This window comes from Neopsephotus bourkii, unplaced genomic scaffold, assembly GCF_033783945.1.
Source record: "Neopsephotus bourkii isolate Nb327-2 ecotype Australia unplaced genomic scaffold, CSIRO-AGI_Nbou_v1 NB_1016, whole genome shotgun sequence".
In the NCBI taxonomy this organism is placed as follows: Eukaryota; Metazoa; Chordata; class Aves; order Psittaciformes; family Psittacidae; genus Neopsephotus; species Neopsephotus bourkii.
In genome coordinates this window covers 1,550,435-1,691,426 of record NW_026901505.1, presented here as the reverse complement: position 1 = coordinate 1,691,426, position 140,992 = coordinate 1,550,435, and the positions used below count along the sequence as shown (strand labels likewise).

Below are 140,992 nucleotides of genomic sequence, written 5' to 3'. Positions count from 1 at the left end.
TGAGCCTGTGAATTTTTTGGCACTTTTAGGAACATGACAACCACCATCCTTTTTTTTTTTTCCCATTCCCCTTCCAGTTCAGTTACTTGTCTACCTAGCTGATTCCTGCTTTGCTGGTACTGCTCTTAGCTACACATTTCTAGTGTCCCAGCAATAATGTATTTGCACTCCCTCATGTTGTAGAGTGGGAGTTGAAGTGTTACAGAGCTATGTTTTCATACAGTTTTCAAGCTTGATGAATTGCTGCAGTATGTAATGTTTTAAGCTGTTTTTAAATGCAGAGCAAATTGACTTGTTTAGAACTGATGGCAGTGCTGGTATGGACACTAAATGCTGGAAGCATTTATAACACTTGAAAATCTACTTGTGGAGTTAGGCACTAGAGTCCTCTATGATTTGTTCTGATGCTACATCTGTGCAATGCGGAAGGATTTTTAGTGGAAAAGGAAGGATTAAAGTGGAAAAAAAAGGAAAATGAAGGAAAATGCTGTCCTTGGCTGCGATACAGCTAGGTAGGGGATGAATTCTTTCAGTTAATAAACAGTGTGTTTTCTTTAGTACTTCTAATTATACCAGCTGTAAAGAGAGGGATAAATTGTTAGTAAAATAGAGTGAATTACTGCTTTGATTGTCATTGCAATTCCTAGCTGTTGTAGCCTGAAGCATGGCATGTAAATTAGACTTTGCTCTTCAGTTGAGAAATAGTTTCTTGGACTAACCCCACTTCACAGATGAGGAAAGTTACAAAGATAATTGTATCAAGTAACCCAAGTCACAGTCAGTGATCACAGATAAAACTCTGGATTTGCTGACTTACAGTCTCATGTTGTCTGCTAGCTCATTCTATGCATTATACATATTAACGTGGTAAATTCATACCAGTAATTTACCCTACAATTGCATAGCTTAGAGCTAGCTTTCAGTTGCTTATTGCCTGTATTATGCTCATGTTTGGCCAAATACAGGCAGGTTCCTATGTGTGCTCAGCTAGGGGTTTGAAATCTTCTTGCTTAACTACTTTCTTTTTTTAATATGCCTGTAATTGTTCTTGTTTACGGGTGATTTTCTTAAGATTCATGGATTTGTCCACCCCAGTGATTGAGCTCTTCTTCAGTCAGGTGTTGTTTGCAGACTTAGTAATAGCAGGTATTATGGTAAATGATCCATCTTATGATAGATCCAGTGAAAGGGTAAATAGCTGCCTAACGCTAGTCCTTTGCAATCTGACCTTCTCATAAACTCCCTTGCTCCAGTTCCAGGATCATTTAGTTTTCTTTATATTTAAGATTTATTTTCGTGTGCATAAGCAAGATCTTCAGAGCAGTGAACACTTCCATTGTTTTATGTAAGGGACAGTTAAACCTCACTGCATGAGTTATCCTCCTATTGCTGTTTAAGAGATGTCCTGCTGATAACTGCTTTAAGAACAGCACTTTGTATCATTATTACAAGCAAGGTGATGATTATTATCGCCAGCCCTATAAGGACTTGTCTTCTGCCTGATTCCCAGATACCAAAAGAGAGAAGAAATAGTCTTGGAAATGCAAACAAAGACTGTATTTGAACATGTCATTTGGCTCTTCAGCAGTGTGTGGTTGTGTCTGCTAAGCACTTGTTTCTTGGGGTTTTCCTTCTTTCTTTAAAAAATTTCCAAAACCATGGTGTTTTTAATAAGAAATAGAAATGGTTGTACTCTTTGGGCCATGCAGTTTAGTATTGGTGATAAGCATCTTTGAAAGTATGCGCTGTTATCTCATGCACATAGACATGTTATTCTCCTGTTGGAGAATTAATTACTGGTGGAGTACTTAAAAGCAGGCTAACACTATAAGCTGACGTATATATTAAGAGTTAGCATAAGGTAGTTGTGGCCAAATATGCAAATTTCATTAGCACACTTCTTCACATGGTGATTTTGTTAGTGGCCTTCCAAATGTATTGTTGCCATTTTACAGCATATGGAAGCTAACAATAGTTTGTTACATAAGGCTAGGTAAGGTGATCGCCTTACGTATTTTCAGAAAGGCTAAATGACGTGTATATGTGTGATATACGCATGTCCTTGAGGTGTTTTTAAAACATAGTTTTGCATTGTGTTGCCAGAAATAAGACCAGGCTTCTGCTTGGGAAGTAAGTGAAGCGGGTCAAAGATAAGAGCCTTACCTACATCATTGCAGGTGTGGTCAAAAGGAGCAGGGTGTTTGACTCAGCTCTGTGCTAATCCCTTTAATGCTTTTTTACTAAACATCCATAAAGTTCTGTAACGATCTTTGTTTTACAGATGGAAACATCTGTAAAGATCTACAGTGGCACAAATTTCTGTTTAAAGTTGACTGTTTCACAGATTTTAAATGTTTATTTCAATTTTGTTAATTCGTAAGGCAAAGCTAATACAGGGCAAGAAAATGAAAAACTGAATTAGTAGCCCATATACCAAGTGAGTAAAGTATTTGATTTTGCAGTGGGTCTTTTTCCAGCTCCTTATAGTGTGCCTGACCTCATTGATGCAGGTCAAATATGGACCTTGTTACAAAGGTTGCCAGCTGCTGACATCTTTCAGTTTGGAGAATGAGCTTTATTTACCTGTTGGATTTGGAATAAACAACCATAGTATAGCTAAAACTTTCTTTTAAGGATGCTCAGTAGGCTCTTTAGAAAGAGCAATTGTATAGGAGGGCATAACTCTTTCATGACAAAGCGTGTTCTCCCTCTCAGAAAAATAAGAGCTGATTCTAACTGGGATGAACTTTAATTTTTTTCATGTACAACTGGCTGTTAAGATAAGACCATGAGAAATTGTTATGAGTTGGGAGTTCACTTCTTTCCCGAACACTGTGTAGGCTTTGGTTCCAGGAGTATTTTTTTCAGTAACAGTGTTAGAAAAAGTATTCATTACTTATTCATTCTTGTGTCGTGTGCTGTGTAAGTATGGTGGTTTGGGTTGCTGAGCAGTGAACCAGACAGAGGAACAGATCCAACTGGAAGCTTTCCCTCTTCCTTTGTCTCCATCCCAAAAGAGTCAAGTTAGATTAGTTCCCTAGACTTGTTTGCCGTAAAACTGAACAAGTGTTTGTGTTGTGCATCTGAGGAAGTGCTACTGAAATGGGAGTGAAGAGAAGGGGAAAGGAGAGGGACCATTCATTAAAGCAGGTGTAAGTGGAACACGTGGCTGAGGCTCCCCTTGTAGTTGCCCTGAAGTCGCAAACACCACCAGCGAGCACTATCACAATTATGAAAACATAACCTAAGCCATGAAGGTTGTAGTTTTACAGTCGGTGTAAGCGTAGGCTGATGGTAAAAGAGGTTTCACAGCCTTCTGTCTGCCACAGACTGCACACTTCTCTCTCCCTTTTGCTGGCAGTAGCATACTTTCTGCTTGATGGGAGAATCTCTCTCTGACTAGCTAGCTGTTTTTGCCAATTTAATCTTCCACTGGATCAGTTCCCTGGTATAGTTAACTCCATGGTCACACAAATATTTGTACTGGCATGAAGGAAGGTATTTGGGTAGGAATAAGTGGCTGGGGACAAAGGAGGGAAAGGTGCAGGTTTAGTGCTTGAAGTACTCCCTTAGCATGTGGTTTCACAAGCAGGTTGAGGAGCTATAAGATTATTCTTCCACTAAAAGAGAATGTTTCAATTCTATACCTGGCCATTCACCGTCTTTACCTTCCTTATGCTGCTGTTACGTAGTTCAGTATTTGATTGTGCTATCTTGCTGATAGAGCTAAAAATAATAATACCAAGCTTTCAGAATTCATAACTGATTTGGCAGCATGCTGCATTACCAGCTGCTTATGGCACCACAGGCACTTGTGTTGATAGGGGAGAGGACAGAAAGATAAGCTGGGACTCTTTTTGATGATAGTATATTTTAACATAACTTTATTTGAAACAAAGTGGTTTGCTAGCTGCAAAACTGCTCTAAAAGATCACAAATTTAAGTTTAAATTTCTTCCACTTTGTATATCACTGTTTCAAGCCCCTGAGCTAACCTATCTTTGTATCACTGTTGTATTGGGGAACAGCATCTGTACTTCTGATTCCACTCTCAGATCCCAGATCTGGGAGAAAGGATACAGATTCAGTTTTGTGCCTTGTATGGTTCTATTCTGAATGATTGAGGCTGGGAGTGATCTTGGGATCTGACACATCTTTGTATGAGATGCTTTCAATTCAATTTAAAAGTGCAGCTAATTATATTAGAAATACTGCTGGTATGTGTTTCAGTTATTACAGAGTGGCAAGAGTGGTATTCTGTGTAGACCGTTTTTAAATAGATTAAATCTGTTTGGATGTGCTTGGGTTTGCCACTAAAAATGAAACTAATGTGACACCACCAATATTGTCAGTGTGTATTTATGTATTTTAAGGAAACTTCTTCAAAGCTGTTGTATTCCTCTCTCCTCTCATCCAAATAGTCATATCCTAACCAGATAAATATTGACTGCATGCTTAATAGATACTAACTGGTTCATTTGGGATACAATTAGTAATATTAGTATATATTCAGTTTGTTTAATGAGACTGAACTGCATTTTTTTCAATCTGTTGTAGTAATAATGAGACCTGTTGGGAGTTAGGGAATGCATTTTTTTTTCTTTCCTCTGCTTCATTCTGAATCATAAATGTTTTTCTTATTGGTTGCTCTCCCCATCCTATTGAGCTGTTTAGAAACATCATAATGTATTACACACTGTTCAGTGCTTCCTCTCAAGGCATAACTTTTTAATTTTAACTATTCTTCCATATGGTCATGCAAAGAGAGATGGGGAAAAAACCCTCTGTTCAAAGTTATTTATTGTCTAAATGAGTTAACTTCTGTCACAGTGGTTTATCTCCCTGCTACCAAGCAGGTGACTGCATTTCTTGAGACAGCTTGGGAACTTAGTGCTAATAAGAGTCCTAATTGGAAGTGGAGTCTCAGCCTTTAAACTGCCAATGCCAGGGTTTTGTTGATTACCTGGTAACTGTAACTTCTGCAGCTGCAGACATTAGATCATCAAAATCCAGTCATCTTCCCATTACTGTGTAAATAAATAAATAGTTGGTGTATTGAACCATAGTGAAATTGGCTTGTTGTAAACACAGTGTAATTTGAAATTAATCATCTTTGTGGCAGGACCTAGAAACTGGGGCTCTGAGGCAAAGGAAACGGCTCTTGTTACCTTTTTAGGACAGAAGAGTTACTTGATCTCCTGGAGGAACCAGTTTAACAAATGATACCTATGAAAGGGAAGAAAACGTCATTATCCTCCACAAACAAACATGGCTTGGTGTTTTGAAAGTTAATTTGTATATAATTTGCCACACTCATTCCACAGAAGAACACTTGCTTTGAGTAAAAATGTGTGTTTGTGAACTTGTGGGGTTTCAGTTTGCCAAGCCTCACTTTTTATTTCATGTGAGATTCCAATCTGAAACTTCTAATGAAATAATGAATGTTAATGTCATGTTGATAATATAATAATTCATTTATTCTGAATGGTGTGCTCTTACTGCTTGTGCTCATTTTTGGATATTCTGCTGTGAATGCTGCAAAAGGACACTGCCATTAGCTAAAGACACTTCATCCAACTGCTTAATACAGTATTAGAAGGATTTCTAGGTTGTGACCTGTCTTCATAGAAAATCGAATAACAAAAGAAAATGGGTATCAAGCTAATTTAGTCTGTTTAGGATTATGGTGAGTGCCTTTTAGCTTTTTATTCTTAGATACACTTGTAGCAGGAAAGAAACATAGTAATTCAGATTGATTAAAGGATGAACAATTTGAAGTAGGAAAAAATGATGTTATATTTTTTTAACCTTTTTTCTGGGGGGGGGGGGGGGGCTGGTGTTGATTTTACTGGGGGGGGAGGGGGGCGGAAACACCAGAGCTGGTTGCCCGGAAATACTGTTGGTGATGTTCAGAACCTGTCTAGACGGGGGCCTGAGCAACCTGCTCCTGCTGAGCCTGTGTGAGTGCAGTGTCTGGGATGGGCAATCACAGGGGCTCCCTCGCAGCCTCAGCCCTTCCCTGGTGCTGACTCAGCTATCTGGAACCATAGGAGTTCTTTACTGAAACAAGTATCAGCTAGAATGTATCAAAGGGGGACTATGTAGGTACTGCAGCCCTGTACTTCCTAACACTCGGTTATGGGGGAAAAAATAACGTTATTCCTGCCAGCAGAAACTCCATGAGTGACACAAACTGCAGCCCTTCTATAGTATTTCATTATCATTTCATATGCCATGAGCCTCATCTATGAGTCTTGTATCAGTTGAACTATTTTGATGTGGTTTTGATTATATATCATGTACTTACCCTGTGTAATAAGATGCTGTAGGAGAAATAGTGGGAAATGGTTGATTGTCAGAACTGACTATCACCATAACTTTTATTATGATTACACTAAGTTAACTTGACCAGGAGATGAGAACTAATTGTAATGGGAGGAAGGCCTGCAGTTGGTGAAGGGAAAAACAGTTCTTATAAGTCTATTGTAGGAGATATGCATATGTTATGAAGGGCATCTGTCCTGGGATAAGGCAAATTTTAGAAGACCAAAGACTAAGGTGGAACCTGGAATATTTCAGCAAATTTTGGATGTGTTCTGTCTGTGTCCCATTTTAGAACAGTGGTTAGTAGGACTATGTGATAGGGCAGGCACAAAATAACACAGGCACAGCTGAATGGGTGAGGAACATGTTAAACAAAACTTTTTCAGACCAAATTAACAAGCAAACTGTGTCATCCAGTCAGTCCTTACGAACTGAAAATTCAGGGCTAAAAGTGTGAGGGCAGAGCAAGAGCAGGAAGAGAACTGTATTGCTTCATGTCCTCCCACCCTATGTGGATGGCAGAGAGGCAATGTGGGCAGGAAATGTGATAGCAGTGGGTGACTTCATGTATCCTTTGTAGGTTAGATATACATTGCATCAGCATCTTCCACTGTTCACAGTACACATTTAGGTTATTGGTGGTTGGCTCACCAAAGAGCTAGCAGAGAAGACAGAAGTCGCAAGCCTTGACTTGGTCCTGAGCTGTACAGTGATTCTGGTTCAGGACATCACTTTCAGAGCCATTCTGTAATAGTGAATAAAGCACTTGGGTTAAAAATCATGTTGTGAGCAACAAGAGCATAAATAAAAAACTTTTTTGGGTGCATTTTTTCATAAAGGTTGCTCTTGAACATAAAAATTAGGAATTTATTTAAAACCTCCAGACTTCCAAGGGCATGCTGAAGAATGGAATCCTTGCAGTGATATGGAGATAATGCCAGTGCTATATTGGTGGCTCCTAACAAAACTCTGTTTCTCAAAGATAGTGATGAAAAAGAGACTTTGCTGGTGAAGAGGAGGGTTAAGGAAATAATTCAAAGCAACCCCATGTGTTTCAAAAAGCTGAAAGGTCTGTTTGAAGAAAATACTAAGTTTAGAGTTGCTGGTTATTCTTATGTAAAAACAACAAGACAGATGAGGCAGTTTAAAAAACAGCTTGTGAAAGGCTTACAAGCTAGTGCAAAACAAATTGGAAGCAAGAAGCCAGGGAACGCTTTTAGGGCCACTAGGCACTGAAGGAGCACTGGCAAAAGGTGAAGGCATAGCTGGAAATCCCCCTGAATTCTTTGCCCCCAGCTGTAAAATTTTGGATGCTCATAGCTTATTCTGCTAACTTATCACTGCGTGCTTGCCTGTACTTGTTTTTTATACAACATAGCAGGCACCTTTTGACACCATGCGAGATTATGATACTGAGCAAACAGGTTTCCCCTTGCACATCCCTACTTATGCTCAAGTGCAAAGTACTTGCTGAGAGACTGTGAAGTCTAAATCGCACTTTAATTTATAAGAAGCTGAATTTCTTGTTAGCAAGGTGAGGTGAAAGGAAAGGCTTAGTTTTTGAAGGAAGCTTCCTTCCCAGGAAAAATGAGATATGCTAAGACACTAAAACACAAGTTGAAAGGGCTTTGATTGTATTCCTCTTAAGGCTGTGTGTAGTGGACTCAAGAAATGAGGGTCTTGCATCCAGACATACTCCATGTAGTCTTAAGTGTCTTCCTTAAATTGTTTGACAGATGTAATGATCTTTTCTGGATTGGATTTCAGTATTGTATATGAAAGGAAACACTGCCGATGCATTAGAGCTATTGGGTGTAGCAGGTGTTACAGCACTGCATAGAACAGTGGAATAGTCCTTGCTTTCTGCTTCATGTAGTAGGCAAGCAGACTGTAAGGAACCAATTTTGAGAAGAGAAGCCTATCAACCTCTTTGTGGTGACAGCATTATTCATTTTTTGATTTAACTTTAATTATTTTCAGTAAATAAGATGCCTGAAATATGCTGTTGAGGTTATGTGGGGTTTGTTCGCAAGCAGCAGCAGCTATAGAATTAATTCCAGTGTTCGTAGAATAAGATCAGTAAATGATAATGCAGTTTGTTTCAGAAAAACAAAGGTGAGGATAGTAGTCTCAAGTATCTTTCTCTCCTACTGAATACCTCCTGCAGAGCAATTCCACTGGAAGACACTTGGATAAATGAAGGAAAATAACTGGTTATGAGCCTGCAATTTGATGTTTATGTAAACTGTTCCTTCCTTTTCCTTTCTCCTACTCTGAAAAGTGCAGTGCAGCTTCTGCCTCGGTCTTCAGATATTTTCCAAGACACAAGGCTATATTAAAATAGCAGTTGAGGGTTTTCTTGTTTAGTTGCTTCACCTGCTACATGGACTGTATTTCTGGATTCTGTTGACGATGAGAGAGGTACACATCTCAGGCTTTCTTAAGTCATGCAAGTTTAATCCTTTGCTGTATCACAGATGAAATGTGAAGCTATAGAGTTATAGCTCTAGTTGAAAATAAAAGGAAATGGCAAGCCCCTCAAAGCAAGCCTGGATGCCAAGGATAGAGTGCGATTTGTGTTGTAAAAGGGGTGTGTGTGTGTGTGTGTGTGCATTTGACTTGTGTGGTTTATGTGCAGCTGAGGTGCTGGTGTCTGCCTCTGGTTGCATTGAGCCTGAAGGGGCAAGGAGAAGAGCTGGCAGGAACTGAAGCCCTTGGAGGGCTGGAGAGAACAGAGGCAGCACTTTCAGATCTGGTAATATTACCTGTACCTTGCCTGTGGCTCTGATGAGAGAAGAGCTTGTAACTGGTGCTTACTGTTAACTTAGAGGAGCTATCTGTACTCAGGTTCATTCCTCTCAGAATGATGGCAGAGGATTGATACTGCAAAGTGCAGGGGTTCATGGCATGTCACAGTGCCAAAGTGATTATATAGTAGCAGAGAATGATCAATTTGTGTGTTAAAAGCTTCAGCGCTTGCATTGTTTAAACTTTAATCAGCCTTGCCTGGTGGAACAGCTAGTGTTTAGAGTAATGCTTAATTTGTAATAAATTTGGAATTAGGGCAGTGTTTTCATGGTACTCAGCTTGCAGTGAAGGGATAGCTGAAACTGCAAGGATCATTAAACGTGATCCATTAATGTTAGGGGTGTTTGGTTTTTGGCAGTATTAAACTCCATATTATTGTCTGTGCATTCTTCTGTCCACACTAAATACTTCGTCAGTTGACAAATATTCAAAACAATTCTCTGAGTAAGGAAAGTTTGGATTACGTAGATTTCAGTGTCATTAGTAGCACAGAATAGGTCTGCACAATTCATAGCTGTAGTAACTATCAGGCAGTGCTGCTGCTTTTTGGAGTAAAATCTGCTATCTGTAACTATCCAGCTGATATACTTCAAACATGTATAGCATCAGGAGTTTTCTGTGACCACTTGGTGCATTATTGTAAGCTTACAACTGTTACATGCTCTTCATGGTGTCAGAAAACACTAATATGATGTGTTTTGGTGAGTGTACAGTTGCAAAGAGTGCAGAATGTCAGAAGCTTTAGAGTGAGGGGGCTTGTCAAAGGAGTGGTATCTTTTGGGGATAGCATTGAAGAACTAATGACATGTCTCTTGACACTCTGAAAACTAAAGTTTTGTTTTGGAACCAGGTTGTTTTAAGTACAGAGATCATTGTTTGACCTTCTGGAGGATTTGGAGTGTCATAGCTGATGTTAGAGGATTCATTTTACTCTGAGATTGGTTTTCAGTTTATCCCCTCCACCCCTATCTTCCTCCTTCATCCAAGGTCATTCTCAATTTCTTTTTTACGGTCAAATACAGGAAATGTGAGGTACACCAGTGGGTTGAAGTCGCACAGATTCAAAACTACAGTTTGCTTCTCTGAAAACTTACCCATTTTATTTCTTGAAAGAAGGGTAAGACCTCACTGCTCCTGTAAATACTTCTTTCTCAACATTCAAATGCTGTGCCCCAGTCCTGAAACCTGCCTGACTGGGAGTACTTGTGGAGTCTCCTTATATGTGAAAGGTTTCAGTACACACTTAAAATACTTCAGCTATGGGCTTGAGTGTGGTATCTTAGCAGGGTGTGTATAGAAAGAGGTGAGTACCGCTAGTAGCTAATTCAGAAGGCAGCTTATGCAACCCATTATGACCACCTGAAATGAGCTTTTCATTTTCAGGGAAATTTACTTTTGAAGTTTAATGAGTGCAACAAAGTACAAAGAAACAGTTGATTTGGAGGGTGTAAGCTATGGTGAAGAGTGTTTCAGTCTCTCGATCCCAAAATGGATGTGTTTAAATTTTAGTTTTACATTATAATTGTCTAGCAGTGTTTATTGGGATTCACTTATTCATGCTGGTATTTTATTCATATAAAAAGCACTCTACAGAAACCGTTGTTTTAATTAGATTTCTCTAATTCTTTTTTACTTGATTAAACATTTGTTTTCAATATCAGTCATGTTACCTGATTAGATCACAAGTATGGAAAAATTAAGATGCAGCACTTGACAGAAAGTACGTAGTGGTTGTTGCTGAGTCTTGAAGGAGGAAGCACAATCTGACTGCATTCTGTACAGACGTGTAGTTAAGTCTAGAAAATAGTTTTAAAACTGCTGCATTCTGATTGTTACAGAATAAAAAATCTGAAGTGTAAGGAGCAGGGAAGCAAAGGTTGAGGACTGAGCAAAAATAATCATGTGCTTGCAGCATACACATGGAAATCTCTTCAGTTCCAGTTACAAAAGGCCATCCAAGTTTTGTAATTCCTCAACTTTTTTGACTGTATGGCTGCTATTGTTTAAACACAGCTTATTGAACTTTGAAAGCAATTAAATCCACAGGCGTAGGACCTATGAAGCAGTGGCTTCAGTGTGATATGCCAGATGTAGGCTCACATGAGTGTAAGGAGAGTGAGAAGTTGCAAAGGGCAGTAGTAGTGTCGCCTTTTTGTCTGAATCAAAACCAGAGTTGCTGTTGTATGTAGCATGTAAATATCCCACCAAAGTGTCAAATGTTTCCTGAAAGGCAGCTTTTCCCCTACTTGTTTGTGAAATCGGTTTTTATGTTTAAGATTAACCAGATTGATCACAAGAATGGTTTAGGTTTAATTTCACTCTAATTCTAACTAAAACTTGAAATAAAAATGTGACCTAAAAACCTAATACTGCAAAACAGTGAAAATACTATCATGGTGTTCTTACAGTGTGAATTAAAAGGATTTTGATTCATTCTACTTGCTGGAGTACAACACTTATTCTGGCAAGTCACCTTTAAAAGAAGTCTTTTTGAATGAAGTATAGTAAGCAAAATGACAACACTTACTAAGGCTTTAAAGTGGAACTACGGAAACGTGTATTTGAAGTAAAGATAGTATAATTGTTGAAGATTAGAGGATGCTAGCTGAAGAATGTTAAGGTGGGTGTTTGGAACCAAAACATCCATAAAGAATGGGGAAACAAACAAACGGGTCTGGGCTGTAGATGAAGAAATGCTTCATACAGCAATGATACAAAACCACAATCGATAGTAGTAATGTGGTAAAATCCTCAGTGAGTTTGAGAAATTATTTACCAGCACATCTTGCTGCTCTACAATTGTTGACAAATTAATATATTTAAGCAGCCATGGATCTGTTGGTTTAAATCACAAGGGATTGTTTTATATAAAAATATGAAAGTATTAACACATACTGCAGGGAATCTGTAGTAGAAGAGATAAAATCAGCCTTAAATCTGCTCAGGGGGATAAGTGTTGGTTCCTTACACAAATATACTTTAAAACTGCCATGTAATTAGTTACCTCATATTCCCAACATCTGTAAAAACTACTTCAGATGTAGCATAGCAATTACAAGAACATAAAGAATATAGCAAGCTGCAAGTGGGTAACTTCTGAGAGAGGGGGGTAAACTTTAAAAGGGGAGACTTCAGTAATGTGGAGTGAGTGGTTTCTGTAAGTGACAGATCTCCCGAATTCTGTAACAGGTTTCAATTTAATTCTTAAAGTCACTGTTCTTTCTGAAAGTGTGTGTGTGTGGTGGACTTTGGGTTATCTTGTTTACTTGGTAGTCTTTTGTGATTAGAAGTTGTAAGGCACAGGAAATAGCTTTATAGTTCCTTCCTCCCACAAGTTCTAATTCATTTGTGGCCATCAGGATGTTTTTCTTGGCTTATCTCTTTCTGTGCAGTTTGCCTTGCACATCTGCCACATAAATTATGAAGCTGTTACTTGAAAAGCTGAAATTGTATTTTTAGATCCTACTGTACCATAATGAAGATAGTATCGTTGGTCAGAAAGAGCATAATTGCAACTTGCATAGAAGGTCTGTAATAATACCCAGTATTCCTGTACTAAATTGGCTGGTGTCATATTTGTAATGCTTCTGAGGAGTGGCTTAAAAATAAGTAACTTCAAACGGTCAAGTATCAGCTAATGTTGCGCTGTTACCTCTGTAACCTGAGGTATTTCACTAGGCATTTTGGCAGATGGGTACCCATCTGTTTCTTCCCTGAATGTGAACTGCTGGCTTCATATTTGGTATCCATATGTTTCATTTGCAAGGCTTTAAATCTAAGCTTTGTGTTTTATAACAAAAGTGACATTACTGACAGGAACAAAATGAAAATGCATTAAGTTTGTTATGTGTTTTTTAGTTAGTTTGTCTTCACTAAGCAAGGAGAGAGATGCTGGCTGAGATTGAATATATGAGTTTGCTGAGGGCAAGAGCAGTACCATAGTATCACAGAATGTTTTGGGTTATAAGGGAGCTTAAAGCTCATCCAGTTACAACCCTACCTTCCGCTAGTCCAGCTTGTTCCAAGCCCTGTCCAACCTGGCCTTGAACACTGCCGGGGATGGGGCAGCCACAGCTTCTCTGGGCAACCTGTGCCAGTGCCTCAGCACACTCACCCTGGTGAGGCCATCTTTAGTTTGAAGGCAGTTAGTATATTTTTCTCTGAATATCTGCTAGTAACATTAGTTATATGCATTCCTGAATGTCCTTTATATTGTTTGGGATAACAGGGGGATAAATTATGTCTTTTCTGTCCTCTCTGTGAGACAGTCTGAATGGTGAGCTTTCTAAGGTAGTGACACTGTCACAGGGCAGTGAAATCTGGTGCTGATACATGTTTCAGTTTGACTTTGTCTTAAATCCTTTCAGTTTCTTAAAACATAAGTTTGGACCAGTGATCAGCTTTAATCCCTCAGAGCCTGAAGGAAGCAAGGCTAAATAAGTGAAGTTAATATGATGCCCCTTTTTAGGTGGTGTGCTGGCCCTGTGTGGTTTGGGAGGTGGTGCTGTGGCGGATCGGGACAGTTTCTTTTTTAGCTCACCAATTCAAATGCTCTGTTGAAAGTGTTTCATGCCCAGATGGATAAGTATTAAATGATTTTTTTAATTGGCAAAATTTTTTCTGGAAACTAATTAACAATTTAATAGATGCCAAGATTCCCACACCTGGAAGTGGGGGAGGCATAGCCTGTGCTCAGACAACTTGTGTAGCTTTTTTATTTACCATGTACTCTCAGTAATTGAAGCTAAGTTCTGCAGACAGTTTAAAAATGGATCATTTAATATTAAAGTAATTTTTTAGCATTCTCAGAAAGCTTTCTGTCTATTTTCAGTCCTGCTTTACAGGAACCTTTTAATCTAGCGACTAAAAATAGTTTAGATGCATGACTCATAGAAGTTGAGTGGTGGGGATAAGATGGGTCCTTCCCCTCCAAAGGCTTCATCTTAGATGCATGTGTGTCTATGGGTTGGGGTCTTTTAGGTAACCATATTGTGAAAATATTCCTGAAGTCTGCCTTATCTCTTCTCCAGGTGTTGAATGTTCATTTTGCTCATCTTATTTTGTAGTGTATTTGTCCATTTCTTTTAAAAAAGCAAATATAGATGCAATCTCAAACATCTAAAAGCAAAGCTACATTATACTTTGGCTTGTTTTCATTTTTTGCCTTAAATTGACAGCCCCTGTGCTGATTTGGGGGAAATACGAAAAAAAAATCACTGCTGTTGTGTTTTATTCCTGTGTGTTGTATTATTCCTGAAACATGCACCATGGACCAGATGAACGATAGCTAGTGGGTCCCTGTCTGGTGTTATAGTGGGAGACTGCTAGCTTCTCGGCTGAAAGGGAGCAGACAGCCTAACTGGCAGGAGAAAATAAGCTGCTGGAAGACAAAGCCAGCACTTTAACTGTAGGAGCAAACCATTAGCTCAGCGCCCAGATGTAAGTTACTGCTGCCTTTGTTCAGAGGTTTACGTTGAAGTTACCACCATGCTGATAATAAACCACCATATGAGAAAGATAACAGCAGTGCTGTGTGCCTTTGTGTAAAAATTGTAGTGATGTTTAAATGGAAATATGCAAGATGAATAAATTAACCTGATTTACATTCTTCCTTCTTCAGAGTTAAAGCAAACTTTCCTTAGGCTGTAATTTAATGCTTTCTTATCTATTTATATTTTAGATGCCATTTATGGTATATTCTGTTTGGACAATGCAATCTATTAATTTTAAAATCTAATTACGACAGCATGGAGCTGTGCAAGTGTATTCTTATTGGGTTTTGTCCACATAGACTTTGGAGACTGTTGCTGTAACAATCTCCTTTGCTATGTCACCAAGCGAGGTGACAAGATTTTATTCTGAGTCGGTAACATCTGTTCTGTCACAGACGAAATGCAGTGCTCTTTGCTTTGATTCGGTGTGAAAGTCATAGGAAACGTGGTGAAGACTTTCTAAAAATAAAGAAGCTGCTAACAAATTACAGCGAGAAGGAGACTAAAGTATTAGTCTGAGACTGCATATTGAAAGTATAATGCTAAACACTGTTATGTAAAAGATAATTTTATGTTGTGTCTGTTCTGTCACGTCAGATAACAAAAGGTTAAAGTACTTGTTTCTTGCAAGACTTCGGTACCGTACTGCATAGTGCTGTACAGAAACAGAGCTTCTGTTGTCCTCTGTTCATCCACACCCCTCCCCCTCTAATAGACTATTTATATTTTTCTTTTAAAATTATAATTTCTTTAGTGTTGCTGTTTGTTGGGATGGTATCAGTGTTCAAACTGTGCATGTGAGAGACATACGTGTATGTAACACTTGAGTTTGTTTTTTTTCCTTCTGTACTTAGTCTTTAAACAGGTATTTGCAGAATGGTGTCTTGTTGGAAACTGTTAATGGTGGTAAAATGTATGAAGTTTCTTATCTCAGCTTTTAGTATTTTAGTGTTCCCAGTTGTAAAATTAAAAAAAGGAAAACAGAAGGTGCATAATCCAGTGATGTCCTTGGAGTAATAGTTAAAGGCATAATATTATGCACATAGGAGTCCCATGTATACATGATATTGTAATTGGTTTGAAATATACATTGAAAAAAAATTTTAACTGTGTAACCAGGTTTCTTGTTCCTGCTGCTCAGTCCCTCAGCACAGTGGGCAGCTTCCCAGAGGTTGGAGAAGTGTTTCTAATTAGGCTTACCCTGTCCAACCCAATACCTTTATCATTACTATAAAGAAACTGTTGTAATGCACCCTCTCTGTGACTTCTGGTTATTTTAGTTTTCACAAGATTAGACATGGCATTTCACAAATCTTCTGTGGATCTAATGTCTAGAATTGTACTTGTGTCCTCGGTGACACCACCCACATCAATAGCAACTCTAATCCTAATGGTGCTTTTAATGGAGTGGTCTGACTCTTGCCCCAGGGCATATTCAAGGCTTTCAAGTTTGTGCAGAAACATTGACTAAGATCTGTTAGGCTTTCCAATTCTGTAATATATTTTAAAGTAAGTTCTATTCTGGATGGATGGGTATTTCTTATTCTTTCATTATCTTGAATGTATAAGTACTTGCTTTTCTCATGGTTCTTATTTTCACTATGTCAGGTTTCCTATGCATGTGGTATTTAAAGGTTTCTGTATGTTTAAGACTGCTGTTATTTGAGCATTAATGTGAAATGCTAAATTTGCATGTCATTTGAAGAGCTGAAACTGAGATACAGCTCTTTACTCCTTTCCTAATGAATGCTTATCTTAGGAATACTTCCTCCAAAAGAACATTGTTCCCAGAATCTACCAGCGAACTGTAAGCTTCCTTTATGAGTTATGATCTCATGCACTTTGACTGTATTGTCAAGGTGCTGAGGGTACAGAACACCACTGACCACGGGGAAAAAGTCTGGAAGATACAGGAGATACAGGGGAGCATGAAGTGGAAATACCGAATTGTGTGGCTGGGCAGAGAAGAGATTCAGAGCAGCCCTGCGGAGAAGGACTTGGGGGTGCTGGTTGATGAGAAAATGAACATGAGCCAGCAGTGTGCGCTTGCAGCCCGGAAAGCCAACCGTATCCTGGGCTGCAGCAAAACGAGTGTGACCAGCAGGTTGAAGGAGGTGATCCTGCCCCTTTATTCTGCTCTCGTGAGACCTCATTTGGCGTATTGTGTGCAGTTCTGGTGTCCTCAACATAAAAAGGACATGGATCTGTTGGAACAAGTCTAGAGGAGGGCCACAAGAATGATCAGAGGACTGGAGCACCTCCCATATGAAGATCGGCTGAGAAAGTTGGGACTGTTCAGCCTGGAGAAGAGAAGGCTGCGTGGAGACCTCATAGCAGCCTTCCAATATCTGAAGGGGGCATATAGGGATGCTGGGGATGGACTCTTCATTAGGGACTGTATTGGTAGGACAAGGGGTAATGGGCTAAAACTGAAACAGGGGAAGTTTAGATGAGATATAAGGAGGAAATTCTTTCCTGTTAGGGTAGTGAGGCACTGGAATGGGTTGCCCAGGGAGGTTGTGAATGCTCCATCCCTGGCAGTGTTCAAGGCCAGGTTGGACGAGGCCTTGGGTGATATGGTTTAGAGCGAGGTGTCCCTGCCCATGGCAGGGGGGTTGGAACTTGATGATCTTAAGGTCCTTTCCAACCCTAACTATTCTATGATTCTATGATTCTTTTGAGAATACCATGGACACTGAACACTTTGCTCTTACTAGTCCTATGTGCTGCATCCAGGGTTCTAATCAAAGTGTTGAATCAAGTGAATAAAGACAAAAATTGTTGCACCTTTTTCTTTGGCAGGATTGCTGGTGGTGTATGTAAATCATTATCATGAAATGTTGTTTGAGGCTTAACATTAGAGTTTAGAGGCAAATCTGTAGAGGAGACATTAGCTGAAAAACCAGTCTACTTCCATTTCTGTTGCTGACTGTGATCAGAGCCTCATGTTCCCACATCCATGTTTCCAGAGTGTTCCTGGTTCAAGGGATACAATATAGATTTAGTGGTGGGTTTTTTCCAGTGTAGAACCAGCAGTGATTGATGTGGGATAATTAGTTCAGACACAACAAAGCTACTTGTAATTTTACCAATTGGAAGCTATTACTAGAAGCTGCATAGTTATAGTTGTGTAATATTTTGTAAGTGATGATAATTTCCTAACAGATAATTGAGCTGACTTTGGTTACAGCAGATGAATCTGTAGAGATCCCTGTGGTCCTGAACAATGAGAAATCTTCACTCCGAAACAAACATTTCAATTCATGATGTTGTGATTATTTAATTTTTTAATAAAATGCTGGGTGGAATTACAATGGGCTTGCTTTCCTGGCAGAAAAGTGATTTATTTATTTTTTTTAATAATTTCTTTTTTTCTTAGTCTTAAAGAGAAAAGCTTTCTTTTTTGGAATGAATTTTCCAGCTATTTTATGGAAAACACCACTGAAGAAGCGCTGATACATTACCGAGAGCAGAGTGCACCTCATCCTCACTAATGTCCTTCTGAATATTAGTAGCTCAAGTCGTGTATTACTATGTAAGGTCAGAAGCCTGAGCAGAGTAGCCAAAATATATGTCAGAGCTTTATACTGGAGCATGTAGAAATAAATAATGAAAATGGAAGTTTTCTGCGTATATATTCATCACTCACCAGTGTTGTATTTGTGTTCATGTTGTGGGTTGCTTTCAATATCTGCTTGTAAGAGAGGTGGAAGACAGAACCCTCTTTAATTGTGCCTTTTCTGTATGTCATCTGTGAAGTGTTCCTTCAGTCTATAAGGCTTTATGTTTTTGCAGGCTACCCACAAGCTGTGTTTAATTTCCCTGTTTTAAAGAACAGTGCTCAGAGGATAATCTCAGACCTGTAGGATTTTTATTCTCTTATGCCTGGAAACTAAAGTGGTTTTCAGACTGTTGTAGCTGTAAAGGTTGAAGTGGCAGATGCTTGGTCAAACTTTTGGCAGTTTCTCTGATTCCCTAAGTTCTGTATCTGTAGGAACAGAACTTCTTGTTTGTTTGCTGTCCCTAACTCCAACTAAACATGCATTTTTACCTCGAACTATACACTGACATATGTGCAATACTTCCTTTCACCCTGCCCATCCCTCTCCTCTCCCCCTCTTGCTTATTTTCTGGGGTTGTTTCAGGTTTTGGTTTAGGGTTTTTTAGCACACTGTAAGATACAGCCCCATGATCCAGATGACAGCTTTATCTCATATTTACAAATCTCGAAAGGTAACTTCAGAACAACATTTGAAGCTATTTGCAATTGGTTGAATTCTTTGAAAAATGCAGGAAAAATTGTGGACAGAGTATTTTTGTGGTATTTCATCCGTGGTGCATCTGTTGAGTTTAACAATTTTTAAGAGGAAGTGTGTCTTATTACCTGCTGCAGTCAGAGATGATCAGAGCTATTACCCACTATTTCACTAGCAATGTCCATTTATTCATGTGGAGGAATTTGGTCTCAGACCTGAGCTACCTGTTCAGCATTGCTGTGAATTGTAGATGCAAACATTTAAAGCTGAGTGTTCTCTTGCAGGAAATTCAAAGCGAACATTTGCTCAGTGTCACCGTGCTGCTGTCTGAGAGATGTGACAGTGCCCTCTCTTGGCTCTTCTGAACAGTTTTGGGTTTGTTTTAAAGAAACAATACTGAAATACGTACAATAAAGAGTAAAACTCGTCTGTTGACATTAGTCTTGAGTAAGCAGACTTAAAACAAATGTAAGACACAAAAGGCAAAGAATGCAACAGTTTGTAATATTAATGTCAACCCATTTCTGTGCCATGTCTTTGTTTTGGATGAAACTTTCAAAATACCCTTCTTGTGTTTAATGCCTGGCCACGTCAAAAGCTTCTGTAAATGTGCTTGTCACAAGATGCCATTTGCACAGGGTTTCACATAATGATTTGGGGTAGATCCAAATGTGATCTCGCAGATAGCAGGGTGTTTGAAACACTGTCTCAAAGATACTTTCTGACAGCCTTGACTGCTGTATGTCCGTTTCTTTGCTGAGTGGACTGTGTCCATGTGATCCAGAACGATTCCCTGGAAGCTGCCCAGTATAAACTAATCAGAGAGCCCCCCCTGGTGTCTGAAAGTGTCCTCGGATATTAAATTTATATCAATCCCAGGAAGTCTTGGCAATCAAAGTAGTCACTTTTTCCCTTCACATCTGGACGTAAATTATTTTCTTGTTGCAGAGGTCACAGGAATCATGGGTAGGGCATGGAATGAGGGCCATAGAAAACATGGGAAAGGAAGAATAAAACTGTATTTCCACCTTCTTAGAAATGGTTATTTTTAAGTGACCTGGAATAAAGCCAAGCTATACAACAGTTGGTTGTTTTTTTCTTTCCTTGAAGTTTACATTTGTTGCTGAATTAAATGTGGCTTAAAGATACTTTGTTTTGGAACGCTTTGTGCCATTAGAGCTCATCTTGGCACTTACAAAAGAGCTTTCTCCTAGTTGTTAAGGACAATAACTTTACTGCAGGAGTGTTTTAGACACAGAGCATGCTTCTGTGCTCCTTTCTTTTGGCGTTACTTAATTTCCCTTGTTTTCCTTCCATTTCCCTTGTTTTCCTTCCGTTTCCCCCTTTCGACCCTGATGCTGCTTCAGCCATGCACTTTGAGCTCTTCCATAATGCTGGATTATTATTTTTTATAGGATAAGTTTGCATCTTTCCAAGCATATTTCCATTCTTAAATTCTTTCCTCTAAGAAATTAAGGAAGTGTTTCATTTTATGCTTTCCCCTCCCAACTCTCCATCAAGACTCTCAAACAAGCGCTTCAGGAGGGGTTAGAAAAACAAACAGAACCTTTCCATGCAACTCCCTGCCTTTCCTCAATGGGACAAGGGAACTAGTGTGCTTTAAGCTGCAAAGCCCTGAAGCCTGTAGCTTTGGAGTTGTGGGTTTTTTTTTACGTTCTATGCTTATGGGAAATAAAGATGGTATTAGTTTATGTTTGTATGGCGAAGAAAATGTCAGGAGCAGAAGCTTGAGGTGCATTTAGCAGAAATGAATTTATGAAATGTTAATTGCTGTTGTTGATAACTACTGCTGTGTTCCTACATGGCTTTTTTTACATAGATAGGTTCTGTTAGCTTGCTGATTATTTATTCAGTCATGTAGCTTACACCTTTTAGACACCAAGTTGAATAAAATCATACATCGGAATCTGACGACAGGATTCTGATGCTGAGAATTCAAGATTAAGTCCAGGAATTTTATTCTTTTTTAACAGTTACCTTCTGTGTTCCTTTTCAGACTTAAGGGGATCTTATTCTTGATTCTGCTGTTTATAGCTCTCAGTGACAAGATCTTTGCTATCCTTATGCCAAATAAAATTGAATGGGTATTGCTTGAATGCTGTGTTGTGCCAACTCCTACATGAACAGAGGGATGACTTACTAAGAATCTTTATTTTTTTCCCCCTCTTCTAGACCTTCAGGATCAGAGGAGCTTTTTAAGCAGCAAATGCCTTCTCCACATTGCGTTATAAGATAACTAGGTTGTTCTTGCAATATAATCTGTTTGACTTTATGGGATATTTTGTGTTAAGAACAGTTTTCTTACAGGATTCTTTTAACTTGTATGATATGCTTTAAACAGTTAAGTGAACTTTCAAACTTTTGTTACAGTAGGTGTAATCATATTATTTTAAATATACTACAAAGTATATAGGGAAAGCTGAGGCCTTGACTAGACTACTAGATTCTTTTACTATATTTCCTTTCAGTATTAGTAATGCTTTCATTCCTATTGAATACTATAGTGCTCCATAACTGTAGAGCTGTTTTTCAAGCATTCTCTCTATAGATGTTTTGGCCTGCTCACTCACATTAAAATATAAGGAAAATAATTGCTATCAAATATATCTGGGTGTTTTTAGGGCCACGAAGGAGCTTGTAGTTAAAGGTTACCAGTTTGAGAGATTTTTTGGAAAACATAATCACATACTATTTTAATATAACCAATATGGAAAAATTGCTTCCTTTTTGCAAGTGATGTTTTTCTGTGAGCTCTCATGGAGACCATCTGAGCTCCATATAGTATTTGCATTTCTTTAATGGTGAAGCAGAGTGCACTGCAGCTTTTCTTCTTTTGCCGTTTTCCCTTAATTAAATAAATTCAGGCTAGGAAACAGGCTTTGTAGTGAATCTCATCTCCCTTACTTCAGTCTGGTACTGATATTCTTGAGTTTCTCTTGTAGCACTCATCGTTAACAAAAAAATCTGCTTCTGATTGAGTTATAAAGCCTCTTGCAAATAACTCTACACCATACAAACCTGTAAGCAAATATTTGGGGATGCTATCTGCTTTGACTCTCGTGGTTTGGTCTGGCTTTTAATTTGACCAGAAGCCATTTTTACTGGACCGAATCCAGCTGTAATGTAATCCCTAGTTTCTCATCTGTATTCTTGAAGACTAATAGAATAGTAAAACCTTCTTAAAGACAACTTAAATGTGTTATATAGTGTCCTCAGGGTAACTTCTACACTAAAGATGTTTTCTTTTCCACCCTGTAGAGGTATCTCATTAAGTGAGATAGGCAGTAGTGTCATTATTAAGTTTTCATGTGTTTCTCAGTTTTGATGCTAATCTTCATGTGTGAATTTTTTTTCCCTTTGCAGCACCAATGTGGTTATGAATTATTCAGAAATAGAGTCTAAGGTTCGAGAAGCAACCAATGATGATCCATGGGGACCTTCAGGGCAACTCATGGGAGAGATTGCCAAGTAAGTGATAATTTGGTTCAGTGATGAAGAAAAGAAAGGTGCATTTTATACAGGAATGTGATATTTGCTGCTAAATCAACTCTGTGGTATGCTGCCTGATAATGCTGAAAAGTTGCTGTAAATCAAGTCTTACTTTCTTAATGCATAATCGTATAATATATTTAAAACTGTCAAACAAAAATGAAGTCAAAGTCTTTTTTAAGGTCTTGATTTTTATTTATGGAACTTCATAATTCTTTCAATATATCTGCCTGTTTTGCAATGCTTATTTTCAAACTGCTTTCTTGTGACTTTTCAAAATAGAGGAAAACATTCTTCCTTGAACTTTTTTTCTGTTAAAAATTAGCTTGGAAGTTGTGTGCTTGACTAGTTGCAGTGGTTATTAGAGAATTATGTTAAACATTACCTTCGTTATAAATTAGTGAAGGTTCTTTTACTGCCTCAGATTTTTAGAATTACTTATTTCTTTTGTAGTGCTGGCATGTAAAGTAGTTCTGTATGAGTAAGAAAGAGGGATAGCTTTTTCCCTTGTAATGTCATCGTGAATGGGCTTAGATCAAGCCTGCCATCTACTGTCAGCCCTGAGTCTCAACAAGCCAGGGTGCCGAACCACAGCGACTAAAATTTCTTTACTCCTTTTGTTTAATTCTTTAGGGCAACGTTTATGTATGAGCAGTTTCCAGAACTTATGAACATGCTTTGGACTCGGATGCTGAAAGACAATAAAAAGAACTGGAGGAGAGTTTATAAGGTGTGTATGTATATGAGCTGGAAATATTCAAGACTTTGTGTTGGTCTATAAAGGACATAATTCTTGTTGCTTGTATAATGTGCTGATGTAGTGTCTTGTTTAGATACTGCTGTACCACTCCACTAGCAACCTGTAATTTCTTTTCCTAACTGTTACTGAAGTCAAAAGATGTCTTTCTAATGCTGTATATAAAAGAAACAAAATTTCTGGGTTTAGAAGTGTGTCTTAAGATGCTACCTAATGAACATAATAAAGCAATTACATTTTGCTGATATTCAAGTGTTGGAGTAGCATTCACATTTTGAATCCACCCAAAGGAGTTGTTAACGGTGCTCCATGAGACGTTATTGTGCTGTAGGGAAAATATTTTGGAAGGAACTCAAGAATACCTGAAATAAAATGGAAACTAGTCTTAATTCTGTTTGAATTCATAATTCTCTGAAAATAGTAGCTTAGCTTTGAATGGACCAGATTTTCTTGCAGATCTTATAGGAGGTTTTTATGTCCTACTTGTGTTCTGGAAAAAGAAGTGAATCATTTGCATTTTTCCTGTCTTTGCTTAATTAACATCGTAGAGAAACTTTTTGCTTAAGATCATCTCATGCTGCACTTAAAGTGGTGTTCAGTGTTCACTGAATTATGCAAATATAACCTCATATTTTAGATGTGGTGTATTGGACTAGCCTATATTTTTGTTTTCCTTGATGCCAGGATTGTAACAAGACAGAATTAATCCTAAGGCATGGCTTGTGCTTTTCACAGGTGCTTGATGTTTTGTATTCATAGTAATTGTTTTCCCTGAAGTACAATATAAATTAATATTTAATGCTACCACACATAGCTACTTAATGTTATAAAGACTGCTTGGAATTGCTTATCAGGCTTGGATAGGTTGAAATATAATAATAGTTTTAGCTGATAAAGGAGATACTTTGAAGAAAGAGCATGTATTCTTTTTTCTAGATAGAAATCCTCAACATAAAATTATAATTAAAGTACTACTTAAACTTCATTTATTTTGTTGCTTGCTTAAAATTGTCCTGAAATGCAGTTTTGTATATCCATTGTATCCTGCAGAAGGCTTCTTAAATTTCTGTAGGAGTTACTTTTTGGTGAAAACCATTGGAAAACTGTGTACAAAAGAGGCAAAATAAAGTGCTTCCATTACCAGGGTTAACTTTTTCTCTTACATTGCTACTGCTGTATTTTAAAATCAGCAGTAGCTGATGAAGGTAACTACTTGTGATTTAGTCACCACAAATTAGAGTTTGACAAGTACAGTTTTGATATCCTAAAGAGCAAAAGGTGCATGTGGGGGAAGCGTGTTTTTTCTGTGTGAACCCATATAATGAGCATTTATTTAAAAGGGGAAAGTCTTATTACTTACTAATTTGGGGAGGGGGTAGGTTTGCTTTTCTATTGCAGCTTTTTTTTTTCTTTTCCTTTAAAAAAGATAGAGCTTTTGTTCATGCAATCATAAGGTGCTTTGTATTTTTATAGTCTTTGCTGCTCCTAGCTTACCTCATAAGGAATGGATCAGAGCGTGTTGTTACAAGTGCCAGAGAACACATTTATGATTTGCGATCCCTGGAAAATTACCACTTTGTAGGTGAGCAATAGAAAAATCTTATAAGCAAATTAAAACAGTAGTTGGAGTTGTCAGTCACCTGAACCAGCTTAGAAGCTTCCCCAGTCTAATTAGAATGTGACTGTTGCCAGTTGTGTGAAGAGTGCAGAATCCAAGACGTGGGACCCTAGAGTATTAATTAGTGAAGACAAGAACTTGCAGAAAAGACTGGCTAATAACAACAGAACCAACACAACATGAGTGTTCGGGTTTATATTAAAATATGCACTAGAGACTGGTCCCCTGTGGTGTCCGTAAAGGAATAGCTTTAATCATATGGGAAGAAAAGGTTAGAGCTCCAAAACACACACATCTGTTTGAAGCTTGGTTTTTTTTTAACTCCCACCAAATAATATTTACAGTGCAAAGGCAGCAAGGCCAGTGTGTGTTTTGAATGTGAAAAAGGCTGGGAAAGGAGCACGTTTAGCTTGTAGTGCATCCCAACTGAAAGCTGGGTTTTGAGAATTCAGTTGTGCAATAAGACTGAGTTTGTGCAGTTAAACTCACAAAACTGTCCTAAAAAGACTGAGGAGGAGATGTTGTATTTGGAAGGGTTAGAATTGTTCCATTGAAGAATATAATTTCTGTTTCAATCTCTTGTTAGTCTTTTAAATGTTTCATCAGCAGTGAGATGTTTCTAAATACACTGTTCAGGAAAATTCATTTATCTAAGGATGAACGTTTGTGCTGAAACAAAATATTTGGTCAGTTCCTTTTAAAGAAATGAGTAGACCTCAGTAGGCATAAGGTGTTCCTCTGACTGTTGTGTCTGTAATTCAGATTGTTCAGTATGATGTTCAGTATTACTGCCTCTGATTAATTTTTTCTTCCCCCCCCTCCCCCCCCCCATCCATCTTCTCTCTCCTGCTTTACCTATACAGATGAAAACGGCAAAGACCAGGGTATAAACATACGCCAGAAGGTAAAGGAAATGGTTGAGTTTGCTCAAGATGATGATCGACTTCGGGAAGAGAGAAAGAAAGCAAAGAAGAACAAAGACAAATACATTGGGGTTTCTTCGGACAGTGTTGGAGGGTTCAGATACAGTGAGTACTAGGCTTTCTTGGTCAAGGATTGACCATCTTTTAACTCCGCTCCTCTAGGTGCTTTTTCTTTATATTTCTTTAACTGTCAGTGTTGCTGTTACAAAAGAATTCTTGCACATTTTCCCCCACATAAAGATTTTTACAGTAATTCATTTAAATTTGTAAGTTAGTTTTTTTCTTTTTACATTAGAAACTAACTATAAACTTATACAAATGACATTAATGCATTGGCTTAGCCAAATCTTAGCTGTCTCTTTTTTATTTATAGGCAGAGTCTCCTTGTGGAATGAATGCTGCTGTAGCAAAAATAGATAAATAAGTGCCCTCGTAAGTAAGGGTTTCTTAGTCAGTCTTAAAAAGTAATGATACTTTCCACCCACTACAGCATAAGAATTGCTTCACCTACACTTTCCTGCCAACCTCCTTTAGAACCTTTTTTAATTTGTGTTAGGCCTTTTAGGGCAGTAATAGTGTTTGGGTGAAAATATATAAATTTTATATGCCCTTAAACTTTTTTGGTTTCACAAGTAATACTGTTGGGACACTTGAAAGGTATCTGGGTATCAACTGTATGGATTCTGATGTCTGTCAGATCTGACTTCAAATGGATGCACTAAGTACTTTGTAAGTGATGGAGTTTGTATTTCAGGAATTTACCAATACAGCTCTTAGTGTCCCAGTTTGTGTGTTTAAAATCTAAGTTCCTTTATTTAAAAACATTTATGCACAAAGTGAAAAGTAAAAACCAAGCCACTATCCAAATGCTGTTGTCAGGTAGCCTGATGTCCCCTTGCTTTGGAAACAAATTCACCAGTTTTGCTGAGGTGACCGGTGTGGTTCGTGTGTGCATTGAGTTCTGTTAGACTATTTGGATCTTTGGTATAGTGTGTTTGTAGGATCTTGGCCTTGGAGGATGTAATGACATCAGCTTAACTTTGGTTGGAGAGGACACAGTTTTCCCTGAAAGCCTTGGCTAGATAAAGGCACACAACCAGCACTATGTTAAGTGTTCAGCTTCCTTCTTGCTCCCCAGTCCCTGCCATAATGTATAGCAGGGATCTGAGCTTGAACTGGTTTTTATGCCTGATGTATCCCAGCATATGTCGCCCATGATCCAGCTGTCAGTCTTGAGAGGTTTAGCTGTATTTTCTTTGCCTTGAGTAAATCCTTGGCCACTTGTTAAGGGATGGGTCAGAGAGTCACAATGGCACATGGCTCTGGTTTGCTAGTCAGTGACTTCTTTGAGAGAAGGGGCTGATACAAGATCTGAGTAGTAACTGCAGGATTTAAACCTCACCTGTCTGTCTCTGGTGCTATGTATGTTTTTTACTCTTCACTGTGAGCCTTAAATTTAGATTTGCTCTCTTCTGGTTTTGACAGGTTCCTTCTTTTGTTCCTCTGTTCTCCCTTTTCCTCATATGCAGTTGTTGAAAACCTCTATCTCCATGACAGGATATGTCTAGTTTTATTATATTCTTTTAGGCTTTTGCTACCTGCTTGGAATTCTGGTGATTCTTTTCTAAGAAATACTTGTGAGTCACTGCATTTGTACTTTAAGTACGTGTCCTTCTGTTCTTTCACTGAGCTTATCTTTTGACTAGCTTTGTACAGTCATGGTCTCTCCCTGTATGCTGGGTAGAACTCTTTGTCCATATGCTCTTTAGTTACCATTCAAGTTTTTTAATTGAAAGGAATATCTCCTTTGTCTTGTATTTAGTTTTAATGGTAAAGGATTTTTAATTATCTCTTCAGTGAGTAAGGTTAAAAAAAATAATCTCTGTAGCAGCACAAAACAAACTTTTCCCAGGTCAGACTTGTCATCTAGAAGATTCTAGTTGTTTAAATCTAAAATGCTTGTATTTTCAGGGTTTTCCTTAGCTCTTTTCACCCTGAAAATACCGGGTTCTTGGGGTGTTTTTAAATTTACTTCAAGACTCCTGTTGCACAAGGAAAACTTATACTGGATTTTATGTTAAAACGCTTGAAAGCCTGGCATGAACTGAAATAAGGACACTTTATTCTCCCGCAACATTTAACAGCAGTATGTTTCTTAGCAATGTCTTCTTTTTCAGCTATAAAGATATCGCTGACTCTCACTGATTTGCAACAGGTTCTCTACTTTGTTAAAGTTTGCCTATCCTTTATGGATCTAAACAAATACCATTGGAGGCTTGCAGTTACATCTGCAGTGAGAAAATACATCCTCCTTTATGTGATAGTATTGGACAGATATAGCTCAAATTTTGCACCTTGTAGTGCTGGAATCTGTCATTTACTTTAAGTAAAAGTGGCTTAATTGAATGAACATCAAGATTACAATATAATTTGTATGTAACTTGAAATAATGAATTTTTCACCATTCTTCTTTTCTTATTCAGCTTATTATTCAGCTTAAGTAAATATATATTGGGTTGTTCTATATGCCTGTATTTTCTGATATAAGATCACAATACAAGTTAGTAATGTGTGCTTTGTTTCTGGTAGTTAAGTCTTTGTTAAAGTGTTGGTTTTTTTCTTTTAAATTGAACTTAAGTTGTCTGAGTGTGTATAAATAAACGCAGGTGAAGTCTTTTAAGCTTTATTAATGAGATTAATAAGCAAATATACTTACAAGTAGAACTTGGTCGCTAAGCTAAGATACCAGTATGGATGTCTTGAATACTTCATTTAGAGGGGGCAAAGATTTTTGATTTCTTGGTAACAGTGTTTAGTGACGATGCTCAGGGTACTCAGTGGCTGCTGAAATAGTGAGTTGCTTTATTGCCTTTTTATGTGTTTAGAAGGTTTTTTCACTCACAGAGTGTGGAGGAGAAAGAACAGAAATTTATGTGTAGCACACTTACATCTTTCCATATTTTGGTACTGCACTTCTATGTGTTCATGCATGTCAACATATAAAAAAACCCATTGATTTACTTCTGAGCACATAGCTTGGCCAAGAATGGGATATCATGTATTAAGTGCCTGTTACAGAACTGGCACATCCCGTTTCTGATAAGCTGCTTATGCAGCCAGGGTTGACTGTGCCTCTTGTGCTTCTCCAGCAGAGTCCAGCAGTATCTTGATGTGCTGTGCTGTGCAGTGCATTAAGATTGTATCGTTGTCATAAACAAAAGTCTTTGAATCTGCATTCCTGCCACTTAATGATTGGCATTACATGCTGTGCCTTGCTATAATAGTGTTGATTCAGCACTGTGGGAGCTTTCAGTTTGCTTTGAAAACTTGTAAGGTTTATGCATGTAGGTCAGGGGGGTTGGAGAGTGGTTCCAGAAAGACCACAGGCATTTTTTTCCTGTTATCTTTAATATGTCTTATCTTAATGCCTTACACAGGTGAAAGATATGATCCTGAGCCCAAGTCAAAATGGGATGAAGAATGGGATAAAAAAACAGCTTTTCCATTCAGTGATAAGTTAGGTGAGCTAAGCGACAAAATTGGAAGCACGATCGATGATACCATCCGCAAGTTCCAAAGGAAAGATAGAGAAGACTCTCCAGAAAGGTGCAGGTACTAAGTTATTTTAACATTAATTTATTCTATGCAATTGCTATTCTAAAGCTCTTCAACACTTCTAATTATTAGTGGTAATACTCTCATTCTTGTCTGTATGGAATCATGTTTGGGTTCAGTATCTGCTTTCTGGACTTCATATCCTGGCCTTGGGGAATAATGCAGCTCTGTCAGTAGTTAACTGCTCTTGGCTGTCTTCCATTACTGCCCCTAGCTTAGCTGCTGGCAAAGCAGGGGATTTGGCTAAAATTTCCTAAGCTTTTCCTTGTCTCAGCAATTCAGTGATCTTCCTTGCACCAGTGCACTGGAAGGAACTGGAACTGCTGGAAGCAAGGAACTGGAGGCTGCTACAGTTACTCTGAATGCTGAAGTGCCAAAGAGGAGAGATATGTAAAACTGCTTAGATCTGCCTTGACACAGTGCTTTTTCTTTGAGCTGATGTCAGGAATTGCAAAATGAAGGTGACTTATTTAAAACCATTTAAAAAGTCAATTTTAGTTGAACCTCCTCAAGAAACTTGTATGTTACATCCGGCCATTAATTTTCTTCAGTAAGGAAGAAAACCTGCCCTGCTTTGCCTGCAGAAAGAACTGCACATTACAGTTCAACAGGTGCATTGAATTTTACTATCAGGAGATCAAATCAATACTTAACAGAATCTGAAATTGCTGTAGAGAGAGTGCTCAGTAATTCCCTTTTGGAAAACAAATTTCAGATTTGCACTGAGATTTGATTAATATTTTTTTATAGGAGTATCTTCAGATAGCAGTTACACATGCATTTTTATGTATGTGTGTATAAAAAATACACATGCACACACACAGATGTGCATATATTACAAAATTCAAGCCATTTGGCACAGAAACAAAATATAGTGGTAGTATTTCTCAGAAAAAGAGAGTGTGGTGTCCTTGCTAGGGCATTAATAAATCATAAAACTGGTATTCTTTGCACACATCAGGGTTCCCTCTTAGAACATACTATCAATAGACTACAAAGAGAAGGGATCAGAAGAAAAGTAAACAATTTCAGTTTTAACAATGGTATATTGCTGTGTGCTTTTCTGTACTTACCTTTCAAAAGCAACTTGTCACATGACATCTGGAAAGCTCACTATCCATATTTCGTGTGGAGGATATGAAGTGGCCATTTTTTATCTTACTTCCTTTGCTTTATTTCTGAATGGCTCTTGGTCTTTTGCTCAGTAACTGTCAGGTGTGGTATTTGACTAGAAATTAATTTATGGAAGTAATAAACTCGGAATTTGAAATAAAAGGAGGAAATCTTTTTGGACATACATGAGCAAAACCAATTGGGCAGTTGCAGGCTACCCTGCTGTAAGAAGGAATCCAGCAGTATGGCTTCTCCAACATTGATTTGGCTACCAGCCTGAAATTTCCTTGTGGCTTCTTTTGGCATGGTGATTAGACAAGATGGAAGGTTTTTCTATCAGTGCTGAAATGAAGGGGTTTCTTTCTCCAGAAGGATCTAAGAAGATGGTTAGGTTATAGAATGTCTATTTATGCTTAAAAATACTGTAAATAGAAACCTCATTGATGTTGTATAAACAGAATACTGTATTTAGATGTTGAAACTGAAAGAAACATGAAATTCTAACTATCATGTGACTTAAGCTCACAACAACATAACCTTCTCTTATAAATGCATCATGGAATCCATTCATTTGTGTTTTCACACTTCAGCAGTTTCTCTAAAAAAAAAACCAAAAGAAGTTTCCAGAAATTTACTAGTTTATTTGTGGCTGCTGCTATATAATAACATTGAATTAAGTTGCCATTTTCCTTGGAGAAGTGTCTAAATGGTGATAGTTGCTCAGCTGGCAAATCTGCTGTTGTATGTTCTATTGTTTCTATCTTAATAGCTTTATAAATCATTATTACTTTAGTATCCTAAAGCCAATAAAGGTCTTGAAGCACAAAGAATAAATGACTTGCATATCTTCACAGTGGTTAACGGAATTTGGATGACACGATCTTTATCTCCAGTATACACATTAGGAGAACGTGGCCAAATTTCTAGATTTGTGACTCTGTCTTCAAAGCTTGTAGTTTGCATGGAAGAGAATAAAAGACGCTTGAAGTAACCAAGAACTTAACCTGTGCTATAGCTGGCTTGACAGTAGATTTCAGTGGACATGCAGCTCACACAACTAACTGGAGAGAAGCCTAGTCTGCTTTTTTTTCCTGGAGAAGAAAAATGTTAGTACTGCTGTGGGGCAGTTGGATTCTTTTTTTCCCTGAAATATATCCCCTTGGAAGTAAATACCAGAAACAATACCCCATGGGGTGGGAAAAATCTCAGTTTTTCTTTCACAGTGCTTGTTAGCTCTTAGGTGAATAAACCAGTTGCTGCCCTGAGTCAAGCCTTGTGTGCTGGAGTTGTGTTTTCTAAAATACCTGCAGGTATACAGAGGATCTTCTGAAACACTACACTTTTCTTCATAAGAATTCTTAAAACTGTCAGTTCTTGTTTCTCCACTATTCAGAAAGGTTGATGCAGGTAATGGAATAGAAAGGAAGCCAAGCTTTTAGTACATCTGAAAAAGGATGCAACAGCCATGTTTAAAGGCAAATTCCATGTAAAGGGTTACAGGGTCAGTAAACTGTTTTTATTGTCTTAAAGAATGTTAAAAAATACCCAACTCAAAACACAAAATGCACCCCACAAAAACCTTAAGGCAAAGCAAAAAGCGTGTATCCAGAGTTTAACTTCTGGAAGTTGCAACCACGTACTTCCTTTACAGAAGTCTTTTTAATTATTTGCTACAACGGTAGCTATAATTTTTGGTTTTAAGTTCACTCTGCAATTCTCAGGTGAAGCACTGCAATTTACTGCTGAGAGCACAGTAAACAGATTTAAAGGGAACATTAATCTGTACTTTTTTATTTTGTTAATGTGACCATGAAAGAAAAATAAAGAATGGATCTCATGAGACAGTTTGGAAGCAGTACAGGTTGTCATAGAAAATTGAGGATAGTAATATTTGTCCTGCTTTCTGGCATATATATTTAATTTCTTTTCTCAAAAGCTTTTAGACATTTATTTTGCTGTAGATCATCAAAGACTTACTTTTTTTTCATTTCTTACATTAGTGAGATTGATCTCTACCACTCCTGTAGCAATAGCCCCGTTAATTGGACTTTGATGTTTGTCAATCACTTAACCCACAGAATGTGTATATGAACTAGGCACATTCTGTAGTGGTGACAAGAGATACACTGCAGCAGGTTTTAAGGGACTGAGCCTTAGCTGTGGTTGGCATGGTCTTAGATATTTTCAACATGCATCTAAAAGGCAACATCTTCCACACTCCTCTGAGGCTTTTAGGATGGATGTACCATGTACACCATGCTAATGTGCAGATCAGTCTTCTCTGGAGCTCGTGTTAAAATCCTGATGTCACAAATGAAAATAGGGCTAGTGGTCTCTGCATTTGTGCATATAGGTAGGCTGTAGAAACCCAGAACTGGAACAGCAGGCAGCAGTTGTGCAAGTCAGGGTTGAAGGGCTTTGGAAGGATAGGGTTAAGAGATGCCATTTGAGCTCACTTGTCCATGGAAGGCTGGCTCAAGGAAATGCCAGTAGTCACTTGGCTGGCCAGCAGCTGTGATATATTTCTTTTACAAATAAAAGATTTAAAAAGGGAGTGAGCATTTATATTCACTGATGTTAATGAATTGAGCCATCCCCAGTGGCGAGTAGGTAATATGCATAGAGGAAATGACACACACAATGTATTCCAAGAAGCCCACTATTGTTAACAGAGAACAAAGGCTACCCTCCAGAGTATACTGCAGTTACTGTCATATTCCCCCTGACAAAGGGACACTCTTTCTTAAATTTTGCAGGTTTAACATTCTAATGCATTATTAAAATGTAAAAAACCTTCCACTTTCAACTATATTGTTAAGGGAATTACTATTTCAAAATACGTTTCAATAAATTTAAGCTTTCTTTAAAGCAGTTTTCACTGTTATGCACAAATCTTACCTTGATGGTAACATGACTGTTGGGGGGGGGTCAATTGGTTTGTTTGTGAAAGACTTAAAATACAAAAGCAGAAAATGTAACAGACTGAACAGATATCACTCAGTGACATCTAAAAAGTTTCCACCTGAAGCGGTGACACTTTTGTTCTTTTACATTTTAAGAATGTGTGTTCTGTGATAGAAAAAGATCAGTATCACTGCATTGCTTAACTCTGTAAGCATTCTTTTTCCACAAACATTTTTAAGAATCTGAAAGGCTGTTTCTCTGGAATGGAGTTCTTGAAATCCAAATGGTAGTACCTGTGTTTGGTTCACTGCTTTCTGTCTCTTGGTGTAAGTACAGAGCAGATCTGCCAATTTAGGTTCTTGTTGCTGAAGTGTTATATAATATGTGGAGGAGTTCCTGTCAGAAGGTAATTAAATGTTCTGGATTTAAACACTGATTTCCTATTATCCTTTGCTGTGGACTTGCAGTCAGTGTTTAACAAAATAACTTGCTTTTCTTCATCCCTTTTGTACAATAGGTGTAATGCTGTGTCATGTTAATGCATTAGGTAAGGGTAAAGTGTTTCCTTTCACAAATGTAGGAAGAAGCACTATTTTCATTATGAATCATTGCTACAAGAAACTACAGTAACCAAAAGTTTTGTGGCTTAAGCCAAATGTTTACGAAGTAACTGAGAAGTCAGTCACAAATGGTATTCTATTGCTTTTGTTTTTCTAGTGACAGTGATGAAGAAAAATCAAGACGAGGTAAATCTCCCAAAGCTGAGTTTAAAGATGAAGAGACTGTGACAACAAAACACATTCATATTACACAAGCTACGGAAACTACCATCAGACACAAACGCACAGCAAATCCTTCAAAAACAATTGACTTGGGAGCAGCCGCGCATTATACAGGAGATAAAGCAAGTCCAGAACAGAATGTTGATGCTCATACTGCACAGCCTACAGCAAAGGTGAGACCATAAGAGAGCACAATAAAACATGATTTTGGAAACAGTTTTCTTCCGACCTTTGAGACGGTTTCTAGTTTAGGGTAGAAGTTTTGTTATACAACCTTCAAAAATGTTTAGTTGGGCCTTTCAAAGGCTGTGGAACCATTTGATTATAATTAATTGTTTGATTGCTTTAAGATGCAGAATCTAGTCATTACCATGGTGTACTCTTTCCAGGAAAGCAAAAAGAAAATCTTGGCCTGAAATGTGAAGGGTTATCTGAACCTTCACACTTAACAAATTCTTCAGTTATGAGAAAAAAAACCTGAGTTACTGGCTTGTCAGTGTTTGATTTTAAGCTTAGCCACATTTCAGTGATTGTTGCCTTCAAAGATAAATCTGCCATCTCTCCAGAAAACAAAAACCAACCCCAAAGCCACAGAAAACTTTTCAGAGTCATGTAAGATGAGTGATGACATCATGAGATGAAATCTGCTGTGTTATTTCTTCTTCAGGCTTCTGTACCCTCTGGCAGCAAGTCATCCAATGACCTGCTTGATCTGTTGTTTGATGGAGCTAGCCAGCCAGTTTCAGCAGGTAGGCATGTCTTGGCTTTATTTTCGTAATGCATATTTTGAACCAATTCTGAGGATAAGCTTGTTTGATATATTGATAGAGTAGTAGGTAAATTGAGAAATGAATACTCAAAAAATTTAGAGCTGCCTAAAACCTTTCGTGGCAGGGGTAGTGTATGTGTTATTGCATGGGACCAATAAATGTTAGCAGCACAAAGATTAAGCATCAGATCAGTCTGTCAGAAACTGTCTGTGTAATAGTTATGTATAATTAACTCTAAAAGCAAATGCAATCCATTCACAATCAGACATTTCTCCTAGTACAATTCAAAGGCTAGGCAGCTGGAGATGGATGATCTTCATATAAGCTTTCATCTAAAGTATATGGCAAACTTATTTCTTTCTCTTATTTTGTCTTGGCACTTGGTTGATCCCAACCCTATACCAAAAAGACATTGCTACCTAAAAGTAAAATTACTCATTGTAAAACATGTCCCTTCACTTAGTAAACATCCAGTTAAATTTAAGTCCATTAACCTTCACAAGGACTTACACTCTCAAAATGCAGGTTTGGTAAAGGAGTTCAGGGGTTTGGTGGTTTGCTTTTCAAAACCTATAACTTTAAAGTGCTTTATTGTGCTTACCGGTTCTCTGTATTGACAGATTTTATTGTGGCTAGCATAGCTTAGAAAAGGATTTCCATGCACTTGTGGTCTGGTGGCACAGTTGGGAGAGAATTTTTATTTAAAGATCACACTGAAAAGCAAATAAAATACGAACATGTGCATTTTTATAGATAGAAATGTTTCATGTAACTTCATTACAGTTAAGCAACTTGGATCATAGTCACATTGTTTGTAGAAGCATATGCATGTATCTTGGGAATGAGAGATACTCAGCCTCATTTTCTATTTTAAAGATAATATGCAGTCACAGAGGCTGTGCCAAAAAAATCACAATCCAGAATGGCTGGAGGCCTTGTGTGGCAGGGTAGCTGTGTTCATGTGTATGCAAAGACTACTCTTACTTCTGTCTGAAGTTACGCTGCTTCTGGGGGTATTGTAGGGGAGCTCCTGTAGTGTATCACACTAGGTATTTTTATTATAATGTATTTAAAAAAAAAGCCAGTATTATGAGTAGTGTATGACACAGTTCCTTTCATCACTAGGCTACCGAAATGCTACCGTTGGATGGGTGGGAAATTGTCATGGTAATTCAGTATCAGGAACCTGTCTTAATATTTTCTTTCTTATTTCTGGTAGAACTTAAGAACTTTATTCGCTCTTTTTTTTTTTTTTTTTTTTTTTTTTTTTTAAATAGATACATTTTATATATCTGGTCTGAAATATGTGTTCATTCCTAATGGTTAAGAAATAAGTCGTTTCATGCATCTGTGCTTTTATGCACAAATCCCCTCATATTTAAGGAACAACTTACTTTGCATTTGTATCTATTTTATCAGCTTTATATACAAAGGTGTTCATTTATGCTGGAGTTACTACAGTGCTATGGAATCTTAAGATCCTGGATCAGAACCACTACCCCAAATCACTACTGAAACTTATATCTAATTCATGCAGGATAATATACTGGAGCCTTTTTTGTTTATTTATATATATGTTTATGTTTTTATTTTTATGTATATAAATTAAATCACATTAAGAATAGATGTTTCCACTTCAAAGTGAACCTTCCTATATTTCAAACAAAACTGTGGCAGCTTCCATATTATAGTGTATTTGAATCTTTCGTCAGTTGGTTCTTTGGTGTAGGAAGCCTTTTTTTTCTTTTTGCCTTTTTTCTTCTCTTTCCAAAGCAGCATTTGGAAATGGTATTGAGAAGAGGCATATTACCAGCTGGTCCTGCTAAATAACCTCTTTGCTGACCTGGGAAGGCAGATGGAAAGGGTTCATTTGTAGTGACAGATCTCGCATGGGAATCTTTGAGGATAGCTCATGTTGAGAAGATTAGCACTGTCCTTCACATGCAGGTCACTTGTTATGACCACTGTTCCTTGCAGCACAGGGTGTGGGAACATTCCCAGTGTCAGACAAGACACAGGGAAAGGGTCAAATGCAGCCTTTGATCTATCCTGTGAAGGAACTGGCAGGGAAGTCATGTGTATTCAGGGAACTCTGAATGTGCTTATCTATGTATTTTCAGGTGCAGAGATGTGGAAGGAGGTTGGTGAGGCTTTGGGGGCAGAGTGTTAACGTATTACTAAAGCAGCACAATTTGTACATGAGAGGGATGATTGGTTGCCATAAAGGAACAATCTGGAGATGTAGAATCTGTGGTTAGACCTTCTGGAAGTAACGTTTTGGTGTTAGGAGATGAGGTTCTTTAATCTTAGCTGGCGATACCTTTCTTTATAGAGTTACAGCATTCAGCTTAAGCTCTGTTACCTCTCTCTGGAATTTGGCATCATTTGGAAACAGGCAGTAGAGGAGCAGAAGAGGTTGATTTGACTGAAAATGTTAAGGGGTTATTTTGGGATTGAACCTAGTTCATTTTTAAAGTTAAATTAATCCCTAGATACTTTGTCAGATGGCCCAGGATAACAGGCGCATACAAGAGCGTTGATTTATTTTTTTTCTGAGGATATGGTTGAGAGTATGCTGTCTGTGACATTCATTCTGTACAGAAACTCTCAAACCATTAACCTGTTCTGAACTCTGTAAGTGCACGTGTTGAAAAAAGAAGAGTTGAAAATGTTCATTGCAGTAGGCAGAGTAAACATGATCAGAACAGGTTTTTGGCTTGATGTTTCACAGGCTTGTGTTAGCCTTTTCAGTCTCAGGTTGCAGTCAGTATAAAACTTGTATATAAATATATGTAAGATGCTTATTAGATCACTTCAGAATTTGTCTTGAAGAAATTTCTTCACTTTGTGTGAAATCTTCTCCCTCTTGAAAAAGTTGTAAAAGGTTTTCAGTAGTGCTGTGTTTCTGAAAATTCAAAGAGACCATCCTTGCATTCCCATCTCATGTCTTATATCATATGCTACACGCTCAGCAAGAAAAGACATTTCCCCTTGGATATGAACAGTTGCCTTCCTGGCAATGTCTACAGTAAAATAACATTAAAAAGAAATACAAGTACACATGTATTAGAAAGTGAATGGTTCCTTTTATTACTGCTAGCCATTTATTAAAAAGGAGATGGTTCTAGTTTAATTAACCCAGTTGAGAGTAGCAGATGGGGCAGAATGTCTTGCAGCAATAAGACAATTCAGAAATGGCACCAGATGTTGGAAGATGTCCCTGGTGGTGTTTGAGTGCAGCACAGATGTTCCAGTCCCACCTGGCTAGTTTCTAAGCACTGCAGGCTAAGCAGCTGTGATGTAACCTATATAATGTACGCATAACACTAAAAGCAAAATAATTGAACTGCTGCAGCTTCTTCTAAGGGTGGGACTGCTTGGAGGTGAAATCTTTGAGGACAAACTATTAAGGTCAACTTCTCTTTGCTCTCTCAGATCAGTGGAATACCTGCTTAAAAGCAATATCGACAATAATGGGATTTTTTTTTTGTAAACTGGTTTTTAGTGTTTTTTTTATTAATAGCAGCTTTACAGTATGGTTCTTAGATCTTTCTTCTGGTTTTATACCTTAGCTATATTTTTTTTGTGAAAAATTGTTACTCTGCTGTATTCAGAAGTTAATAATTTATATGCCGCATACAAACGTCTGGTAGGAAAACTTAATGTTCCTGCTGCAGAAAGGAAGCAAACTTATAAAAAAATGAACACAAGTGCTAGCTCTGTCCTTGAAATCCCAACTCAAGACCACTGCAGAATCATTCATGCTTTAAGTAACACAAAAACTAAATATAAGGCAACACATAATTTTTTACAGTAAGCATAATAAATTAACTTTTCTACAATAAGAACATTTGATTTGTATTGTATTATGCTTCCAAAGTCATAATTCTACAAACTGCCAAACTAGTAGCATCCCTCACTAGTTAAAAACCTGTTCATCTCTCTAAATCTATTTTTAGAGATAGCAAAAACTCGTGTATTTTAGTTCTTCCTTATGAAAGCAAAATGGCAGGATCTGCAAGGCAGTTGGAAATAATCCAGTTTATTGTTGTATAAATATAGTATGGGGATGAACAGGAAAACCAGCACTGACTTACAGAGCAGAATCAATAAATCCATTGTGCCAAATACACAACAGCTTTTCTTCATAAATCCCACACAAAGTTGTTGCAATGGGTCTTTGCACAATCCTGTAACAGCATTTGGCTTCCTTCTGTTTCTGGGTGGATCAACTGACCCATTTGGGGGATTTGCTGATTTTAGTTCAGCTGCTGCTTCAGCAAGTTTCCCATCGTCGCAAGGTAGGTTTAATTTACAGATTGAATTACGGTTTTAGGGCAGAAAGAGACAAAGAGATGCCACATGGTATTATTGAAAGTCACTTTACTTTTCAGAGCAAACTGTGTTTATGTAACTGGACCACAAGTGCTATATTGAGTAAGGAAGATACCTACTGTTTGCACAGCACGAGGCATATTGGACCTAAAACCTTTCGTTAACTGCATTTCAGAAAATGTTAGTAGGAGTTACAAATATATCCCTGTTCATTTAATAATATAAGTATGTAATAAGACTTGAAACATATCTCCAAGTCTAATTTTGAAATACACTGAAAGGTGATGTACCTTCTGGAGTGGGAAAGTAGAACCTGAAACGAACCAAGTGTAGGTCTAAATCCTGTCTTAAGAAAGAGCCTAGCACATCCCACTCTGAGCTGTGGGGAAGGAGCTGGATTAATTGGAGTTACACAGTAATGAAAGCTTCAAGAGGATGGTATTTGTGTTTCAAAAATGATTGGAAAATTGTCTGTAGAGATTGGACCAATCACATTATTAATGCTCAGTCTTCCCACTGTTATCTGCAAGATTATTCAACTTTTATCTGCAATAAAAAGCAGCCATTTTCTAATACTTCAACTAAGGGGTTACAAGTCTTTCAGACACAGGTAGGTATTATATAAAAAAAAGGTAGCTGGTCTGGTGGGATAAAAAGACTTTGGTGGGATAAAGATTTACGTGAAGTGCTTAATAGTGTGGTTTGCTTGCTTGCCATAATTCCGTGAACTGAAAAGTTCTCACAAGGATTTTGTGCTGTTGTCTGTATAGTTTCCAGACATATGCAGAGGGTCCATTGCTTTGAATTTTGATGGTATGGGCAGGACAGTAAATTTAAAGGATAAGTTGAACAAAACAAAAGCTGGTCTCGTGTTCAATGGAATATAGCAGCCTACTCATGGAAGAAAAATACAAATCTTTAAAGATGTTCTTAGTTCCCACATGTCATTGTTTAGAGGTACACAATTATGTTGGCCATGTGAGATGGCATAATCAGGGGAGCCTGAGACAGGCAATTTCCAAAGCTTCCAATGATGTCTGGGTTTCTCTTGGAAACCTTGGTATTTTGGAGGGGAATTTAGTTGAGTTACGCCTTCTGTATGCAGTACAACCTCACTGATGGCTTTTGAAGTTGCATATATGCATTTGTGGAACGAAGCTGACCAACACTTTATTTCAGGTTGGCTAAATAAGAATATGAAAGTCTTTTTCCCCTTTAGGAGAAGCCTGTTAGATAAAGGATATCTAGGTCTTAAGTCAGGCATGAAGAAGTTCCTGCCAATCACAAAAGCAAGATTTTCACAATGCTTGTTGGAACAGCACTCGGTTTTGGCCTTGCCTGGCTGCATGGCATGCAGTTTAGAGCTGTTGAGTGTCCATACAGTTGGTTCAGTGCATGCACAGCCATTTTGCCTGTAAACAGACAAGCTATTCCATAGGCATGGCCACCATCTGAAACATGTTTCCCTTAAAATTGGACTTGGGGGGGAAAAAAATATTACTGGGAAGGCACTTAAAGCAATCATCTTCCTTTTGGTGGACTGTTTGAGGGAGCCTGCAGTGCTACCCAAAACAAGACAGTGCTGCAAGAAACATGGGGTAAAGGGCTGGCTGGCTGGCTGTCTCTTGTGAAGTTAATTAGGGCAGTACTGGTATTTCGCTGGGGGTTCTCAGCCAGGGTTTAGAATTAAGTCCAAAATAAGAAAAGAATAGCAAATAAGTTGATCAGCAAATCTCCCTGTGTGCCAGCTTTTAGTCAGAATGCGTATGTTTCTTCTGTTGCTTTGCTGTGTTGGGAAAGCTGCACTAGGCACGGATTAGTTAGTACACCTTTAATTTGCTTGGCAGGAAAAAACTGCTCTGATTTTTCTACAGGCTTTCCTAGTCAAAACCAAGTTGTTTTCCAAACACAAAGCCGCCTACTATGCAAATAATTTCTGTGTTAATACAATCTAAATTGATACAATCCTTTATCTGCATTAACATGATTAATCTATTCCAATCACCGTTATGCAAGGGACAAGGAGTCTTGTGAAATGATTAATCATTCCTGAACAGCGTAAGCCCCTCTAGAAATCTTTTCTTTCTTGATTAATCATCTTTGAAGTTCTACTGAAGGGGCAAAACCTCATCCCTTTTACCCCCAGTTCCTTTATTGGTGCTCTGTGCACAGGTCTGAACACAGAAGGAGCACACTCAGCATTTACTTATCTATCAGGAATATTTAAAGTAGGTTTTAATTTTTAATATGTAATACTAATTGAAACATTCTAATATAGCCCCTCTTTGTGAGAGAGATCAAAGCAAATGTTCTAGTAGGGCCCTAAGCTAATGAATATTAGTCCACTTCATGCACTGAAGTTGTTGGCAGTACTTGGATTCTCCGAACAGATTTACTCTCCTACTGTTCTTTAAATTCTAATGTATTGGTAAAGATAAAGATGACTAAAGCTTGAAGGTGAATTTTGATGAATACATGGAGTGTGAAAGACTGCTGCAGTTACCTTCTGAGGGGTTAGAATACATTTGTAGAAAATTGCTGTGGATGGCCCTTAAAGAACTAGCATTGTATAGGTTAGGAGGCAGTAACTGACACTAGATTCATCTGCCCCTGCTTTCCATTTGCGTCTTCATTAGCTTATAGAAAGAAATTCAAGGGTGATTTAGCTGTTCATTAGAACTCAAAGTTCATTTCATATAGCAATGATGTTACTTTGAAGTAACGTCTGAAGCTGAAGTACTAAAAGCATACTGGTGAGATAGTAAAAAACCTGACCTGTACAATGGCCCAAACTTGGAACGTGGTTCACTGTGTAGCAATGAGAGCTGTGTAAATGGCGTTTCTTTATTTTTAGCATCTCCTGTATATGTTTTTGTAAGCTTTTCTTCCCCTATCACAGTAGCCCTTTTCTTGTTAATAGAAAAACATGTGGTTTTAAGGGAGGTAGCATCTCCTCCCATTTGTCTCAAAGGGTATGACATGTTCTCAGTTCACTGGTTTGTGTCTCTGGACATCTGTGGTCCTGAAATAGGTATCCTTGGAGTTGTCTACAAACAGCTTATACTGTTAGGCTCTTTGCAGTAAGATACAGAGGGAGCTGTAAATTGCTGTGTTTTGATTTAAATACTTGTCCTGGTATATTGAAATGAAACAAAGCTTAAGTGATGACCTAAGAGTTCAGCAAAGCTTCTGCTGAAAGAATTGCTGGATACAAGATTGCATTTCTGCTTCAAGCCAAGGCATTTAGTCCATGAATCAAATTTAGAAAACTTAATATGTTTTACATGAGCACTTCATGGGATGGGAAGAAATTATTCCTTATCACTTCAAATAAGAATTTCCTGGCAATCTGCTCTCAAAGTTCTGGGATTTATTCCCCTCAGCATTGTTTTATACAAAGTACTAATTGTATACATCAAAGTTTGAAGTAGCTGTCTTTGCTTTATCATGAAGGAATTTGCTTTATCAAGTGGCTCATTCCTGATAACTGTACTCTCAGAAAATAAATATCATCAAATTCTAGGCATTGTTTTGACTAGAGCCTCCAATCTGCCCCTAAGTTAGCTTTCAGTTGTATTTCAGCTAAAGAAAACTTGTCCCTGCTTGTTTCGCATCCACAGGTGACATGTTACCAAACATCATTCTACTTTCTGTGCATGGGTGTTTCATATTTCCTTTGCTACCTTGTTAAAAGTGTTGGAATATTCATGAGAAGGAATGATGTCCAGATGGAGGTTCTACCTGCAGATGTTAATGTGGACGGACACAGATCGACTCTCATTTGTTTCAGTTCATGGAATATGGCATTTGCTCAGTTCCTTTCTTGAAGTCTGTTGCCTGCCTTCTCTCTGTCTTCCTTCCTCTCACACTGTGGCCTTTCCTTCAGGTACGGCAACAAGTGGAAATGGAGACTTTGGTGACTGGAGTGCCTTCAACCAAGCTTCTCCTTGTCCCAGTGCTTCATCTGGAGAGCTCTTCAGCAGCACAGCACAGCAACCAGCTATAGAGCTCTTCGGTAGCCCACAGACAGCTTCAAGCCAGTCTCCAAATGCTTCAAATTCTACTGATCTTTTTGATTTGATGGGCCCCCCTCAGACAACCATGAAGCCTTCTCAGAGTATTAATTTCTGTATGATGACCTCCAATGCTGTAGGTATCAGTTTACCCATGTCAAGGTCACAGGTATGCTGCTATTTGTATGGTTTGCTAATGACCTTCCTCAGTTAATCTTATCCCTTCTCCTTAATCACAATATTTAAAATGAATCCGTTCCACTCCTGGAACCCATACCTAGTGGCTTGGATGTTGTGGTCTTCGTTTTGTAAGAAAGATTTGCCCAAAAATGTTTGAGCAGCCTCCTAAAAAGAAAAGGTTTCAGACATTATTGAAAAGCCTATTTTAAGCTAGTCTTCTCTGAAGGGGTCTTCATTGCTCTATGAAGTGTTGCTGCTTTGCTGGGAAAGACTAGGCTCATATTTTAAACCTTAAAGCCGTCCTCCACAGATGTTACAGGTTTCCAGTCTCAAGTAGGTAGAAGGGAGGACTGGTCTGTTCTCCAAAACACAGAAGCGCCTGCTTCAGTGGAGAGTATTTCCTGGAAACCATAACTGGTCAGTTTGGTGTTAGGAGGAAAAAAGTCAATATGTCTGAGTTCAGAACTTGACTGCAGGTGATCACTGTCATTCCACATACTGATATGGGAGCTTAATGCTAGCTTAGAAGATACTCTGCTCTGACGGCATAACAGCACATGGAAAAATACTGCTTTGGAAGAGCTTGATTTCATGGCTAAAAATTTCATTGGCTTTTTATTGTCTTATTGTTATTACTTGTTGTTTAGTTCTGATTCCTGTTGGTAAGTTACTTCAAGCAGATCCCAAAAACTTTTCTTTCCTAGCCTCTGCAAAGTGTGCACACTATGATGCCGAAGCCTAACACTCTTTATAATGCAAGCACAGAGATGGTCCAGAAGAATGCAAGCAAAACTCTACCCTCAACTTGGTCAGATCCCAGTGTAAATATCAGTTTGGACAATTTAGTACCTGGGATGCAGCCTTCCAAACCCCAGCAGCCATCACTTAATACCATGATGCAGCAACAAAGTAAGTGATTATTGCACTGTTTTGCATGCACTCTGAGTCCTGTATGTGTTTAGCAGGTTGTCCTTGAGATGGGGTGTTCTGACAATTACTGTTTTCCTACATTTAGTCATAATTGTTTCTTAAACCGTTGCAATGGTTCTAACACACATGGTATTTTCTAAATGGAGACTGATACACTAGGAAGCTGTTACCTGTGCATGTTTCTACTATAGAGTTTGTACCATTGCTGCATCTTGATTTCAGGATTCCTGATCTCTAGAATATGCATAGTAGTGTGTATTGTTATAAAATGCTACTTAAAACTCTCACAAAACTTATCTGAGTCTTCACACAGGAAGTAGACAAACAAGTGAAGTAGCCACATTTCACAGTTTTGACCGTCATAATCTTTCTTCACAGCAATTACCACATAAGTTACTTAAAATACATGAGCACCTTCAGCATCAGATTCTGGGTAATGATTTTTGCATTTGTTCTCTTCTTTGCAGATACACAACAACCTATGAATGTCATGACTCAAAACTTCGCAGCTGTGAACCTCAGTTCTCCACAGAGCATGACGCCTGTTCGACCCCAGACAAGCCCATTGATGGGAGGGCCCATTCCTGTGGGAATGGGAATGCCCAGTGTGATGTCAGGTACGATGGGAATGACCTCCATGGGACCCACGCCTATGATGAACCAGGGAATGATGGGAATGAACATGAACATGGGAGTGCTAGCTACAGGAATGGGTTTGACGGGCACAATAGGAATGGGAATACCCAATATTGCTATGACCTCTCTGACTCCTGGGACTGTACAACCCAAGCAAGATGCCTTTGCAAATTTTGCCAATTTTAGCAAATAAAGATTGTAAAATAAATCAAATGAAAGAAAATTAATACATGGGCAGATGGAATGAAGGATTTTTAGCTGCACAAATATAGCTGGGGAAGGGAAAACACTGATCAATACTGCTTTTTTTTTTTTTCTTTTATCAGTTAAAGTGTCTACATAAAGAACCAAAAGCTATTTTCTAAGTGTTCAATAACTAGTGTTCAAATTCTGGAGAGGTGAAAGGTTCTTCTAAGGAACGTGTTAGATGATTTTGCAAACTAATTTCTATTGAGACCATCAAAAAACCTTCCTACGTGGAAGAACCAATTTTAACTTTGAGGCTTGATGGAAGGCTGGAAATGGGGTTTGGGTAAAAATGTTTGAATCTAATTTTATACCTTTCTTTTTTCTTGAAGAGCTTGGCTTTCTTTCCCCCCTCTCCCTGATTGCTTTGTCATAATTGGATCATTCCATTTACTATCACAGAGTCCACAATTGAAGTCACTCAAGTACTATGATCACTTTTTTATAAGAATATATATTTTTGTCCAAAAAAATGGCTTACATATGTGATTATGGCTAATTCAAAGGGACCTGGAATGTATATATACTTTTGCTAATATTCCAGCCACACTGCTATGATACCCAAATTTTTATTGTAAAAATCCTCTCTCAGCAATTTGGTGATCGAGATTTTTGGGGTCTTAACATGCTTCTAATGTTATAACTGATATCCAGTGCAAGTGTGGGAAAAGCTTTATCCAAGATCTGTTGGAAGGTTTCCTTTCAGAAAATGCACTTTCTTGCAGTTCTTTTACAGTGGCACTTAGCATCCTTTGTACCACCAGTATCCTTGTGGAGCCACTGGCGTAGGGCATCAGCAGCAGTCAAAAGGCAAACAAATACTTTATTTTGCATAATGACAAAACCAATAAAGGTGAATTACACTTCAGTTATGTAATTCTATAAACCTCCTAACCCAAAAGCATTGGATCTTGGCTTTTATACAACAAATACTGCACAGATTCTTTTGTGTAAATATGGCATTAGCAGCTGTGGAATCCAATAGAGGAGTAAAAAATATATATATTAATAAAGGAAACCTGTAGCAGTCAAAAGATTTTACTGATTTACTGAAAACAAAAGAATGAATTAAGGTTTTGGGGGTTTTTTGTTTTTCCTTCTGTAATTCTGCATTTAAGTTCACATGAATCATGATTCTAGAATCCGGAATACAAAGACATCATTATATTCACAAGCCAGGAACATTGTTAAGAATAAGCACTATACTATAGGTATGAAATTTATTGCCTCCCTTTTCTTATGTTGGATTTCTTTTTTATTATTAAATTGATAAAACTTTGTTTCCATTGTATTCATAATGTTCTGTTATACATAACATTAAAAAGTTCATTAAAATCAATGTTGGGCTGCTTTTCCTTTCATTCCATTTGACGTTTATGAGAGCATTTGGGGAAAAAAAAATAATTATAATTTGGGCAAAGTAATTTTTATAAATAATTTAAAATTGTTTAATGACTTCTTATCTGAAGCCTTTCCTATCTGCCTCTACTGTTAGGAATTAAAAATGAAGCAGGCAAGATATCCTGACCTGCTCCAGCCTTGCTAATGCTCCATCTACAACATTTCTAATTAGGCAGAAATTCATGTACTTCAGCTAAGTGGTAATGAAAAGTGATTCATTTGCTGAATAAGAGATGAGAGTGAGTGTAATTAGCTGACTGCGGTTTTTAATCTTTCAACAATTCAATGTGTTTAAATTAGTTTCAAAGAATAGGAGCTTTCAAGTGTTGTTACATCAAAGTAATCAAGGCAAGCCTTAACGGCTGAGTAGGAGAGATCGCTCTGGTTCCTGTTCTGAAACCTTTAAACTTATACGGAATAATCATCTTCAAAACCTCTGCTTGTAACAGCTGAGAAGACTTAAACTGGTTCAGTATATGCAAAATTGTGGTGGGGATAAGGCTCATTCCTGGGGAGGTAGATGGGTGACAAGGAAAACTAAACCTGTAGTCAGTGTTGCTGTCTTAGCTGTACTGAAGGGGTAAAGTGCTTCTCAATAGTCTTTAGAAGGTTTCTGGAAGAGTAGGGTGAGTCTGTTAATGATGTTGTCCTTAAGGTAAGTTTAGCTGGTTAAATAGTTGGCTTTGTGTTGAAAGATCACATCCTTGTTTAGGTTGCTCACATCTCTTCAAAGGAGCCAATGATTTAGCTTCTAATCAAGAGATTAATTATAGAAGCATGCTTGTCAGGGGTTAGAATAACTCCTGTGGAAAACACTTGCTCAGTTTAGAGTGGATCTTTGTGGTTGTGTCCATTGTATCTCAGGCAAGGGTACATAGGCTTATGGAGCAGTTGTAGCATTGAACTGATTTACTGCCTCTACCACAGTTATCTTATGGATCAATATCCTATATAAAGGAGGTTGGTTGGAATGTGAAAAGAAGGGTTGGTTTTTTCTTCAGCCAGGCAGGCTGGCTGAAGGTGGATGAGAACTAAGGACATCCTTTGAATCAAAACAAACATCAGAAAAGAAAAGCCAGAATGAGTCCTTCAGCGCTTAGGCCAGCTGCCTCCCCATGTATCTTTAACCTGAATTGAGTAGAGCCTGTTGCATGAGAGTTTTAATCCCATTCTTTTCCCCCCCCCCCCCCACCCTTAAAGGACATGGATCACAGGCAGCAATGCTTAGCAGAACATGGTTTACAGCTTTAGATAAAGATCAAATATAAAGTGGGTTGTGTTTGCTTAAAACAATAGTGAACTGGTTTAAGATGGTTATAAAATGTTTCTATACCTGACATTTCAGGTATAAGGAAAGTAGTATATTAAAAACATAAGTTACCATTCAAGGTAAAATTACAAATGAGCTACTGTGTGAATAGTGATGGATCTACCGTTTATTGGCTGCTGCCTAATATAACTCCTTTCTTCATTTTTATAGCCAGGTCTGGCTGTAACTGAACTGTCCAGAAGCCTGCATGTGCTTATGTTACCATGGTTAGTCTCCTAAGTCCGTGAGGTTCAGAAGCCCAACTGTAAGCCTTGTAACCATTGCCAGCTTAGTTGAATGATCTTTTCACACAGATTTGAAAAGCAGCAACTGTCAGGAGAGTTTGGAGCCTGCAGGGAGCAAATAGAGGGAACCGACTGGTCATAAGAGGTAAATTTTACCATCTCTGGCTTCTGCAGCTTGTAAACTGAATACCAGTTCACTTAAATTAGTTAAATCCTTTGTAGAGGATGTCTCAACTGAAGAAGAGGAGAAAGGGGCATCAGAGCCCACCCCTGTGTGTGTGTTTTATATCATCATTTAAAAAATGCATCTTCTTGTGTACAACGGAGTAATAAATTCCAGCACAGGTGCAAGTTCAGTGCTAACTGGAGCATCCACCATGTTCTACAAAAGAAATTATACTCAAACCAGCTAAACAAGGGTATTTATAGCAGCATCTGTTTCAGCTATAGCTGTCAGGTAGGAATGGTCTGACAGAGCTGACGGGAGGTGGGGGAGGGATTTATCAATGACGTGTTTACATAATGCAGGCAGGCATTGTATACTCAAGGTGATACCAACTATAACAGGATAACAAATATCTAAAGACACTTTTATTCTCAGAGGCCTTTGCTCCAGGAGTTACTCTACAAAATTGCCTCCATGTTCCTCTGTGCATGACTGTAAATACTTTTATAGCATATGACATTTTATAGGAGCATCGCTTGGTTCAGATTAAAGCTTTTAATGGAGATGTGACTTTTTTTTAAAAAATACCTGTTTTCTTTCCCCCAGGTTTCATTCCAGACTGGCACTGACCAAAGTAAAAGTCTTTATTTTAAGCAAAATACTTTATTTGCAAGGAAAACTTCTTTTTGGTTAGTACTCAGAACTGTCAGCACAGTGAACAGTCACTTACTGTACAGCTCCACCTACTTGCTGACAGATTTGACTGACAAAAACTAAAAGTATGAAGGAGAGAATTGGAAACTAAGTACAGAATCACAGAATGGTTTGGGTTGGAAGGGACCTTAAAGCTCATCTGGGTGCAGACCCCGTGCCAAGGTCCCTTCCATCACAAACTGTTGGATGATTTTCTGAAAAGAAAAAATAGTAAGTTGCAAAGACAACTAGGTGAGCCTGGTTAATGTTGTGAGACTGAAGAGGATGTCCTGTGGAATCCATAAGTCAATCTGTATAGCTTGTTCAATGATCTGGTCACAGCCTGATCTAGCTGGGATGCCGTACAAGTTTGCTTCTCTCTGTAAATGACCTTTAAAAGATGAGATGTGTCTCGCTTTCAGTTTTTATGTGCTTCTGCATCCACTATTCAGATCAGGAAGGAGAAGAGGTAAGAGAAATTAAGCACGTGGAAAATTAAGAAAGTACCTTTGCAGGACTTGGTGTATCCCTGGATGGCTTCAGCTGAGGGTTCCTTACATGGGGTACTGCAGGTATCTCCATCTATGTAAGTTCTGCATGTGTACAGCACAGTGAAGGCTCAGCTCCTCTCTGTTTTCAGACATGCCTTTACTCCTCACAAATTTGCAGATCCTGTTTTTTTTCTAAGCATGCCATAAGGTACTGGTTCAGTAATTAACTGGTTCTTTAATAGAGCTACAATTACTTTGTTTTACAGTAAGGGAAAAAAAAAGAATGCATTCCAAGACAGAGCTACTTTCGACATCTGGGAACCTCCTAACAGCTGGCTATCTAATGAATATGCATCTGCTTAAGAGGCTGTAGGCCATTAATAAACCAATAGATATAAAACAGAAACAATCTTTGTCAGCCTCAAATGAGATTGGATGCAATGTGCTGTGAAGTGTCACCGTCACATTGAATCGAGCCGGGGAGGTTAACAGCTCCTGGGTACCCGTGGAAGAGGAGGCTGCTGCAGCCGCTGGACTCCCAAACACAATCACAGAATCAACTAGGTTGGAAAAGACCTTTAAGTTCCTGAAGTCAAACCTCTGAGCGTGGTTTCTGATGAGTTTTGTATCCTTATTTCTCCCGGTACCACTTGTGTTTGAGGCTCTGGTCACCTTTTATTTGCAGGTCCAGCTAGTCGATTCTGGTTTGACAGAGGAGGGTTATGGGTTTTCATATACAAATGATTCGAGCAACACGGGAATCAGTCGTGTATGAATGACTGGGGAGAAGTTACAGGAATGAGATAAAAATGCACCTATTTGACAGAGACCTGGGGCTTTGTAAGGAGACTCGGAACAGCCCTGGAGCCATGTTGTACAACAGCAGTGTTGTAGGGTGAAATAAACACTTAAAACCAATGACACTTACCTCCTTTGACTATGTAAGTATCTCTGACCCCTGAAGAGTTGTATCTGCACTTGTTCCAAGGTGTGCAGTAGCATCATACGTTGTTCCAAATTGCAGCAATGTTTGGTATCCTATATTTTTATTGTTGTACACCTTTATTTCCTGTGGAAGCTCCCAGAAAATGTGAACTAGATCTAGCATTATTTTAGGCATCTTCATTCCGTCTACACAGTTCTCTAACCCAGCCCAAGTTAGTCCAGTAGGTTCTTCCTTTCAGGGGATACAGTCTGCTGAACAGCAGCCTCTTGCAGCAGGGAGCATCATTCTAATGAGAAATATTAATGAGGTAGAATTTTCCAAAGAGAAAAGCTCTGATTTCATCTTAAGTCACATTAATGCCACAAGTTACTGTCAACTGTTGAGTAAACCTGCAACAGGAGTAGCTTTTATTTTCAGTTCTAGGAAAGTAGAGTAGCAGCCTTATACCATGCCAGGATGCTGCCTCAGAGCCAGATTTGGACCACAGGTGTGTTAGAATTGAGATCTGGAATTGTTTTCTTTGTCTCTCACTTGTAAAGGGTGCCCATATGTTTAGCAGAAAGATTGCTGTAGCGTTATGCTTTTTGCCCCCCTGATTTCGAGGTTTTCGTTCTGAAAATGGTAGCAAGGAAGATGCTCTGTAATTACTGCAGATCTTTTCTAGCAACTTTGCAAGAGAGAACTACTGCACTGTGTATCATCACATTGATGTAATCTAAGCCAAAATCTGTTAAATAGATTGACTTAAATATTACTCTAGGAATTATTTTACCCTTAATTACTAAGTTTTAACCTAGAAAAGTATTCAAAGCCCATTTCAGCCACACTGGTGACAAATTTAACTTCTCAAACTTCAGGTTTTACATCAAGGGTTGATGTAAGCTGGAAGTGTAAAGCTCTGCACTGCAACCAAGCACTGTTGTGGGTTTTGCAGCGGTATAACTTTCCATCCTTGTGAAGCCACAGCCCATATGGCTGGGCAGGAGCAAGTGCTCACCCATGTTGAGTGGAGCAAGTAGGTCATGGATTAGGCACAAATCTTCGCTCCCGCAAGAGCTCTGCCTTCAGCCAAGCATTAGCAGGACTAAGATGTTGTGGTTTTATCTTTTTCGAGGCAGACAAAAGAGCAGGCAGCAAAGGAGGGCTGTCCTTTCAAACACTAACTTTTCAAGGTCATCTGTGGAGCTTTTATCAATAGAAAGCCAAATTCATACAAAAAGCATCTATAATGAACCAAGCATATCTTGAGCCTTATCCCTTCAGCTGAATATGAATTATCTAGGAAGGTGCTTCAGTGGCCACATTCACACAGTTCAGCACCCCTGTGACCATTTATAAAGTAAGCAGAGAAGTCACTGCTACTGTGATTTGGCACCTATCAATTTCTTGTCTTCTTTCTGTAACTGGCTTATTAATTATAACATCTTAATGACCTATTTAAAATAAATAAACCATTTACACCATTTCAAAGGTATTTTGTGATGTTCAGCTGATATTAAAATAGCACCAGCCTTATGTGCTTTTTCAGCAAGTGACCTAATTAGTTAATAAAGTAATTGAATATTAAAAAGGATGTTGCAAGTGATTAAAATTTAAGAGCCTTCAGAACATTATTAAAGCTATAAATCATACATCACTGTTTTAATTTGCATAGCTACAGAATTACTAATGGTCCCACATGCATAAGCTACTTGGCAATTAGTCTTTTAACAAACTGTTGGTGATACTATGAGGTTACCAAAACCTTTCCCTATTTTTGATTTGCAAACAAAATCCTGGATGAGAGAACACTAAGGGTTAAATTCCTAAAAGCCAGGAAATTTCATTCTTTCAGGTGTCTCCCTGCCCGTGCCTCTGTTCACCTCTTGTCCCTTCCCTTCAGGGAACCACATCCTTCCAAGTGCCACCAAGGTGTAAAAAAGAGAGGAGGAAGCGTCTGCCTCTACCTTGAGCTTCCTAAACTTCCCAACACAAAGGTGGTTCCTAAAATCACCTTGCCTTTGGTGGTTTTCCAGTCCAGTTTGATCCACATCAATCTCCTTACCTGGTGCTCCATTTTTGTCCCGTATGTGTGACTGTCACATTGTCACTTCCCTTCTCCTGGCCTCTCGGTCCACAGCAGCACTGGGTGGCCTGAGCAAAGAGTGAATGCTGATGGGAGGCAGTTGTATTTATCTCTGTTCCATGGATGTCACCTTTGGGCAGTGGGAAAGAGCCCAACCAGCTGCTTGTCACCTTCTGCTCCTTACCCTGGGGCTTGCAGCTCATGGGAAACCTTAAGTACCTGTGAACTAAAAAAGGTTGGAGAAAACATGACAGGGGAGCTGCCCATGGCCCATGTTTGATGTCTGGGCTGGCAGCAGGCAGAAGGTGAGGGAGGACAAGAGACAAACTGCTCAGGCCGGGTGAGCTGCCCTGGTCTCCCCACTTACCATTGAGCAGCCACTCTGCAGTGATGGTTCTCAGCCTTGGGAACGAGGTCCAGTGGGATACAATCCCATGCACAGGCACAGAGTGGGTCTGGCTCTTGCAGAACGTGCAGCTTGACAAAGACGAGTGCTGTAGCCAGAGTGAATGACCTGGTGTGTGAGGGAGCACGCCCCTGACACACGGGGCAGCAAAAGGGCTGGAGCAGCCACAAGCTGGCAAGGAGGAAAACAGCCAAAAGCTGTGGCCAGGGCCAAGCAAGCAGCACACCCACTGTGTGAGCAGCACTGCACAGCCCTGGCCTCCCTCAGCCCCAGTGCCTGGCCTGTGTGCTCCCACTGCAGGGACAGCCAGCAGCACCGCGGAGGGGTGGCTGAGCTGGTGAGGAGCTCCTCAGGCTCTCCTCTCTCTGGGCACTGGGGCTCCAGCACCCCAGTCCAGCGCAGGAACCAGCACTCACTTGGCTCTTGCTGCCCAGCTCCTCCTTCCCTCGAGCAGGGGGTTAACCGGTACCTTCATCTCGTGAGCATCAAGTCCTCTTCTTAATGGAGCAAAACCAGACATTAGAGAACAGCACCTACATGCAAAGTAAATATGTCGTTTCCACCCAGTCAGCAGAAGCCCTGACGTGGTTTCAGCTATTAAAGTGCACTGGCTGCTACTTTACCATGAGGAGTTCTTTTTTGTGCTGCAAAAACAATTTTTCAGGAGCTTCCTTTGAAGCCTTTATTGAGGTCAGGGGCTGCAGCCTCTTGCAATCTTCCCTTGTCAGCCTGCAGCACTTTCTGAAAGCCCTTACCCTGGATATTGTGGCAAACACCAGCTCTTTGTTCATTAGTTTACACTTGGTAATAGATGTGGGGCCGGGACAGAGGATGGCTTTCTCCAAGCGATTCACACTCTGCTGCACTAACATTTGCCGTGTCTTGAATAGTCAAAGACAGCACACGCCTCTTTTAGGGGTCTGTGTTTTTAATTACAGCAGCAAACTGAGGAATGGGGGACTCCAGAGCATCCTGACCCAACAAGAAACGACAAGCACATGGCTGCTTTTAAAATGAATTCATTAATACTCACTATCTCACCGATATAAAACTGTCAGCACATGAGGAGGGTGGGCAAACCCAACGCAAAGCACTGCTGTAAACTAGACTATGTGCAGGCAAATGTTACTACAATGCAAGCAACATGCTGAGTGCCAATGGTGAGCTGGAAGAGATGGGAGTTGATTCCAAGTCACACCACTGGGCTGCTTTCAGGGCAAGTTACATCAAGGACCTGTTGCAGGCTGGCAGTGCAGATCGCTATCCTGTTTGCCATCCTTCCTGCTGCTCCATGCCATTGGCACAATAGCATCAGGTTTTCCCCTCAAACTCTCACATCCTTTTCCTGATCAGCACATCACAATTGTTCCATTGACCATGCTCTGATGGGTAAAACTTACTGCACCTGAGCCTCATCCCCCAAAAGGGCAGAACAGAAAAGGGGCTGTTTCCTTCTCCAAAGCTGGTGCATTGACAGAGAGCTCTAGCACAGAAGCATATACCCAAAGCATTACTTTAAATGATTTATTCCTCAGCATCATGCATAAATTGTACATGATTTCTGCCTGCGAGTACATGACAAGATGTGGATGCCCACAGAGCACTGTTTTACAGCCTGGGCAGCATCTGCTAGCGGTCACTATTCCAGCCATGCTCTAGTATGCCCACCATCAAGCAGATCCTGTTCTCCTCCCACAGCCAACACTTCTACCACCCATGGCCATCATCCGCATTGGAAGGCTACAGGGCTGCTGCTACTCTACACAGATGGCAGTCACCTGGGAGCCACGCTGCTGCTCCTGCAGCTTGGTCCAGCAATGGTCCCCTCTGCTAGGGGCTGCTTCTCAGCAAGGTCTTCAGACTCGTGTCTGCACAGCCCCTGTGACAGATCCGGTGATGCTTCACCTGCTCGGAAGATGCATGAGGAGAGACAGAGATCTAAGCTTGTTCAGCCTTAAGGAAAGGAGGCTCAGGGGTGACTTTATCACCATGTTCAGCATGTAAAGGGTGGCTACAAAGAAGATAACTGCCTTTTTACAGAGAGCACATGGAAAAGACAAAGGGTGACGGGTACAAGTTAATCCTGGGGAGATTCTGATGGGACACAGGAGGAAATTTGTCCACAATAATCGCCATTGGAATAACCTCCCAGGGAAGTGGTGAATCCCCCAACGCTGGACACGTCTAAGATTCGGCTGGGCAGGCTGCTGGGACACCTGCTCCAGGCCGTGCTTTGCCTAGGAAGGCCGGACCGGATGAGACCTGAGGTCCCCTCCACACTGGGGTCCTGCGGAGCGCTGCCTGCACGCGGTTCCTTTCCTTCTACTGCCACCTTGTGGAAGCGGAGGGAAGGGGCGAGCACCGGGGCTCGCACAGAGCCCGGCCCCGCGCGGCTGAGCTCCGCTCGGGGCGTTCCCATCGCTCCCCCTGCGGAGCGGCCGCAGGGCCCGGCAGAGCCCGGCCGGCACCTCCAGCACCGCCTGCCATAACCTGCGGGGGGGGGCCATCGAGGGGGACATTGGGGTGCTGCGAGGGCAGGAGCAGCTCTGCTGTGGAGCCAGGCTGAGAGAGCTGGGCTGGGGCAGCCTGGGGAAGAGAAAGCTCCTGAAGGGGAGACCTTAGAGCAGCTCCAGTGCCTGAAGGGGCTGCAGGAAACCTGGAGAGGGGCTTGGGACAAGGGCCTGTAGGGACAGGCCAAGGGGAATGGCTTGAACCTGCCCGAGGGGAGACTGAGCTGAGCTCTTAGGCAGAAGCTCTTCCCTGTGAGGGTGCTGAGGCGCTGGCCCAGGGTGCCCAGAGAAGCTGTGGCTGCCCCATCCCTGGCGGTGTTCAAGGCAAGGTTGGACACAGGGGCTTGGAGCAAGCTGCTCCAGTGGAAGGGGTCCCTGCCCATGGTAGGGGTTGGAACTGGATGAGCTTTAAGGTCCCTTCCCACCCAACCCAGGCTGGGATTCTATATCTGGCCAAGACCCCAAGGTGAAGAAAGAGCAGCCTGAAAGGCTGTCACACATAGGGGGTTCTTTGGACAACTGCTTTTGAGCATTTAGTGCCCACGGAAGACAAGTCCTGTCCCTGCAAAGTTTCCCCAATGGTTTCCCAGAGAAGAGAACCCCCAGACAGAACAGGAACACCCCTCAACCCCCACTGTGCCCATCCATCTCCTGCCTGGGGTTTCCTCAGACACAGCACTGGGGCTGGGTCCTCCGCTGTTTCAGCCTGGCAGCAGCAGAACAGGGTCTGAGGGGTCTGGAGCTGTCCCAGAGGAGGCCAGAGCATCAACACAAAACTGTAAAAGCCTCTGGCCATTGGCACAGGTCATTTCGCACATATAAAGGATCTACCTATTCACTCTCCCAACCCCACCTTGAGAAAGGACCTGAATACACAGCAGTAGGATTCCCTCAAAGCAAGACCTGTGTAGGCCCTGCATGGAGCAAGATGCGACTGTTAGAGAGGACACACAGGGCCTTACCTCAGCATCCACCACTTCCCAAGCACGAGGCAGCAGTGGCAGGGGCACACAGAGCACGATCCTCACAGCAGCCATCACAATGCAAACAATTACCTCTTCCTGTGGAAAGCTGCCCCCTCTGCCCAGGGTGGTGAAGGAAACGGATGCAGTTATCTTGGAAGAGCTCCACAAACACTGCACTGAGCTCCAGCAGATCCGCGGCAGGGCGGTGCCATCAGTCATCACTGCCATGTGGTGCTCTTCAATTTAGAGTTCTGAGTGAATGGACAGTGGATATAATGATTCCAGTGGTGAGGCACTGGAACAGGGTGACCAAAGAACTGGGGAATGCTCCATCCCTGGCAGTGCTCAAGGCCAGCTTGGACAGAGCCTTGGGGGACATGGTCTAGTGTGAGGTGTCCCTGCCCATGGCAGGGGGGTTGGAACTGGATGATCTTAAGGTCCTTTCCAACCCAACCCATTCTATGATTCCTATATTAATTATTCAGATACTTGCTCAGTATCACCCAAGCTGACCCATAAAACAAACATGGGAACCACCAACGTACTTATCTGAATCATTAAAACTTCATTTTCTACACACTGTTTGTTGTGTTCAAGTTGTTGAGGACTGCAAGGCTGTGGAGAACTTGACAATCAAACCTAAGCACTGGTCTGTGTTATGGACAGACTTGTAAATGCCAAGATGAGTGAGATCTCCCAAACTCGTAAGTACATGTAAGGAATAATCTGCTGTTTGGGCTAATAAATCATTCACAGCAAGGGGATACAACTCCAATTTGAGAACTGTTGAGAGAATTCAGGCAACATTTGATAATTAACCCTCCCCCCAGCATTGCTAGAACAGGTGTAAGTAACTCCCCACAGACAGGAGGATGTTTCCTCCTCTGGTTTTTCTCTAAGAATTTCAATTCTCCTCTCAAAACAGGGGCAGAACAACATCGGGAAGATGAGCAGAAAGCTCTATAGAACACCAAGAACACACTGAAATCAACTCTGCAATCTGTGACTTTCCCTCCCCACTCCAGCAATCATCTTCCCTTAATTTGAGCAATACTCTCCTGGGCTATCAGAAGAGCATCTGCTTAAACACACTCAAATGCATCACCTGCATGCATAAAAACCCACACCAAAACCCACACAGTTACCTGCCAGAGCAGAGCTCTTTGCTTTACGAGCAGGTGGAGCAATCTAAGACATTACTACAGCCTGGTGGAGTGGGTGAGCGAGCTCTTCACACCCACCAGGAGCCACCCTGGCCATCAGCCTTCACCCAGAGCAGCACAAGAAGGGCCCAAATGCTCCATCTACAACATCAGCACAGGACACAGAAGCTTCTAATTGACATGGTACCCTGTTTTCACAGACTTTCCCACACTAGAAAAGTTAGTGCTTATAAACATATATATATATATATATGAACATTATATTATATATATATATAATGAACTAAAACAGAATGAGAAAAGCTCAGGAAAGGGTGCGAGGGGTTTGTGGCGGCACAGGACTTGTTTCCCCAACAGCTTGGGAGTACAACTGTTGCAGTTTAATCAACAGCTTTGACTCTAATTTAGGGAGGTGTCTGAGCACACACCCTTAAGCACGTGCATGAATATCAAAGAAAAACTCATGTCCTCTGGACTTGTAAATTAAATGGACACAACTGCAATCCAAAGGAGTAAGAGTTTACTGCCACGCTGACTGTAAATCATCTTGTAAGACACCAGGGAAACATCATACACATGGAAGACAGGGCAGACTCCCAGCGTACAGCACTTTAAAATGCAAATGAAAGTCAATGGGTTGCAGACCTCTTCTGCGAGTTCTCTGTCTGATCCTCCTCATTACATTCATCCTCATACTGCCCTCCTGGCTTTAAACCACAGATTTTGCTCTCTTTAAACAGCTCCCAGGCTGCAATGGGAATTAATCCTTTTAGCAAACATCTGAATTCCAGAGCATGGGTATGTTACCATCTCCACCAAGCTACATCCATCTCTGATCCAAATACATCTGCATCATTTACCATGGGAACGAAAAGGTTCCTGGAAGTCAGGTTCCCTGTTGGCAAAGCACACACTGGGCCGGATGCTTGGATGCTGGCTCTGGAACTCCCTGATTCCTGGAAAACCATCTCCTGATGGTACAGCATAAGACAACACTCTAAGGTAACAGACCTTGGAGTTCTCAGGCCAATAGTTCTCACATTCAACTTGTTCACCTCCCCTCTGCACCTCTAAAGGACAGGTATAATGATCTTATAGATTAACACACTTTTGAATCCGTAAGTGACTGGTTTCCCATGGGACTAGGCACCAGTGCTAGCATTCAAACCTGGCAGTCTCCACATCCCAGCATCTGTCCTAACTGCTGCAGTAGCAGCTTCATCACTGTATATTGACAGAGCACAGAAAAAAAACATGCTTTGAAGCAAACAGTTATAAGGATGTATTTATTGCATTGCAGTCTTGGCAATTTTAAATATAAACATTTACATCTGGAAAGCAGAATGCTGCAAATTCAGTGTGTTCACAGCAGCATCAGCTTTCCAAGAAACAAAATATTTAGGAAGACAGAGAAGGAATTACAAACAAGTTACACTGTCATTTATCACCATTTGGCCAAAACATGGTATTGCAGCTGTGAAACAGATATTGAAGTCACCAAATCTGACCTTGAAGACACAAGTAATTTCAAGACTGAAGGGTGTCATTGTACCTGATATCCTGCATGTTTTCAGGGTGCCGAGACTTAAGGCTAACAGTCAAGTGCCTGAAGAGGGCAGATGATGTATGTATCTGCCTTACCTGACATATTATGGTTCTAATAGCAATACTTAGCACTTGTGTAGCACTTGCCACTTCCCCGAATCCCTGTAGGGTAAGGATTGCTCTCAGATGTCTTACAGCTGCGGAGCACGAGGGAAAGGGAAGGAAGTGGATTGCCAAGGCCTTTTCAGTGAGCAAGTGGCAGTAGAGAGATGGGAATTTGTCCCATGTCAGTGTGGTAGGTCACGCTGCTCCTCTGTGATTCATTAAGGAAGTTTTATAGATGACTAATTGGTTACCAAGTCCCAGTCCATGCGACTGCAGTGGATGCGTGCCCCGTTTGAAGAGGGGTCAACACAACTGCTCCCCTCTTAATGCCCATTGCAGTTCTAAAGAAACCGAAGGCTTCTCTCATTTTCTCACCTCAGAATGATGTGTCACGCTGAAGATACAATGACACAGCTGCACTTTGCTCTGAAGCTCTGAAAATCAGAAGCAATCGCTATAGAAGCAGGAGCAGCTTTCATTTCTTTCCTGAGGGAGAGCACTGATCTTTTGAGAGGAAAAAAGGATGGATATGTTTTTACACAAGCCGATCAAACTACTTTTCATTCTAAACGAATACAAGACTGACTGAAAGTCTCAGGTGTACTAATTTTCTTCAGCTAAGTCATCCAACTGTATACTATGAAGCTAGCAGCTAATAAAATAGTTACCCAGGAACATCAGAAGGCATTTTCCTTCCCTGACAGGCCTTCACTTCTACCAGCTAAAAGCAAGAGCACTTACAGTGACATCTAAAAGGACTTGTAAACATCATGAGACAAGCCATCTCTGACACTCCTCCACTAAGGTAGGCCTTTTGCCTGCACCCCCGGGAAGCTAACAAGGATAACCAAGCCTTTCACCATCCCTCCCTCAGAAGGGAAAATTTGCTTACTTGGTTTTTCTCCCACTGGGTTTCCTCTGCAAAGTTTTAGAGGCAGGATGAAACCTGTGTGTCAGTTATTAGGGATGGAGTCTGGCAGAGACTCCTGGGGTACAGTTGTACTGTGAAACACTCACAGCATAACAGATGCTGCACTCCAGAACTGTCTCTGCAACTCCTCTTTCACCTGCAGAGCACAACTGCCCAGTGCTGGCCAAAGCATGACAAGAGGGTACAGGCTGGAAAGCACCCTCACACTCCAAGGAGTTATCACAAAGTAAAGTAATTCCTCTCTCCTCTCCTTTCAGCATGCCATGAAAGCCTAGAGCTGGGGAAATGTACAGAGGTCCATGTTATACTTACAGTAGATTATGCACATTCCTTTCCATCAAGAAAAGTTTCTCTCAAGCACACTGACCCTGCAGTGCCCACCTGGAGGGGGACCCTCACACATGTCTAGTTCTTCCCAAGTGGCCTCAGTTTTTTATTGCCCAGGCTGCTAACAGGTAAAAAATAGCAGCAAAAGGTGCCCTTCAATAGTGAGGTTTTACTCCACATTTCTATCATTAACAGCTGATGTTTGTCCTGCAGATTAATGGACAACTCCTGACAGAAAAAGCTGTGATGTCTTAAAAAGCATTTTATAAATCAGCACAGAAGACTACATGTAACCTCCTGAAAATGGGTGTCCTTCTAATGACACTCATTTCAAAAAGCACCTTTTGAATATGAAATGTGCATTACTGGCTACATGAACAGAACAGGACTTCAAAAACTCATAGTAACATTTATCTGAAGGTGAGACAGGCACTACTGGAAAAACATCTGACAGAGTTAAAGACTCTCCATGAAAATGTGAGTGCATTCTTCTCTTTTGGTCCAAGTATACCCAACCAGGGTATTAGTATTTTTGGTAAACTGAAAAATAAAGCTCACCTTGGACTCTATCTTCCTTTGCTAGATTTATAGCTCATTAGACAGAAGGATACTGCTTATATTTTAGGTCTCACCCCTTGGGTTCTTATTGCAAGTGTTCACCCCTCTCTTCCTCTGTCCACCTAAGTCAGATCTCTCCGCTACGTACACCTTGAAAAACATCATATAGGGCAGCACAAGAATAAACACAAGAATAAATACAAAACCCCCTGCATTTATCTTCTTATGAGCAAGGATAATAGTTACAATAAAGCTCTGCATGGAGCTGATGCTGCAGACGTTAGGGCTGTAAACTGTTTCTTCTCTAGGAACTCTCATTGTAAAGTCAGACTGCTGATACTCAAGTCTACAAACTGAGCCATGCATTTTCAGCTTACACCTCGTGCATGCTTAATTCACCTACCATCATACCTGCAAACCAGGAGAATTAACTCTGAAATTACTTCTTCAGTGAAGAAGTAATTACTCCTTCTAATGAAGGATCACCTTCCTTCACTAGAAGTGAAATATTTACCATCTCTTCTTCCAGCTGTGGCTTCATACATTTCCATTTGTGCATCTTCATAATATCCAGGGGAATGGATATTTTTGGTTTGCAATATCATAATTACAATAAGAATTCCATAAATTCTGTTACAACAAAGACTGTCTTAGGATTGCTACAGTATAAACTTCACATTTTTAAGCCAATGTCAAGAAGCAAAAGCATGAACTGGAACAGTTCTTGGATGCAGAAGATGTACATTTCAACATTTATGTTTTACACTTTGCAATGCAGGCAGGAGAAAAAGCATTAATTTTAATCATTAATTTTAAACATTAATTTATTAATCTGCAGTATTTTGCAGTTATGCTCTGAGGCAGACACTTGCATAGAAATCAACAGCTTCTAAGGAAAGAGCTTGCCTGGCTGAAGGAATGAGCATTACTACTACTGTTGCTGCATTGCCTCTGAAAGGGTGTAGCACTGTGCCTTCCAACTTTATCCAGTTGCAGAGCTTGCAATTTAAGATGCTCATTATAATTCTGACCTGTTTAATCAAAGGCAAGAAATTTACCTGGGGATACACATCTTCAGAAACTGAGTGTTTTCAGTTTGCTGTTCCTGCTGCCTTTCCATTTTCTTTCAAGATTCTGGATGAAATCATTGTTTCCATCCATCCCACTTAGGTCACTGCTGGCAAGCAATAGAAACAGTAAGTGTGGACAGCATGTTGGGCAGGGTGTCAGCTTCAACAAAAATTAAGTATCTTTTTTCTCTGCTGCTTTTTTCCTGGACATTTCTTCACCCACAGTGATTTGTAGGTGACTGCAACAGCAAACTAAGCAAGGAATGTAAGTAAAAATATTAAAAAAAACCCAAATCAGTTTACTCCAATCAATCCAAGATATACAATTCTTCTGAACAAATAATTCCAGAAGTCTGCAGAGAACAGTATGAAAACCAAGAACAGCTAAAGGCAATCTGGATGCAAAACTAGACAGGGTATAATATTTCTTGTTATAAAAGGGAAAAAAAGAGACCAGTGGGCAGTAAAGCCAACTCCTGCGGAGAGACCTTGCCCTGCCTCCAAATGATGCAGAAGGGAAAGCTGCATCAGAAACAGCAAATCCAGAAACTGAAGGACAAGAAGCAGATGGAAAAGAGTTCTCGCTGGCTACTTCAAGCAATCACCTGGTGAGGACATGCCAAATACCTGTCATTAAGCAGAAAGCAACCCCAAACAACTTCCAGGCAATTAACAAGCTGGAGAAGTCAGTGGAGAGGTGCAATTAAACCCACACCTTTCACAAGCTCCTTCTCCTTTGACCTTCTCTATTCTACTGCCACAGCCCTGTTTAAGAAGTGTTCAGTAAAAATGAAGTACCTGTGCAAAAGGTTTCCCCCAAGAAATTATCCCAGCCAAGATACTCATAACCATGACTAACAGAGCAGCTCTCTGCCTGAGTTTACCTACCTGTTCCCTGCAACCCCATGGCACAGCAAAGTTTTATGCTGTGGTTCCATAAAAACCCCTTTCACACCATCTGCATACAAATAAAATCACTCTTAACATAACCATGAGACTTGGCTCTCTACTGAACTGTGTTGGCAATGGAAAGACCCATGATGACACCATGAGATGGACCTGTGACATCACGTATGACCAGGCTGAACAATGTCCTAAAACACTGGAGAGGTTGCAACCAGGATTGGGATCCTTTCCTGAGGTTCTTGTACTTGGCCCAGAGCTTTTTCACTCTCACACAGCTTGCTCTTTCTTAAGATAACCTCCTGCTCCTACTCTCCATTCTTTAGCAGAATGACTCGAGGTGTGTATGCTCACGTATCTCCGTGACGCTGCAGCAATAGGGGAATTGTTAGAAGCAGACAGCTTTTTATGTTCTCTGGATTTTATGCTGAGTTTGGAAGAGGAAAAGCGTGGAAATAAATAACCAGAAACAATCAATAAATTAATAAAACTTGTTTGCTTCCAAGGGCTGATTTTTCATAAACAGACTTACAGGAATGCTTCAGTGAGGTAGAAGACTTCATTTTGGAACATCACATTCAGCTTTATTTAAAGAGCAACTTCAGCTGAAGTATTAAACACGCAAGTGACACACGTACAGGATCGCTTCCTTAGTCACGATCGTGATGCTTGAAAGAGACTAAATCACAAATGTTATGCATGAAAGAGAAAATTCATAAACTAGCACTTTGATAATAGACTTTAAAAAGATACAGTGTGAGAGAAAGTAGGGAAAAGGAAGACATTTTGGAAGATCTGAAGTTGCCGAAGAGGCTGTATTTAGGAAGCAGCTTGGAAACAGTAAGAGGTGGATCAGGAAGTAGGAAACAACGACCAAATAAGCAATTAAATCTAAACTGGAAGAGAGACTTTTAACTAACTCCACAGATGAGACAACCATGAGAACAGAGGAGGAATAGTTTAATAATGAGGTAGAGTAAAAGAAGTAGATAAACTGGATAGTTCTTAACCAGGTTTGTTGACTGAGGTGATGATTTTGGAAGAAGGTGTCAGTGATGGTATAAAAATCAAGGCACCAACTCAAGTCCGAGCACCAGCACTTTTCATAAAATGTGAAAAGAGAAACTTGCAGATGTGAAGCAACAAACACCTCCAAGGCTTCAGAGAAAAGGTTCTGCTGAAACGAAACACAAGGTGGTACAAATTGGGCAAACCAAGAGAATTAAGAATATGAGGTAAAGAAGAGCAAGAATTCAATCGGAGTCATAGTACATAGGCCTGAGTGGAGATCTGACACCCTTTGGTCAAGCATGAAGAGGAGAGGTCAAAACCTCATGCCTTTGGCATGAATGGAAAAGGCAGAGATCAGTCATCCCAAACTGAAAGGAAAACAAACCAGTCAGAAAGCAGAGGGGGAAAAGCAACCCAGAACCAAAAACCACAATGAAGACAACCATTCACTTGCCACAAAAGCTGAGGAGAAGTCAGGAGCAGAAATAAGCCTCTTGTTCTAACTTCACATTTCTAATAATTTGTGAACGTTCTGGTTAGCTGGCAACCACACAGAAAGCCAACCAAGAAAGGTTCAGAAACCCAGGACAACTGGGGGTGAATACAAGAACAGTCTTCCTAAACCAGGATTAGAATGTCCTGAAGAGATAAAACACTGACAAGAGAAGGAGGTAAGGAAAACCGCAGACCACATGAAAACACAACCAAGAACAGCACTAAAGGAGAGGAAACAAGAACCTTCAAGAGAAGAATCTTTTCAGTGCCCAGTCTCAGATCATAGCAGGAAGGGATGACACCAATAAAGTTATGTATGACAAGAAACTGTAAATATTCTTTCCTTACCCCCCTTGATGAAACTGATTTGCCAACAGTACATTTTATTCTGAGGCACTTCTGTCCCAGGCTGAACTTGGGTTTGCAGCTCAGGGGCCCATGTCATCTGAAACATTGCCATAGAAGTTTCAGGCTCCCCCAGAGGCATCCAGCTGCTTTGTGTGTCCAGAAACTCCTGCTAAATGATTTCTGTCATCCACCCAAACCCCAGACATACCCCTAATGACAAGCAAGCAGCATGTTGCATTTGCAGCAACAGAAATACATGTCACTGAGAGTACGTGTCAACCAGTTTGAAGACTTACAACCTCTATATGCAATACAAGCCCTACTATAAAGCAATTTCCCAACTTCATCTTAAACACAAAGCGTAAGTCAGCTGAGATGAATACAGGAGTAGCAGTATGAAATCTACTGTCCTTTCACGACTAAGGGAATAGACTAGATAATGTAACAGCTTCATTTACCCTCAAATTTCCACATGTAGTTCTCTTGGAAAGCAGTTATACGATAAGCTGACTTTGACTTTTATACTTCAAAACATTTGTAAGCGCACTTCCAAAGCTCAGTTTAACTGGAATTAGATGATACATCATTCACATGGATAGGAAAGACCCATGAAGATTTCTCCTCCATAAGAACTGCTGGAGACACAGCACCTCTAGTTTCAATAGAGGGAACTTGAAAGGCGCTTAGATACAGTACAGTTGTGCTCAGCACAAACACTTAAATCTGAGAAGAAAAATGACATCTTCGCAAACTTCACTATTACACCAAGTAGCAAATGGGTGAAATATGAAAGTACAATTTGCCATCTGCAACCACAATATTTACAGAGAAACTCCAAATATGGAGGCCGGTGGATCAGCTACATTAGCTGCTTGCTGGTGACACAGGGCTAAAGCACAGCATACAAATAGAAGCCCAAGCTTTGATATTGTAAAAACAAATTAATGTCCTTCCATTATTCAGAGAAAAAGAGTAGTTTTCAATTGAGAGGCTTTCTATCTTACAGGGCATTAGAGAGCTAACTGAAGAAGCAGCTAATAGCCACTAAGTAGCACATCACTCCACCTTTTCATACATCGAAAATGACTGTCAGAATTGTCTGGAAAAGAGAACATCCACGTAACAGCAGCAGATAAACTATCAGTTTCATTAGCAGCCTTCTTTTGAGATTACTCGAAACATGCAAATAAAAACCTTAAGCTCCTTAAACATGGGCCACAATTAGCTCCTGTAGCTGAGTACACCAATATTCTCTTCCAGCCCCCTCTGTTTAGCTGCTTCTTAAGGAGGAGTAGGATCTGTGCCCATCTCACAGAAACAACTGCATTTCTGACCACATCAGCAAAAGAAATCCCCAACAGAGGTCTAAGGAGGCTGCTTTGGCATCAAGCTCAGGATGCTCCAGTTAGAATTATTTCCCCTATCTTGTTATGGCAATGGGAAACCACAGTACCATCATACTTAACAAAAACGCTAAATAGCGATGTGAGCTGCAGCGGCAATTCATGCTACCAAATAAATACACTGACAAAGGCTCAGCCAAGTCAATGTGCTAAATGGACAAGCAGGACATTCTCTCCTCGAATAAAGATCTGGTTTATGTGACGTGTGAACACCTGCTGATAATCCACTTTGGGCCGCCTTTTTCTCCGTGACTGGCTTCTTGTACGGGTACCACCAGCACTGGCACCCTCTGTGTGGGCAGTCCCGCTGCCCACATCAGCTTCACCTCTGGCAGCCAGATGTGAACTGTCACCTGGCATCTTCTTTTCTCCAGCTCTGCCCAAGCGTTTCTGCCTCTCACGCTCATCTTCTGCTCTCCCTCGTCCTGATCCAGCTTTCGACCCCAGCATCTGAGAGTCATTTGTCAGGGCTAGCTCCTCTGAGACAGTCTTTGAGTCAGCTCCCTTCTTCACTGAGGAATCCTGCAGCTTGAGTCTGTTAAACAGCTGTAAAAGAGCATATGTGTATATGACCACAGCCATAAAACAAGAGGTGCTTGTTCAGCATTACTATGTGGTATTTGCATCTACAATCCCAAATCAGAGCTCACAATACAGTAATTAGTGAGGAATCTTTACCAGCAATAAAGACTATGTTTTCTTGCCAAAGTCCACCAGTGACATAAGGTGAATGCATCTGCTGCATGCACATGAGTGCCTTCATGTGAGGACCAAGGTATTTAATTTGGGAAGCAATACTGATGTGTTTGCATTTAACTTTGGTCCAGACCGACAGCCAGCTACCAAGCTGCCCCATGATGGACCTTTTGTGTTCCCCAAAACAAACTAAATGATGCCATGTGGGTATTCTGGGACACGAGCAGGCCACAAACAATAGAAAGATAATAAAAGCTAGAGCAGCAGATCCAGAGCACTGTATGAGCTCATTAATCTAAGGATACATGTGCTGAAACTGGAAAAGAAACTGCTTTTACTCTGGCAGCAGGCAAAATTTTATGAAATACAGACAAATGAAGAAGATTCTCGGTTAGCCTGTCCCTTTCCCAGCAACAGGATGGAAAACCAATCCCTGCGAGACTGGACTGAAGGAACAATGGCAACTTGATTATTTTTAACTAATCTTTAAAAAGGGAAGGGTGGGATCTATCAGAAAACAGATTGAAATGGCAGGAGTTTGAAAGTAAATTCCTCATAATGAAACCGTTTAAGTGTGTTTGTGACACTTCTCTGATGTTTGAAAGGCCCAGAGCTTTGCCATTCAATAGGCACAGCTCTGACATGTCTTTTTTTCCCCTCCATTGTTCAGAATTTCATCTATCATCTCTTCAGTTCTCAACTTCATAAACATCATTTTTGTAGCTGGATCCTAGAGAGTGTCTTGCTTCGGAGCAATGTCACAAATCTTGGGCTTCATAGTACCTAGACTAGAAGAAGTTCAAGAACCACAGAGATTTACTGTTTCATTGGGTGGAGACAAAAACTGTCACTCCATGAACATGGGTGTCAAAGTTATGCACTGCCAAACGTGAACAGGACAAATGTAAACCAGATCAATCACAGGTGCAACAGAATGCAGTGAACAAATCAAAACCCAGAGTGATCTTATAGAATGTCAGCATGTTGCACTACGCAGTGGTAGCAATTGTGATCTCATATTAGCAACTCCAAAGTAGAACTTCTCTAACACTGAACTATGACCAAATTTCAGAAAGGTCAGAAAACTGCTTTGTTCTGATCTGAAAACCAGTTCAAGTCATTTTTGCAGTCATCTGTAATAAAAGGAGGTAAAGTATTGAAATATAAACACAGTTTTCCAATCAATGCTCCCCTTTTACTGCTTTGAAAAAGGAGATACTAAAAAGCCAAATGAGAACTGGATATGGCTACCTACCCTGGTTAGTGAGAGCTGAGGCTCTGCGTAGAACGCTTTGCCCATCACTGGTTTCCTGTATGTCTCATCTACATCTGTCAGGGCCTAGAAGAAGACAGAAGAAACAGAAAGGTCAAGATTAAAAGAAAACATGAAGAAGCTCTGGACCAGCTTTGTGTCACAGCGCTATGAAATTACGTTCTAAGAGAAAATCCATCCCAGGAACAAGCTGTGCTTTGAAGCTGGTTTCTTAATCATCCAAGTTATAGTGAGGGATAAAAACAGCAGCAAAGCCTGGCATCTGTCCTGCACTACTTGCTAATTCTTTGTGAACCTGCAAAATCCACTCCCCACTACCAAACTTTTCACTGCTCTGTGCTCACAAATATCTAATAGCTGCTTTTCCATCACTGTCTTTAAAATCTTCATGAGGTGGCACACAAGGAAAAGCTTTTGTCACTGACATCCCAATGACACATTAGTGAAAGAAAACAAAGAAGTGGCTATGACTATAAGAAGATTGGGGTTTGCAGAGAAAGCTTTGGAAGCTTCTTATATTCCTCATATTCCACCTTCTTGAGTTCTTGTACAACACCTTTGAAGATCTTGGGAACTCTTCAAAGCTCCTCTCTCACCTAAAACCTCTCTAAGACGGCTACCCAGCTCTCAGATGTACCAATCCAACACCAGGCACCAACTTCATCTGTAACCCAGCACTCGGTGCCAGAGCAAATTACTTTTATGAACCACAGTACCACATTAATCCTCTCACAGGGTAGTCTGCTCAAACCTATTGCAAATGTCAAGTTTTCAATATACCACTTATAAATCAAGGATACAATAATTAAATTGAAAGTAATTACCATATTCCAGAACTTGTCAAATGCAACCAAAAAACCTGTGCAGACTCCACGAAGCCCTTTGAAAGTGCGGATATGGACATTGATTCTTACACCATCTCGGACACAGCGATGAAGTTCCCCCAGTGGGCTGCCTTCATGGACTAAACCACAAAGAGAACAACACAGGTTTTCAACCAAATACATACATAAACATATGTGTATATATATGTCTAAAAATATATGTAGGAATACACTATGTATATCCCTATATACATAGAGTAGAAGTACAGCAGATCTTGGCACAAGTCTTGTCTTCACAGCAAAAGAAAAGAGAAGCCCTGGAGCACTGTAATGCACTGCAGTTGTCATTACTAGACCATCTTCTTTTAGACTCTTCTTACAGTGGGGACAGCAAAGACTTTAGCAAATACGAAGGTTTCGCTTTACATAACCTGCAGCCAAAACAGACTCATCTGAAAAATCTTTCTGCTGCATTTCAGAAACATGCAAAGTAATGCTAATCTTAAACAGAAGTGGTTCAGAGGGAGAAGAACATTCACAGAGGCAGAGTGAGTTATGAAGAAAAGACAATGCCTAATTAAGGCTACCTCAGCTTAGTCACTTTACTCAATAAACTATTGTATCAGGTGTGCTCCTTTTCTTTACACGATTTCTGGAACAATGACTGACTCAAAGATCTTCAACTAACTAAACTGGATCTGTTTAAATTGATGAAAATGGATTGTTTCAGTTGAACTTTCAGCAGGCAGCAGAACACCCTTCAAAGATGCACAAGTCTTTGGCAAAGAAATCAAATTACTCTAAGCAACAGCCATCAATGAAACGAGCTAACCCACAGAACACTAATCCCAGACTGGTTTGGGTTGGAAAGACCCTTTAAGCTCATCCAGTTGAAGCCCCTGCCATGGGCAGGGACCCCTTCCACGTGTGCAGGTTGCTCCAAGCCCTGTCCAGCCTGGCCTTGAACACTGCCAGGGACAGGACAGCCACAGCATCTCTACGCAACATGTGCTAGTGCCACCCTCAGTGATTCACCCCCTCCTCCCCCCCAAATATCCAATCTGAATCTCCCCTCTTTCAGATTAAAGTAATTCCCCCTTGTCCTGTCACTACATGCCCTGTAATAAGTCCCCCTCCAGATTTCTTGTCAGCCCCTTTTTGGCACAATGGGATTCAGGAAAACATACAGCTTACCTGATACACACACGCCTTATCTGCACACTAGAAAATCTCTGCAAGTGTAAATTACCTGGAGGGGTAGATATTATTTACTTTGCAACTTCCACCTACACCATGGCAAGGCCATTCCGGTGCTAAATTACAGCTACTCGTTTGCTTGTGCAAACACAGCCCCAGGGTTGCTGTACAATTCCTTCTGAGAGCCCAGGGAAAACACTGGTCTAAAATCTCACATGGTTCTTCATATTAATAAAATATCTGAGGCAGGGATGATCTCTTGCCTTGTGCTTTAGGGACCACGCATTCAACGCCTGATTTGCATGCTAGAAGATACATCCTGGGAGTGTAAAGCGTTGCCATATGACAGCTGATCTGCAGTGATTGCCTTCATGGACATTCTTAGCCACAGCAGGGAAAACTAAAGCTGTTGCCTCTGAATTAACCTAATGACATTTATCTTTTGAGATCCACTGTCTTGCCAGTCCCCTCCAGCTGGGTAGCTGGAGAAAATTGCTTTCACACAGAGCATAAACTGCCTCAGTACCTCCCAGCTCTGCCTGTGGGGGCCTTTTCACAAGTCTCTCTGCTTCCTTCAGCCAAACTGATGAGGAACTGATGCTCTGAATGTGCAGGAACCACAGGTGACACCACCGCATCATCAGATGGATGCTTTTAATCAGAGAACACTCTAACCAACTCTGACAATCTACAGCATCGTGTCAGAGTCAGATTTTAAATTCCAATGTTCCCTTTATACAGGAACTTTATCTACAACTTCTTGTGAAAATCCACATCCTGTCTGTATTTCCAACTGCCTTTGACACAGTACCCCATTAGACCTGGTGGAGAACACCGCGGCTCTACCAAACTTAGACAATACACACTCTTCCACTTGCCCTTGCAGCTTCACCAGGGCAAACCTTCAACTTCACCTGATCAAAAGGGCAGAACACAGAATCCAAAAGCCCTTAAGCAATCTGACATCCACTTCTGGCAAGACAATAAAACCAGCAATTAAAGGAATTCATTTTTCCTCTTCTGCAAGCAGCAAAGCCTCGGGTGACCAAGGCTCTGCACGCAGCTAGAGGTGCCTGTGGCTGCTGATGCTGTTATGTACCAGTATGAATAGGTTTTCAATCCACAAGGAAGAATGTACCTGGTTGGTTCTGTACTCAAAATCCAATCCCTATTTGTGTACAGTAAGCACATGCTTAATACCAGGATTCTGAAGAATAGCTAAAAACCGACTGCAAGCCAGAGGGTGAGTACCCCAGGAGGGAGAAAATAAAGATCCAAACTCTGGTGAAGTTCAAGTCCCTGTCCTCAGGGCAAGGCTTTAAGAGGCAAGATTAAAAAACAAAACCAAACCCAAGCAATAAGAGCAAAGCAAATGAGAACAGCTGAAATAACTCAGAACACTACCAAAGGCCTTGCTAACTGCTCTGCATTAACCACCTGCACATGAGTTCTCTGCCCCTTCGGTAAATGCAAAGTTAAGTAGGAATAGCTTCTCCTGAACTGATCCAACACAGGCACTGCTCAAGCAGCTTCCTTCTCACTTTTATGGCTGCATCTGAAATCATGTCTTGTGACAGGCAAAACGTTAGCTCCGTTTTACACTTCTGACGCACTGAATTTAGGGAACACATCGTACCTTGTCACCACTACCTGGGAGCACAGGGATGCAGCAATCCACCCATCGGTTACTTTTAGACGCAGCCACCACCTCAGAACCCAGGCTTCAAATGTGGGCCCATCTGCAGTGCAGACAGACCCCCTGCTTACAGGAAAAGCACACACTTTTGACTATAAGTTATTCTTAAAGCTCTCCAGACTGCTGGATAGCACTTTTCATGGCAGTTGTGCCAGTCTGCTTCAAAGTCCATGCTGCCCAGCCTTAGATGTGTGCATATTAAATTAATGGAACCATGTAATTTATTTGCTAGACCACCACTAAAGTTAATTTTCACAGTTGGGTTGGGTTTTTTTTCTTTCCCCAATTCCATCACAGTCATGCTGAGGATGCTAAATCAGTATTTAAGGTCAGTTCATATGGAAATCCTACACCAACAGAGCCTCTGCATTTGTGCAGAATGTTAAGTTGACAGGACATTAGCATCACGCAGCGCCTACAGCAGTGAACACGTTATGCTCTGACGTCTAAGCAAGGACAAAGTTCTGCTTTGGGCACAGAGGACTGAACATTCTGGGCTTTGCCCTCTCAGAACAACATCATTAAAGCGATGCTGGTGATTAGAAGAGATACTTTGATTCCCAAAATACACAATGTGTTTAATTAAGCGCACTAAAGCTACATCTCATTTGCTAGCAATGCCATCTGATGCTTGTGTTGGCACGCGAATTGCACCCCTTCATGTGCAGGGGCTATCGTCTGACTGCACCCACAGATTTATAGGAGAAACTTGTATCAGCATCACAGCTGCCTCCAGCCTCCCACCACTGTCCTACCATCATGGTATTAGAAATGCCAGCACTGTATTTATACCCCTGCGAGGTACAGTTAGTAACTAAGATATATATAGCAGTGTGTTACAGACTCATGCTGCGGTTATGATTTAGCCACGAGCTGAACCTGCTCAAACCTGATTCCTGGTTTAAAAAGTGCACTTTTAAAAGCACAGCAGTTTCGCATCCTTTTTTTCCTTACAATCAAGAGGATTAACATAATCAACCACACAGCTGAGCAGCACATCACCAAAGCCAGTATCATCTCTGAATAAGCACTTCTGTGAAGTTCACCGCTCCTCATATCCACGCGATTGCCCCACCCTTTCACTTAACACACAGGCACCGTTTTCCACCCGGATTCCATCACTGCCCCTTCCCCACCACCCACATCCATCGTCACCCAACCGCAGCCTCCTCCAAAACACAATCCCCCAACTCCCCAAACTCCATCCCAGCTCCACGCCGCCGGCCACACCCGGGCCCCGCCGCATCCCTCGACCCCACGGCTCAGCTCCTACAGCGTTCCCCCGTCACCAGCCGGCCGAGACCCGCGCCTTCACTCCCTCCACCTCTGCCTGCAGCCGCCCCGCGCTGCCCTTCCCCACCGCAGCACCCCCCAGTGTCTGCCCGCACTTACGGGGCATCCTGGTGAGGACGTTGCGCGGTGCCCGCCGGCGCCGGGCCGTTCCCCCGCCCTCGGCCGCCTCCTGCTCGTGGCCCGCGTTGACCATGAGGCTGCGGAGGCGCTGGATGCGCTCGGGGTCAGCGGCGGGCGGGCCCCGGCGGGCGGAGCGGGAAGCGGGCGGGCCGCGGCGGGAGGGAGCGGAGCGGCGGCCCCGCGGGCGGAGCAGGCCGCGCTGGAAGCTCTCGTACTCGGCGAGGTTGTTGAAGCAGGGCGCGGAGGGGAAGGGCAGCGGCGTGCTGGCCGAGTAGAGCGCCAGCAGCGGGTCAAAGCGGCTGGAGCTCACGTCCAGGCGGCTGGGGCTGGGACAGCGCTCGGTCCCGGCCCGGCGGCGCAGGTGCCGCTGCTCCGCGCCGCCCGCGGGACCCTCGTCCTCCTCCATGCCGGGCTGCGGGCAGGAGCCCGGGGCAGCCCGCCGCCGCTAGGGGACACTGCCGTGCCGCCCGGAGAGCCCCCTGCGGCCGCACAAGCCGAGCAGGATCCGGGCGGCGCGGGGAGGGGAAGGCAGAGGCCGCGGAGCACCGCCCGCGTCCGGGGCGGGCCCGAGAGGCGGAGCCGGCCCCGCCCGCGTCAGGAGTCAAGCGAAGTGCGGTGTTCCTACGGATGGTGTCCGCCTGCGGTGGCGTCAGTGCTGGTCCCTGCGCTGGGTGTCGGTCTGCAGCCCCCACAGCTGTTGTAGGAGTTCTCCGCCGCGCAGGGCCCGAACGGCACCGCACTGGCCATGAAACAGCACCTGGGCAAAAGGTGGTTGCAATGGAGTTTGCATTTTAACCCGTAAAAAGGGTGTAAAGCACAGGAACAGCAAGACCCCGTGTGTTAATGGTGCAAAGCAGTTTTACTGTGATGGATTCCATCACCTCCCATTAATCTTTCAGACCTGGGTCCTGTACGTTTGTGCGTCCTGTTATGGAAGGATTCCTACACTGGGTCACTGTACGGGACTGCTGCAGCTATAGAAATCCCTACAGGCACAGGCCGCAGGTTGAGCTGTGGTTGTGTGCTAACGCCTGTCTGCTGCGTGAGCCTTGGGGAGATTTATTTTCCCCTACAGCTACAGGGTCGCAGAAATGACTTGATGCATGACAACAGCACAGGGATTTTCTTTCTCCAGCATTTATATTAATACAAATCAAAGGCTATGGTTCTTCAGCTAATCCATATGTTAGTTCTAAGTGTGCATCCATATGCACACAGACACATTTATGTACTATTGTAAGGATGACCTAATATACACACGTATCATGTACATACATTCCACAGTGTATCTATTTATGGATCAGTTAGTCAAATAAGATAAAAAAAGGTACATAATACTTTCCAAGCATGAATCATGGTTGCCAAATTTCTTAATCTAAAACTTTTACTTCAAAATCCATCTGTTACCACCTCTGGAACAGTTGCTTTAGATGTAATGTCCCAAGTCAGGCAACAGATAGCAACACACAGCATCTCAAAAGAAAGCAACCCCAAACCAACATGCAGACAGGAAGGGCTTAAGGGTCAATGGCGGGCGAGTGCAGTGACTCATTTGGAATCATCCTGTCCCAATCCCTCATATCCTCTTCCTGGGAATTACACAGCCCATTCTCCAAAGTAAATTCAATCCTCATTCTCCCACTGGCTGTGCTTCGCTGCTTTGTGTTAAACAACACAGTGGTGAAGGGGAAGCCCTGTGCACATGGGCTCATTGTTTAATCTCACAAAGAACTTGCAAAGGTGTAGTTTACATCAGCACCTGCTGAGTGGCTCTTAAAAAACAAAACCAAACCCAAATGCACATTGCCTTAAATGTGTAAGCTCTTCCTGGGGGGAGAAAAGGGGAAACAGAGAGCAGGCTGCTATGCAGATTCATGGGTAACTAATTAAGTCACACCTCAGCCTTTGTTTCCAGTTTTATGGCCAGTTCCAACTCCTGCCTGTCTCTCCCTTAGCAGCAGCATGCCTGGTTGCTCTTATAGCAGTAATATCCTTATAAATACCTATTCTACCATTAGAGTTGTATTTCTGTACTGACACAAGTTCTCTCCAATCCCAGCTGCACTGGGACAAGCCCCTTTACCTTGGCAGAACTATCTTGGCTCAGAGAGGTTGTATGGATTTAACTGTTTGATTGTTTTCCCTCTAACCTGTACTGTCAGGAGCACTGTCTGTGTCATCCCCAGAAAAATCATAAGACAGCAGTACAGATTCGGGGCAGCAGCCTCTTTGCAGGCACCAGGAACATTCCGGTGGTACCACTTTTCACTCTGCTGCCCAGGAGACACACACCAACGCTGCCGGGCACAGAAGAGGAGAATAGAGTGTGTACTGCCCATGGCCTAACAGACTTCATATCTCTACAGGTTCTTGATTATTAATTCCCCTCTCCGGTACTTTCACCCATTACTAGTAAAATTCTCAGGAAAATAAAGGCCAAGTAATAAACACAACAGGGAAGAAATTATTATTTTTCAAAAGTATAAAAAACCTGTACATTTGACAAAAGCTTTGAAAATCACAGAGAACTGCTGCGCTACTCCCTTTGTGTAAGGATCAGAGACATGAAGCAGGCAAACAGCTTAGCACTGATCTGATTAAACACGCAAACCTTGAAATTCAGTACTAAATGCCAGTTGAAGTATTCTGCCCCATTCCTCGCAGTGTTCAAGGCCAGGTTGGATGGGACTTGGAGAAAAGTCCAGGAACAAACTTGCCAAAAGAGTTTTCAAGTTGACAAGCAGGTATTCTTGACTGCGACGCTGGGAGACACAGGGACTAGCTCCTCCTAATGTGTGTCCCCATATGGCTACACAAGCAGTCCTTATATAGTCCCTGGGCATACATACATATTCATGAGGCTATGTATGGATTACATTATTTTCCAGAAAGTTCCCTGCATGTGTACAGAAGTGTGGGGGTGGTCTCTGAGGGTCCTTTACTTCTTCCAATAATCTTCATCACTTCTGGCAGCCTTTGAAGCACGAACAGTAGATGCTTATACCAGCTTAACTGGTTCATTAACACCACAGACATAACAATCCTCCTGTCCTCAAGTGGAAGATGGCCCTGCACATGGCAGGGGGTTGGAACTGAAGGACTGTCCGGGGTTCAGCTTTATCAATCATTTATCTCCTTTTTAGTAGCTGGTGCAGTGCAGTGCAGCGATTTTGACTCCAGCCTCAGAACAGTGCTGACAGCCACAGCTAAAGACTTGGATGTGTTAAAGTAACATTTACTCCTATCAAGGGACATTTTCAGTCCCATGGTCCACCAGTGAGGAGGGGCATGGGAAGCTTCGAAGAAGCAGAGACTGGACACCTGACCCAAACTAGGCAAAGGAGTATTCCAAACCACAGGCCCACCATGCCCAGTATATAAAGTGGAGGGAGGTATGCAGAAGGCCCAGATCACTGCTTGGGCTGGGTAGCGGTCAGTCTGTGGTGAGCAATTGTATTGTCTCACCTTGTTATTTCCTTTATCGTTTTCATTATTGGTGGTTAACAGCAGTTTTGTGCTATACCTTAGTTCCTGCACTGTTCTTACCTCAGCCTGTGGGAGTTACATTCTTCCAGTTCTCCTCCCCATCCCTCCGGGAGCAGGAGGAAGAAGAATGGTGGGGAGAAAGGACGGTGGGGAGAAAGGAGTCCTTGATCAGAGTAAATGTTACTTGACTCATCAAGGTCTTCCACTGGTGCTACCAGCACTGGCCTCAGGCTAAAGCCAAAAACACAGCACTGCACCAACTATTAAGGAGAAAAATAACTGCTACAGCTGAACCCAAACTGTTCTATGATCCTATTCTGGCCCATCACAGTTGAAACAAACAAAAAAAACCAAACACGTTATTTTCTCCTCTGCTTTGAACTGTTCAAATACACAAACCTTTTTATAGTTTGGCAGTTTAGTAAAATACGTCATTTGATTGATTGATGGCTTGGCTTCGCGAGCGAAGATCTGGGAAGGGCTTTAACCACGCTTACTACAAGCACAATGACCAAGGGCATGTGGGATATGCAAATCTGGGAAGAAGGGTGCCGAGGCAATCAGGAAGTGTCCGACCACGACTGTCAACTCCTGAGCTAACTTGAGCTACCCATGCGCTGGTCCGCCCACATGCAACGTTGGATCTTGCAGCTTCCCATGCACCTTGTCACCTACCATTTTGACCCTCGCCCGTCTATACAGACAAGTGAGAGTAAGCCCTTTGTCCTGGGTTCAGCAGTAGCAGTCATTTTTCTCCTTCTTGGTAGCTGGTGCAGTGTTGTGTTTTGACTTTCGGCCTGGCAACAGAGCTGATAACAATGATGTTTTGGTTTGGCCAAGGACTTTGTGAGCCTCATGCTCTGCCAGGGAGGGGGGAAGCCGGGAGGAAGCAGAGACAGGACACCTGACGCAAACTGACCAAAGAGGTATTCCATACCACAGCACGTCATGCCCAGGATGTAATGGGGAGTTACCCAGAAGAGCTAAGGGGACTGCAGGGCTGGAGGAGGTATCGGTCGGTGCTTGGTCTGGCTGGGGGGGTGGTAGGGGTGAGTTATCGGTCAGCTGGTGGTGAGGTGTTGTATTCTCTTCCCTTGTTATTTCCTTTATCATTATTATTATTGGTGGCAGCAGTAATGATCCGTGTTATACCTTAGTTACTAAACTGTTCTTATCTCAACCCGTGGGAGTCACATTCTTTTCAATTCTCCTCTCCACCCCTACGGGAGTAGGGGGAGGGCAAGAAGGGGGGGGGGGGGAGGAAGTGAGTGCACCAGCTGTCTGGCTGGGCTTAAACCACGACACCCTTCCAGCCTGCGCAGTGGAGTTTTAGGATTTCATTTAAATGCTATAGAAATGCAGGGCATTTCTGTATACTTTTTCTACAAATACAAATGCTCAAGAAAAAAGCAGTCTTCAATTATCATTCCTTAACATTCAAAATCTGCTAGAATTTTAGTTTTCCATCCAGGCATATCCTTGTATGTCAGACAGCATACTCAGAGATATTAACTACCCTCATCCAGAATTTCAGGGTATTCCTCCCAGAACTGGTCTCCGATAATGTCACAGTGCAGGGGAACAACTTCAGTCCTAGTCCGAGTCACTTCAATTTCTTTTTCTTCTGCTTCCTTCGGGAGTTTCATTTTCTTAGTCATGACTTCATTAACCTGAAAATACAGTTGACACATTAGCAGACAGGAAAGACTCTGGAGAAAATTCACAAATGGATAAGAACCAAAGCTACAAAAAATAGAAACTGGCAACCCTATAGCATGCTACATAGCATCTTTTGAAAGAAAGCCTATTTTCAGTTCAACCAGGAGCAGCTGAAACTGCATGTCATCATCACATGGCTTGAAGAAATGACCTGCAAAGTCACCTGATTCCAAGTGTTCCTGAATAAAATACAGTATTTAATTTGGAGCTATATAAAGCACATAGGAAACCATGCGAACGTTATTACCAAGAAAAAATATGCATAAGGAACAAGTGGAATGTATTCCCAGGTGGAAGCCTCTATCCATTCCAATTAGGTCAAAGTAATAGTAGGCCAAACAAAGAAACAGTAGGCCAAAAGGTTGGAATTCCTTTGCAATGGAAATACCTGGGATCTAGTCCTGTGAAGAAGGGCCTGACACAGGTCCCAACAATTATCATATCAGAATGACAAAAGTCAGTAAAATGTAGTTTTTCAGGAAGCAGAATATTTCCTGCATTTTCAAAGCTGGTAACACAAAGAAACCAAGGGTACAATTCCCTAAACAAAGTAGATTTGTCTAGCAAAAACATCAGTCTTGTGTAATTCACAGAATCATTCATGTTGTAAGGGACCTCTGGAGATCATCTAGTCCAACACCCCTCAGCCACTGATACATCTATTAGCTCAACAGTCATAATTTGTACCCAAATCACATTTCAAAGACCAATTTTTATACTATGCTCATAGATACACATCTCTCAAAAATATCTCCAAAATAATTACACATCTCACACATCATTATAAGCTAAATATGGTTAGTTAATACATAGACATGTTAAATACATCGACATATATTTGGGATATAGCTGGGATCTTACAGTCCAGCTTATCTGCCATAGTGTCCCTACTAAAACCTACTAAAAATGAGCTTGAAGCAAGTGGTAATACAGCTTTTTACCTTTTGCCATACTAAGACAGTTCCTTTTCTGTACATCAGAGGTTCATTGTTGTAGTTGATGTTGAATTCAGAAAAGAGTATTTCATTCTTGTCTCCAGCCAAAGTCCCCTGAGAGGAAATGAAAACAGAAAATACTTTTAAAGAAAAACAAACTCAACCTCCAGGGTAGAAAAAGGGTGAACACTGGGTGCAAGACTGACATTTTGGCAGGTTTTCACCTTGAAGTCACAGGGTTTAACTACCTCTTCCAACAGAGGAATTATTTCCAACTGCCAAACGAGGATATTAATACAGAGAAAGTTTTGTTGTCTGTTTGGTTACATCTTCCAGACAAACCAATAAAAGTCAACAAACTCCAAGAGAAAATGATCTGCTCAAGTCTGCATGCTCAGGCAAAATCCTACAGAAGGGACAGGGAATCAGTACTAGCTGAATCCTGCCATAATACTTCATGCATACATATACCGGATGTTTATATGACATTTCTATGCTTACTGAACTTGCTCATGAAGGATTAAAATCCTACCAGTATTTGGCCAAAGAGACAGTGTTTTTCAATCACATTAGCATCCATACAATTGAAGTTGAATCTACATCCACAAAATTATAAGAACAGACAATCCAGCCATGGCTGCTGGGTAGGCAAGTCCAGCTTTACAAATCTTATGATTTTCTCTGTAGCTGGAAAAAAACATGCTCTAAAGAGACTCTTACCTGCAGTCTATCCTGTGCTTGCACTGGTGTCAAACCACTTCGCTGTACAAGCATCCAAAACACTGTATTATAAAGGTTATTAATATGGCCTACAGAAAAAGAGAAAAGAGAGAAAGAGAATTTATCAAATCTGAGTGACTACTCAGAAAATACAGCTTTAGTTTCAGAGTTGTACTCAAGGAACAGCCAAGAACAAAACAGAATTAATAATACCAGCTGCTAGAGATGATGTGATCTTTCTGATTAACTCTTAAGGTACTGCATAGGATAAGAATGACTAGAAGACACATTTCTTTGTAATTCTGAAATTGGAGAGCAGAGAGTGGAGGGTGTTTCTGTGTAATCTAAGTTGTCTTCCTTTGAGCAATAAGGATTAGGTACCAACAAATGCCTAGGAAGTAAATCCAAAGGTGTGTTCTGGTGTGGAATATACAGCACTGATTGAACATCCACATCTCTTCAAGATTCCCCTGGCTAAACAAACTTGGAACATAAAAAACAGTTAAGTTCATTATATTAATATTTGAAACTATTTCTTGCACTGAACTCACTCCCGGGATGCAACAAATATGGTTGTAACCTGAAGGCTCAAAACTCTAGCCAGTATTTCTGTATCCATACAAAGCCCGAAATGATGCTAATATTGTTGATTAAAAACTACCACCCTACCTGCTGTTCCTTCACTGATACCTATACACACTGGCAATAAAGGCATTTCTATTCAGAGATGAAGACAACTCAACTGCACAAATCTGTTTTCTAGAAACACTTACAATCTGCTTGTCTCCAGCTGAGGTAGTCCTTTAAATTCTGGTTGCTGGGATACAACACAATTCGGGCATCAAATCCTGGTGGGTACAGAAGTGGCTGGTCCTTGAAGTAATCCTTCCAATAGAAAACGTAACTTGAGGCAAACTGGGAGACCACATGAGTCATGAACTTGCTTGCAAACACAAAGCAAAAGGAAAAAGAAAGAAGTAGATCAATGTGATTTGTACCTGTGATTATCTGAGGTGTAAGTACCTATCGTTCTGGTGGACAGCAGCATTTCTTAAGTAACAGCCCAACAGATCAGCAATGACAGAGCCTTCTGAAGAACAGGAACTACTGAGAATCAAGGAAGTCTGGAAAAGGTAACATTTTCTTAAAAGAATGTTGATTCTATCAACGCTCGTTTCCAAGGTTTCTATCATCAATTTTGTTTCCAGATCTCTGTATCACTGAACATATTTTCCTGAAAGATGACGAGCAAACCTTTCACATGAAGAACCTGAATTAGACATACTGTATGCACCCAAACACAGCCCAACTCTAAACTTTTGTGCGTAAAGGCAAACCTAAAAAATCAGAGGTTTAGAGATGTGGTATCAACGCAGCTGTTACCTTGCTCTTCTTTTAAACCATCTACTTTTCTTTTTGAAGACAAAACTGTATTCATCACTCTGTCCATAAGCAATAGCAATATCCTCCAGTTCTTCCATCACTGTCTGTGCACATTTGGTCATCAGATGAAGAGCACGGTCATCATTTGGCTTTTTGAACTCATGCTGCTCAGAAAACCTTCAAAGCAAAAACGGTTGAGTAAGAACCCCTTAAGAAGCCACTAAAAATGACAACCCTTTTAGTTTCCTCACATTTGCCTTCTATCAATATTGATTTCCAGTATCCTGTCAATACAGAGAATTCGCTCCAAGTATGAAAAGCAAGAACAAAAAACATGCTGCCTTTTACATTCTATCCAATACAGGCAACATTATCATTTACTTCTTAAAACTTGACAGCTTTACCAGAACCCTGTGACAAACCCAGAGACCAAATCCCCAGCAACGGATACATCATCTAGAACTTGAGAACTGCATTCTATTGATCCCCAGAAAAGGTGAACGCCGCACAGACACCAACACCAAACACAAATAAAAACTGCTGTACACCACTTGCTGGCCTTCCCCCAGCAAATGCTGTTCCCCTCAGACACTGGTATAACCGTTTCCCTACCACGCTGCCGAAGGCACCGTTATGAATCAAACCATGGCCCTCGGAGGCAAAGCACCGGTAGCAATCGGAGAGGCCGAGCTAAGGCCTCACTCTGGGGATCAGGGAAAAGGAGGATTTGTTAACCCTGCGGAACCCGCCCAAGCCGGGCAGGGAGTTGCCAAGGCTCCTGCATGGCAGCAGCCAGGGGCCCTTCTCTCGGCCCAGCACTCACAGCCAGCATCCCAGCGCCTCCGTACCCCGGACCAGTCCCCCCCACTCGCTGAGGCGCCGCCAAAGCAACCACACCGCTAGAAGCACCCCGGCCACTAGCTGCCCGCCCTCACCTGTGGAAGTTACGGCCGTCCAGCCGCACCACTATCCAGCAGTTGGGCAGACAGGTATCGTCCGCCTCGAAGTCCCGCACATACTCGAACTTGCTTTTCGCCATGGATAGGAGGAGGCGGCAGCTGCCGCCCAAGCTCCGCACCCACCACCCGCTCCCGGCCGCCTTACCTCCAACGGCCCGCCCGCAGCCCAACATGACCAGAGCGGAAACGGAAACAGAAGCGGCGTAACGACCATCACTCGGTGGAGCCACTCTGTGCGTCTCGGCGGACCTCTCTATGGTTACAGCCGCGTCCGGGGGCGTGACCGGCGGAGCCTCCACCAACGGTCATCGGGGCGGGGTGGGCGAGGCCGCGAGGGCGCGGCGAACGTTGGCGTCAACGGCCGCGGGCGCCCAAGGGGCGGCCTTGGAATGGCGAGGGGCGGGCGGCAGCGGCCGGTCCCCCGCAGCGCCCCCCCGCGGCCGCCGGCGGCATCCGGCCACCTCCGGCCACCGGAGGACAAGGGTGCCGTCGGGGTGGTGCACGTCAAAGTGGAGGAGCCCGATGTGGAGCCGGGCAATGGCCAGGGCTACTGCGGGGATGGCAGAGAGTCAGGGGCAGGGTTCGGGTGCTCCCATGTTGAGGAAGTGGGTGAAGAGGCTTGCGGTGTCATCAAGAGAGAAAGGGACCATGAAGTGTGTGGTGATGAATGCCAGAACGAGGTGAAGGTGCTGGAGAAGTGGGGGAATGGGAAGGAGCCCTGGAGAGAAAGTGCTGTCAAAGTGGAGATGCCTGATGTGGCCTTTGCGGCCTGTGGGGTGAAGGTGGAAAACGATGATGCTCCGTTGGGATCTCTCTGTGAGTCCACCAATGGTCTGGCTGGATCCCTGTGTCTGTCTGTTCATGCTCCAGCTGGATCCCTGTGTGAGCCAGTTCCTGTTCCCACTCGATCCCTATGTGGGCCAGTTCCTGTTCCCACTCAGTCCCTATGTGGGCCAGTTCCTGTTCCCACTGGATCCCTTTGTGGCACTCTTCATGCTCCCACTGGATCCCTGTGTGGGCCTGTTCCTATTCCCACTGGATCCCTATGTGGGCCTCTTCCTGCTTCCACTGGATCCCTGTGTGGGCCTGTTCCTATTCCCACTGGATCCCTATGTGGGCCTCTTCCTGCTCCCGCTGGATCCCTGTGTGGGCCTCTTCCTGCTCCCACTGGAGCCCTGTGTGGGCCTGTTTGTGCCAGCACTGATGACGGCAAGGTGCAGCTACGTAAAGGTTTTGGGGTCCCCTCTAAAGATATGAAGATCCCGGTTGTGGTTCACCCTTTGCCTCCTGGGACCTGCATCCAGATCCAAGGCCCTCTGCCATCAGGCCTGCTCCACATACCTAAAGTGCCGGTGAAAAAAGTGCCGCTTAAAATGCAGTCTTTACCGGAGCCTTCTGTAAAGATCGAAACCAAAAACGTTCCCTTCACAGTACTCCCCGCCGATGCAGGTATTATATTAATAGAGCTTGCAAGGGTTCTTACTGTAAGTGGCACACAGGTAATCAGATAGGAGAACATAACTGAAGAGAACCATCCCTTTGTATAGACTGGGGTTTGTACAGCTCTCTTCTTCAGTGTGAGATGTAATAAACATGTGGGAGCACAGAGTAGTGGCTTATTAAACTCACTGCAGTTTTGTCCACTTACTCCCTGATTACATTAAACCCATTATAACGGTGTTCAGAATTGCACTGAGATGTGATTGCAAGTTTTAAGGTCAGGAGTCTGCTTGATTTTGAAAGCTGTGAAGCATTCATACACCTCGCTCAGAAAACTTGGACATGATAAATGAGGAACATTTGAAATACCTGCATTAGATTTATTTTTTTTTTTTAAAGATAACTAGATTTTCAAAAATAGTGACTTAAAAGTGAGGTCTGAAAGAATAGAAGACTTTTCCCCTTTATTGATAATGTAGAAGAGTTCATTTTAAAGCCATTTTCAGAGAGGACATCACTTGCTCAGGGATCAGTTGTGGGCATCTGGGGGGCTCATCATGACACCAATCTAAATGCAGTCTGTGTTTACAAAGAGCCAAGCTGGGTGTCATGTAACAGTCACTGGGTAATGCGGGTTCTTCCAGCAAAATGAGTCCAAATCAGAGAAAAGAGAGAGGGAAATCAACAGCCAAAACCCAAACTGGGAACAATGTCAGCTTAGAAGCCAGGGACTGCACAGGTGTGGGACTAAGCTGCTGTATCACCATTAGATCTGGTCCCTGCTTCCCTAAGGCTTTGGGTACGTAGTTCTAGTGGAGATGGCAAATTTGCACTGGCATGATCTACGCTATACAATGTTTAGTTTACAAGTTCATAGCAAAACAATCTAGTCAAATGAAACCCAAAGCAGGGTGTTTGCAGTCCCATATGCTTCTTTTGGGCTTTTCCTTTCTTTTTATTTAATACTATTTAACAAAAGCCAGGTAAGTGATTCCTTGGGCAGTGGTTCAGTGGAGGTCAGTGAAGAGCACTCCCTTACCCTTAGTTAGTTTTCTAGGAACTGCTCTCCAAATGTGCATTGAGATTCACGTATTCCAAAACTCTAGTGATTCTTTTGTCTGGTGCCAAATATCCTCTTGATGCACTATTGAATGTAACCTGTATGCATATATTGCGTGGCAGATGGTCCTCTTTCCTTATTCTGTTGCACAGGTATGCCAGACACTCCATTTAGCAAAGACAAAAATGGCCATGTGAAGCGTCCAATGAATGCATTTATGGTATGGGCAAGGATTCATCGGCCCATCCTAGCAAAAGCTAACCCAGCTGCCAGCAATGCAGATATCAGTGTTCGGCTTGGACTGGAGTGGAGCAAACTGACTGAAGAGCAGAAGCAGCCCTATTATGATGAAGCTTATAAAATAAAACAGAGGCACAGAGAGGAATTTCCTGGTAAACAAGTAACAAGTCTTTATTTATCTGAATGCTTCAGAAGTGCAAGATTTTTTTTGAGAAGTGTATCTCTTTCATTAGAGCAAGTAATAGAAAAAGATGACAAAAGTTTCAAGCATGCAGTCCTCATGTCAGCTTTCTAGTGCATGAAAGCATGTTAATGCTTTACAGTATCTAAAATGATGTTTCACCCGTCATAGTTCACATAGACCACCACAGCTACAGCAGCTTTCCTGAACGTTTTACTACTGTAATAGCCAGATAGTGAGTTTAGTGTGAACATGGCCTGCTGCATCATTTCATGTCCTCCAGAAAGAGCTGCCCAGGTGGCCTGTGGTGACACATGCATTCATTCCTCAAAAGCAGGAAAAGGAAATGCCACAGGAAACACAAACAGCATTGTATTCTGTGGGATTCTTCCATGTGTAGACTTGGGATTCCCAAATAATGGTGTGGAAGATGTTGTTTCTCAACCTTTCATCAAGAAGGTTAAAAATTTGTACCCTTCACAAATCCCTTTCTCCGTAACGCTGCAGTTAAATAAAACAGCAAAAGTACTTTGAACACTCTTTTTAAAAGCTGTTGAGATACCAAGTGTCGTGATCCTTTCTCTCTCTGTTGTCATAATCCTGCTAGTTCATGATTATGTCTGATCTCGGCAGACAAGATCTGACTAATCTGTCATAAACAAGGAAAAGATAAAAGCTTCTCTCATCCCCTTCTCATTGCCCTTTAAAGTGGCATTAAGGGTTAGACTATGTAAGAACCCGAGCTGTTCAGTGTAAATTCATAACATACAGCTCTCATATATACATATATATACATAATATACATCTCATATATATACATAATATACATCACTTACTGTTTGGTTAATCTTCTAAGGCAAAGCCAAGTGTAATCCTCCAAAATCTGTACAGGATTCCTAATAGGTCATATTTTCCATTGTCTCTTGTAAACTGCAGGTATGTGTGAGACTTAATGGGTTAATGAAACAATCAGGAGAGATCTACATTTTTAATAGAATCACAGAATCGATCACAGAATGGTGTGGGCTGGAAGACCTTAAGGATCATCTAGTTCCAACCCCCTGGCACAGGCAGGGACCCCTTTCACTAGACCAGGTTGCTCCAACAACCAGGTTGTCCAACCTCACCTTGAACATTTCCAGGAATGGGGAATCCACAGCTTCTCTGGGAAACCTGTTCCAGTGCCTCATCACCTTCATAGTGAAGAATCGTTCCCAATGTCTCAGAATACAGTCATAGTTTTCTTTCACACCAAAAGCCTGTAATACAGTGTCATGTTCTCCTTAACATGCTTCCCTCAGCAAGGCCATGTCACTCTCAATTGTTCTGTGTTTCTTTGTCTCACAAACAGTTACTATTTAGTAACATAAAGCCAATGCCCAAATATGTCCATTTTATTTCCACCTCTGATAAAATGCCCATTTGCTGGGTCACTGAAACAAATGGAGTATTGCCACTGACTATAGGAGCCACTTTGGGATTCTTTTTATATATTTTAGAGTTACAGATCCCATAACTTCATGTAAAGAATGAGACCATCAAAAAAAATGGGACATCTGTGTCTTTTTTCATCTCTGACAGATTGGGTTTATCAACCACGACCAAGCAAAAGGAAGCGTTTTCCACTGACTGTCTCTGCTGTATTTCCCAGTGTTTCTCAGAGTGTCATCACTACAAATCCAGCTGGCATTTGCCCCATCCAGTCACCTGCTTACTCGGTTGTCATCCCCAATGTTAAGAACAGCATTGGCTATCCAGTCTGTGAGTTTTCAGTAGTGAATGATTTTAAAAATTCAGAATTTACCTATTGTAATAAAAGTTATGTATATAGTAGTGTAGATGTACTTAAAACAATGTCTTGGTCTTTCTTGACACCACTGGTTCTATCAGTCCTCTGCACTGCACCTCCATATCCCCATCTCTACCTACTTTTTCCTCAGCCTTTTAAATCCTTCTGGCTTTTTCATTGCCCACAGATTGCTGCTATTGTATTTGTAGCTCTGGTTCCTTCCCTGTCAGTCTTTTTGGATATCTGTTACTCAACACTTGCTTTCTGACAAGCTACAGCTGTTTCCTTTTCTTGCTCTGTCTCTACCTCACATACTTTTTACCTCACCAGCTCTAACTGCACTAGTGTTCAACCCTGTCCTACCACTTCTAAAAAAGCCCATTAGCTCAGTTCATGGCACCTCCACCCTGGTTTTAATGTTTCTTCATAGTGAGGGCACCATTGCTCTAGAGCAAATGCTCCACAACTTAGGCTGCTTACAAGAGAGAGCAGACAGAATTGTCAACAAGGTCATCCAAAAGGATGCTAGTAGGGTGTGAGTAAGGTTTGTGCTGCAATGATAAAGCAGTCACTAAATCTGAAGAAGAAAGTTTTAATTGGCACGTTTTCCATGAACAAGTTAGTTAGCTATCTAGGCACAGCAGTTCTGCATGTAGGTGTTACAGACTTGCACATGCCCACAGTTTGAGCTCAGCTTTTATACAAACAAAAATAGAAGTAGAGAAGGAATATGTTGAAAAGTTGCACCTAGCCTGGAAGGATTTTGATAAGACGTCAATATGGGCAGTGAAATAGGGTATAGTATGAGAGCCAACAGTCCTGTGTAATAGCTGACCTGCTTATTTTGTAGTGTAAGAGGTCTGGCTCAGTGTATGAATAGTGGATTTCAGCAACAAAAAGCTTAATGGCATTTTTAAGCATACTGACAAGGGCTGCTGTCTTTACGATGAGACAAGAAAATGAAATGCCTATTTACACTGTGTGGTAATATTCAGAGATGTAAAAGAGAACACTCAGATTTGTTTAGGTCAAGTTCTGAGTTAATGATGTGATCCATTCTCAAATTCTTCTGTAAATTTGACTGAATAAAGTACTCATTTTCTTACCCTGGTATATTTTACAACATTATGATGTCCTCAGATGCTACTATATATCATTTCAGAGTTTACTATTCTATTGTGATTGAAATTATTCTTAAATACAAGTTGTAAAGATCTAGATGCATCTAAGTCCTGTTGACTTGGAATTTAGACTCTTAAACTAGGTAGTGGGCTTTGAAAATAGTTATGCAATGTGTTTTGCAGTCTTTTGTATAGAGGCAGCTCTGTTGACAGGAGGTGTGATTTGAAAGTGTACATTTAAAAGTGAAATTGGCTAGTGGGAACTTTGCTGGTGAAACAAAAAGAAAGCATATTGCTTTTGCTTCTCATTGCTGCTTTGGCACCACAAAGATTTGTTAAGAATTTGGCTCACTCAAAGGAAGTGTGTAGATCTGGGAGGTTTTCTGTGCTTCAGACACTTAAAAACACACTCCAGCCCCATTCTGTGACCATATCAGGACATGACACAGACCTCACCAGCCTCACATCCTCAACACTCACTAACCAATTGCTTCTTCTTTCACCCTTGGGTTTCTGTGGAAGGCTGAGTGAGTTCCAAGTGACAGTGAGTTGCAATAAAGTAATGCTAGGACGTGTTTTGGGGAAAATGGATTTGGCTGTGGTTTGCTACACTGCTGTTTGTGAAATTTCTTCCTCTGTTCATGTCTGATAAATAACTGTTCTGTTTCCTAAAGGTGAGCCTCCTGCCATCCGTCTGCCGGCTTCTTCCATTCAACCTGCTGGTCCAATTACTCTTTTCCAGACTACTAGTGCAAACACTGCATCAGTGGCTTTTCCAGCTCCAGCCCTGCCCCTGCACCCTGTAATTTCACCACAGCATTTTGCTCAACCTGCTAAGACAGAAGCTCTTGATGTGTCATCTGGGCTCAATTGCTCTCTGACGAGATCTGCACCAGTTTTTATTGAGAGCTTCAGTGGAAACCCAAGTAACATAGCCAACACTAATGGCAGATTTTCTGTCTCTAATAGTGAGCCCCCCAAGGAGTACCCAGGAGTTTCTATTTTCCCTACAGGTTTACCTCTTCCCCAGGCTACCACTTTTCTCCACTCACATGTCTATGACATTACTCAGCCAGCTGGTCTGTTTGGAGTAAATCCTCAGTTTTCATTTTTCCACTCCTACATTGTACCTGGACCTCACTATTTCCCATCAAGGTAATGAAACCTTTCACTACGATACCAGTAAGAACAAATGCTAAAAGGCAGTCTTTTGACTTAGAGAAAGCAGATGGTGCCTTCAGAAGGAAAGGTGCTCTTACTTTCCTATCCCTCCTGTATGGTGCGAGGCTGCTCATAATTTATGCCCAGTTCCCGAAGGCTCCATAGTACTATTGCAGTAATTGGCACTGGCAGACCCACAGTAAATATAAGTATCTGCTTTCCACTTTATGCATCTAAGTGCAGTTGATTTCCACTGAAAAGCATTAGATAGTGTACATATATTTAGAAACTGATCAGATAGAATTACAGTAGGTGTGTGAGATGTCTCCTGGTACTATCATTGGGGCTGCCATAACTACCAATATTTCTGAATCCCATCCTGGTGTAAAATATCTCTAGAATTCTTATATAAGTAGTAATACCTGTTTTTTTTCTTTGAAGTCTCTGGGCAGTCAGTCAGAAATCACCTAATCCGAGAATTTACAAGCTAACACATGTAATATTCTGTGGGTATTTCCTAAGCTAAGCATGATTAGAAGGCACCAATGCCCTCCCAGCAGCAAGTGTGCTGCTCAAACACAAGTCGACTGATGGCCTACTGATGCTTATTCTTTGTAAGGCATCATTTTTATTTCAGGACTATGCAATATCAAACATAGACATTATTATGATAATTAGACTTAAATTATGCCTGTTTATACACTGCTCATTCCTACTAATAGCAGCAACCAGTATTTTCCTAGAGCAGTAACTTACCCAGTCAGAAATTAAGGCTGATGACCTATTAACCCTTAAAGACATTGGCAATACAAGATGTCCTTTAAAGAAACAGAGGACACATATTCCCAAAATCGCTCAAGATGAGCTTTGCTTAGCCCTTGGTCTCTGGAATTAGACAGTTTTGTGAAGCCTCTGAGGGAGAGGAGTGTTCTTGTACCATAAAAGACTGTTCTGAGTTCATACATTAGCAGGCTTCGGAAGGCTGCCAGCTTTGCTAATACCAGGATCTTTCTAATACAATGATTCATAATTTCACATTCCTATAAACTCTCGCATACAAACTCATAATTTATGAGTAGCCCTGACAGTGCAAATGCATGTATGCAGATTTATGCACTAAAAATTTAAAGATTAGACTGGAAATACGTATCATTTCCCCTAAGCCTCAGCAGACATTGTATTAATGTCTTTAGAACATCTACACTGTTTATAACTGTACATTCTCCAAATAGTAACATTGACAACCACAAGGATCCTCTGTCAGTCCTCCTGTTTAATAAGAGTGTAGCAGATGCCAGAGTTTGCTTCAAAAAATAAGTAACAGTGTTTTACCCAATCTCTGTCACAGATTTTGGCATACAGAAATAACACGAACTGACTTTTGATGCCTTTTTTTTTTGCTGTTTCGAGCATGCTGGTTAACGTACTGAAGGGTGACCAGATGCTGGTTTATCCGTGATGTTATTTCATTCATAAATACAATGGGGTTTCAGTTTGTTTTCAAAGCAACATCATGTGTGTATCTGGCATGAAGGGGTGCACATGCACAGATATGGAATTTGTGTACAACTCCTGTTATGGGCCCTAGTGTTTAAAATAGGCAAGGTTTTGAAGTATGTATGTTCTGAATATTTCAACAGGGAAAGCTGGCTAGCAGAGAACATTAGTGTCATTCTGTTTTTCGCAGCTGAACAGCAATCTGCCTTTCTGAAAGCCAACTTTCAATCTCTCTAATTGCAGCACATGCCCATTCAGCCGTCCCCCATTTGGCTGTGCAAATTTCCCCAGCTCAGTGCCTGAACGCTTTGGCTTTTATGAAGACAAGTACCGAAGACAGGAATTGATGCTTCCAGCTCTGAATGGAACCTATCCTTCCAAGGAATACCCAGAAGAAAGTACACGTGAGAACCAACACAGCTGTGTGCGCCTTGAAGCAGTGCCTTCCCACAGCAACTGGAATGAGGGGCAGGTTGTAAGGCCCCTACCACAGCTGCACGTTGGAGGACTGGAGGAGCTTTTCTCAGCCACTCCATCTACTTCCTCCAGCATCCGCATATTCAATGTAACTGATAGTGACGAGGAAGAGGAAGTAAAGTTGTTGCAAGAATTGTAATTTTAAAAGCCTTATAATCCAGAGTTATATTTTAGAATGGGAAATAAATGTTTTCCTCAACATTTTCTTTTCAGTCAGTGTGTTCAGTGGAAAACCCATCTCGCTTGAGCAAACTGTACAGGTCATTTTGAAGAGTCCGATGATCTGCTTACATTTTGAGGCTTAGCCCCCCTATGTCCATTGGAATTGCATTGTTGATAAAGAGAGGTACAGATTAAATTTCCACATGCTTCCAAACACAGCCCTAAGCCAATGTAAAGTAGATATCATCTGGGTTCTTTGCATTCTAAGTTTTCAGTCTCATATCAACCTTTTTATGCTTTTCTGCTTCTGTGGGTTCATAACTCTGTTTTCCAAGGCCAAGGTCAAAACCTCTCATTTGGGAACCGCTGCATTTTGTAGGTAAAGCAGGCGTGAATAAATCCTGTCTGCCCTACATATTGCAACTGTGCTGTGAACAGCCCCCTGGTCCCACTGCATCTGCAATGCAGATGAACCATTAAAAGGAAAGTCTTATAAATAGTAGAAAATGTGTGTTCTGCCTAAATTATCTTCTCAGTGAAAGCTGATCTGGCCTGCAGGAATGCATGTGGGCAAATGGACCAATTCTTAAACAAAGTGTGTTTCAGGGTGTAAAGCAGCTGCTTATGGGATTATTCTCTAGATCTAACTTTCTCCTTCTCCCATTTTTCTTTTTATACCCTATGGAGTAGGATAGAAGACATATTTCAATGCACCAGAACCTAGAATGGCTGCTTGCCATGGATAATGCAAATTTACTTCCTCCTATATGGGGATGTCCAGCAGTGTTTTAAGGGAGGTGCCTCAGAGCTGCATGGCTGTACCCTCTGCTTGTTGTGAACTTGCTGGTGCTGGTAGCTCAGAGTGAGCTACCCACCTAAAACCGCCTTCCTCGCAACCATTCCTTAGCATGCTCTGGCAGCCCCCCATGGGAGAATTCTCTGTTGACAGAAGAGGGTTTTAGCTCCCATTTCTAGGTCATTTTTTGAACTTATCTCCTAAATGCAGATTCCTGAAGTGCCAAGTATCTTGAATGTTATTTCTCCTCTTGCAGTCCCTTGGTGTGTGCCCTCCTGCAAACCTGATTCATGACAGGGCAAAGGGTACTTGAGACGTGGAGAGACATATTCTACTCTCTTATAATTCTTTTCTTCTTTCCCTACTGTTTACCGTGATCTAAATGAAAGATCACCTCCCATGCTTCCCAGCTTGAAAAACAAATCAAATGCAGATTTTCCAAACAGTTTGTTTTCCTCCTGCTGCTGTACAAGTCAAAAGACATTCAGGAGTCCTTTTCAGTGTCGCTGCCTGTGGCTATCCATTTGCAGACACTTTTCCTCTCCAAAGCTATTGGAAAGTTTTGTGGATTGCATGGAATTAAAAACCCTTTTGCTTTTATACCTGTTCCCCTTCTCTTACAAGACTAAATGATTTCAGTATCCTATGGTGGTGAAGTTTGCAGGTGGCATGGAGAGGACTACAGTGCTCGGCATGTACAAATACAGTTTAAAAGATGCAGTGTGTCTGCATGCCTCATCTTCTACCATTAAGTTCATTTGCCTGCAGGAGTGAAGCAAAAGTAGCAGCAGTGACCCACCCTTCATAGAAAGCTCAGAGTGTGCTTTGATATCATTTCACTAGCAGCACACTGGGACAAGCCCTTGCCTAGTACCTGATCATCTTACAGCATTTCACCCTCTTTGGCAGGACAGCTGCTCTAGGGCTCTTCCAAGTATGTCCTACATGAGTGGTGGAAAACCAAAGCTAAACAGAATATTCTTGGTCAGCCGAAGCTGTTCTCTGCTGTTAAGACTCTGAGTAAAGAAGTTTGCTGTTAAATTACCAGTTCCCTTCATGGATTCATACCCTTCTTCCTTTGATCATTTCAAGTGATTTGAAGGAGGAAAATAATCTGAAAAATTGAAGATTTCACATTCCACTCAAGTCATCCAAAGACATAAAGAGTTCTTTCATCAGTGTAAGTGTCTGTAATGCAGAGGTTAGGCAGGACAAAAAGTCTTCTGCTTTCTCCTGCTAAGACTTTGATTCTTGGTAGCATTTTCTCCAGTGTCAGCAGGAGGCTTTTCAAAGCCATTTGTTCAATGAGCTTTCCTATTTCTGAAGAGAGAGTTCCAATGAAATATTACTGAGCTTTTAGGATGATACGTGTCCAAGTCATTCTCTGCATAAGTCTGTTTCCTGAACAGGCATTCTCCTCCATAGGTCTTTCCTTCTAGGTGGCTAACTCCTAATTTAATATGAAGGTAACGGGAGAATCATCATCTTTTGCTGTCCAGCTAACAACACTGGTGTAAAATCATCTTGCAAACTGTTGAGTAAGTACAGAAACCCCACTGCAAAAGCATTTCCATCAGCTTTGCCCTGAGGAAACTGGAACACCTAATTTTCAAGCCCACTGATAAACTGTATGCACAGCCCCTTTGCCCTGGGTGCTGCATGGAGGCTGCTGCTAATAGGTCTGTTCATCCCTTGATCACAGGGGATGTAACTGATAAGGGAGCAGAACAGAGACTTCCAGATTCCCAGCTGCAGACTTTTAATCAGTTGTGATCCTGGAGGAAATGAGTCTGAGCCTGTGTAATTCCTAGATAACTGAAAGCCTGACTTTTCTCTGTGAATCAGGCAAATGTCCCATTGACTTCGGGCAGAACCTTTTGAAGAGATGGGTACAGGCAGGATCTGACTCATCCTGGGCCAGAGCAGGTAGTTACAGCATCCGAGCACTGCTAATAAGGCTAGAAGCCCTTGAATCTTTCCATGCAGCAGTGTCTCAGTAATGTAAGTGATGTATCACATATATATAGATTGAACTATATATAGCAACTGCACAGCCTGTGGTTGTATTTTTATAGAGGGAGTTTCTGGTGATTATAAATTCAGATATCAATTCTCATATTACCAAGAGCCAAAGATAAAAATATCACTCTATAACAAATGCAAATATTGCACGTATTTTGTTTTTATGATACTTGAATGCTGACAACAATCACAAGCAGACAGTCATTGGCCTGAGTATTGTCACATTCTCAAATTAAGGAACCTTTTGTTCCATTTAATACTTTTTTTGAGCTGATCTTATAGATGATCTTCTTATAGGGAGCAACCCCTGTGAATATTATTTGTACTGAGGAGGTTTGTGATAATCTTTCAGTATGAATAGACATGTTCCTCATCAAAGTGCTTGATTTTTTTTCCTTTGGGTAGATAGAAATTTCATGCAGGGATGAAAGCAGAATAGCTGAATTTGGGTCTAAATTTGGCTTCCATTTTTACTTATTTATAATAAAGGCATCAACAATAGTGCCATTGTTTTCTTTTATATTACAGGCAGCTATAAATAAGTGGGGGAGTTCACAGAAAACCAAGTTTTCCTTTCAAGATCCTCCATATGATTAGAAAAGTGCTGAAATCTGGTCCCTGGACTTTTGCTCTGGGAACTAGCATGATTTAGTTGTGTGAGGAAAACTTGTGACCTGTCTGTGTTCAGCTAAAAGTCATTTATAGCCCACTCACCCTGATGAGTCCCTCTGTGTGTCCCCAAGATGACCCAGCTTTCTTCTGTAGGGTTATATCAGGAATAAAGTGACTTTCACAAGATCGCAAAGGTTCAGCACGTGAAGTGCTGGGGGAGAAAAGGGATATATATGAAAGCCATAAACCAAAATGGTACCTTCAAATGGAAACAGTCATATTCCCCTTGGGCAACAGTGGCAGGATTCAGCAAAGACCTTCCGTGAAAGGTGGTTTCAATAGTATAAATCAACCTCTGGACAAGAGACAAAGCCATTACTATTATCTAGCAAACCTTTTTCTAAATGCAATATGAATTTCCTATCGGCCTGATTTACTGATACACTCTGAAGTGCAGCCAGGTGCAAATGCTCCCCATTTTTAAAGCTGGTTTCCTGGAGGTTCACCTACACAGGCACTTTAAGTAGAGATGAATGGAAAGGGCTGTCTGGATAATGCGGATCAATGGCTGGCTGAGGAGTACAACTAAGAGGTAATGCTTTTTCCTGCCACTCTGAGCTGACCCCATAAAAATCTGTGTCAGCCCACTCTTGTTAGTATGGCTGCAGCTGAGCTGTCTGGAACTCACAGCAGAAACTCACTGACATGAGGCTGGACAAGAGAGGGTTCCAGGATACCATACATCAGCCTTTCAGTACCTAAATGGGCCAACAAGAAATCTGGAGAGGTGTGTAGTGACAGGACAAGGGGGAATGGGTTTAACCTGACCAAGGTGATGAGATGAGATGAGCTGAGCTCTTAGGCAGAAGCTCTTCCCTGTGAGGGTTCTGAGGCACTGGCACAGGGTGCCCAGAGAAGCTGTGGCTGCCCCATCCCTGGCGGTGTTCGAGGTCGAGTTGGATGGGGCTTGGAGCAAGCTGCTCTAGTGGAAGGTGTCCCTGCCCATGGCAGCGGGGTGGAACTGGATGAGCTCGAAGGTCCCTTTCAACACAAACCAGTCTATGAGGGAAAACAGTTGCTTTTCACAAGGTCAGCATATGCAGTCCGCTAACTTGGACCCAACTCTCCTTGTGCAGCCCTGACCCCAGCAGCCAGGCACTGTGTCTGATGGTCCCCCCAGTGCTCATCCCCCTGGAAGGCAGAGGACCAGCAAAGAGATGGTGAGTGGACTTCAACCCGTGGCTCAGCCCTGAAGGATGCAGGAGAAACAGGGATGTTCCTTTGGGACCCTCATGGGAGTGAGTTGATATCCCTGAAAAGCAGCACAGGGAATATGAGCTGTGGATATTCCCAAGCCCTTCCCCAGGTCTGGCCCCTCCATCTGATTTAAGGAGAAAGAAACAGTGAGCATCGTCTTGCTTCTGCCTTTAAAACCCAGCCTGTATCCCCTAGGCTGTTCAGGGGCAGTGTATTTCCCAGGACTGGAAGGGTTTAGGATGCTTTTGGAACCATGGGTTTAGCTATGAACGATTTGCCAGGATTACACATAAACATAGCAAATGAATAAACAACTCAAGCCGTAGCCTAGCTCCTGCAGGATGCTCTTGACAATGATTTGGCTGCTTCCCTCCACCGGGTCTTCCCTCTTCGCTAGCTTTTGAGGCACCATAGATTTCCGTGCTGGCAAAAGAGCTGGGGGGGAGGGTAAAAAAGGGGGAGATTTTGCAGAGGGACCCCCAGGGAGGTGCTCAGGCTTCCCCCAGCCCCACCACTACTGCACCGGCTGCATCCCCGGGGTGGGGTGAAAGAAGAGGAGGAGGAGACACCCCCACCCATCCCCAGGCAGGGGGCTGCAGGGCCGGAATTGGTGGGAGGAGAAAGCCGCGCCGGGAGGTTTTATACAGCGGGGCGGTGGCGGCGGAGCGTGTCTCCTGCCCGGAGCCATGTGGGGCCGGGGGCTGCTCTGCGGCATCGCCCTCTCGCTGCTGCTGCCGCCCCGTGAGTGCGGGGATGCGGCTTGGGGAGGGGACGAGCCTGCTGCCCCCTACCCTGCCCTAGTGCCCCCGGCTGCATGAGCCCCAGGGAAGGGAGGGAAGGAGGATGGGGGGTGGTTTGGTGGGGGTATCCTCCCGTTTCGCTGTCTCCTCGCCTGCGTTCCCCGCGTCCCTGGGTGCGGGCGGTGCTGAGCGGCTCCTCTCGTGTCTCCCCAGCTGGAGCGGCGGAGCGGCAGCCCGAGGTGGTGGTGCCGCGCTGGGCAGCCCCGCGCAGCCCCGGCACGGAGAAGGTAGGTAGCGCCCGGAGCTGGGCTTACGTTTTGTCTTCAAAGCGGAGTAGCGCTTCAAGGGGGAGGAACGACGTAGCGGGGAGCGCAGGACCTCGCGGGGGGCGTTTGGGGGCTTTTAGGGGTTTTGGGGGTTTGTTTTGGTCGGTGGGGTGAACCAGGACGCCCGTCTGCGACACGGGGAGCGGCTGCAGCCCCTCCACATGGAGATGATAACGCTGATAATGTACCCAGGGAAATGGTGGATTCCTCAACACTGGTTGCTTTTAAGATGCAGCTGGGCAGGGTGCTGGGGCATCTAGTCCCGGCCATGCTTTGTCTGGAAAGGTTGGACCGGATAATCCCTGAGGTCTTTTCCATCCTAGTGTTCTACGATCTTGTGGCTCCATGATTTAAATCCTGGGAAAGGCTGGGTGAGCTGGCTGGCACATCCTGGGCACTGAGTGGTGGGCTGCTCCTGGTGACTTGCATTCATCTTGTGCAAATGATTGCTGTAATCATTTGCTCTTTGCTATGCTTTAAAACCTCGATCAGGTCTATCTGACTTACATGGCTGCGGGAGTGGCAATGCCATCAGTGGTATTTAAGGAGCAGCTGAACAGAGGCATCTGCTTTAGGAGATGAATCCCAGCTATGAGGGTGCTTCACTGAGAGAAGCCACCCAGCAACTCAGGTGTATTTAACTGTGTCTTAGACACCATCTGTACCTGCTTCCCCTCTATGGATGGGCGGAGTGGTGTGTCAGTAATCCAGCCATGCTGAGAACTATTGTGCCAGACTGAAACTCAGTGACAAGCCACAGTTCATCTTTCCCAGCCTTTGTGTTGCCACAATCAAGAAGTTGTAAGTTGCATAATCAGATGAAAGAGGAAAATCCAGATGGTGTTATTTACATCATGAGCCAGGCAAGGGAAAGCTGCAGCATTACACTAAAGAAAAATCATGGCATCTCTCTATAAATGGTGTTATTTTGGGGTTTATGGCCTCAAAGTTTCTAAGACTTTTTATTGTGTCATATATAAAACAAACAAACAAGCTATAGTCGCTCTCTCATGCTCTTCTCTTAAAAATATCCTTTCAGTGCTGCCTGGAAGTTTTGGTTCTCTCTATTATTGACAGTGATACAAATACATCTGCTCAGCATTTCCCCTTATACAAATTTGCTGGGTCTCAGGGGTCATACTTGGCTTGTTTCAGGCAAGTTCCTGTTGGCTCTAAAACCGGTGTTAGCAAAGCTTATGTCCAGCTGGGATGTTTCAGTTACACAGCAACTGATGGACTCTGAGGTAGTGGGATTATTGAAGGAGAAGGGAAGGCATTCTTAGTAATAATGATGTTTGCAGAACCTTTGTGAAGAGACTTGTGTGATTATGGGGAACCTCAGACTCCCCCCAGTTATGGGGAAGGCAACCTGCATTGCTTATATGTTAGTTAGGAAAACAACAGATCTACCCTGAGAGGTACTGAGCACCTGATTCAGTGAACCAAACTCAGCCCCTTAGAATTAGTTGCTGTTGTATACACTGTGTATTAACCTGCTTTGCATCATCTGCATGTGTCTGGTGCAGTATCCTGGAAACCGAAGGGAAGATGAATAAAACCCAGAATATGAACAGGGAACTGATGAAAGAAGTTTGTAATTGAGCTTGGAATTGATGAAATAGCAAATGAGTGTATCTCTGGGCTGACAGATCTTTCATCAGAGCATCCTATTCAGTCAGCCTTCCTTTATTTTGTTCTCCAGTTGATCTGTTCTGTGAAATCCTCCCCAACTGAATAGGAAATGTTATGAGTTAATCATCTCATCACTTTTCTTTCAGCTGAATAGGGAAGTCAGGATTATTTCTTTTCTGGGGATTTTATTCATCCATTTCCTTTATGAGCACTCAGACCCAGAAATCCCCAGATGACCTTTGCTAGCAGTCCTGCATTGAGGGAGGTAAAACTGGAGACCTCCAGAGGGCATTCTAGTTGGCCCTCTAGAAAACATACTCTATACTTTCAGTCTCTTGAATGTTTGGGGTTCCTTTAAGTGTTGGTTTTAGTGTACACATTTGCCATTGCACTAAGAAACTGGGGTCCTTTCTGGTAGCACAAGTAGCCCCTAGGGAGCTGGCTGTCCTAGGTCTTCATTTGGAGCTGTAGGCAGATTGTAAGCCATGGATGTCCCTGTGTGCCTCCACACATTAGAAAGTTGCTGTCAGGGTTTCCAGTACCTTGGCAGCCTGAGGCTAGTAGAAAAGTAGCTGTGAAATACTGTCTGAACAATGGCTAGAGCCTAAAGACATCTAAGGAACCCTGTTGCATGCTTTCTATTGGTATATTCTGTGAGTAAAGACCTAAATGAAAATCTGTAGATGAAGCATGATTCTTCCTGTCCTGACATAGGCTCCTAAAAATATCTATTTCTGCTGTGACATCAAAGGAAGCTTTGGTTAACTGGCTTCTGTATTTGATCTGTAAACCGCTGTGATGTGGTCCTGAGCGTAGTGTGCAGGGGAAGAAGGTGTAGCACATCTTTCCCACCCAGTTGCACCTCCAAGCATTCTAGCACCAGGGCTTGTTGCTTTGTCTGAGCCCATTATTCCTCCTGAGACACCAGAGTCACTAGATCAGGTACGGCATCCCATCAGTGTGCCTGTACCATGGGGATACAGCAGTGTGCCTGGAGCTGGGAGCCACCATGGCCTGTCCCTTCCATTCCCCACCACTCCAGGTCTGAAGTCAGGAGGAAGACAACTGGTGGTTTAAGGTCAGCTGCAATTTCCAGGAGGACAGTTTGTGTTCTGGATGTGCTCATAATAATGATGATGTATGAGTAACGGGTACCATCTCCTTTGCATGCAGCATCCCTTCAGAGCTGAAGTTACAGTAAAGGCAGAAGGCCAGGAGCTCATCTTGGAACTGGAGAAAAACGGGTAAGTGTGCTTGTGCCTTGCACTGTGGTCTCACTGAAATAATGAATAAGGATTACAATGAAATCAACAGGAAAACCTCCACTGACTTCAACAGGGTTTTGATAAAGACAGGATAAGGAAGTCCTTTTCTGGTTTTCAAGGTTATTCCAGGTCTGAGACCTTGCTGATATTAATCAACCAAACAGCACTACTGTAACAGAGCTTTGTCAGCAAAAAACCAGGCAGTGACCTGACCCTCAGTGTGTGAACTTATTTTTACATCATAATTCTTACTACATTAACTAGAAAATGTTGCTGATATGAAGTGCGCTTTTTACCAAATGGCTTGATGCTTTAGAGTCAGTGTGTCTCTAATGAGGATTTCATTTGCTGTGATCCGAAGAGGTCCTGCCCTGTTTCCTAGGAGAAACGATCTGACAGTTTCAATTCCATTAGTGCTGTTCATGCTAAATTGGACTGAAAATAATGCTTTTGCATTAACTGAAATGCAGCCTCCTCTCAGGCACAATGCAGTAATGCTGTGTCCTATCATAGGGTGTGATGTATATTGAATTCAGCTGCAGCTGAAGGAGGTTAAGGCACATAGAAGGATTCTGGTTTGGAGGCTGCTCCAGAGCCTCTCTGCCCTGTAAGTATATTAGTTTCCAGTGGTGGAATGGCAGCTGGAAATATAACTGCACAAAGCTTGTCTTTGCTAAGCAGCCCACTTGCACTGTTGGTGTTTCATTTCTTTTTAAGTGGGTCTGGAGATGTTTCTCTACTAGAATCAGTAGGAATAATAACCTTGGAATAATGACCCTGGCTGTATTTTAAATGTATTTTATGGACATTCCAACCACAGAGCTTGGGGGCTCAGCTTTCCTCCTGAAAGACATCTGACACTTCACTTACTAGTTCTGATGGCAGTGCATAAGCCTAAATGATATTCAGGGTGTTTTGGAGGAGAACCAGATTTTTCTTGACATTGCCTGCAGTAAAGACTGAAATCTGATGGCTGGTGAAAGCGAGTGCATCCTATGAGGTGTTATCTGTAATAGGCCATATAAGCTACTGGGAGTTTTAGTGCTCTAAAAGCTGGTTCCCAGGCAGTCATGCACCTGTGTAAAGCTAAACAGAAACAGCTATTAATTCCGTGTGTTTTGGCATCTCTCAGCTCGGGAAACAGAGAAGAGACCAGGCACCATGAGCACTGCTAACTCAGTGCTTTTAATGCAAGAAAAATAGCTCTTGCTGACAACAGTGGTCAGCTCTGAACTGAATCTGGAAGCAATGTAACTGGTAATGCTGTGGGGGGTCTCCTTCCTGGGGGAAGAAAGGGTTGTCAGTGTTCTGCAGTCGCTATGCAAAGGTGAATTTATCTCTGGCAAGAGCAAGGATCCTGGCTGAATTAATCCATTTGTGCTCCGAGCATGCTGATGTAACCCCAGGTGCCTTGCGGGAGCGGTGCTGTGCTACTTCCAGTGCACACAAACTCATTGCTGGTGTTAGTAAACAGAATCATAATAATAGAAGTTTTCTATTGTGGTTATTTCCTGAAACGCATTTTCATTCACTGAGATGTATACACACACACTTCCACTGCAGGATGAATCGCATTACTGGGGCTGATGAAATACGGCAAGTGGCTTGGAGGTTTTTGTTCTTATTTTCTGTGGAAAATGCAAGTGATTCATAGGCAGCAGTGCTTCACATGGGAATTCTGCCAGGCCTCCGGTCCTTGTTCAAGAAAGGTGATGGCACAATCCCCATATGCAAGTCTGAACTTGATTAAATGAGAGGTCCTGGAGAGCTGCCACTTTTCAGAGACTTGTGAAGGTGCAGAAGTAGTTTAGAGACACTCAAAAGAGAAGTGATGAAGCAAACAAACACATGAAGTCCCTGAGAGCCCTGTGGATGCTGTCATTATCAGCATCCCTAGAGCACTTCTAAGTAGAGGTAAACAACTTCTCCTTGTCAAAGCATGCAGCAAGGCAGAATCCAGCCTGGCTCCTTGGGTTCCCAGCCTGGGGTTGCTCCACCTCACCGAGCTCACCACTGCTGCTGCTTGTCTTACTGAGGATACTGAGGTTCTAGCTGAGGTTTGGGGTACTGAATAGTTGCAGCATCAGAGGCGGCTTCTCTGAAGGGTTTGTTGGGCACCCACACAGTGGGAGAGAAGGTGAAATCCGCAAGTGGGAAGTGTCCCTTCAAAGCTGTCTGAAACCTGGCTGCTCCTGGTTTTGAGTTCACATGTAAAGTGAGCTCAAAAGTCGGTGTCACGGAACTGCAACTTTAAACAAGTTTTTTTTTTGGACTTTTAAATTAAAGTCCCAGAGTTCTGGATCATTTAATTCATCCAGTTTAAAGGAGCCTCTGGAAACCAGCTTTGCACTGAGGTTTGTGCTCTGTTCCCCTTGTCCCCTGGCTCAGCTCAGGGGTGTGAACACACCAACCTGGCTCCTGTTTACTCTCATGTCCACATCCCACCACTGAAGAAAGCATGAAATGATTGGCATAAATCAGGTCTGCTTGGGATATGATTTAACCTATGTTCCCAAAGCTAGAAAGGAGATACTCCAAGCTAGTGATGCTGTTGTAAGTGATATTCTCAGTGGATTAGGCAGGCTCGTTACATATTCACCACTCTCCTGATGGAGAGACAAAGCTGATGAATATGAGCTTGCTTTGAGAGCTGGGGTAATAGTCACAATGTGAATGGCTTTGGGAGGGATGCACTTGCTTTGAAAGAAACGTGCAGTTTTCAGTATGTGGAAGAAATGTTCATGCCAAGCCTGTGATTTCATATTCCATATGAAAAGGACATTGTGTTCATCCACAGAGGCAAGACACAGAAATGATTGCACATCTTTCCTCAGGACTGTGCACACTTCTGTATTTTGTAATGAGCTCAGCACAGTTCTGAGTGTGGGCTTTGTACATTTACAAACACAATTATTGCATTAGCGGCTAACATAATATTGCATTATTTCCTGTTCAGGAGCTTGATAAGAAGGTGGAACCACACTGTAGTTCCAAGCAGAGTTCACAACATTAGTTAACGTTTCTGAGTAACAGCAAAAGTATATCCCCAAAACAACCCAGGCTTGTTTCAAGTGACTCAAGTACATGTCCTGCAGCTGCAGGATTGGAAAGCCCAAAGTTGCACAAACAACAAATATATGGAGAGATGCCTATAAAGCAGCTTTAAATTTGGCTGGGGCTTAGGAACAGAAGAATCTGAGTTGCAAACCTTGGATGAAAAATGACCTTTTTTAAAAGGAATTTGCATTTGTTAACAAAAAGCAGCTTTGAGCCAAGCAGGGAGGGGATGCTGGGACACTCTGGGCACTGCCTGGTGTGAGACTCTTCAGTGAAGAGGAGAGCTCATGTTTGCACAGCAGAAACCTGCGTGGAATTTGTTTTCTCACCTGAGTATCAACAAAACTTTCCTCCCTCTCCTCTTCCTCTGTGTGTGTCTCATGGGGACAGGAGACTTGGGAAAGGCGCTCTCAGCTGCACGAGGTAGTGAAGGCTTCTCCATGGGATGTCCCTGCATGCAGTGGATCCCATGAGCAGTGTGGGGCACAGTTGTGTGTTTTGCCTGCTGCCTGCCCACAGCAGATGTGATGGTGTGGGGCACTTGGTGGCAGAGCCTCAGTGGAGATGAGCAGTGGAGATGGCTGAGGACAAAGAAAGTCCAAAGGTTATCATCTGGTCTGACTTCTGGAGCAATCCACGTAGCTATTTTTAGGCAACTGGATCTGAAAGGGAGCAGCCTCATTTCCAATCTCTTTTGGCCCCACCTGGATAGGCAATGAGTGTTCCAGCCCTGCTCGATGCTCTCAGTGATAAGAGATCTGTATGTCACTTGCATTTCACTGTTTCCTGCTTTTGCTCATTTCAAGGGCCTCTTCTACGAACTGAATGAGCAAAAGGGGAGGTTGCTGCCTGCCTGCAAGCAGGAAGGATATATGAGATTATTCCACTGATGGGCTATACATCATCAGTGTCTAATGGGCTTCCTGCATGGGGAGAGGCTAAGGGTTATGTAAAGGAGGGAAATTGAGTTTCATCTTGCTCTGCTGTCTCTTGGAGTCATCAGGAAAACAGGGTTGGGACCTGGAAAACCATAGCTGCTTTTCAGCCTCCTGAGTCCCTTGGGGTATTCAGTGATTTCTCTGTGAGGGGCAGAGAGGAAATGGAGCCCTTTAAATCTTTTGTGCACTGACTCATTATCAGCCAGTTTCCCATTTATTTTATTTCCCTTTTCCTGTCCAGGCAACTTCTTATTGTTCCCATTGGTAAGCCAAGGGGCTATGTGGCAAATTTTGCTTGGGTTATGTGGTGAATATCAAGGATGATGTGGATGGCAGAAGGGGATGGAGAGGCTTTAGCCTGTGATATTTTCCCAGGCTTTATAAATGACTAACTTAGTTCCATCTCAATAGCTGGGAAGCTACTTATCCCTTCCAAACCACTGCTGTTCACACAATAAACATGTTCTCAGTTACATCAGGAAAGGCTCTTGAGGAAAGGAGCTACAGAGCTCCAGGCTTTGTCTGGATGAATCTCATCAAGAAAAAAACACTGGATTTCATTGATCGTATAAAGTGCCAGGTTTTGGCTGGAGGATTCCAGGCAGGTGAAAACTCTGATTTCCCACCACTGGTGGATATAGAAAGCAGGCCTACCAGCTTGTGTTGTCATGGGTCATGTGTTGGTGGTGTTCAGATGGGGTTACTACAGGTTTTGACAACAAATTCTGACTTTAGGGAACACTTGATTGACTGGGAGGTAAGGGGTCAAACTCTCCTTCTTACCCTACTTGGATCCTATTGAGAGGCAATGGAGTGGGACCACAAATTAGAGATGGAAATCTGATATCTAAACTTTCTTGGGAGAATCAATTCCCTCCACCCCCAGATGCTGGCAGCCTGGCTGGACAGATTTACTGTGGTTTGAGGAAAGGGACAGGGAAGGAGATGTAACTGCTTGCAGGCTTCACTTTTCTTGGTCCCACAACTGAAGAACTGATGGTCAATATTTCTCATGAGAGCTTCATGGGCTATTTGGCTTTCATTTTTGGGAAGGAAACAAAAAATATGTCTGTCTCTTAGATACTCCTGGGTGTGTTTAAATCAGCGCTGTGCGTGCAGTCAAGCCCCTCTGTAAAATGAGCCCAGATGCAGTTGCTAATGGGATGAATTATAGAAAGTCCTTCTTGCTTCAGTTAGCAAGAGCCCCAGTATGCCACCAAGGCCCTTTTGTTGCCCGTGGGTGACCTCTGGCTGGTAGAACCAAGCATGCTCATGGGAGTCCCCTGTGATGGAAGGCTCTGAGCTCCTCTTAGGCTTGTGCTAACAAGAGGTGTTTCACAGGCTAAAGCAAACTGCTTCCATTTATCAGAAAATAGAGCTGAGGTTCTGCAGAGCAGCCTTCAGTGAACGTGGCTGTGGGAAGAAAGCCCCAGCTTCCTGCTGGTTTGAGGAGTGTGTTGGTGTGCCCCTCTCCCCTCAGCTGCTTCTCTGCTCCTCTGTGGTGGATGATGAGTCAAGCTCTTGCACCATTCCAAGTGCCACAGGGCACCCATGAAGAAAGCTGGATGTAGCCCCATGCCCTCAGCCTGCTTCTCCCATTGAATGCCATCAGCTTGTGTGTGAAGTATGTGACCTCCCTGGCCCGGCATCTCGATGTGGCAAAACAGAGCCACACTGCCCTGTAATGTCAGCTCTGCACGGCAGGGCCCTTGCAGGCAGCAGCACAGTGGCGTGGGGAGCAGGGTTTGGTTTCAGACAATGATATCATTGACAGGCTGGAGCACGACCAAGATCACTCCACGTCAGTCATCAGCAGAAACAAGTCTCAAGCCATCTGTACATTATGGCACTGAGCCACTCTTCCTTCGCCTGGCTTCCTTGCTTGTATTTAACCCAGCTCCCAGGGCTTTCTGGGGAACAAATCCTGCCAAGAGCAGGCTAGTCCACCCTGAGCTGCATCTTGGGGATTGACTGATCTTGCCGAAAGCTGGTCGCTGTTGGAAAGGTGTGAGGGCCTCTCTAGAACAGCCTGAGCGCTCATGTGTAGCATACTCTGGCCTTGAACAGCCCCATGTGTCTGCAGCTGGGACCGAGGTTTAGCAAAGGAGAGTGCTGTTATCCAAAACAAGCTTTTCCCCTTACTTCATCAATTCTTCATGCTGATAACTCCTCTAATGAGGGACTCCATGCTGCCTTTTAGGAAGATGATGTGTGCTAGCAATCTGCCAGCTGCCTGACTGCATCTCAGAAGCCTTTAAGTGATGCTATTTTGCATCCAGACTTTTGCAGCTTCATCCTGAGCTGCTAAAAGGGCCATCACCGAGATGTGTAATGTAACAAAGGAAGGATCAAATGGTACTGTTTTTTCCAGCAAGGAGATGAGCTCTGTGCTCTCCTGGAAACAGTGAAGCAGGCAATCAGTGCTTTGCAGGGATGAGCTCCCCTGCAGTCAGCTGTTCAGCCTGGCAGTGATGCTGTCCTGAAATAATGACAGGTAAGGTTTTGGGGTATGTGTGTCTCACTAACCTCTCCTGTTTAAGAGCAACAAGACTGGCTGGTAACTCTGGTGTACTCTGAGCTGGAAAGAAAGCTTCTTTTCTATTTATTTACAGTTTGGTGGAAAGCTTGATGCTAGCTGAGGAAGTGAGCGGGGCTGAGAATGAACTTTCAGAGGCTCAAAGTAAGATAGCACCCAGGGAGTGTTGCAAGAACAAGCTGTTCTGTTGGTTTTCCTCTTTCCTCACTGCCCTGCTCACCGCACACCGTGTAATGCAGTGTGAGAGCCCTTCTTAGTGCTGCAAGAGTCCCAAAGCTCTCCTGTGTTAAGGCAGGGTAAGGTCTTCAAAACAGGGCTGTTTGAAGCTCAGAATAAGAAGCTGGGCTTTTTCTGTGGAGCCTGCCGGATAGGAATGAGACAGTAGAGAGAGGCTTGAAAGTTGTAACATGGCACTGCTGAGCCAGTTGCTTTCAGTTGAGCAGCTGTGTAAGTAATTCAGGCAGACCTCTCAGCTCCTTAAGCCACCCTAGAAGGTGCTATAGCCTCAGCCTGCAGGTAGAAAAGGATGTGCACACAGCAAATGTTGTGTGGCACCACCCTGTGCCCTGAAACCTGTTGTGCTGGGCTCTGGTGCTCAGCATGGCCTGGCTCAACACTTGGGCTGGGTGGCAGCACCAGGGGGCTGGACAGGAGTCAAAGCACTGAGGAGTTTCATGGTGGAGGCTGGATGAGAGATAAAATAGCTATTCATAGTGAATGCTTTCCAAGAATAAAGAAGCGGGAAGAAAACATAAGCATGCTTGTTTGGGAATGAAACAAATGGGCTGTGCAAGCCTCAGCTACTGGAAATCCATGGGCTGGTGTCTAATTCTGGCTTTGGTAGCACCGGGCGGATGCACACTGGTTTACTGTCTCCTCTCAAGATGACAGTCTTACACAGACCAGATACCTGCCAGAGCACGTTGCTCAAGGCAATTTCCTGTGAGTTAATGCAATCTGTTGATTAAACATTTGTTTCTTGCAGCCTCATGCTGAGCAAGCTACTGCAGTCAGGGAGATGAAGGGAGTTACTTTCTGTGGGATGATGCTTCTGTGCTTATCTTCAGTTTACAGACCTGAGATAGCTGAATGCAGCGATCTCTCCTAATCGCTGACAGGATCTAGTGATGAGAATTAGCACATCAGAAAGAAACAAAATGAGCTTTCCTGGGCAACAGTGAACTTTGAAAGTGAAGATAAAAGCTGTTGCATTCCCGACATTAAATGCAACAGTGGCCCACAGTTTTGTCTGACACTAAGCCATCATACTTGTTCAGGTGTCTGAGCCTTCAGATGCTGGATAGGGAGAGCACTTTCAGACACTGATAAAAGGTTGGATTTCCTGTTTCCCTGGCCTAATTTAGATACTGCAAGCACCCAATCCCTTATTTAAACAGAAAGGGTAGATTAGACCAGACTGCGCATACCAAAACCCAAAGCAGACGGAAAAACATTTGGTTTGCTTCTGATGCAGCTTTCCTCATCCAGCCTAAAGAAATCAAGCAAAGAAAAGAACAAAATATTTTCTTTCTTGCTTTCTTGCAGGCTGTAATTCAAAATGTAGTGCATGAAATGCATTGAACAGGGATACAGAAGGACTGCCGAGGATGCATGTAGTATCCCTGTGGCATGGCAAATGTCACTTCAATGGCCTGGTAGCCCTGCGGGGTTGCTGCAGAAGCGTGTTTGGTAGATGGGACTTGTCCTGTGATCCTTCTCCATATTTCTGGAGTGAGGCCATTGTTTTAAAAAGCTGCTTTAAACCTACATGTTATGGCTGCTGGGATGGACACAGGATATGACCTTCTTGGTTTGGCCCAGATTTTGACTTGCTGTACTTTTTTAGATCACTGTTTAGCAAATGCAGATGTTTAAAAAAAAGGGGAAGGCTGTTTCCTCTGGAACCAAATCAAATCGCTTACTATTCAGTGCACAGGAGCTCCTTTTATAGGCTTTTGGTCTGATCCTGGGCTGAAGACAGAGAGAATATTGTCTATATGAGGTTGACACGAACATATTCAGATTGGGGAATCAGCATTTTCCTAGGACAAAGATGTGAATTGGCTTCTGAGCAGGAGTTGAAATGCAGATGCAGATTGTTCCCTTATTGTACTCAGATTTGGGCACTGGTGAGAGCCTGGATTTGAGCTGAGAACTTGCACCAGTGCCCGAATGTGTCCTGAACTGGCCTGTGGTGTGCTTGCTATGCTGGACTTACTGCTTTGAATCTAATCCCAGTATATCTGGGGCATAACTTGGCAGTAGTAAAGGAAATTCTGCAAAGAGACTTTTATCCATTAAGGGACAATGATGATGCTGGGTTTCTGCCATTTAATTTAATTTAATAAATGGCTTAAAAGAGCACTTAGGAAGATGGGTGCTGTGCCTTTTCAGAGTGGATGTGCTACATGAGAAGTGCTCAGGTCCTGCCAGGGCAGAAGATAAATGGATGTGTCAATGTCAGCTATGCTTCCACCTTCTGACCCTCTGCCATCACATCACTCTGCACTGTGAAGCACAGCCTGTTGCATCTATCCTGCAGCAGCTCAGATGGCTCCTGGAAGCCATTAGCTGCTGCCTCCCTGGGGACAGCATTAGCAAGTGCCTTGCAGGCAGAATGTGCTGGTCCAGAGCAGAATGCACAGATACAGCACTGCTGGTGTCCCACAGGTACCAATCTCCTGCCTGCCCTCTCTGTGTTGCACTTGGTTTCATGCTACAGATAGTAAGTAGTTCACAGTGGTGATTCACAGCAGCAGGAATGTTCATACTGACTGCAGGAAGAGCTGGATCTAACCAATTTTCTAGCACACAGGAAGCATGTAAGGAAAGGTCTTACTGTCTTTTTTATTTTCTTTCACCCCCTCCATGGTGTCTGCAGAAATCTCTTTGCACCAGATTACACTGAGACTCATTACACCCAGACTGGACAAGCACAGACCATCTCTCTGACCCACACGGTGAGTGCAGTGACTGCTTTCCCTCCTGTGGCTCTCTGTTATGAGAGCCAAGGTCAGCTACCAGCATTGCTCCCCTGTCTCTGGGTGCTGAGAAACTGTTTATTCCTCCCAGTGCTCATCCTCCTGCTTTTAGTTTTGCCACTGGGTACTCCACACTGAGGACATTCCCAGCCTTTGGGAAAACCAGCCCATGTAAGCTGGCTCCTGTTCAGTATAAAACCCATAAATCACTGATCTCACGCAGGCCTTGGCTGACTCTCCACTGCAGTGGCACAAAGATGTGCATTGGTCATGATGCAGAAATAAGAGATAAAACCCCCATGAGATCATCTTTACTAATGCTGCCCCAGGGTGAGGGGAAGGGATGTGATGAACACGTTGGCATTTGTACCCCAAAGCCTCCTTGTCCCTGCCAGAGGCTGCCTTTGTCTTGCCAGGAGCCCCCAGACATGGACTTCCCCACTGCCCATGGTGTCACCCTCTCTGGGGCTGAAGGCACATCCTCTGGGTCCTGACCCAGGGCCAGCTGCCATCAATAGGCAGCTCCTGTTACACGCAGAAAGCCTTGGATCTGCCTAAATGCTGCAGCCATCTGAGTTGCTTCTTTGGGGATTAAAGCTCTCAATTTTCACTGGCAACAAGAAGCTGTTTGATGCACTTACATGGGCCATGCGTGGCAGCCAAAAGGCCGGATTTCAATGAGGACTCGCAGAGATTTAGTTCTGATAGTCAGTTGCCAAACACAGTACAAGGAGAACAATTGCTGGAGTATTGGCAGTACTCATGTGGGACTCTGATGCCCAAATATAGTGTGTGTCCACCCTGAAACCGCATTTCCAGTCCTGCTCCCTTCTGCCTTCCAGGACCATTGCTTTTACCATGGGGTTGTGAGAGGCTGGGAGCACTCCAGTGTCACGCTCAGCACATGCCAAGGGCTCCGGTAAGTGCCTGTGATGATGCTGGAGCTGTGGGAATGCTTCTGCTCAGCTTCTCATCATTCTGGGTAGATTTACCTGTTCTCAAAGGCCACCCAACCAAGAATTCTGGGCATAAAAGGGAACGTGTTGGGAAAATGCAGAAATTTGGGTATCATTAGGGACCATGGCCTCCTAGCCAGCTCCTTGACTCCTTCATGCTTTGTGCTGGCAACATGGACTTGTGCAATGAGTGAGTTTAACTCAAGAATCCATTGGAGCAAAAGACTCAGTGCTGCATCCATTACAGAGACAGGGACAGGACTCACCACATCCCAGCCCAATACTCTACACTAATGCAGAAACCAACTCCTCCCATTCTCTCACAACAACAAGCATTTGTGGGCACTTTGGGGCAAAGTCTTCAAGTCTGAACTTCTCTCTGGGTTGTGAGAGCTGCGCTCTGCTTTCTCCCTGGGTGGTGCTGGGATTGTGTCTGTTCTACATTTAAACCTTTTGCTTTGGTAATAATGGAGTCTTTGGCAGGAAAAGATGGTCTGTATCCTCAGCAGGAGTAAGTGAAACAGCTCATTGTGACCAGGGAGCTGCATTCATTTACACCAGCTCAGAGTTTGTTTCCAAACACCACATGGGCTTTATTGATATTAGTGGTCATCTGCTCTTGAGCACTGATTGGAAGCTGTACTGATGGGATCGGCTCCAGCAAGGAAACAGCCTGGGCCAAAGCAAACCTGAGACGTCTTAAGTGACTGTAGCACAGGCCAAAGAGCCTAGTGAGATAAACAAGACAGTGCAGCCACCTGTGGCTTGCAATGAGTAATCCGAAAGTTAAACTAGTCACAGGTGTGCCTTGCCACATCAGACTGCCTTTTCATAGGCTCTGCCTTCCATCTGTGAGGGAGAGTAGAGATGTCTCAGTGTGTGCATGCAGTTGGGTTCCTGCATCCCTGCACTGTCAGCATGTGCTGGCAGCCCCTTGGCATCCTTTTCTAGTTGCCAGGGAGGCATGGGAGCTGCACACACATAGCTGTTTTCATTCTGAGCCTTCACAGGGAGGTGTGCTGCCCATCAAGCCATGCATCTAGTGAGCATCAAGCACAGATGTCCAGCTCTCCTGGCTGTAACATGCTCATTGAGAAAACCAGAGCCATATGGCTGTGTGCAAGTCACAGAAAGAACTGTGTTTTTTGTCGTCTGTTGACAAAGTCTTTACATTTTTCAGGTCAGTTCTCTTAAAGACAAGTATCTGCGATTGGTTGAAAAGTTTTCACTGTCCCTCCAAGGAAAAGCTGTACTTAAAATTAGTGCTTCTCAGGTTCGCACTGTTGCAGTACATCTCCAAAAGCCCCTCAGTTGAATGTCTGAGGCCCACTGAAATATGCAAGCTCAAGGATTCTCCTCTCTGAACTCAAAATATTCCCATCCTTTTTATTAATGTCCTAAATGTCCTGTTAAGGATAAGTGCCTGCCAGGGTCAGACAGGAACTCAGCAGCAGCAGCAGGATTTGTCTGCAGTTACTGTGATAGTAATTAGCTTTCCCTCTTATTGCTTCCCATTTCAACAGAGGACTTATCATACTGAGCAGCAATTCCAGCTATATCTTAGAGCCAGCTCCTGACAGCCCAAACCAGCACTTCATTTACAGGTTGGATGACTTGAGATTGCAGAGAGGAGCCTGTGGCTATCAGGGCACCGGGGACACAACCAAAGACTGGCTCAGAGACTTCACAGCTGGGATGAAACCACCACGCCAGAGGGTGAGCAGGGCTGAGGACAGGAACATGGGCACTGGCTGTAGCTAAACTGACTTGTGATGCTTGGTTGCTATAAGTCAGTCGTGTCTGGAGGTCCCTGCGTGTGATGGGGCAGGGGGAATGGCCAGTGAAAAATAAACCAGGAAAACCAGCCTGTACATATGTTTTGTGAAGAGCTTCTTGGGGGATATTGGGGAAATAACCTGTATTATTGCTGCTGTAGGTGAAACGGGAGGCTCTGCAGGCTACAAAGTATGTGGAGCTTCTACTCGTGGCTGATTATGCAGAGGTAAGAAACAGGATCATGTTTATATCAACTGAGCACTGGGCCCAGAGTGAGCATCCCACCTGCAGCATCTCCTGGGGGGGGAAGGAAGGTGAAGCTCAGCAGGTTTCCTCCTGCCGTCTCAATGGTCCTACCCCACCAGCAGACAGGGAAAGCTGTGTCTTGGTCTCTTTAGTTCTAGCAGCCATGACCCCTCTGCCACCCACAGCAGCGCACTGTTGGTTGGGGGAGAGATGCAGGTTGTGATTTGGATGAAAGATGAGGGAGAGATCAGTTTTGACCTCCCAAGATACCAGTGGTTGGCGCTAGCTACTGATGGGAGAGGCTGCCTTTAGCCTAGGGTGACTTGAGGGTTTCCAGAACAACATGCTTCTAACTCTGCAGTAGATTTAATCTCTGGAGAAGATAACTGTGATTATCCTCTGCCCTGAGCTGGTAACAGCTATATATAAATAGACATTTTTAAGTTAGCAATCACTCCCCCATCCCCAGCTGGAGCAGCACACCAGGCGTACTTACTGACAATGCAAACTATGCAGTGTTTTGCTGATCATTTAATCTCCAGCACAGACAGGAATCAGGCTGGTCCTGTTCATAATTTAAAACTTGAAACTCCAATAGGGAAAGCCACATAGTGCTTTGGGCTATAATTTATTTGGAACAAAACTAAAGGAAGAACCTATTTGTTTTTTCTATTGGGTAGCAGGATAACAGGGAAACTGTGAGAAAACACATTATACTGGCATATGTTGTTCATTTGATTAGACAAGCGGGGGTGGACACCCTCGCAGTATTGTCATTAACTGCCCTTGCTTTACTGTCTGCCTTGCCTAGAAGAAAAGTCCCAGGTTTTGTTGTCTGTTAAACAAAAATCTAAACCTTTAATTCCTTAAATCAGTTTGCTAAAATTAACTTCTAATTGCCAGGTTGTTTAAACAGGCAAATTGATGATGCATCTTCACTGATTGTATGAGTGAGATGTGATGTGTGCTATGACACATGAAGTGATGTTACTATATATTTTACCTGGCACATTTGTCAGTTCTTTGTCAGCCCCTGGCTCTAGGGGCTCTGATAAGTTTGGGTTGCTCCATTGTGTTACTACCAGTGCTTGAGTAACATCACTGCAGTGGGGTGCTAGGGATGAATTCTGAATATACCTGTACTCGGTTATACAGTGAGGAAAACTTTTGGGCTTCCTTTTGCAGTTACCTTCTTGTTCCTAGAGTAATGTGACTTGTTTTAATGCACTTTCGCTCTTCCAGTTGCCTTTGTGCTGCCTGACATGTTCTTTTTGTTCAGTTTCAGAAACATCACTTCAACATTGAAGCAACAAGGCTTAAATTAGTGGAGGCTGCTAATTACGTAGATAAGGTGAGATTGGGTGTGCATGAAATGGAGAAGCCAAAGCAGAAATCTTGAATTGTGAGAATTGTAACAGAGGAATTCTGCCTTACTGTGGGTGAGAATAATGCTTCAGCAGTTTTTCCCAGTGGTACAGTTTTTCTCTACTCCTTTCCCCAGTGACCTGGGGAGTGCAGAGCATCTATCTAACGATTCTGTTGTTGGACATGAGGGATGGGCTGGGGGAATCTCCATTCCTTACTTTGGAGCCATCACGAGCATCTCTATTTTAATATATCTCTATTAACTGTGTTACCTAAATAATGCTTTTTGATAAGCGACTGAGGTATTCCTTCAGGCTGTGTTGGCAATTTGGCAACTGGAAATCCTGGCAGCTAGAGCTAGAAGGAGCCTTCAGAGCTTATCCTTGCAATGGTACCAAGTGGTACTGTTCAGATCTACTCCCTTCACTTTCCCCTTTTCCCCTTAAACTCCTTCCACCCCACTGCCCCTGAAGACGTGTCCTGTTAGTACTTGACGCAGGCAGCAGATCATTTCCTTCCCTTTTTCAGGAATTTTGGCATATATAGAGATAAACATGATGTGAGTCCCCAGTCTTGGTTTCTCTTCTTGTTATTCATTTAAAAGTGAAAGTTCGGCGTCTCTAGTTTGATCAAGTTTAGGTTTGCAAGTGCTGCACATTCCTCTCTGCAGAGCTGCATCACGACATTGCAGTGCATTGCCAGAGGGAGCATCTTCTCTGGACGTGTGTATCTGTAGTAACATTTAACAGGGTTCATACTCAGTACTTAAACATCTTAAAATAAATCAGTGGTGCTCATTTTGCCACCTCTTTTCCTTCCTGTATCTTAGTTTTACAGATCCCTGAATATCCGAATTGCCTTGGTGGGGCTGGAGATCTGGAGTAATTGGAATAAATGCGATGTAAGTGAGAATCCCTATTCCACCTTGAAGTCTTTTCTGGCCTGGAGTAGCAAGCAGAGGGTGCACAGAAAACACGATAATGCCCAACTGATCACGTAAGTTTATTTCTCCTCAAATAAACTGCTTCTAACAAGTGGGTTTGGTGGTACGTAAGGTTGTATCATCCTAATATTCAGAGTGGCAGATTTACACAGAGGCTGCTCAGTCAGCATTAAGTTCTGGCAGCCAGAGCACAACCATGTTAGGAAAAGTTGAAGTCCCAGACTATGCAACAGTCTCCATACACATGCATCAAAGTGCATCAGCTTTATTGTGTGTGTGTATCACACGCAGCTGCACATGATCAGTCACAGCTGCATGTAGAGCTTCAAGGAAATCTGTGCCATAAGCAAGACCTGTAAAGGGGATCTAAACCCTTTGTGGAAGTCATTCATTCCTAGCTCATCCCACTGAGGCACAGCGGACATGGTGCCGGAAGCTAACTGATGGCCTGTGACTCACCCTACTGATCCCATTACAGCCAGTAGCTATGGCCAGCAATGCAGATGTCATTGGAAGATCTCCTTACCTCTTCCATGGTAATTTATCCACCAGTAAATAATGGCAAGTCAGGAGAAACCTGCACAACTGAAATGCAGTTTCCCTTGTTTTGCTTGATTGTTTTTTGCTGGTTGGTTTTTTTTCTTTCCCCTTTAACACTGCTGCATTTCATCTACCTGCTCATGTCCTGAGCACAGTTTTCAGGGCTCCCATTTCAGACGTGCTGGCAGGGATAATGCAGAATTCTGGCTCACCAGGCAGGAGCCGAGCATGGCTGCACCTCAGAGATGTTATCGAGTACTCTGTCAGGTCCCTGAATCCCAAGATGGCAACTGTTGGGCTTATGGTAAATTAAGTGTTCACAAACAGTTCCCAGTTAAGGATCCAGAAATAGTCTTTTCTGTGCTTCTTGCGAAGCTCAGTGGGGAGCACGTTTTGGCACCAGACCATTACAAAAAATAGGATTGGCTGCTTGTCCCATAAACCCAAATAGTAGTCCAAGAAAAATAGGTCTTAATGCTCTGTAGCTCTGCTATGATGTCCTATACTTGAAGATGCTACTAAAGAAAATGTATTCACCTCATACTGTGTATATGTATGAAGTTGTGGACTGCAGGATGCATTTCTCTGCCTTGACTTCCCAAGGGCCTCAGTGCCAATTCATGGTCTTTTCTGGGTTGATTTTAGGGGTGTGCCCTTCCAAGGTACCACAGTGGGCTTGGCTCCTGTGATGGCCATGTGCTCTGATTTCCAGTCAGGAGGAGTAAACATGGTAAGTAATTGCTAATGCCAAATATGAAGTATCTTTCCAGCAGTGATTGCATAGGATAGACACCTCCTAAAGCTCAGGAAGTGAATATTTCCTGGGAAGGCCTTTAGCTGACCTGCTTATAGGCAGGAATACCTTGAATAGATGTTTTCTACATGTAGTAATGAGAAATGCTGCGTACCCCATTGGCTCAGGACAGGCACAGGTAAAATGCTGATGTGCCTCTTTGACTCTTGCACAGGATCATTCTGAAAATGCCATTGGTGTTGCTGCTACCATTGCCCATGAGATGGGACACAATTTTGGCATGAATCACGATTCAGCTGGCTGCTGTAATACCCCTGCAGAAGATGGAGGCTGCATCATGGCTTCAGCAACCGGGTGAGTTCATCTTACATGATCTAATGGAGAAATGCAAAGGGCTTCATTACAAGAGCCTTGGTGGAGTAAGAGCTACAAACGCAGACTGATGGTGGGTCTGTTGCTGCCTGTTGGACCCAATTCTCTCTATTTATAGAGAAAATACCACTGGGCAAACCCTGGCTCATGTATCAGTAGCAAACTGATATATTCCCAATGAATTTATCCTGCCTGAGATTAGCCTTAGGTAACACAGGCACCTGACTGTTTAGAAATGAAGCTCTAAACTGTCTGATGAAAAGGAAGATTTTCCTATCTTCAGTCCTGATAGACTCTCAGGACCCCTCTAGCTCCTCATCAGAGTCTGTGCTTCTCACTCTGCCATACCAAATGATCCATCAACCCAAAGCAGGTTCAACACGGGTAGACAGACATCCTTCTGCAAAACCTGGACTCCCTATTGCCAGCAGGTACAGAGAAACAGGGGTGACCAGAACATGTGTGACGTTGGCAGAGGTTTTCCATGGGTTTCATTTCTGTGTTGCACATGATATGCATAGATAGATCATTGACAGGGTTTCTAAAGCATCTGGTACAAAAGCTCATGTGTGTTAGAATGTGGTAATGAGAGGAAAAAGGATTGCTTCAGGAAAGAACTGATTTTTATTAAAAGTCACAGTGATAGGGCTGTATTTCTAAGTCAGAAGACATGAGACCAGACTGACTGCATATTATAAGAATACTCCTTGGTTTCAATAAGGCACAGAAAGCCTGTGTTTAAAAGAAAAATAGCTGGATTTGAGAGAAAGGGGAATTGAGAGTGACTAGAAACCCACAGGGATCCAGCTTCCATATTTCAGTCACGTAAAAATGTCAGATGAACCCATTCACTTAAAGCCACATTTCCCATTCCCTCAAACCTTCCTCCTTGGGGTTTAGCAGGGAATTTTCTCCATAGATATCTTCTTTTATGTACATTATTTTCTCCAAATAAGGAAAAACATCTAGGTGAGAAGTGAAGATGTGGCATGCAAGCAGAACATGCAACATGAGCACGCATATTCATGGTCATATATAGAGTGCATAACTTCTGGCATTGTAGCAACAGAAGTGAATAATTCACATAGCAGAAAATATTCACATCCTTTGCAATGAGGCAGTAGATAAGAAAAAAAGAAATGTTATTTTTAGCAGTTAGATTCACAAGCAGTTATTCACAGTCTGAATGCTGGGTTCTCCGGCTTTTTCAGGCAGTTAGGAATAAGCCCCAGCATCAGTACTGAGCAGGTAAGGACAGACGTACTTGTTAGCTACCAAAGTCAAATTTAACTCAACGTATTTTGCTTCAATTAAGTTTATTTTTTAAGGCCACTGTTTCTAGACAGTCTTGCAGTGCAATCTCACCTTATCTTCAAAGGTGATCCAAATGGATCTGATTTTGAACAGGCACACAAAACCACAATCTGATTTAGCACAGTTTTATAGACTTCAGAGGGAGACCTGTGTCCTTTGGCACTTGTCAGGATTTGCATGTGCTCCTTTTTGGTTCTCTAATCATTGTCCATGTATGTCTTGATGTTTCTCTACACTGTCCACATTCAGGCACCCATTCCCCAAGGTGTTCAACCAGTGCAATAGGAAAGAGCTGGAGAAGTACCTGCAGTCTGGTGGAGGGATGTGTCTCTCCAATATGCCGGATACCAGAAAAATGTATGGTGGAAAGAAATGTGGAAATGGCTACTTGGAAGAGGGGGAGGAGTGTGACTGTGGAGAGGTGGAGGTAACAATTGCTCAGATCCAGCCATGTGGGATTTAGTGGGACACTATGAGTTTATTATGTATTTCACAAGTACAGTTATGTGATATGTAAACAGCTTTTCTTTGTGCAGGAAACGTGCATACCTTCCTTGTATATAAATGTATACACAGTGTAAATCAAAGTTGTAAAGTATCATGTCTAACTAATAGTGTATAATAGTACAATGCATCCCAGAACTCAGGGGTTCTGTAATCCATGGCTGAACAGAGGTGATGAAAACTTCATTTAAAAAAGAAAACAAAAAGCAATCTTAGATGTTGCATTTCCATATGTAAGTTCACTTTACCTACAGCCCCATTCCTTATAATGATGGAGATTCTCTTAGCACTACATCTCACTTTTCCTAGTTCATACTTTGACTAATAAGACAAAAGTGAGCTGGAACCAGCAGCCCAGATTTGCCAGATGTAAGGAGCAAAACTTGGAGTATCCAGTCAGTACAACAGAGGATACAGTTATGCAGTACTGTAATTCAGCACATGCTGGATATCATGAACATATTGTAGAAGGAAGGGTGTTACTTTCTGTGCATGTAATTCATCAGTTATGAGAACAGATTAGCCTCAGCTTCACACTTCAATGCTCTGGCATGTTCCTGTCTTGAACATCTGCCTTGTAAATTCCACTGCATCTCTCTGTCTTTTAGGAATGCAATAACCCCTGCTGTGATGCCAGAACCTGCTCCCTGAAGCTGGGTGCCGAATGTGCTCATGGCAGCTGCTGTCATCAGTGCAAGGTGGGATCTCAGAGCTTTCCTAAGAGAAGGGAGGGAATAATGGTGGTGGAAGTGTAAGGCTGAAAATTGGAGGGGAAAGGGGAGCAAACACAGCCAAATGTGGAGTTCAGCTCCTCACCTGCAAACAGTAATGTGAATTTTAGGTACAACAGCTACAGTGCAATCAAACTAGTGGGGTCCTTTCTTCTAGATGACTGATTTGAGTCCTGTGATAACTTAAGCTGTGAGTGCTGCTGGAATGAAGTCTCACTGCTTCTTACTTAGGGGTGGGATGAATCAGAATGAGTATTTCTCTGTTTTGGCTCTAGAAGAAATCTAGACAGAGCATTTAAAGCAAATGCTTCCTCTGGGGATTAGTCTGAATCTCTGTTTGCTCTGAATCCTCTTTTTCTGTGATGCAGTTGAGTTCCTTTAGCCCAGGTGCTTGATGAAGAAATGCTAGCAGAGATAATTGTATACATATGACCACTATAATTTTAAATCTCAGCTTTCCTTATAGAGGCTGGTTAAAATGTGTTTCTGATTTTGGAGCCAAAGATCTCAAGGTTTGCCAACAAGTTAACTCAAAAATAAACATAGGCAAACATTTCTCTGAAGCTCAGTTTTGGGTTTGCACGTTTACCTCTGTGCTCTTACTGACCTATCCTGGGCTGTGGAAAATAATGCTCTGGGAGTTCACCTGGACTCACTTCTCCCACAAGAGACTTGGAAAAACCTCCTGGATGTGCATGCCCTTTTGTTCTCTATGCCTGTGGTGGAAAGGACAAGAATGAACTTGGTAAACTCATCCACAAAGGAGACAGAAGTTACTCATTAGAAAAATGTCTCTAGCAGAAATGACAGCAAACAGTGAAACAAACTTCCCAAAGAGGGAGGGCTTTGAGGATGGATTACACAAACATCTGCCAGAAATGGTTGAGTTAAATCAGATCCTACCCTAGGGTAGAGGGAGCTGGATCAGTGTCCCCTTGAGACCTGGCATCCTTATTTTGTGTGCATGATCTCATCACTACCTAGGGAAGGGATCCAGTCATCAATTTGATTTTACACAGCTCACCCACTTAATGAAGTTGCGGAGTCATTTGAATCACTGCTGACCTCAAAAAGCCTAAGATGAAGCGGATAAAGAGACACATGCAGGATTTTTTCTCGTCTACAGGGATATATTGCACAAACATGAAACCACAAAGGAGCCAAGCAATAATTCAGTCTTTTTCCTTTGTGTCTTTTTAGCTGATGTCTCCAGGAACAATCTGCAGGGAAAGAGCAGGACTTTGTGACCTCCCAGAATACTGCACTGGCGAGTCACCATTTTGCCCCTCCAACTCTTATCAAATCGATGGGGCTCCCTGTGATGGAGGAAAGGCCTATTGCTACAGTGGCATGTGCCTCACATACAAAGACCAGTGCATACAGTTGTGGGGGCCTGGTAAGGACACTGTTTGGAGTAAAATACGCTGTCTTTCGAACAGGCAATACTATGTAGCATCCTGCTATTATTACCCTGTGTAAAGCAGTAGTACCTTCCATACCTGTCATCAGTAGCAAAGTCTGGGGAGCCTTTTCTCCTGCCCTGCTTGCTTGGAAAGAAGCAGCAGAAATTTTCCATGTTCAAGCCATCCCAGAAATAGAACAACTGAGTGGTTCGCATGGAGTGAGGTGGGCTGGAGGCTCCATAGCAACATGAGTCTCTTCCATGCAGGAGCAAGGCCAGCACCAGATGCCTGCTTCGAGAAGGTTAATGCCGCTGGAGACACCTATGGGAACTGTGGGAAGGACATCTATGGCAACTACAGGAAGTGTGAGATGAGGTGGGAGTGTGGCAGCCAAGAGCTGCTCATTGGAGATATTTTTATATGTCACAAAAATATATGGCAGTAGATGAAACCAGAACATGGATCAGTTTTATTACCCCCCTCTGCCTCCTGGAAACCAGTTGCAGCCCTGCTGGACTTAGAGCTCTTAAGAGCTCCTCACACTGAAGCTTTAAGTTTACCATTTCCCCTGCCTTTTACATTTTAAAACACCTAGCTGGTATTTTCTTTCAAAGCAACAGAAGAGGGGTTTTCAAATCCATAAGTTAAATGTAGCTTTTAAAGTGAGACAAAAACTTCTTAGTTGTATCTGTGATTTTGTTGAGGCTGGCCTACCCATGGGGATATTGAAATAATGCCATCAGTACCCAGCACTGTTGCTTGGGCTAGCTCTTGGGAAATGCTTGATGTCTCGCCATTGAGCAATGACTCAACACTGCTGCTTTAATTCACATGTAGAGCTGATGCCTACAGAACTTCCAGCAAGCCAGAAATAATCACTTTAGCTTTTCCTTTGAAATCAGAGATGCTAAATGCGGGAAGATCCAGTGCCAGAGCTCTGCTTCCAAACCCCTGCAGTCCAACGCAGTGGCCATAGATACAACTATCCTCATGCAGAGGACGGAGCTGAGGTGCCGAGGGACCCATGTGTACAGATCTGACAGTGAAGAAAAGGAGATGCTGGATCCTGGCTTGGTGCTGACAGGAACAAAATGTGGGAGCCATCATGTAGGTACAAACCTGTAATGGCTTGGGGGGAAGTTCAGGATATCAAGCCATTAATTTCTTACGTCTAAGGTCTTTCTAGGAGATTTTTATAACAATTTCTTAGAGGCTTCTGAGAAGCAATGGAAGAATACACACCAAAGGCCATACCTTAAGTCTTTGCCAGATGGAGGCCAGGGCCAGCGTTGAATTTAGGATCTGCTAGTTGGTTGAGGTTGTCTTGCTTAAAGGTGAGACACACCATAAGAAATCAAGACATCTGAAAGCTCCCTCAGAGACTTGCCACATAGGCATGGCCAAGCTATCAGCTTCTGAGCTCCCACTCCTCTCTCTGATGTGTGTTAGCTGGGATTTAGGGTAGTGATTATATTTGCTTGGGAACCAGGTTAACTTCACGGTCTGTTATCTTTCCCAGGGTATTAATTGTGTTGTCTGGGACCCCACAAGTCACAAAACCACACAAGGCAGTAGTATGGTGCATAGCTCAAAGAGCTAACACTGAGTTCTTGGATCCTTTCTCTACAGGTTTGCTTTGAGGGACGCTGCCAGAACACATCCATCATATTTGATTCTGAAAGCTGTAACAAGAAGTGCCATGGTCATGGAGTAGGTGTTGTCTTTTTCATCTCCATTTCAGACTAAAGCAGCATGGGCTGCCATTCATCTGTGTATGGTTGTTCAACTCAGTTCTGACAATATGCTTAGGTTTGCTCTGGACTTCAGCCTCTTGATTTGCTCTTTTCTGTCATGTTTGATGCATTTTCTGGTCTGTGGACTAAAGTATTTGAGTCTTCTTATTCTAGGTCTGCAATAACAACAAGAACTGCCACTGCAACCAGGGGTGGGCCCCCCCATTTTGCAATAAGCAGGGAAGGGGTGGAAGCTTGGACAGTGGTCCCCCCATGCCTGAAGGTGGGTAGGACCAAATCTACTATGATGGCACTTCAGAGGCACTTGAATTAGATGAGGAGCAGAGTTTTCCATTTAACAAACTCTACTTTTTTGCCCTCAGGCCCTTCAGCAGTTGCGATAACTCTTGCAGTCCTGGCTCCCATTCTCCTTCTCATCATCTTGTTTTTATTCTACTATCTAAAATGCTGGAATAAATTTGCCATCTGTTCTCTAAAGAAGACCCCACAGTTCAGGTAAGTTGTCAGTGTGGTGCCTTGCCTGCCTGCATCCACCCCTTTTCAGTGTGAGGACAGAAGAGAAGTTGCAAAGGCTGTCAGGAACATAACTACATGGGTTTGTTGGTATAGTCAGTATTTGCTTCTCTCTTTTTTTTTCTTTTCTTTTTTTTTTTTCCTTCAGTTAAAATATAATGGAAAATACAGCAAAGAAAAAGGAGAAAATGTACCAAGGAAATAACACTCTTTTCTTTCTGTCATTGTCAGTGACACCTCTGGAAATGGACACGCAAACCCTGCATTCAAGTTGAAAACCCCGCAGGAACAGAGGAAGGTAGGGACAAGGTCAACTTCCACCTCCCTGGGGAGAGTTGCTGCTCACTAAGATATGGGAAGTGGTTCCCTCTCCAGCTGTGATTAGGGAGAGGTTCTATCAAAGGATGGGTAAAACACCTACTAGACATACTGGTGTTGCAGGGGATGTTTTCCACTATGTGGCTCACAGACCTGATGTAGATCCTCAAAAGTGTAGCAGAGAGTAAAAAGGTGGTTTGAAGTGGAAACACCTAACTCCAAGTCTTCTGCACAGGTGATTGGCTTCCCTCAGATCCCATCAAAACCTCCTCCCCAGCAAGCTCCAGGGCTCCGAATAAACCTGCAGCAGCCACCCGCCTTCTCCACTGGCTACATGTGTGGTGCGGGGCAGCCCAATGCAAAGGACACTGCCCGTCGGACACCCCCAAGCAGACCAGCACCTCCTGCTCCCAGACCCACTGTCTCTCAGGTACGGGGTTGTGCTGCTGTCCTGCAGATGTGGTTTGATGGGAAGTTTGTACTGAGAGTGATGCCTCTCACCCTGGTGGGTGTAGGAGTTATTGTGCTCACTAGTACATGCTCTATTTTGCCACAGGACAGTCACTGGTGGTCTGCCTCACTTTGTAGTAGAAGACAATGACCATGCTCAACAATAGCACACACCATTACTCTTAGTTCAGGTCCCCTGATACCTCTGACCTGGACATGAAGTCAGGTACCTTGGATCACAAAGCATTCACTTCACCAAGGTCATATAAACATTTTTTAGCTGCAAATCAAATAGATAACGTGCCAGGAACAAAAGGACTGTACAGACTTTTCCCTGAGCAAGCCTAGCACAGCTCTTCTTACCATTTGTATGTATTTTGTCTCCTGGAAACAAGCTGTTCTGGGATTACCAGTCAATGATAAGTCTGAGGTTCAGTACTGAGTACGAGATCTCCATGCCTTGGGATGATCCCCCAGGTATCTTCTATTTGACCATTCCTGGACTAAAGCCTCGGGAGCCTCACATAAATTCTGATGTGAAGCATAAATGCGACTTTTAGCATGTTGCATAGGAAACATTAGAATTAACCCAGACTGACCCCATCTTATGTCAGCATCCTGACCACAAGGTTCTTTTGAGAGTTATAAGGAAAGGGTTTTGATTTACTTCTTTTGCTAGCAATTTTGGTCTAAGCTTAGTACAGATCCCACATTATTATGGAAAAGATGGTAAATGATTCAGACTGCCTTAACTTCATTTTACCCAAATATTTCCCTACTTCCTTTACTAGGTTAGGGCCAGCAAAGAAGCCAAGGGCTCAGTTACAGGATAGCAGGAGCCTAGCTCCCAGGCAGTCTCTGAAGGATAGAGAGGAAAACAAACCCAAAATACTTTAGTGAATGGGATTTGTTTCTAGCTCCATTGTTCCTGTGAACAGCCGGCACTTCAGCAGGAAAGAAAACTAAAACAAAAGCAGGAAGCTGGCTGTAGTAAATAAGGAATAGGTATGCTTCACATCTGGTTGTTGACAAGTTCCCCACAATCTCCACTGTGTTCCCTCCTCAACGCATCGTCTCTTTATTTCAGTAAGGTCTTCTAGATGGAATGATTTGCCTAGGATTTCCAAAAGCAACCTTGCTATTTTGGGGCTGGAGAGAGCCACAAGGTGTGGAAGGTACAGGAGAAACGATTCATTCCAGTCTTTGCTAGTGTCAGTGTCCTTCCTAGATGTCTGCAGTATCTGCCAGGTTTGCTCTCCTGCTATTCCTATAGGAGCAATTTGGACCTCGTGGTTGGTGGCATTTAGCCTGCTTTGTCCTTCCTAGAGTCACAGGGCAAGGTCCTTGGAGAGCAGTGGATCCCCAAGCATCGGCTGACGCAGCCGACAAGCATTGCATTTGTGTATAGTCTAAGGACACTGCACGGGTTTTGGGTCCCCTCCAAGTTGTGAGTGCAGCTGTGCTTATTAAGTCAACACCTGGAAGCCAGCGACAGCTCAGAGACTAAGCAACAGCAGGCAGTTTGTTCTCGAGTGGGTAACTTCTCCCCAGGGGCATGCTTTACACTGAAACCCACTAGGAGAATGGAAAATTCAATGCTCCAAGTATCCTATTAGGAACAGCTGTGTGCACAAACAAAGTATTAACTGATGTAGGTGGGTGCAGGGCTGTGTGTGTTTGCACGGGCATAGGTATATATACAAATATATAAGGTTTACAGGCATTGTATTGGCAATCGTATAGTATGAGTGTCCAAGTGAATAAATAATGTGGCTGATTAAAAGGCTCTGGAACACTGCTTCCCTATTACTTGCAAAATTCAAGGCTTAAAATTTCTGGATCCTGTAATAGCCAGAATGTGGCATACTTTCAGCCCACAGCTCCATTTAGAAGGCAGAGCAAGGTGGGAACCTTGCTACCCTGTTTGGCTGTCCTCAGTTTGAAGGTAGCTACCCAGCAGCCTAAAGCTATCAGTCTTCATGAAACTTCATAGGTGAAAAACTCATGCATTTTGAAAACCACTGATCACCTGTGTAATACAGTAAGCCACAGCAGCAGCTACCTGTGCTCCATCCTTTCTTTAGAGAGGGTGAGGTCTTTGCAAGCATGGATTTTTACCTGTATCCCTTCAGTCTTTGTCTCGGCCAGGGATGCTACAAGCAGAGTTGCAGTCGGGACTCCTGCCTAGTCTGTAGGGTTCCTGCTGTTTTTCCTTATGCATCCATTAGATATAAAACTGCAACTACTACCTCTGTTTTCAGGCTGGGCATCTGTCCAGGCTGGGAAATCAAAACTATTTCTCTCTTGTGTAGGATATTTCTAGACCTCGGCCACCGCAGAGAGCTTTGCCAGCCGATCCCATCCCAAACAGACCCAGAGCCTGGCCAGGGCACAGCTCTGCCATCTCGCTGCCTCCTGCACACACTAGAACTCCAGGACAACTCCAGCCTGTGACAGAGGTAGGCACTGAGCACAGTGATGGGAAGCCCAGCAGCGTCCCCTCACCACGAGGGAATAAAAGTATTCTGAAGGGAATAACCTTGCTATCATGTAAAACATGCACAGCGCTGGTGGGTGGAAATGGAGAGGCTGTTGGGTTGATTGCCTTTATTGCAGGGCAATAAAGTTTACCTGATCCTTATTGATTTACTGAGTTAAGCAAAACAGTTGACTCAGTTCTCCGCATCCCTGAGCACTTCCTCAGGTAAGACATCTGGGAGAATTTGCTACATGATGTGTTAGGGTAAGAATGCATGTGAATGGAGACAGGCTTTCCCTGGCTGCTGTAACATCAGCTCCAGGAGGAGAGGGCAGTGTCTGCTCTTTCATCAATGCTCACTCCTCTCTCTTTTCCCTTTTTCCATCTCATCCAGAATACTGGTGTCAGGACAGCTGGAGCAATGAATGTCTTGAAGCCAGGCTCCCGTGGGCACTCATGAAGCACACTGTTCCTGGCTGGCTCCAACCTTCACAGGACACTGGATGGCCTTCATCACCCAGAAACCCATTCACGGCCACAGGCAGGGTCTTGGCTCCTCTCCTCCAGCCTCCCATTTCCTATGTGACTCAACAAGCTGCAGTCAGGCTTGGCAGGAGTGCCTCCAGGAACTGCACTGGTACGTGCCAAGCTGAACTCAACCCTCTCTGCTGATAGCGTTTTCCATATAGGAATGACTTGTCCATACGGTATTTAAATATTACTGTGCAATATCCAGTGCTGGGATGGAGCTATTTCATGTGTTTCTAATCAGTTGTTTAAGTCTTACCAGGGAGGACAAGCTCTGAGTGCAGGTGCTGGCCTTGGTGGACTTTCATGTAAGACCTAGCCCTGTTGGCTTCCTCAGCCCATCCACACAGCTGCAGGAGCATAGGTTGGTGCTATACAGAAACCACTGCCTCCTGGGACAGCAGAAGGCAGCTGTTGGAACTTTCTTTGGCTTATTCTCAGTTTACAGTGGGTGGCAAATGAGGCCACAACAGGGGGCAAACCATGAAAATATTCCCGGTTGAAGTAATTTGTGGGTCACAGTGGATTTTGATTAGCTTTAATAGAGTGGATTGTTTTCCCCATACAGTCATCTTCAGCAAGAGCACTGCAACCTGCCTGTCCTCCAGCACTCGCTTGTCTTGCCTCAGTGCTGTACGACAGGAAAGCATCCCCAGTGCAGCCCGTGTGCTCTCATCAGTGGCACTGGGACATAGTCAAGGTACGACAGAGAAACTCTGACAAGAGCAAATAGCCAGAAGGAAGCTCAGCAAAACCCAGTGCTGAAACCTTCTCTCCAACATGCGGTACCATGGATCAGTGACATATTTGCACGTGTCTCCTCAGGCTTCAGCCTGTGCTGAGCAGTAGTTCAGCATGGGCTGTCTGATCCCCATACCGGTGCGAAACTTACCTTCAAATTGCCCAGGTGGTAAACCAACATGAATATTACTGCAACACATGGTGCTTTTGTGGGGCAGCTCATTTACTCCAGGTTTTTTCTCCAGTATGTGAATGGAGAGAGCTGTCTGTGTGCACTTTAAGCAGCTGATGGTTCTGACCCTGAGGACCCTCCCTTATGACCTCCTTCTTTTTTTTCCTCCCAACAGTTTGGGCTGTTTTACATTGTTTTTTCCTCAGGATTTTAAATTAAGACCTTTAGTTATGCCAGATTTTTTCCTTTTCTTTTTTTTTTTTTTCTTGAAATGATTCCCTTGGAGAACACAGGGAATGCTGGAGCTATGGCTACAACAGTTCTGTTGTGTCTGATTTATTATGGACAAATCCTGTGATTGCTGCTGTGCATGTGAGAAACTGTATTATTGGCATAAAGTCTTGTCCGATGGTTCTCTCCCAAAAGTTATTTCCCAAAGATTGGAAAAGACCCAAAATATAACAAAACAGATAAGCCCTAAGCACTCATTAAATGTGCAGTTATTTGTAGCAGTTAAATGACTTAAATCGTACTAGGTTTTGCAACTTCACTACCTCTTTCTCCACAAGGAAACAGTACATAGGGTCTGTCTTGAATTTCTCATAGATTATTCCTTGTCTTGACCATTTTGGACCTTTTGTTACCTTCTATATGCCTGGAACAAAAACCATCCTAAAATACTCCCCAAAATAAGGGATGGCAAGTGAAGAAACATCAGCTTTCTAATGTTTTAATGTCTTTTTTCTGTAGTTGGAATATATTACATATAAACAACCTATTATCAAACAACCCCCAAATATGCTGTTTCTTGGGGTGCAGCTAATGTTGCTATGTAATGGTGTGTTTTACTGCTCACAGGTGGAGCAGTAGGCTGGACACATGCTGTGCGTACACTGTAGTAGTACAGCTTCAACCACAAGAACCTGACCTTGTATCTGAGCCCTCACTGAAGGCAGCAGCAGACTTCTGCTGCAATCAGTGATCTTTATCAAAATGCTACCAAAAAGTATCACTAAAACTATTTTCACTGTATTTTATGTGATCACAAAGCCCATGGGCACACAAAGCTCAGAGAACTGCATGTGCCCAAACTCTAATGGAAAACCTTATCGCTGGAATGCCATAAAGTCTCCAAAAGGTAGTTTTAAGTAAATCCTGTTAAGTTTTCATATATGTGCAAGTTGAGTGAATGAGAACGGGGGAACTGCGGGAGGAGTGAAGATGGTGAAACCTTGGGAGAACAGATACCAAAATACATCTCACTTTCTCCTGTGTCCACATATTAATGGTTTACAATAATGTTCTCTATGCAAATACTTGAAGAATGCAATTCATTGTGCCTTTTGCCTGGTTTTAATAAATTTGTCAGTTGTCATTAGCAAGTGTGTGTCGTTAATCAGTGTGCCATATCATTAACTCGATTCAAACCTTCATTTTAAATATGGCATTTGTCCACAGATAGCAGGAGTAAATGACTTTTATGAAATGCAGCTCTAGGAAGTGAGGAAAGAAGATCCCAGTTACAGGCTTTTCTAAGGTTAGATGCATAAGGCATTACACTAATTACGATGTCAAAAAGAAGCCCGAGACAGTTACTTGGATTATTTTCTGCTACCAAACGAGGGCGCTGCTGGTTTATTTTCTGCCCAGGTGCTCTTTTTGCTGTACCCAGCCGTCCCTCAGCCTGTTTATCTTTTAGGGCCTCACCATTAAGATCAGACAAATCACGAAAAACGTTCAGGTTCACCCGCAACGGTGTTTGTTGGTTTTTTTTTTTTTTTCTTCTTTTTTTTTTAGAAAAAGCCTTTATTTCGTTTTCCACATTCCAAAAAAATATAATTGAAATGTTGTTACAAGAGATTGCATATTCCCACCCCCCAAACCCATGTTGCATTTGCTCAGCGATGCTCAGACCCAGGTATAATAAGCTCAGCATCTCAGACAGCATCAGTCCTCCAGGGCTAGCCCAGCCACAGCTGCCTCTGGATCAAGCCAGCCTGACAAAGCTGGCTCAGGCCTTGCTGCTCCCTGTTTGGGATTTATTGTGAGAAGATGTGCTCAAATCTCCGTTTGCAGCAGGATGAGAAAAACTTAACTGCAGCAGTACCTCCCTTTTTCACCTTCCAGATTAAAATGTTATTTCTCACATAGCTTCATCTTCACCACTGACAGAAATCCAAGGGGGGTTTGAAGGTGACCCGTGTGCAAGAGTCCAGGTAACATCCATGCTGTCAATAGAAAGATGGAGAGGCGTGAACACGACCACTCTGGAGTAAACTGCACCCCTACAGCTCTGCAGAGCATCATTCACTTATGTCTGCTCATCTTTTAACATACAACTCATACCTCCCTTTAAACAACAAAAACGCTTTTGAGTTTAAATGATAGCAGGAGAAGTCATGGGGCTCCAAGAGCTGGGAGGCTCTCCAAGGTCAAGACATTTCCTAAGAAAAAATACACTGAAAAGTTACAGCCATTTGCTCTTTCATCCTGAAAAGATTTTCACCAGCCACAAAGTCTTGCAGACAGTGGCAGTGTTTCTCCTGACATGGAGTTTATCTTGCCAGAGCTCCCAGCCTGAGCAGGGCTGCCCCTTGCTAAGTGAGGTCTAAAACAGGGCCAGTGGCTTCACCAATCACACCAGCATGGCCTGGGCACCATTGCTGCTAAGGAAAAAGCCCAAATAAAGAAAACGCCACATAAAGCTAAGTAACGCTAACTAGTTACTAACTAGTGCTGCAGGGAAACTCCTGCACCTCACAAAAACCAAAAGCTGAAAAAGATTTGCCATCATCCTATAAAATCATTTCACGGGTCCTGCCACTGAGCCTGAGTGAATGCCTTCTCAAAAAATTCACCATGTTTTGCCCATATTCACCAATATTCTTGTCCCATATTTGCAAAGCAAGTAATTAATAAGGATGAGCAGAGCTTAAATAGATGTGCACCACTCAGTCCTTGTCTCTTACCTGTCAGAGATACTGGTGTGTATTCTGGAGCTCATGCAAGTGCCTAGAAAGAGGGAAAAAAGGACAAAAAAACACTAATCAGTGATTCAGTCAGGGCCTGGAAATAAACACATCAATGGCCACTTGGGGAAGGAGTGCAAGAGTGAATGTTAGAATTCCCTGCCAAGAATAAGAGATGGGAAGGGGCCTCAGAGATCATATTTTAAGAGGATTTTCATTTTCAGTGGCTCCATGTATTAAAGCCCAGTAAGGACTAAACCCGCTCCTTGCTGCCACACCATAACAAAGATCCAATTCAAAAGCCCAGAGAAAGACTTGGTTTAACTCTACCAAGCTTTGGATAAGACGCTGTTGGTTTTATTTTCTGCCTTTCCTGTTTAAACTGCTCACTAGCATCCGGAATATTGACATCAGCCCATTCACCCAACCTCCAGACCCTTGCATATAACACATTAGGTGTAGATCATGAATACTTTGGGTTTATCCTCTGGGGCAATGCTGGAGTTGTCCACCTCTATCAGGATGTTCTTGTCATCTCGGGTGACTGGCGCTTGCTGCCCATCCTGGAGGACCTGTGGTAGATTTCCTAAACTGACATCCATGTCTTTAAAGGCATGGAGTAAAAACACCCCCAAAATGATGGTGAGGAAGCCACAAACTGTCCCAATGATGTCAACAACAGTCATGGTGACCCACTCCTTAAAGAGGATGACGGAAGTTGTAATGACGATGGTGGTGAACAACACGTAGTAGATGGGAAACACCAAAGATGTATTGAAAATGTCTAGAGACTTATTGAGGTAGTTAATTTGTGTGGTGATGGATGCCACCAGCGTGACGACTAGGATCCACGTCAATGGGTGCTGCAGCACAGGCTGGCCGGCAAAGAAGCCTTTAATGGCAATCCCCAGGCCCTTGACTGAGGACACGGAGAAGGCACCAATAACAGAGCAGATGGTGAGGTAGATGAGGATGTTGCTCTGTCCATAGCGGGGTGCGAAGTAGAAGATCAGGAGGAAGCAGACAGCCAAGAGGATCGCAGCGTAAGCAAGGAAACCTGGAAGAGGAAGAGAAGTAACTCAAAACTGAGCAGTGGGCATGAGGAGCAGTACATGCTGCCCACCCCCAAGAGAGAACACAACCTCCTGCGTACCTGGTTCTTTCAGCTTAGAAGACATTTCATCCAGAGTGGTGACCTCCTCGTCCTCTGGGGCATGTATCACCATCACAGTGCTGCCCACGAGGCTCAGCATGCAGCCCAGCTTTCCCAGCATGTTGAGCCGTTCTCCAAGCAAATATGAAGATAGGATGGCACTGCACAGGGCAGAAAAATGTCAGCAGTTCCTTTAAAGTCCTTTACAGAAGGAACAGGAGCTAAAATAAGGTAAAGAATGTCTTAATGTGATAAAAGAACATACATTTAGAGCAAATTTGTTGGATCCTAGTGTGTTATTACACAATCACATTGCATCTACTGACAGCTGAACCCGCAGAGATGCAGGTGTGATCTCCAGCTCACAGCTCATGTATCAGCAAGGTGAGGAAAATGCTGAATGCGTTAGCACACCCTCAGGAATATTTCAAGGTCTACAGATTCACTTAGGAACTGTTGGCCCTTACTATGCCTTTAGAGCCCAAGGAAATGACTTCTGGGAAAAACAGAGAGAAAAAATCCCAACCAAACAACAAAAGAGCTCCATCAGTTGTAACTAAATCATCAGAACTATTAAGGCCCAGAGAAGCTCTGAATGTACGGATGCTACAGACATCTCTGCAGAAATACCTAGTTGTTGTCCATAAAAATTTGGGACAAGACACCGGAGCAGCCCTAACCCTCAGTTTGCTTCTGCATTTCACAATAACAAACTTTCTATAGAGCCTTCACTACCTGGAGTCATGTATTTTGATATGAAGCTCCTTCTTAAAAATTAATAAAATAGGGTTTCAGCCCTTTTAACAACAGACAGAAATACAAATGCACAACATTAAAGCACCCTAAAAGCCTAGGACATAAAAGGCAAATGACAGGGTTTAAATACAAGCCTGACATTTTTGACCCTTTTATATTTTCGTGCTGTTCACTATGAGAACAACATAAAACAAACAAACAAAACTTCAAATTGGTAAAAGAACTGTAATAAAGAAGAAAATAACACTGATATTTGCAATAACTTATGTCCCCAAAGGCATGCTACTTAATTCATCACTTTCCAAATGATCCCCCTAAAGGACAACATCTAGAAACCATGGGACATTTTTTCCTTTAGGCAGAATAAATCATATTCCTCTCACTTCAAATCTTTCTATCTTCCAAGACAAACAAGCAAACAAAAAGGCAAACTGCAAATTACAGACACATAAATCACCTTATGAGAACGCTCAGAGCCCCCAGAGGCGTCACAATCGTTGCAGGAGCAAAGGCATAGGCAGCAAAGTTGGCAGCTTCCCCTCCACCCACTAAACAAACACAAGAAAAATAAGTAGCAATGGGTTACAGCAGGCTTCCTGTGTTTTCTCTTTGGGGCTTGCAACCTAGTGAGACATCAGTTAGACAGTGGTATTTTTTATAAGGGATTCCATGCTGCTGCTAAACAGGGCCAGGTAATGGGTGCGAATCTACTACAGATTAATACAAGGAGAGAAGCATCCCTACAGCCCAGCACTACATGGAACAGGGCTGTGGGTGCCAGGGCTTGACCTTGTCACAGCTGATCCATATGAGCTCATTAACACAGGCAGCTGCACTGAGTCTGGGTGGTTAATGAGGGGTGGGCACAGTGCTGGGTGGCAGCTCCTCACCTACAAAATGTCTCTCCATGGGGCTGTGGTGTTGTTCTCTGGCAGAGATGTCCTTGTTCCTTGAGCAGTGAGTATTGTGTGCTTGCTTATGGGTTGTGCTGTGGTGGTTATGCAGCAGGAGCTGCAAGGGCAGAGCAAGGTGGGGGTACTTGGAGCTGCTGCAGTGGTGAGAGCCAAAAAAGACTGCTCCGAAAGACTCTCTTGTAAAACCTGCTGCTCTCTAAATGGCTGTGATTCCATTTGGGAAGATAATGTAATGTACAGCATCCAAAATGGTTTTAAGGCTGGCTTTAAGAGAAAACAAGCTTTCCTCAAGAAAGGAACTGCTACCAACACCTCCTTCTTATCACCCCTGTGCAGCAGCAGTAACCTCCCGGAGGCCCCAGGCATGCATGGGAGGTTGTTTGCCCTGTGCCTGGTATGCAGGCAGACCATCCAACTACCTTATTAAAACCTGGCTTTTCATGCATTTGATCCGGTAAAACTGAGCTATCAAGTCCTACCAGCCCTGCAGGAAGATGGGAGATTCTGTGTGGCTCACTGCTTTCCTTGAGGTGCCTCTGCTGAGGATGGGGAACTTGCCAGGAAAAAGGATTTAAGCCACTAGATGCTGGGCTCATTCTACACCTGATTCACAGGGACAGCCACACTGGAAAAGCTGAAAACCCAGAAAAGCAGCTTCTACTTACTGGTTAACAAGCCAGCCCACCAGAGCCAGTCCTTTAGGTAACCATGGCCTCCATCTCCTGGGGAAGCAAAGCACACAGATATGCAGGAGTTAACAACTGTGTTCTTCAGAGCAAGAGATGGGAAACAGCCTTTTGTAGAGATGTAAATTGCAAGAGGAAGAATGCGACAAAGAAAGCTTCCTGGAAGGACTCAATATGCAGAGATGTCCTATATGGAAATTATGTTGAATCAAGGGATTAGCAGAGGCTGGCACTTAGGGCTGGACAACACAAATACAATAAAAACAGTGATTTAATCCTGGGTGGCAGTGGGAATGACACCTATTGGCCCAACGGTTATGGGCCTGGGATGCAGCCTGCCCTGCTGCAGCAAGGGGCCTGGGGCTGCCCTTCAGCCCTGGCAGCTGTGGTCATCCTCACCGATTCATCAGGATGCATCAGCCTCTCAATGCATCAATAAACACCCCAGCTGAGCTCCCAATAGACTGGTCATGTCTTGTCTGGCATGTTCCACTTGCCTGTTCCCTGTGCATCATCCTGGAGCAGAGGGATGAAGGATGGCAGGGGCTACTCTGTGCTGGGTACCCTCCACCCAAAGACTGCTCTCTGTGACACTGCCAGCTGCATCCTGCCTGTGAGGAACCTTTGCTTCACCTCATGTTGCACTGCCTCGCTGTGGAGTCTCACGTATGGACACTAAGGTAAGGCAATGAGTTTTTCCAAACCTGGTTTTCTAATTCAAGTGAGGGTTATAGCTATGAAGGACGAAGAGAGGAAACGATGGCTTGTTGTTCTGTGCAGGCATGTGGTGCCATAGTTTGTGTTGCTGTATGGTTGTGGTGAAGGCTCCCTGTGTCCTGTACCAGTGGTTATCTGCTCCATTTGTACACTGCCTTGTATCATAGTTGTATCATAGGGCCTCAGCCTGAACTGTCAGAAATCCTAATGTTAACTTCATGTGCATCATTATGTGACTGAGCATTTCTGATGAAAAATGATTGCTGGCATTGGAACAGCTAAATGGAAGAAAATGTGCATATAAATGAAGAATGGACACACTGTGCTGGGAACTAATCCAGCTCTGGTCTTAACCCACATGTTGTTAGATGTAAGGAGCTTGAGTTTGATGACATTGTGAACCTTGATTTTGCTGGGTAAGAAAGAGCCTGTGCTCTTGCTAAGTCTGACCTGACTGGTCAGTAACACAAGTGCTTGACCTGCCTTGGAGAAAAGTGATGTGCTCTCAGATAGCAGGGATGAAATACTGGGACTGAGAGATTAAAGGACAAGACAGGAAAAGGGGGAATGAAAAGGCAGACATGAATTGTTCGGGACATGTGAAAAAATCTTTTGCTTGAACTCAGCCTCTTGTTTTTCAACAACTTCAAATGTTATGCTTTGGTATGCCTTAAAAAATTGCTGATTTATTTGCTGTTGGGGGTTTTTGTTTGGCTGGGTTTGTTTCCCAAGAACTCTTACTGTCAGCTATGGTTGCATGTCATGAATCTCTAATTCTTGGTTAAACAACCTGAAAAATAGGGAGGGGTTTGCACTTGGTTTACTCACTTGGCTCTGTTGTGAGAGGAGTTCATGGAGGGAAGGAGAGGGGCATTTTCTACAGTCAAAACAATAGTGGTGTTTCACTGTGCAGATATAATGCCAAAAAAGCAGACCTTTTTGAGGTTAGCAGTTACATATGGGCAGCATAATGGCAGAGAATGGAGATGGACCCAAGACTTGCCTACAGCTCAGGTGCTGTTGGCTCTGGACTTGACCTATGCCTCTATGTCCCCATTTGGGAACACTGATATTTACTTCCTTTGTAAAATGAATTAAGAGTTGTTCCCAGGCCAGAACTGGGCAGCAGTAGTATTTTAATTATCATTATTTTGTTTTGTAGTTATGCAAGTATGTCAGTGCCAGGTAGGGCTGAAGCTGTTGCTAGAGTGCATGTTTACAGTGCTGATGGGATGTGTCAATTCTACAGTGCAATTCTGCTGTAGGCAGTGCTCCTCCACCGTTTCCCATCCACATATATGTGCACATAAACACACACCTCTCCCTGAGAGCTTGGTGCTAGAGGAAAGTTATCCACATGTTGAGTAACTTAGCTCGGAAGTATCCTTCCTGAAGACCACAAGCAGAGTTCACACAGATTTCAGGCTTGCAGTCTTGCATTAATGAATGGCTTTTGCTAATGTAATTAAAGCACATGGGGCCTCATCCTTGTCTCAGTGACTTGCTGGTAAAACTGCCTAGTGCATCAATAAGGGCAAGAGTGGGGTCATGGAGCTGTGCTGTTCTGCTGTTTGGCATGGTGATGACTTGTACCATTTTGCAAAGGGGGCCATTTCAAAGAGCTTTCACGCCAACTCCTCGCACACAGCCTAGCTGTGATGGATGTGTATTATTCCTCTTATCACATAGTGCATGTGACTTGCTATCTGCAGTGCAAGGCAGGGGAATGCTGCTTTTAGCTCAGCCATTCCAGTGCAGGCTCTGTAAATTAGCTCCTCTGCTCCAGCACAGTGCTGATATCTAGGTCTTGCAAAAATACATCCACAAAAGGTCTTATTTACATTGCTTATGGAAGCTTATGTGTATCCAGACGTGTTGCCTTGCCTTATGAGTGCTGGAGTTCTGGGAACAGGTGGATCTCCCCCTTCTTACCCCCACAAAAGCCATACCTGCCCTGGTGCCTCCCTTCTCCACCAGCCGCAGCAGCCCCTTCTTCTTGAGGATGACACTACTTCCGATGAGGAAGCTGGAGAAGACAGCCAAGCCCAGGCCAATGTAGAATCCATAACTGGTTTCTAGCCGGGTTACCCAGGAGTTATCCGAAGTCCCATTGTCCCAGACAGGGTCAGCATTGCCAATCACTTGGCACACAACCCGGTGGGAAAGGCACGAAAGGGTGAGCAGAGACCCTGTACAGATAAAACAGCAAATTATTGCTATGACTATCAACAGTGCCTCTATTGTCCTTTGGACTCATTCAGATGTCCCTCTGAGCAGATACCCATGCTCTCACCCTGAGGGCACACACCCACCAGCCCCCAGGACACCTCTTTAACTGCACATGGAAATAGCAACGTGTCGAGTGATAGATTTGTGATGTTCAAGCAGCTCATTGACACTGAATATGCCTGCCAGCCTAGAAAACTGGCACAAGTTTCTGAACTGGAATGGAAAAGCCACAGGGATCACTATAATAAAGAAATTTGAATTTCCAAATATTTATGCCAGTCTCTGCACCAAGCTCCAATGTCTGGGTTTGAGCTACGCCTTATCGACACTCAACCTTGTTAATTCAAAGGCTTTTGTGCTTTCCAGATAACTAATCCTTGTAGCTGCCAGCATGCCAGCTTTGGGTTTGATGTGGAGCGATGCCAATACTTTGTAACTGTGCATCTGTTTCAGCTCTGTGTTCTGAGCAGTGCCATGGGATCACCGCTTGTAAAATAACAGGCTTGTCCTGGTCCAGACTTTAATCTCTGTTGTCTCTACTGTCTAAGGGTTTTATTTTACCTATTTGCAGAGTGCCTGGGTGCATGCTAAGCCCTGCCTGCCAGTGCGGAAGGACTGAAAGCAGGCAGTTTTCTGCTGTTAACACCAATAGCACTAATCCCCTGTGTCTCTAGCCAAGGTGTGTTTCTGTGTGTGGGAGGGAGAATTGCGGAGTTTATTCCTATCCTCACACCCCTACCACACCCAGCACATCTTTCTATTGCAATCTCCTCTCTGTGTGTAGCATGACCGACTGTGGGGAATGGAGGAGCCAGGTAGAGTGTCACAGAAGTCCCTTTGTAGGAAAACACTGTGATCTTCTGTCTAAACTCAAAGGAATTATAGAGCAAGTATTTCTGTCGTGCAGTGCAATGGCTGAACTGCTCATAGTCCTGTTGGCAGCCCCAGATTTTCCTGAAGTGACTGGCTAGTGCTTGCATCACTGCACCCCCAGTCCCTGGCATGTGTAGCTGAGGATCTGGATCCAAACTGGATCCAAACTTTTTCCAATGGAAAAAAATCCAGTGACTTTCTAGATGAGTTTCCAAAGATTCCTTAATAGGGCTTTTCTCGAAGAGAGAGCTATCCTTGACTGTGGAAGCAGTTCCTGGGAAACAGAGGGACATCTTGTCTCCTCGGCAGGGTAAAAGCCTCCACAACGTGCTACGAGGTACAGATATAAGGCAGTGGGATGGGGCTATTGCCAAATGGGTCAGGTAATCTTTAAGGAAGAAAAACTAAAACCCTAGGTCCTCTGCGTCTGCTCTAAGGCTGGCAGCGCTCGCTGCTGGCAGTGCAGTTGCGTGTGGCTTGCGCATGAGGTGAGTTTTCCCGTTCCTACACAGACTTCGGAAAAAGGGAAAGAACCCCTAAGTCCAGAGAAGCAGAGCAGTGACAGAGAACAGCCCCGGAGCCGGGAGGGCAATACCGGGGAACCGGGGCCCCCGCCACCTCCCGGGGCTCGCCCGCTCCCCCCGCGCTGCCCCGGCCCGGGGCGCACCCACCGTTGCTGCAGCTGCTGTTCGCCTCCAGAGGCTCCATCTCCTCCGTGCTCCGGAAGGCTCAGAGCATCGCGGCGGCGCGGGCAGGAGCCGGGGCTGGGCCGGGCTGCCCGCTCACCTGCCCGCGCACCGGCTCCGCCTCCTCCGAGACCGGACGGGGTTGGCTCGGTGCAGGGGTGCTGGGTTCCCCTAGGAGAGCACCTCTGGCCCCGCTGCAGGAGGCTGAGCGGGTGCGGAGGTGGGGTGTGAGTCGAGTTGTATGACGTAGGGTGCGCACCGAGTGGCTTGTGTGTGCTGCAAAGCTGTGGAGTTCATACATGCACGGAGTATGGTGGAACAGGGAAGGAATCATGAGACATGGTCTGGACATTTTGTTTGAAATAGTTTAAACGTAAGAAAAAACAAGAGGGTAAACCCAGATTAGATACAAGGAAGAAATTCTTCACTATGAGGGTGCTGAGGGGCTGGCACAGGGTGCCCAGAGAAGCTGTGGCTACCTCATCCCTGGCACTGTTCAAGGCCAGGTTGGATGGGACTTGGAGCAAGCTGTCTAGTAGAAGGTGTCCATGCTCGTGCCAGGGGGGTTGAAAGTAAATGATCTTTAAGGTTCTTTAAACCCAAACTGTTCTATGATTTTTATAAATTAAATCCCATACTCCTGGAGAGTTCTCCTCTTACTTAAAAGTGTAACTGCAGTTAATATAACAAGGAAACGTTTCATAAAGTGTCTTGTTGCTTCAAACTTTGGTGTTTATTATGCTGCACTTAGTACTATGGCTGTGTACAGTAGGTTGTAGGACTGAAGGATGAAGTTGGGGGATAAGGAAAATGTACAGGTCTAGGGAAGATGGCTATGTCCTAATGGAACTTTGATGGTGGGTGCAGGGTTCCCTACATTGTGTACTCATTAGGCAAAGGCATGTTCTCTGCTGAAGGTCTGGCCAAATTTCTCTAATGGACATTCCTGACCTTTGAGTTGTAATGGGAAAGGCCTGGCTCCAGGCAAAGGTGCATTTGTAAAAGCAGTATCAACAGAAGATGAGTGTGTAATGACAAGGGCACTCTTATGCTGTAAAGTGTTGTGCAAAAGGAGATCAGAGGTTGCACAAACCACCACCACCACCAGCAGCTGTGATTTAAGACTTGGCTGCCTCCATGCTGAATCCCAGCCATGAGCTCCTCCATCACTTACATTCATTTTACACCCTTCTACTTCTGCCTGTTCAGTTGGTGGGTCTTGCTCATCATGACCACATAGTTCAGCCTGTACTATAGATTGGGGGCTGTCCATCCCATGCAGCCGAAGCCTCTCTTGCTAATACTAGTGTGAACATTTGGAGCATGCCTGGCAGTGTTCAAGGCCAGGTTGGATGAAGCCTTGGGTGGCACGATTTAGTGTGAGGTCTCCCTGCCCATGGCAGGGGGGTTGGAACGAGATGATCTTAAGGTCCTTTCCAACCCTAGCTATTCTATGATTCTATGCTGCACACTGTGTGTTTTGACTTCACCCCCACCCTCCTCTGCTGAGTCCTCCTTTCCTGTGTTTGTGCCTGGTGTCCCTGTGTATGTAGAAACCTATTGCCAGTACAAAAGCCCTTTCATTGCAGCAGGAGCCATGAGCCAGATTCAGCTGTAGGTCAGCAGAGATAAGTAAAACCAGTAGCTTTTCTTCAGCAAGCCCAAATTTATAGGCAGAAACGGTATCTGTCATAAAGGCAGAATAAAGATGTGAGATCTGCAGGATCTGAACCTGTCTGAAAATTAGGTTTTTCTTTCTTTTCTGCCCATAAAATATACCTGTTACTACGGAAATTGCCCTTAGACCATCAAGCAGCTGCATTGCCAGCACTGTGCAGCTCCTTCACTCAGTGCCTGATCCTATCTCTGCACAACTGTTTTCTCCAGCAAACGTAATGTTCAAGTGTTTTGTGAGTCATTTGACTTTAATGGGGTCTGTTCATCAGTCACAGACCTGCAGGTCACTGCGCCAGCCAAATCCTACGTCCTTTCCTTTATCATAGAGCACTTGATAATCAATCCAAATCGCGTGGTAGCAGGATTTGATGTAGGAAATGAAACGTGTGCTGGTTTATCAGTGATCTGGGAGCCACTTCTGCTGTTACATATACACAGGCAAAAGGCACCCTGGGAGAGACAGTGATGGCAGGGCTCAGCTTATTTAGTAAATTTAATGGCTGATGCTGTGTAAGAGCTATTGGTGCAATGTGTCACTATGAGGTTGATTGCAGAAAGTGAGCTGATGGCTTGAGATGGACAAGGGTTTGCTGTGCTCGCAGTGCTGCCTGCCTG

General features: G+C 42.9%; 6 protein-coding genes across 15 annotated transcripts in view; 3 read left to right on the top strand and 3 right to left on the bottom strand.

Annotated features, from left to right (window-relative positions):
* CLINT1 (clathrin interactor 1) overlaps nt 1–46,550 on the top strand; it is a 51,773-nt gene extending 5,223 nt beyond the window's left edge. The window contains exons 1-11 of one of the 3 annotated variants that reach the window (XM_061360163.1): nt 22,244–22,368; nt 23,023–23,119; nt 24,620–24,728; nt 25,628–25,792; nt 29,125–29,299; nt 34,037–34,274; nt 34,769–34,850; nt 39,071–39,172; nt 43,093–43,388; nt 44,104–44,308; nt 44,797–46,550. In XM_061360163.1, the coding sequence (XP_061216147.1) occupies nt 22,277–22,368; nt 23,023–23,119; nt 24,620–24,728; nt 25,628–25,792; nt 29,125–29,299; nt 34,037–34,274; nt 34,769–34,850; nt 39,071–39,172; nt 43,093–43,388; nt 44,104–44,308; nt 44,797–45,158 (1,923 nt within the window). In that variant the 5' untranslated portion in view covers nt 22,244–22,276 and the 3' untranslated portion in view covers nt 45,159–46,550. Of the gene's footprint in view, nt 1–22,243; nt 22,369–23,022; nt 23,120–24,619; nt 24,729–25,627; nt 25,793–29,124; nt 29,300–34,036; nt 34,275–34,768; nt 34,851–39,070; nt 39,173–43,092; nt 43,389–44,103; nt 44,309–44,796 lie in introns of those variants that run through there. The other 2 variants (XM_061360161.1, XM_061360162.1) reach the window with 2 other exon arrangements.
* An 18,156-nt stretch (nt 46,551–64,706) lies between these two features.
* LSM11 (LSM11, U7 small nuclear RNA associated) lies at nt 64,707–73,853 on the bottom strand. Its single transcript, XM_061360155.1, has 4 exons — nt 73,346–73,853; nt 69,061–69,200; nt 68,219–68,302; nt 64,707–66,813 (listed from the first exon to the last, which is right to left on the bottom strand). The coding sequence occupies exons 1-4, from the start codon at nt 73,770–73,772 to the stop codon at nt 66,409–66,411; spliced, it is 1,056 nt and encodes a 351-aa protein (XP_061216139.1). The 5' UTR covers nt 73,773–73,853; the 3' UTR covers nt 64,707–66,408.
* A 4,500-nt stretch (nt 73,854–78,353) lies between these two features.
* Nucleotides 78,354–82,756, bottom strand: THG1L (tRNA-histidine guanylyltransferase 1 like). 3 transcript variants are annotated; one of them, XM_061360151.1, is made up of 6 exons: nt 82,545–82,756; nt 81,610–81,786; nt 81,000–81,169; nt 80,227–80,315; nt 79,513–79,620; nt 78,354–78,522 (listed from the first exon to the last, which is right to left on the bottom strand). In XM_061360151.1, the coding sequence occupies exons 1-6, from the start codon at nt 82,739–82,741 to the stop codon at nt 78,361–78,363; spliced, it is 903 nt and encodes a 300-aa protein (XP_061216135.1). In that variant the 5' UTR covers nt 82,742–82,756; the 3' UTR covers nt 78,354–78,360. The 3 variants fall into 3 exon arrangements, with proteins under 3 accessions (XP_061216135.1, XP_061216136.1, XP_061216138.1); XM_061360152.1 differs by lacking the exon at nt 82,545–82,756 and having other exon boundaries at nt 81,000–81,165; nt 81,610–81,741; XM_061360154.1 differs by lacking the exon at nt 82,545–82,756 and having other exon boundaries at nt 81,000–81,074; nt 81,610–81,676.
* Nucleotides 82,757–82,920: 164 nt separating this feature from the next.
* Nucleotides 82,921–91,737, top strand: SOX30 (SRY-box transcription factor 30). Of its 3 annotated transcripts, XM_061360149.1 has the most exons (6): nt 83,092–83,248; nt 83,439–84,017; nt 85,221–85,460; nt 87,071–87,250; nt 89,074–89,554; nt 91,301–91,737. In XM_061360149.1, exons 1-6 carry the CDS (start codon nt 83,236–83,238, stop codon nt 91,671–91,673), a joined length of 1,866 nt encoding a protein of 621 aa, XP_061216133.1. In that variant the 5' UTR covers nt 83,092–83,235; the 3' UTR covers nt 91,674–91,737. The 3 variants fall into 3 exon arrangements, with proteins under 3 accessions (XP_061216132.1, XP_061216133.1, XP_061216134.1); XM_061360148.1 differs by having other exon boundaries at nt 82,921–84,017; XM_061360150.1 differs by lacking the exon at nt 83,439–84,017.
* A 5,177-nt stretch (nt 91,738–96,914) lies between these two features.
* ADAM19 (ADAM metallopeptidase domain 19) lies at nt 96,915–128,111 on the top strand. Of its 2 annotated transcripts, XM_061360160.1 has the most exons (23): nt 96,915–97,124; nt 97,337–97,410; nt 100,255–100,325; nt 109,759–109,837; nt 110,701–110,777; nt 112,338–112,530; nt 112,751–112,816; nt 114,116–114,187; nt 115,031–115,197; nt 116,330–116,414; nt 116,653–116,792; nt 118,374–118,551; nt 119,237–119,326; nt 120,560–120,755; nt 121,029–121,137; nt 121,665–121,869; nt 122,392–122,472; nt 122,670–122,778; nt 122,879–123,011; nt 123,261–123,327; nt 123,583–123,777; nt 126,110–126,256; nt 126,671–128,111. In XM_061360160.1, exons 1-23 carry the CDS (start codon nt 97,070–97,072, stop codon nt 126,734–126,736), a joined length of 2,655 nt encoding a protein of 884 aa, XP_061216144.1. In that variant the 5' UTR covers nt 96,915–97,069; the 3' UTR covers nt 126,737–128,111. The 2 variants fall into 2 exon arrangements, with proteins under 2 accessions (XP_061216144.1, XP_061216143.1); XM_061360159.1 differs by lacking the exon at nt 96,915–97,124 and having other exon boundaries at nt 97,183–97,410.
* Nucleotides 128,112–129,484: 1,373 nt separating this feature from the next.
* Nucleotides 129,485–138,823, bottom strand: NIPAL4 (NIPA like domain containing 4). 3 transcript variants are annotated; one of them, XM_061360165.1, is made up of 8 exons: nt 138,686–138,823; nt 136,862–137,101; nt 134,175–134,354; nt 133,053–133,143; nt 131,840–132,000; nt 131,160–131,743; nt 130,687–130,729; nt 129,485–129,945 (listed from the first exon to the last, which is right to left on the bottom strand). In XM_061360165.1, exons 1-7 carry the CDS (start codon nt 138,720–138,722, stop codon nt 130,718–130,720), a joined length of 1,305 nt encoding a protein of 434 aa, XP_061216149.1. In that variant the 5' UTR covers nt 138,723–138,823; the 3' UTR covers nt 129,485–129,945; nt 130,687–130,717. The 3 variants fall into 3 exon arrangements, with proteins under 3 accessions (XP_061216149.1, XP_061216148.1, XP_061216151.1); XM_061360164.1 differs by lacking the exons at nt 129,485–129,945; nt 130,687–130,729 and having other exon boundaries at nt 130,736–131,743; XM_061360167.1 differs by lacking the exons at nt 129,485–129,945; nt 130,687–130,729 and having other exon boundaries at nt 130,736–131,743; nt 134,175–134,231.
* Between the last annotated feature and the right edge of the window lie 2,169 nt (nt 138,824–140,992).

Bases quoted from the DNA above. Each gene is read 5' to 3' on its own strand.
- LSM11 (XM_061360155.1), bottom strand. From the start codon at position 73,772: ATGGAGGAGGACGAGGGTCCCGCGGGCGGCGCGGAGCAGCGGCACCTG. The intron at 69,201-73,345 runs GTAAGTGCGGGC...TTTGTGGTTTAG, and splicing joins CGTCCTCACCAGGATGCCCC to TCCATGAAGGCAGCCCACTG. The intron at 66,814-68,218 runs GTAGGTAGCCAT...GCTCTTTTACAG, and splicing joins CTCAGCTCTCACTAACCAGG to CTGTTTAACAGACTCAAGCT.
- THG1L (XM_061360151.1), bottom strand. From the start codon at position 82,741: ATGTTGGGCTGCGGGCGGGCCGTTGGAGGTAAGGCGGCCGGGAGCGGG. The intron at 79,621-80,226 runs GTAAGAGTCTCT...ATTTCCTCTCAG, and splicing joins AAGCACAGGATAGACTGCAG to GGGACTTTGGCTGGAGACAA. The intron at 78,523-79,512 runs GTAAAAAGCTGT...CTGTATTTTCAG, and splicing joins CTGTCTTAGTATGGCAAAAG to GTTAATGAAGTCATGACTAA.
- ADAM19 (XM_061360159.1), top strand. From the start codon at position 97,198: ATGAGCCCCAGGGAAGGGAGGGAAGGAGGATGGGGGGTGGTTTGGTGG. The intron at 116,415-116,652 runs GTAAGTAATTGC...ACTCTTGCACAG, and splicing joins AGTCAGGAGGAGTAAACATG to GATCATTCTGAAAATGCCAT. The intron at 122,779-122,878 runs GTGGGTAGGACC...TTTTGCCCTCAG, and splicing joins TGGTCCCCCCATGCCTGAAG to GCCCTTCAGCAGTTGCGATA.
- NIPAL4 (XM_061360164.1), bottom strand. From the start codon at position 138,722: ATGGAGCCTCTGGAGGCGAACAGCAGCTGCAGCAACG. The intron at 133,144-134,174 runs GTAAGTAGAAGC...GTGTTTGTTTAG, and splicing joins GTGGGCTGGCTTGTTAACCA to TGGGTGGAGGGGAAGCTGCC. The intron at 132,001-133,052 runs GTGATTTATGTG...TGCCCTGTGCAG, and splicing joins GCTCTGAGCGTTCTCATAAG to TGCCATCCTATCTTCATATT.
- SOX30 (XM_061360148.1), top strand. From the start codon at position 82,958: ATGGCGAGGGGCGGGCGGCAGCGGCCGGTCCCCCGCAGCGCCCCCCCG. The intron at 84,018-85,220 runs GTATTATATTAA...TCTGTTGCACAG, and splicing joins AGTACTCCCCGCCGATGCAG to GTATGCCAGACACTCCATTT. The intron at 85,461-87,070 runs GTAAACAAGTAA...CATCTCTGACAG, and splicing joins GCACAGAGAGGAATTTCCTG to ATTGGGTTTATCAACCACGA.